Source organism: Pygocentrus nattereri, chromosome 5 (genome assembly GCF_015220715.1).
Source record: "Pygocentrus nattereri isolate fPygNat1 chromosome 5, fPygNat1.pri, whole genome shotgun sequence".
Classification (NCBI taxonomy): domain Eukaryota; kingdom Metazoa; phylum Chordata; class Actinopteri; order Characiformes; family Serrasalmidae; genus Pygocentrus; species Pygocentrus nattereri.
Window position 1 is genome coordinate 47112754 of NC_051215.1, and position 144179 is coordinate 47256932.

At 39.9% G+C, this 144179-nt stretch overlaps 5 protein-coding genes across 7 annotated transcripts in view; 2 read left to right on the plus strand and 3 right to left on the minus strand.

Moving 5' to 3' along the window:
* The first annotated feature begins 30096 nt into the window (after positions 1 to 30096).
* On the plus strand, positions 30097 to 59719 carry zdhhc5a (zinc finger DHHC-type palmitoyltransferase 5a). 3 transcript variants are annotated; one of them, XR_001856666.2, is made up of 12 exons: positions 30097 to 30611; positions 38916 to 40908; positions 42586 to 42707; positions 45713 to 45870; positions 46290 to 46462; positions 47561 to 47663; positions 48996 to 49087; positions 50329 to 50455; positions 50923 to 51040; positions 52441 to 52553; positions 54701 to 55718; positions 57773 to 57912. XR_001856666.2 is itself a non-coding variant. In XM_017684503.2 (12 exons), exons 2-12 carry the CDS (start codon positions 40754 to 40756, stop codon positions 58002 to 58004), a joined length of 2319 nt encoding a protein of 772 aa, XP_017539992.1. In that variant the 5' UTR covers positions 30099 to 30611; positions 38916 to 40753; the 3' UTR covers positions 58005 to 59719. The 3 variants fall into 3 exon arrangements, 2 of the variants coding, with proteins under 2 accessions (XP_017539992.1, XP_017539993.1); XM_017684503.2 differs by having other exon boundaries at positions 30099 to 30611; positions 54701 to 55626; positions 57773 to 59719; XM_017684504.2 differs by lacking the exon at positions 30097 to 30611 and adding an exon at positions 32176 to 32335 and having other exon boundaries at positions 54701 to 55626; positions 57773 to 59719.
* A 2214-nt stretch (positions 59720 to 61933) lies between these two features.
* Positions 61934 to 69834, minus strand: tmx2b (thioredoxin-related transmembrane protein 2b). Its single transcript, XM_017684511.2, has 8 exons — positions 69646 to 69834; positions 68266 to 68326; positions 65412 to 65525; positions 64310 to 64386; positions 63648 to 63754; positions 63418 to 63483; positions 63199 to 63328; positions 61934 to 62302 (listed from the first exon to the last, which is right to left on the minus strand). Exons 1-8 carry the CDS (start codon positions 69832 to 69834, stop codon positions 62126 to 62128), a joined length of 921 nt encoding a protein of 306 aa, XP_017540000.1. The 3' UTR covers positions 61934 to 62125.
* Positions 69835 to 71626: 1792 nt separating this feature from the next.
* med19b (mediator complex subunit 19b) lies at positions 71627 to 78733 on the plus strand. The gene is made up of 6 exons (XM_017684506.2): positions 71627 to 72172; positions 72917 to 73039; positions 73577 to 73710; positions 76227 to 76323; positions 76445 to 76539; positions 78327 to 78733. The coding sequence occupies exons 1-6, from the start codon at positions 71950 to 71952 to the stop codon at positions 78390 to 78392; spliced, it is 738 nt and encodes a 245-aa protein (XP_017539995.1). The 5' UTR covers positions 71627 to 71949; the 3' UTR covers positions 78393 to 78733.
* On the minus strand, positions 78722 to 108593 carry slc43a1b (solute carrier family 43 member 1b). Its single transcript, XM_037538792.1, has 15 exons — positions 108257 to 108593; positions 96118 to 96274; positions 92875 to 93061; positions 92317 to 92372; positions 90296 to 90372; positions 87868 to 87960; positions 87207 to 87340; positions 86798 to 86949; positions 86486 to 86632; positions 84357 to 84392; positions 83902 to 84034; positions 83677 to 83797; positions 83447 to 83520; positions 82085 to 82208; positions 78722 to 80245 (listed from the first exon to the last, which is right to left on the minus strand). The coding sequence occupies exons 2-15, from the start codon at positions 96269 to 96271 to the stop codon at positions 80039 to 80041; spliced, it is 1695 nt and encodes a 564-aa protein (XP_037394689.1). The 5' UTR covers positions 96272 to 96274; positions 108257 to 108593; the 3' UTR covers positions 78722 to 80038.
* A 24003-nt stretch (positions 108594 to 132596) lies between these two features.
* si:dkey-28b4.8 (sarcoplasmic/endoplasmic reticulum calcium ATPase 2) overlaps positions 132597 to 144179 on the minus strand; it is a 41071-nt gene continuing 29488 nt past the window's right edge. Inside the window, exons 22-23 of the mRNA XM_017710172.2 lie at positions 139193 to 139310; positions 132597 to 134968 (exon numbers count right to left, since the gene is read on the minus strand). Coding sequence (XP_017565661.1) covers positions 134654 to 134968; positions 139193 to 139310 — 433 coding nt within the window. The 3' untranslated portion in view covers positions 132597 to 134653. The remainder of the gene's footprint in view (positions 134969 to 139192; positions 139311 to 144179) is intronic.

Below are 144179 nucleotides of genomic sequence, written 5' to 3' on the forward strand. Positions count from 1 at the left end.
GAGAGAAGTCCATTTCCTGCAGCCTCTTACGCTGAAAATGAAAGTGAAGGGTTGAAGGAGAGAGCAAACAAGAAAATGGAGTATGAGAGAAGAGATTTATTTTTTTTGATGGACTCAAATAGACCTATCAAATGCAGCTGGATTATTGTCAATTTATTTAAGTTTATTTATTTTAATTTGATTATTGTTCATTTAAGCAATATCTGTACTTTGGAAGCAAATGCTATCTTTTGTTACAGAAAGTGTGGATGTTGCCATGACAAAGTTAGTCCCGGTGTTGTATGTGTTAAGGTTTGTGTGTGTGTGTGTGTGTGTGTGTGTGTGTGTGTGTGTGTGTGTGTGTGTGTGTGTGTGTGTGTGTGATTCAAATGGCAGCCAAAAGGGGTATGGTCAAACTGCAAAAAGGTGCTCTCAAGTGACCATATTTGTGAGGTCACTCACAGATGACCAAAGCTTAGTTATACCTGTTTACCCAATATGTATGTTGTTGTGTGTTGTATGTGCCCAAGTGTCTATGTGGAGCAGTGAATGTAAATGTTTGAAGAATGAGTTGTGCTGTCATTTCAGCAAAGAGAGAAATAAATTGGTATCAGTGCTTTTCAATAATGTTTAGTGTGGGAGTCTCTTTTCTTATTCTGGACCCTGTCCAGCACCCAAAGGCACTCGAGTAAAATCCACATTTCACACTTCTGTCTCTCTCTCTCTCTCTCTCTCTCTCTCTCTCTCTCCCTCTCTTACTCACACACACTGCTACTGATCTAAACCAACTGTTGACAAATGGTTTTCTCTGATACCTTCATGGAGACTGGAGAGATGCTCATACTGTCAACAAAAAACCTTTCTGTCTCTCTCTGTCTCTCTCTCTCTGACTCTCTGTGTAAGTTATACCAGATGGCATTCACTGAAAGAGCAGCTAAATGACAAGGCTAAGCTTCAGTCTCCCACCATGTGCCAAGCTGAGCTGCCTTACACACACAAAGACGTCAGAAGTCCTCATGGGTTGCTCAAGATGATTTTTTCTACATCCCTCAATCAACACTGCACAAACTTTTACAGTTTGTAGGCATTTCGACAAGCTGTGTGCATCTGTGAATAAAGTTCAAGCTGCTTAGCCAAAGAAAACAGCCACCTGTGACATCTGTCAGTTTGACACATTTCTTTTATATCAGTGTTAAGACATTTTATGTTTTATAGCCCTATGCTATCACTTCATCTACTAATGACATGAGTTGGGTGGGCTTATTTCTAGCTTTAGGTTGAAAATGCAATGACATCAACTAGCCCTAGCGCCATTGGCTACTGTATATAAGTGCGCAAACAGTGCCCCCTCACCAGCCCACTCACCATCTGTGGGCCTATTGGCTTACAGCCATGCCAGTCAACAGTGAGACACAATGGGTTGGCTGCAGAAGGAGGGGCCAGGACCCTGTCATCATCAGAACAAGCTGATGATTGATGAATATTGATTGCAATCGTGGGTGAGTCACTGCCTGAATGAATGAAGGGAGTGAGAAGGGGAGAAAGCGAGAAAAGAGGGAGGGGAGAGGGGTGATGATGATCTTTTTTTGGGCACGGAAGTTGGAATTCATCAGAATGAGCTGTTTGGAAGATGTGGAACTTCGCCCCCGTGTGAAACATACGTACATATATTGCGTTGTTGCTTCCACACAATAGGATGAGTAGAACTTCTCACATATTCATGTGTCATTGCAGTGACTGAGCTCCCGTAGTGTGTTGTTGTCAGTCTTTTCCTTTGCCAAGTGAAGAGACCTCAGGAGAACAAGGATTGCACAAATGATTTGTTTAAGTAGCGCACTGTCCACCTTAACAACCCAGTCTGACCAACAGGCTTCTCAAGCAGGACTGAGTATTTGCACTGCAGCTATTGGTTCATCTATTAGTGCTTATATCAGGGCAACATACATTCTGTTGTGAGGTATACATGTGGCTGTTTGTTGAAGACAATAGACATTCTGTGGTGAATCCATAAAAATTAGCTCTTTGTGTCACCACTAGGGAAAAGAACCCCCCAATGTTGTAAATCAGGAAACACCTGATTGAGGTAAAGATCTGCTAGGCACATGATCAGTCACTGGGGCACTTTGTAGTTTAAAGTAAACTACAAAAAAATCATCAGTAACTTCAGGCTCCTGCAGATTGCATTCCATGTGGATGATCAGGCTATAAATACCTGCGGGCTGTGCAACAGGATTTATAGATTGAGAAGAGGTGGTACAGTGCAATAAACGTCTCATTCAATGGTTGTGAAATGTAAAAAGCAGATGTTAAGGTTTGGCAAAAAGGAGTGATTGCATTTCTGTGTGCCATAGCATATAGAGTAAAGTAACTGAAGTTGCATGTGTGTCGAAGCTTATGGTCATCCAGGTCTACCAGCAGTGGCAAAACTTCCAGTCTGGAGGAAATTTTTGTGAGGATTGTGGCCAAAGGACGAAACTGACGGATAGGAACCAGCGGCGTGTTTCACGGCTTTTAAATAAAAATCACTTACTTTCAGGCAAATATTGCTTCTAAAAGTCAATGCAGGTCCTTCACAACCAATTTCTGAAAGAACACTCCACAGAGAACTGCATGCCATGAACATATGGAGCAGAGTGGCATGCAAAACACCTTGGCTCCCTTCTGCTCACAAAGTTGCCTGGTTATTGTGGGCAAAGAGATACAAAAATTGAACTGTTCATTACTGAAAACATGTTATCTGGTCAGATGAATATCATTTCTGCCTATATGTGAATGATGCTAGGCATCATGACTACTTGGAATAAGAATAAGACACCAGGGAAGGCATCCACAAAATCTGGCCGAACTGTCCAGTCCATTCCAAATCGTTTGGCAGCTGTTATTTATGCTCATGGAGACATTACATGCTATTAGGCACGTTTCAGATACAAGTGACAATTTTTTTTGTCTGATGGGCTTAATGAAAACAAAAGAAAGAAAATGAAATAAATAAAGAAAAAATAAATAAACAGTGTATAACATATATATATATATATATATATATATATATATATATATATATATATATATATATATATGGAAATTATATCTACATTGTTACTAATACCTGCAATATACATACATAATAATAACTACACTGTAATAATATTATATGTCAGTGCGGTTGATGAGTTAACACAGTATGCATACTGGATAGATATCATGCTGATAAAGACACTTATAGACAACTACAAAACATACAGCTACATCACTACTGATAACTACAATTTATATGGAACTGACTACACTTTACTAATTACTACTATATATTGTATTGATGACCACACATTTACTCATAACTGCAATATATTTGATATATGACTGCATTTTTACTGTTAATTACAGTATATATGGTTGTGATAACTACACTGCAATTATATTAATATATGCAATATATATGGTACTTGTTAATTGATTACTGCTAACTAAATAATTACTGACTACATAATTACTGCTAACTAAAATATATACACTACTGATAGCCACACTGTTACTAATAATAATAATAACTGATAACTGCACTCTGTAAAAACATATACCTTCAGGTTTTGCACTGGTATTTTCAGACAGACTTACAGACACACACGCAAATAGACAGACGAACAAACAATCAAACAAACAGCCAGCTCATTGCTTTCTGGCGCAGATTCCTTCCTGCTGTTTTTGGACGTTAGCATTATTTGGTCATATTTTAACATCTCTGTCTACCATGCAGATCAAAATCCTCTTTCTAACACATTCTCTCACTTTCGCACCCTCCTTTCCCGTTTGCGTTCTCTCTCTCTGCTTTACGTCATCGTCGCTCTCAACATCTATCTTTCTTCGCTTCTATTTGCTCCCACACTTTCTCCACCTTTCATCTCGCACTCTCTATTGATCTGTCTATCTACATCTCTCTCTCTCTCTCTCTCTCTCTCTCTCTGGGTTTTCAGTCTTTTTTGCTACATTGTAGCATACTGCACTGTAGTGTAACATCTATGATTAAGACAATAGAGAGTTTCTCTTGTCTTTCTGTCTCCCTTTCTCTTTGCCTTTTTGTCATATTGGCTTATTACATGTGTTCAAAACAAAGCTCAGGGACCCTGTCACTTTGTCAAGCCATGAGTCAACATCGATCTGTGTTTGTGCACCCCTGCTTTGGATCACTTTATCATCCCTTATCTTGCATTTCCCTATCTGATGCAGGGACACAGCTGATGGAAAAGAGAGGGAGTGAAAGAGAAAGAGAGTGAGAGAGGCCAGATTTGAGTGGGTGTATTAAAAATATCCAAAAATGTATCTGTATTGTATTTTTCCCCTGTTTTTCACGCTAATGCACACACCGGTCTCATCTCACCCTGTCTTGTCTTTTCATCCACCTCTAAATCTGACATTAACCAAAATATGTTGCACTATACTGGGTAAAGAGAAGAGCATAAAAAAGGGAGAGCATGGAAAGGAGAGCGAGAGTGCATGGAAGGAAGAAACATGAACAGCTGAAACAGTGCTGGAGAGACGATTGAAGTGGATGGAGAGAGGGAGAGGAGGAGTGAGATAAGTGAGAATCTTGAGTCACATTCTTGGACGGCTTAATTGGTGCAAACATTTGGAGAGCTTATGAAGTGGCAATACTCAAGTTGCAGACACACATACACACACACACACACACACACACACACACATACACACACACACGTATTCGTACGTGATAACACATTCTCTGTGCGTTCTACTCGTCCCGCAGAGAGGCAGACGGTTTTAAATGGGGTGCGTCATCACTCGTCACTGGACCTGTGGAGGTTTCACGTGTTTCTTCTACTCAGGCACCTTATTTTACACACACACACACACACACACACACACACACACACACACTGTCTGAAGGAGTAGTGTATTTGTGTGAAACACAAACCACAGATATAGAGCTCCTACTGAGCTGCTCACCTCAGAATGTATGATCATTCAATGCTTTATAGCATCAGACTTGGAAGAAAAGATGCTCTGACCAATAAGAGTGTTGCTGGATATTGACCCAGTTTGTGTGAATGGAGACTGTGGGGAGTAAGGCTGAATTCAAATTTGTGTGTGCGTGTGTAGATGCCTGTGTACGTCTGCTACTTCAAGCAAAATCTGAATAGTTAAAACGTAACAAGGAGCATTTAAGCAGCTTCTTAGGGGCTCTGAGCCACCAGGGGACCCCATAAGAAAGTTGTATGCATTCATTTTATCTTATCTCACTTTATACTTAACATTTAGCTGTACCCAACCTTATCCAAAACCCTAACCCTAACCCTTACCCTGGCCCTAATCCTAACTCTAACCTTAACCTCAATCCAAATCCTAACCCTCATCTTGGCCCTAATCCTAACCCTAACCTTAATCTCCACCCAAAACCTAATCCTAACCCTCACCCTTGCCCTAATCCTAACACTGACCTTAACCTCAGCCCAAAACCTAATCCTGACCCTCACCCTTGCCCTAATCCTAACCCTAACCTTAACCTCAGCCCAAAATCTAATCCTAACCCTCACCCTTGCCCTAATCCTAACGTTAAACTTAACCTCAACCCAAAATCTAATCCTAACCCTCACTCTGGCCCTAATCCTAACGTTAAACTTAACCTCAACCCAAAATCTAATCCTAACCCTCACCCTTGCCCTAATCCTAACGTTAAACTTAACCTCAACCCAAAACCTAATCCTAACCCTCACTCTGGCCCTAATCCTAACATTAACCTTAACCTCAACCCGAAACCTAATCCTAACCCTCACTCTGGCCCTAATCCTAACATTAACCTTAACCTCAACCCAAAACCTAATCCTAACCCTCACTCTGGCCCTAATCCTAACATTAACCTTAACCTCAACCCGAAACCTAATCCTAACCCTCACTCTGGCCCTAATCCTAACATTAACCTTAACCTCAACCCAAAACCTAATCCTAACCCTCACTCTGGCCCTAATCCTAACATTAACCTTAACCTCAACCCGAAACCTAATCCTAACCCTCACTCTGGCCCTAATCCTAACCCTAACCTTAATCTCTACCCAAAACCTAACTGTAACCCTCACCTTGGCCTTAGTCCTAACCCTAACCTTAGCCAAAACCTAATCCAGTTAAACTCCAGTAACAGAATGGTGTCAGTGTGTCTACAACAGCTTGTTGAGGATGTTGAGATGGTCAGTATTAAACCTGTTACATATTCACTGACTTCCCAGGTTAACACATACAGATATAAATTTGGACCCTTCAAATAAAGTGACAAACTACTGAATTCAGCAGATAATGAACAATTTTATTTATGCAGTTAAATAAAAGTGTCTTGATTATCTACTAAGTGTATTCATTGCTGTTACATTGATACATTGTTGACATGTTACTGAGAGTCTGTTAAGTGTTTATTTAATCTAGAAAGGACCACTCCAAATAAAGTGTCACCAAATTAGCAAATAAACAGTAATTGTGTTTTAAAGTGTGCAGAAGTGTGTTCTCTGAAGAGCACGATGTGCAATCTTTCACGTAAAAGGCCAGTCTGGCTGCAAGTTTTCATTCCAACACAGCAGGAGCACACCTGATCAGTTGTTAAAGACTGAGACTAACTGATTAAACAAGCTTATTTAGGACAGATACCCTTTGCAGATAGGACTGGATTTTCTGGTGTGATTTTGCTGATCCTCTAACATTACTCTGCATATCTAGTAGGCTGCGTTTTTAAGGCTCTGGAACACCAGCGAACCACAGTGAGAGCCATTATCTCCAAATGGAGAAAACTTGGAACGGTGACGGATCTTCCCAGAAGTGGTCAGCCTATTAAAGTTCCTTTAAGAACACATTAATGACTCATCCAGGAAGTCACTAATCATAATTTGAGGAAATGCAGGCCTCGCTCACCTCAGATACGGTCAATATTCGGGACACCATTAGCAAAAGTGGTATCCATGAGAGAGCTGCAAGGGCGAAAACCACTGCTAACCAAGAGAAAAGCAAAGGCTCTGACATTTCCCAAAAAAACCCTTGTTGACCTCCAAACCTTCTGGAATAAAGTTCTGTGGAAAGTGGAACTTTTTAAAAGCTGGGAGTCCTGTTATCTTGTGTAAAACAATCACAACATCAGACCAGCAGTCAAATGTGGGGGGTGTAGTGACATGGGTGATTGTTGTTTCTGGGCCTGGGTGACTTGCTATAACTAACAAAACCATGAATCCTACTCTCTACTAGAAAATCCTGAGGGAGAATCATCATTCCAGGACAATGATCTGAAGCACAAGAGCCAGTCTACCTCTGAAAAAGAAAGGAAGTTAAGCTTTGGAGTGGCCCAGTCAAAGTCCTGGCTTAAACCCCTTTGACATGCTGTGACAGAACCTTAAAGCTGTGGTTCATGCTCTCCATTGTAGCTTGACTAAAATAGTTCTCCAAAGAAAAGTGGTCTCCATTTAAAGGAAGTATTTGGTAGTTAAATATTGAGTTTTTTGAGTGTTTTGTCCTTCTTGTCTTAAATAAATTAAATCTGTTTAAAAATATGCAAAAAATAGGGGAAATCAGGAGGGGGCAAATACTTGTTCACAGCACTATAACCATACCAGCACCAGTATACATCCCATTTTTGCCCAGTGTACTCTTTCGTCCTTATGCCATTAAAGCTTTCTCTGCAACAGAAAGGACACTTGAAGGCAGGGCGAGTTCTCTGTTGAACAATGACTGCAAGGTCTGGAGATATTTTTGGAGCTGGTAAATTATTTACTTAGACTTACTATTTTTTCAAAAGAAAAAAACCCAAAAATATAAGCTATGTGTATCAACCCTCCGTGTATAGCTTTAACTTACACAAGATCTTCCTGTTAATGGGCTTTTAAATGGCAACCCTGTCACTGAACAACGTTGTTTCAGGCATGGCTGGAAAATTCTGTGGTCATGTGTTAGATTTTTGTGTTGCTGTTCCAGTGGCTTTTTTCCTGGGTGAGTGTCATTCTTATCAATGTTAGTGAACTTCAGTTTTCAACCCCTCTTCCTCTTTGTGAAGGCAGATTTGTTGCACTCACAACTTTTGGCACCATTTATTTATCAACTGATATTGTATTGAATGACAGATACCTAAGATTTTGGCAACGTTAAAACGCCTGTTAAACAAATAACAGAGTGTCACGATTGGCCCCTCCCAGTCCTGTCCATATGTTTGTGTTTTGGTTTTGGTTTTAGTCCAGGTGCGTTTGTTTTGGTTTAAGTCCCGCCCCCTGTTTGGTTACTCCGCCCCTGATTGTGTTCACCTGTCCCTCGTTGCCCTTTATTATTTAAGCCGTGTGTGCCCTTAGTGGTTGCCGGTCTTTGTTTGATGTCTCGGTCTCTGTTTTGGTTTTTGATTCTCTGTTTGCTGTGTTTATTCTGGTTTTTCATGTCTGCCCCCTGATCTATCCGTGTTGGCTCTATGACCCTGGACTGTCTTGACTATGACCCTGGATTTGCCCTTAATAAATCTTGCTTATCTTATCCGCCCCCTCGCTCCGCATTACGCAGAGGCAGTGGTATTTATATTTTCTATGTGGATAATTTCAGAAAGCAGACACCAATTTTCCCCAGGAAACAGCAACAAATCAAACATTAAATGCCATTAACATCAGTGTGTAGTTTTCTTGAGTCAGGTTCAGTCAAGCATGCAGCTTTATCCAGCTGTTCTGCACCACTTTTACAATGACATATGATTCTTCCTTTTACTTATCTGTACTGAAGAGGATCTGAATGATGTGATGTATGTTATTGATCATGATTTTTGGCAAGTCCTGCTTAGAATTTCAAGTAGAAAGTCAATGCGTAGTACCACCTGAGACCCCAGCAGATGTTGTTCATGTTATGCATCTAGCCAACTACAGAGCAGCAGTCTAAGAAACATGCCCTCCACATTTACACTATTCAAAGAATATAGCACTCAGGAGGCTGAAAAGGACTACATGTAGGGGGGGGGGGGATGTAGCGATGCTTGTGTGCTGTACATAGATAGACATGAAGCACAGAACTCATTGACGTGATTGTTTTTCCTCTGGTTTTGTATTTCATTTTATAACCCATATAGGATGTCTTGACTTGATGTAAACAGCAGTAAAAGTTTTATTTATTTATTTACAGTAATAATTTTATCTACATTGGGAGATGTAGGTAAAGAGTCTCTTGCTGTCTTCAAACACAGACTGAAGATGCATCTCTTTACACAGAGCTTAAATGAGCATTGAATTAAGTATTGTTTGCAATATATTGTGCTGCACTTATATTACATTTTATTGTATTGCACTGTGTATTGTAGTTTACTGTATTGTATTGCATTGTAAGGCACGGAGTTCTGTGTTCAGCTCTGTTCCTTTTTTCTGGGTATCTACAGTGACTTGTTTCTAGCAGTATCTGAGCTCAGGACCGTCTTATGATTTCCTAAAAATAGCACCAAGAAAAGCTAAAAAAGAGCTAGTCCTAGCAAACTGTTAGAAATACAAGTACTGTGCAGGTACTTTTTTATTCAGCAAGGTACAAACAATGTAAATGTTTCTTCAAAGGTACTAAGGACAATAATTTGGATTTGAGTGACAATTGGAACACTTTTCAGGAAAGATCCTCTGTTTATCACAGAGACAGACTCCATTTAAGTTGCTGGGATCTACATTTTTATCTTCAAAACTATGAGAAGGCATCTAGTTAAATCCATCCATTTTCCAAGCCGCTTCTCCATCAGGGTCGCGGGGGGGTGCTGGAGCCTATCCCAGCAGTCATCAGGCAGAAGGCAGGATACACCCAACCATCACAGGGCAGACAGACACTCACACACAGGGGCAATTTAGCACATCCAATTGGCCTGGCCTTGGCATGTCTTTGGACTGCCAGGGAATCGAACCCAGGCCCTCCTTGCTGTGAGGCGACAGCGCTACCCACCGCGCCACCGTGCCATCCAAGTTAAATGTGACATGAAAATAGAGCAGTAAAAATAAACAGCAACTCATCTGCTACTAATGGATACTTCGCTATCACAACGCAGCACAAACAGGAGCTAAAGGAATAAGTAGTTGAAGTTAGTTGAAGTTCGTAAGTCTACAAATTGCAGCGTAACAAAGTTGGATAGAATTTTTTGAAGGACACTGCTGAATGTAAGAGCACTAACTATCAAAGCCAGCACTGTCAATGATCTTATTTTTGAACAGAAACTGGATTTTATGATACTAAAACCTGGCTTACTTCTCTGAAACTCTCCATAGAATTATAATTTTCTCCATACCGTATGGGAAGGTAAGAAAGGAGATGTACTAGCTGTTGTTTTTTCCAGTATTTTTAATTGTAGAAACATTTTTACAATTTGAAACAGTTTGAATATCTTGCTTTTCTACTTAAAGGTCAGGAGCCAGTCTTGCTGGCAGTTGTTTATCGTCCACCCAAATACGCACCATCCTTCTTACCAGAATTGTCTGAACTATGGTCCATCTGTGTATCTAATCATGTTATGATTCTTCTGACAAATGATTTAAATTTTTATGTTGATGAAGCCTCAGGCAAAAAATGCTACCGAATTCATGCACATTTGATTTTACTCAACACATAACTAGTCTGAAATCTTCACTGTCACACTTTAGATTTAGTCATGTCACAAGGTTTATTTATTAACATAAATTAAATCCTTGATATCGCTATCTCTGACCACTACTGTATGTTTTTAGTATGTCTGCTTCTGTTGGCATAAAATACAGAGTAACAAAAATTAAGAAATGCAGTGTTTTAACACATCAGCGGCTGCTTTTAGTAACACTCTACATTACAGATCTCCTCCACATATTAACTCAACAGTGTATGATATGGTCAACAACTTTAACTGTAAACTAAGATCATTTTTCAGATGATGCTGCACCAGAAAAAACTAAAGAAAAGGCCTTCACCACAAGAATGCAATGGAAAAATGATAAATCATATAAATCATATCATAAAAATGATAAATCAGATAAATCAATTGAAAAGAGACTGTCGCAAAGCAGAATGGAAATGGAGGAAAACTAAACAAACTATTCACTATTCACTATGAAATCCAGTACGAACAGAGAGATATAAATAAACTTGATCTCTACATATTTAACTGATTGACAGTATTTTGTAAACAAAGGTGAGCATATCTCAGATAAGCATGATATTCTCTGTGGTGTACCAAAAGGCGCTATACTTGGTCCACTTTAGCTTTCTTTGTATATGCTGCCACTTGGTCAGATTATTAAGAAGAGAAGAATGGCAACAGTTTTCATACATATACAGATAATACAGAGCTGTATTTACCTGTGGCTCCAAAAAATGTTAGTTCAGTAGATAAACTTGCTACATGTCTGTCCAGCATAGCGGTAATGATTTGTTTTTATGCACCAAAGATCTGGAATGCATTACCAATAAATATCCGTTAGGGTCTTTGTGTCAGTGTTTTTAAAAAACAGTGAAAAAATGTTTAAATATTTTTTTAATTATTCAATAATTTTATATTATTTTTGTTTCCTGGTTTTAATGGACTATTACTATTACTTCTGTGTTTTTTCTTTTTATTTATACCTTTTATATTGCACTTTTTAATTAATACATGTATTTATTAATGTATGTATTAATTTCTGCTATTTATTACTTGTTTTTACTTTGTATTTTGTGAATCAATTTGAGCTGCATTTTGAATGTATGAAAGGTGCTATGTACACCATAACATTATGACCACCTCTTTGTTTCTACGCTCATTGTCCACATCAGCTCCACTTACTATATAGGTGCACTTTAGTTGTGCAATTACAGATTGTAGTCCATCTGTTTCTCTGATACTTTGTTAGCCCCTTTAAACCCTGTTCTTCAGGACCCCCTCAGGACAACCACAGAGCAGGTACTATTTTGGTGGTGGATCCTTCTTAGCATTGCAGTAACACTAACAAGGTGGTAGTGTGTTAGTGTGTGTTGTGCTGGTCTGAGTGGATCAGACACAGCAGTGTTGCTGGAGATTTTAAACACCGTGTCCACTCACTCACATCAGCGTTACTGCGGTGCTGAGAATGATCCACCACCCAAATAGTACTTGCTCTGTGAGGGTCCATGAAAGGACTGACCAATGAAGAAGAAAGAGAAGCAGATGGACTACAGTCTGTAACTGTGGAACTACAAAGTGCAGCTATAGAGTAAATGGAGCTGATAAAATAAACAATGAACATAGAAACAAGGAGGTGGTCATAATGTTATGCCTGATCTGTGTAAATAAACATTCAATAAATGATTCAATAAATCATTATTATTATTATGCAAGGCTGATGTTAGAAATCATGGTAGAAATCAAAGGAGAAGAAAGGAGAGAGACTGATAAGGCTAAGGCTGACAGACGTGGTGAGGATAGTTATATTATAGGCAAGGGGTAGAGCAAGAAGTGGTAGGAGTGCTTAGAAATCTTTTTCATTAATTGTACTTTTCACCCTTATTTCAATTCTATTACGCAGTATTCACATACATGAGTTCTGAAACTTTTCAATAAATGTGATATTTACGTAGTTTATATATTCATGTTTCATATTCTATATATTTTACTACACAGCCCAAAGCTGTTGAATAGCTACTGTGAATCCAGGAGTTGTCAGCGTACATCCCTAGTGTCCCGAGTAGAAATGACAATAATACCTTTATCTGAGTTTGAATAGATGTATTTGGTGTGTCCCATTAAGCTGGAGTGCTGGTTACTGTGGAAAGCATTTGCTTGTGGCGTTTTAATTAGTGTTGCTTTTTTCGGTCGTTTTGTTGGGCCATTCCACATTTTTATCATTTGATTTGATGATCATTTTATAGCTTTTGTTTGCTTACTCGCATGTGTTAAGAGATTAAATAAAACTGGAGTAGATTAGATTCACTTAACCACGTCGTAGGCCTGCCATGTGTTATTGCTGGTTACTCAGCATGTCATGGACTGACTTTTTGAAGATGGTAGGCAAAACAGGCGCTGCTAATGGGTACCACAAAGCATTTTATTTCTTTATTTTGTGCATCAGTGGGTGGCATTATGCTGGTTTTGCCAGGCCTGACTGTGGGTTTGCATGACTTTTTATGATCTTGGGTTAGTGAGCATGCTCTTAGGGTAGAAGATCAATCACCACTCACTGCACTTTGTGATTTATCATCATTATCTGGAGGGAATGAGTGTTTATGTGTGTAGGCATGTGTGTGCATGTGCATATGTGTGTGCTGTGCATGTGTGTGCCTATGTATGTGTGTGTGTGTGTGTATGTGTATATGTATGTGTATGTGTGGAGCAGGGGGTGGTTTTGAGGGCCGTTCTCTCTGATGAGAAAGTCAGGGAAAATGTGGGCTTGCTGGTGTTGTTCATCCTGAGCGTAGGGGCATGCTCCCTTCCTTCACGAATCTGGAACTGACTAATAATAACTCTTCGCCAGACAGCGGAGGACGGGAAAACATAAATGGGTGAAACGTCATTCCTTCTCTTTCACTTCTCCTCTGCCAATCACATCATTCTCTTTACAGAGTCATCCCCATTCATGAAACATTCATTACACTACACATTTATATGAATAAATCATCCAGCCCACCACTTCCCCTCATATTTTTATAACCTATATGCTTATAGCATTTAGAGCACTTTTTTGGTAATTATTTATGTTTTGCTAAAAATAAAGGTGACTACGTTTCACTCTGTCTACCAGTATCAGTCTGGTTTTATTGTGACACAGACACTGGAAAGATAAAAATGATGTTTGAAATGAAATAGCAGCAGTTACAAACTGTAGAAGAAAAAAAGAGACCAAATATAGGCCTAATAGAAGAAAAGTAGAGACCCAAAACTGGTCCAATAGAAAGAACAAAAAGGCTTAAAACATCACGGTATAAATGAAATAACAGAACAAGTGCAAACTATAACAGATAAAAGAAGACGCAGGCGCAAGTGGCAAGATATTAGACTTTGTTTTAAGGGCACAGTAAGTATTTGCCTGATTAACTGTCTAAGTTACATAACATTATCTCAGCTATATTATATTGCTCCTATGGTCCACTTACTAATAGCTAAGATAACATGTACCCAGGTGTTAAGCCATTATGGAGAGATGGTGAGGTTACATCTGCGTTTATGTTCAAGTATCAGTTTGTATTCTTATAGTCGGCATCACATATGTAAATTTTGGTAGATAAAAGAAGACATAATACACTAAGCACATGCAAGTATGCTCAGCTGTGTTTTTAATGTGGATTTAAAGGCCTCTTTTTACAAACCCTATGTCCAGAAAAGCTGGGACATTTTGTAAAATTCAATAAAAACAAGAGTCTGTGATTCATTCATTTTTTTTATCTAACTGACAAAAGCACGAAGAAAGGATTTCCAGTGTTATCACTAACCAACTTAATTGTATTTTGTAAATATAAACAAATTTAGAAATTGACGCTTGTAACACATTCAAAAAAAAGTTGGGACAGAGGCGTGTTTACCACTTTGTCACATCACCTTTTCTTTTAATTACACCTTTTTAAACACTTGGACAATGTGGATACTAATTGTTGCAGTTTTGCATGTGTAATTGTTTTATCATTCTTGCTTGAAACAAGACTTCAGCTACTCAACAGTCTGTGGTCATCGTTGTCTGACTCTCCTCTTCATGATGCGCCATGCGCTGTCAGTTGGAGACAGATCTGCACATGCACTCTGCCTACAAAGCTATGCTGTTGTAACCCAGAGAATAGCAGAGCAGAATGAGGCCTGGCATTGTTATGCTAAAGTAACCTTAGTCCTCCCAGGAAAACCATATACCAATATCTCAATATACGCCTCTGCGTCAATTGTACCTTCACACACATGCAAGTCACTCATGCTGTGAGCAATGATGCACCCTCATGCTATAACAGATGCTGGCTTTTCCACCTATCGCTAAAAAAGTCTGGATGGTCCCTTTTGTCTTTAGCATAGAGAAATAAAATGTGGAATCACAACAGCACACATTTCCAATGTCTTTTGGACCATATGAAATGAGCTTGGTGCTGCTCCTGCAAAGAACTGGTGTATGGCTTTCTCCTTGCTGGATTTTCAATTTGAATTTCTTGATGCAGTGGTGGACTGTAGAGTTAGAACAGTCTTCTGAGGTACTCCTGAGGTAGGTCCATGTGGCTATATTCAATACAGTAGCATGACGGCTTCTCATGCAATGCTGTTTGAGGGCTTGAAGGTCACGCACAACAGTGGCTTCCGGCCTTGCTCTACACTTTCTTCAGATTCCCAAGTACAGTAAAAGGTGAAACTCTTTTGAATGTTCTTCCTGAACTGTTTGACAATTCTCACACAAAGTGATAAGCCATGAAATATCTTTGTTCCTTATACACCCAATCATGATGCCCTCACCTGGTACCAACTCACCTGCTTGTTGTAAAATGTGTCAAAATGGTATAAATTACTTATAAATTACTCTTACTTTGCCCTTATCCCAACTTTTTTTGAGTCTATTGCAGGAATCAAACTCAAAATATGTTTATATTTGCAAAATACAATCAAGTTGGTCAGTCAAAACATTAAAAGTCATTCCTTTGTACTTTAGTCACGTAAATAAAAGTTTAAGAAAATGAACAAATCGCAGATTCCTGCTTTTATTGCTTTTACAAAATGTCTTACAAAAAACTTTATAAAATGTTTGCAGATATGGGGTTTGTACTTTTACGCCCTTGAATTGTTAAGTCTTTGTGATACTTCCTTTCATTATTGTCTTTGCCTGGAGGTTTTCGGTATCCTTACAGCAGCAGATACACTCAACCCCACAGCTACTGATCGTTGTGCCTCATCCCTCCTTCTTCTCACTCAATACTTAGCACTCACTCACATCCACCTTTCTCTCCCACTCTTATCCTTTTTCCCCCTTTTTCTGTCCCAGCTCTTCTACTGGTCTATTTTTTCCTTTCTTTGGCTGTGGGAGTGGAGGGATCACTGTTAGACAGAAATAGAATGGGACAGATGCAGTTTTGGGTCCCAGGATGCTCATTGATCTCAAATCAGCGCTCTCGAGATGGCCGCCTGGATGGTGAGTCATCCCCCTCGACTCATTTCATTCATCTGCCTTCCAGTCTGTCTGCTCTTCAACCCCCCTGCCCTATTCACAGCTTGGTTTTTTATAGTCTCAATCTAGCTTTGTGAGTATCTGTGGGTTAAGCGAGTGAGGTATGATTTAATTACAGAGCCTGAAGTTTTATAACTACCTCACTGATCACCACACTGAGCTAGCACTTGGCTTCCTGCTGCTACACATTAACAGCAGGCACATGGTAACTGGCTTTATTGGAATTGCTCACCACAGTCAAATATAGTGCAACATGAGGCCACGAAGTTAAGGCAAAGTGGTATATATTTTATTTGCATGGAAAAGCATTATCCTGGGTGAGTCATTCATTCTAGCTTCTGACAGCTAGTGCTACTAGGGCAACACCCTTTTGGGCAGTTGTGCATTCCTCCTGCAGGATCTGTAACAGCTTCTTGCCAACCTTAACGCCCTCCAGTGGTTGCATTGTATAACTGTAATTTCAGTGTCCAGCACAGCCTATACACTTTCATTTTCATAACATGCTTTTTATTCACTGAATATCTCTTATGGTACCATGCCGGACCTGTAGTCTTGTTCAACCCTCATGCAAAGTTAAATAAAGTTTAGGTTTTTAACATAACAATAACATGAATTCTAGCAAAATTGCATTTATGAAATAATGCTTCAAGCTGAAGTAAATGTAGTTGCAAAATAACTTGAGCAGGAGTAAACAAGCATCATCCAGCACGGGAACTTTGGTTAGACTTTATTATGTTTGTTAGGCCACAATGCACTATTCCTCTCTTATTTTTGACTATGCACTAGTCAAGAATAAAATGCTAGAGCTCAAAAGTGAGGTGATAGCAATGACAAAACAGCCCATATGCTGTCGAGTATGGAAGGGAATAAAATCAACACCAATACTAGTAATTAGGAGCTAAATCTGAACAACTGAAGTTTAACTGAGGAAAAAGTCGAGTTGTTTTTTTTTACAAATGAGCGTGAGCTGTAGGAGTGTTTAAATTCTGAGCAGTTGAAAATGATGTGAAATTTAATTGTAGCCAATTTAAGTGTAGCCAAGCATGCTAAATGCAGTGTTGGGGTAGTTACTGAAAAAAAGTGAATCAGAAATTACTAATTGCTTCTTTTAAATATTCGACTCATTAATTTCAGAAAAAAGTCGCAGTAAATACAATAAATATCAGTATAAGCTCCTGTCACTCTCCCTGTCTTTAACCAAGACAAAGCCAGTAATGCTTACATAAAATAACGAATTTGTGCTTGAATTTCACAGATAATGCAGATCGAGAAACCTGTGATTTAAATAAATCACTTGCAATTAATTTTGCTCTCTTAGAAACATGAATAGTGCAAGTAATTACATTATTAATTATTTATTAAGCCAGTAACTAATGCCATTACAACAATGTGTTACACTATACAGAAAAAAAGTAATGACATTAAATTTTTTTAGGCAATCACTGAGATGTAAACAAAGTCATTTCAAAGGTTTGATGTGAATTTGTTCATCAGATGGCAGTGATGACTGTGGTGGTGATCAAAACCAGAGTTTTATCTGCAATGATAACTCATCTACATGTCTGAGTTGGGATGTAAATGGCACAATAGTGGTAAATCCAAGAAAGTATGTTTTCTTTAGGTACTACTTTGATGCACAAGGTCTTGCATGCACCACTTGGCCATTAGTGGATTTAAAAAAAAAAATATGTTAAAAGCCAAAACTATTGCAAAACAATGTTTCAGATATCAGGCAGCACTTTTTTTATCCTTTTATGTAATACATTTCTGTGAGGGAGCTTATACAGACACCAAACCTTTCAGACATCTGGTTCCTATCACCACCACTGTAAACTGTTCTGAATTTCTCTAGAATGGGGTTTTCCCATCAAACCACTCTTAATGACTCTTCACATCTCAACCATTTAATTATGCAGATATTTAGAGAAATCAGTGGAATTCCCCATTAAAGTGTTACTTTGTACCATGCTACCTCTAATATTGGCTAAATGTAACTAGACAGTTTTCACTTTTATATCTACCATACCTGTTCAGTGTGGTGAAGAGAGAGGTCATTATCTGAAGAGTTGAATCAGTTTTCTTAGAGTGTGGACAAAAACACTTAAGTGCGTGCAGTAGTCATGAGGACAAGGAGTAGTCATGGAGGAAAAGTTATTACTGTAGAGGTTCTGCACCAGTTAAAGGAATGTACAGGATGTTTAGTAGAGCTGCAACCTATTAACCAGCGGTGACTGGCGTTACAAACTAAAGAGCTTCTGCGCGGCGTTGCGGCCGGACTGTGAGTATGAAACGGTCTGTTAAGTAACATTTCTGCCGGTAGTGTCTAAACATCACGTGCGAATGTTTCCTAGGTGCATCCAGCAAGCGTGATTGGATCAAACCACCTGCTGTGCGCGTGTAACTGCATCCTGCATTGATGTACGAGCTGCCGTTTTGCCTCGGAGGTATAAATGATTACAGGATTATCTCGCTGTTTGTGGTCTGCTGGACTTTTGGTCTGCTGGACTCAGTTTTTAGTCTTTGGTTTGGTGAATTTTGTTTTTTTGTTAGTTTTTGGTTTAGTATGTCTTCCACGGCCTGGCTGAAGCTGCACAGCTGGCTAAATTAGTCCTTTCCAGCTTCAATTGAAATTTGTGTAACTGGAGGGCTGAAAGCAGTGGTCTGTTTATTTGTTGGCGTGGGTACAGCTAATGGTTTAATACGGATGTGAGTATCCATAACTTGGTACAGCTTGACTACAGCCAGTGTGCTGTGGATATTATTATTATTATTATTATTATTATTATTTGTTCTCTAGTATTTTTTTGCTGCTCCTTATTATTAGTATTGTTTTAATACTTTTGGATTTACTTTTCTTGTCTCTGGTTTTGTTTTATGAGCTGAAGACCCTGGGTGTGAAGAGGCTGGTTTTTGCCTTTGGTGTTTTCATAGTTTTTTTGCTTGATTAATTGGAATTTGCACTTATTTGTAGTGATTTTAGGTTTATACCAGTTCTCTCCACCCAGTGCCCTCTGGCCTTTTTAATACTGAGTTAAGCATGACTGGTTTTAGCTTGGCTAATGACTATTAGCCATTAACTAGTATTTTAATTGTTATAATAAAGTGGTTTGTTTTTAAGATTATACCAGTTGAATTTCTGAATCCTGAGGTATAGTTAATTGAAACTCCTTGTTACGAATTTCATCTTGTATGTGTGTCGCCACATGTGCAGGACGGGCATTATAAATCAGGTGTGTTGAAACACTAAACTATACAGTTTGGTGGCCCCTCAGTCCTGAAACTGAAGAATCCTTCTCAAGTTAGCGGTACTGTTAAAGCTGAAGGCAGCCTTGAACCCATATGTTCTTATATTCTAAACAGCTACTGCCTTCTTGTGGTCAGTTGGGGAACTTTATATATTTCTCACATTATTTCAACACTGAATATGGCATTCCTTCATATCCCCTTTACGTTCCACTGAAATAGTTACAAATATGAATTTCTTTCAGCCATTATAGAAAATACACAGAGAGGGAGAGAGAAAGACTGTGTGGGCAATTTCTGTGTTGACTTCAACTGTCCGTTTTTAATATGAATGTTTAAGAAGACATGACCTTGCCTTTTTCAATACAATACAAATGCGTGCATTCCATTTCAACCAAAGCAGGTAATGTAGGCCTAGTTATATTCAATGCATTTTTTATTTGTTTATCTGACTGTAGATGAAAGGGTTTAAGCATCCATCAACATCACAGATTTAAACGATCATGAGCCAGAAAAGGTTCCAAGAAACTATTGCCAACAGGATTGTGAGCAATATGGGACCATCATCCCTAACACCAAGCCATTGGCCAAGTGTAGACAGCATCATATTACTGTCAAAGCTGACTGGAGTGTCGTCACAGTTCATTTTCAGTGAATCACTGCACCCCAAGCCTCAGCAGATATTTGAACACCAACATTTGTCCAACATAATAAGTGGTGATTTATTTGGAGGTAAAGCAAGACAAGCAGCTTCTCTATAGGCAGAAGGCCAAGGCTAAATATTTATATATGCTAAGAGGTATGTGAAGAGATAAGCTACAAAATAGCAAAATTTTACATGTATTCAATTAAATATAATTTACATAACATAATAGTAAATACTGAGCACATGCAAATCTCTCATATGCTTAAATATTTTGTAGGACAATGCTTTACAATCTCAAAAACATTCACTACCAGTTTTCAAGTTGATTTATGTCCAGTGAAGCTGTAGTATATGGTCAATTACCAGTGGTGGACAGTAACTAAGTAAATGTAATTTGTTACTGTACTTAAGTAGTTTTTTCGTGTATCTGTACTTTACTTAAGTTTTTCCATTTTGGGCGACTTTTTCCTTTCACTCCACTACATTTCAGAGTCTAATATCCGACTTTTTCCTCCACTACATTTTGAGAAATCTGTCGTTCCTTTTGTTTTCTGTGTGTATAAAAATATAACATGTCAAAATAAAAGAAGTGCAAAGCCAGAGCACCAATCAGGGCCCAGCGGTCACTTTGTTCTCAGCTTGTTTTGACCTGTTGGTCATACCGACCCAGTGCAGCACACGGTTCAACGTCAGTGCAGCAGTGTAAACATTTTGGAGCACATGCGTCACCTAAATGATGAACTAACCTAACCTGTAAATAGATCACAATATAGAAATATGTCCACATATGCAGTCGTGACTGGCCTGTTTCTTTTTTTCTGAATTCATACAAACACTTTCATTTTATTGTAAATTAGTTTGGGTTAGTTTATGTTTATGAACAGAGGCCTACAGATCAACACAGTAAAGGAGCTCATCTGTGATCCTGAGTTTAAAGCCAGTTTTTATTAAACTTGTAACTAATTTACAAAGTAATCTGAAACTGAAACTTTGCTTGTGTGTAAAAAGTGATTTCAGAGCCACTCGGTTCTCCCTGATGGAAACTGTTTACCTTCAGTGTTTTGTGCTTCTGATCATTTTAATAGACGTCAGCGTCACTAATTAATGACGTTCTATTAAAAGACTGGTTTACCAAGAGAGACGCTGGAGGACTTTCACCTGAAATGAGTTCATGAAGCCAGTCTGGTTATAAAAATGATAACAGGACATCAGAGCCAGAATTACTCTTTTAGTACTTTTACTTTATACTTAAGTACATTTGAAGGTAAATACTTTAGTACTTTTACTCAAGTTGAGGTCTAGAGTAAGAACTTCTACCTTTACTGGAGTAATATTTTACTTTGGGCATCTCTACTTTAACTCAAGTACATGATTTGTGTACTTCATCCACCTCTGTCAATTACAATAGTAGACATAATAATTTCCCTGACTTAGTACACAAAAAGACAGAAAACTCATTAACACAAATTCCATATGTAATAGAAATAGTGGGCAGGTGGTGACTAATAAGCAGGTGCCTCAGCTTCAGAACCTGCCCACTGGCTTCTGTTTTATCTTTGTTTTGAGTCAACAGGTTTTGTATTATTTTACTTCTTAATAATATATTGTGATTATAGTCCATGTTTATCAATTGTAAGCTTCATATGCAGCAGAAAAAGATAACTTTATGGATTAAAAAATCTTGGGGAATTGCTTTCATGGGAGGTAACCTACAAAACATGGGGCTATTCCAAAACAGGTCAATGTAGAATATCATACAGTGGTGTTAAATCAACACCTAAAGAGTTCAACACTACTTTGCACCATATGGTCCAACTATACAGAGAGTTAAAATCACATTCTTACAGTACTAAACTTTCAGTGTTAATTTCACACTAAAAAAGTGTCAAAAAGAGCACTTGCAGCGTACAATGTCACATACACTGGCATTGTTCATAATTAATATTTTGGGATGTTTAACACTCTTGGTGTTGTTTGTGCTCCAGCACCAACACCAGAAATCTTCCAACACTACTTCAGCTCTATTGGACAGAATAACATTTAACACAAGAATATAACAAATTGTTGTATTGTTGTACTTAACAATACCTACATTTATAGAAAGATAAGATTAAGATGACACTAAAATAAAGACAAAAGGCCTGATCTGATCAGTACAGGCTGCTTCGATACCATACTCTCCTAAGAAGCTATGTTAACTAACAGAGCCTTCTCTACCTAATAAGACATATAAGCAGTTGCTTAGTGCCCAGGGAGCCCCTAATAAAGTCTGAGTTATTACTGTACTATTATGTTGTATAATCAGAATCAGAACCCTTTATTGATCCCAGAGGGAAAATGCAGTTGTTATAGTTGCAACCATTTATGTAAAAGAATAAACACTTTAATAATTTAAAACAAAGATAAAGAGAAATTTGCAATATGTACATGAGATTTAAGTACTCATGAATACAGTAAAGTGGCGGTGACTGTGATAATAAATAGTAAACGTCTAGTATAAAGCAGTTCAAATTATTGTACCTCTTAGTTATTGCACACAATTATTATTATTATTACACATATGAACTGTTTGGTATTGAGTTTTTCACAGATGAACCACACATTGTGAATCACACACTGAGGGAGGAACTATAGAGTTTGATGGCCACAGGTAAGAATGACCTCCTGTGGCGCTCTGTGGTCATTTCGGGAGAATGAGTCTTGCACTGAATGAGCTCCTGCATCTCATCACCGTGTCATAGAGTGGGTGAGAGCCACTGTCCATAATGGCCTGCAGCTTAGACAGCGTCCTCCTGTCCAACACGGCCGTCAGCGAGTCCAGCTCCACACCCACAGCATCACCGGCCTTGCAGATCAGTTTGTTGAGTCTGTTGGCATCTGCCACCCTCAGCCTGCTTCCCCAGCATGCAACAGCATAGTGGATAGCACTCGCCACCACAGACTCATAGAAGATCCTGAGCATAGTCCGGCAGATCTTGAAGGACCTCAGGCGCCTCAGAAAATAGAGACGACTGTGGCCCTTCCTGTAGAGGGCGTCAGTGTTCTTAGCCCAGTCCAGTTTATTGTGAATATACACACCCAGATATTTGTAATCCTCCACAGTGTCCACACTGACCCCCCTGATGAACACAGGGGTCACTGGTGCCTTGTCCCTCCTCAGGTCCACCACAAGTTTCTTTGTCTTTGTCACATTGAGCTGCAGTTGGTTCTGCTTGCACCATGCGTCCTTCACTGTCGCCCCGTACTCATCCTCTTCACCCTTGCTGATACATCCAACTATTGCCGAGTTGTCAGAAAACTTCTGAAGGTGGCAAGTCTCTGTGCAGTAGCTGATGTCTGTGGTGTAGAGGGTGAAGAGGAAGGGAGAGAGGACAGTTCCTTGTGGAACTCCAGTGTTTCTGACCACTCTGTCCGACACACAGTGCTGCAGGCATATATACTGTGGTCTGCCAGTCAGGTAGTCAACAATCCAGGACACAAGGGGGGCATCTACTTGCATCACTGTTAGCTTATTACCCAGAAGAGCAGGCCAGACGGTGTTAAATGCACTGGAGAAGTCAAAAAACATGACCCTCACAGAGCTGGCTGGCTTATCCAGGTGAGCGTAGACTCAGTTGAGCAGGTAGATGATGGCGTCTTCAACTCCCAGGCAGGGCTGATAGGCAAACTGGAGAGGGTCTAGAAAAAGCTGGACTATGGCTTGGAGCTGATCCAAGACGAGCCTCTCCATGGTTTTCATGACATGGGACGTCAGTGCCACTGGCCTGTAGTTCTTGGCGTCACTGGGTTGTGGCATCTTTGGAACAGGAACAATGCAGGACATCTTCCACATCATAGGGACCCTCTGGAGACTCAGGCTCATGTTGAAGACATGTTGCAGTACTCCACAAAGCTGGGAGGCAAGCTAAGATGCTTGAGTGAGGAGGAAAGAACTGGTTAATCATGTCTCAAAAAGCCAACATATGCATCTGGAGCTAAAAAATGAAGGAAAAGGAGATGAGCAGAAAAAGCTTTTTGGTGGTAAAGTTATGCCATTTCTTTAAGCTTGTAGTTTTAATAAATATGGGGTCTGCTAATGAGAAATGTTCAATTCATTTTTCAGGTTTTTTTTTCAAGGTTCAATTTTTTTTTTACTGTCAATGTTATAGATGTAACCAACTTCTGTGTCTGTATGTTGACTAATCTAAAACCAATTTCATGCAAAGTTAGAGAGGTGGTTGCTTCGACATCATACCCTAAGCTCGGAGTTGAGAAAACCATTTCACCTTTCTAAGTAGTAATTCCCGGTTGAGGAAAGGTTTCCTTAGATTTTTCCTATAGTCAGAGGTGATACATGCTGAGGTAGAGGTTTCAGTCAAATTCAACACAAGTTTTATTTTCACAAAACCTACAAAATACAGACAAGGTTCACTAATTTTACAACAGCAGTTTAGCTTCCTCACTTAATGCAGGATTAGGTATTCAGGCTGTGATCACTCCTTGTGCACCTACCCATCAAAGCGTGATGTTTATACTCAACAGCCAGTCGCATGTAAGATGTTGAGGAACAAGAAATAACATAACTATCTGACAAATAAAGCATTTATAATTATAAAAATTCAGTTAAAAACTAAAGTGAGTAAGCAAGAGATACTGTGTTATGAGACACTTGTTTAATCAGTTTGTTTAAGTCTTCAAATGTTTCATCAGGTGACCTCTTGCTATGTTGAAGTGAAAACCTGCAGCCACGCCAGCCCTTTGCGGATAAGATTGGACATACTTATTATAAATGTATATAATATAGACAGCTTGTTCATTGTTATTCTTGACCTTTAATATTAAAGTACATTAGCTAGCATATTGTGTGGGGGGAGGTCTATGTAACTATGAAAACAGTCAGTGAGCAGACAAAAGAGACCACAGTGAATAAATGTAAGGTGGGGGAGCGATGATGAGGCAGACGTATATGCTGAGAGAAGCGAGATTTATTAGGGGCAAATCCTAATAGGGCAAAATAATCAGTCTAAACAGTCCAGGGTCAACGAGCCAACACAGAGAGATCAAGGGACAGACATGGCAAAAAGGAACACAGACTCAACGAGGCCAGAAAATCAAACACCATACAATACATATACATTTGGCTGACGCTCTTATCCAGAGCGACTTACAATGTGACTGTTGTTACACTGGTAGGCGAAGGCGGTGTTAGGAGTCTTGCCCAAGGACCCTTATTGGTATAGTGTAGTGTGCTTGCCCAGGTGGGGATTGAACCCCAGTCTACAGCATAGAAGGCAGAGATGTTACCCACTACACTAACCAACCACACAATACAATACAATACAATACAATACAATACAATACAATACAATACAATACAATACAATACAATACAATACAATACAATACAAACTAACAGGGGAAAACACAGGGCTTAAATACAGGAACAACGAGGGTTAACAAGACACAGGTGAAAACAATCAAGGGCAGAGTCTGGAAACAAGGGGGCAAGACAGGGAAGAATCAAAACAAGGAAGCACGTGGACAAGACCAGAAGTAAACTAAAGCACATGGAGGACTGGAAGGGGCCTATCATGACAATAAAATAAGATTCATCTGTTTGATTGAAGAGAATAATATATATATATGGTTCAAAGATGAATCAATTCTACACCAGAGAGTATATATATATATATAAAATTATGTTTTCATTCATATTTTATGTTTTAAAGTTCCCCTGATCAGTTAAATTATTAGGCATGAGATGTTAAGAATCTGCCAGGAAGGAGAGGTATTGTATGTCTATACTGACTCCACACACAGTGAGGGTGATTGTTTGATTGGACAAAGAATCTCCAAGGATCACAAATGGGGAACTGCAAACATTAGTTAGTGTCCTGGGGTCAAATCGTCCCAAATTAACATGCCACCTACACAACCACATGTTTTTTGGGAGGTTTGCCAGAAGATACACTCAAGTGCCTAAGCTTTGCGTGATGTACAGTGCATCCGGAAAGTATTCACAGCGCTTCACTTTTTCCACATTTTGTTTTGTTACAGCCTTATTCCAAATTGAATTAAATTAATCTTTTTCCTCTAAATTCTACACAAAATACCCCATTGTGACCATGTGAAAAACGTTTTCTCGAGAGTTTTGAAAATTTATTAAAATTAAAAAACAAAGAAATCATATTTACATAAGTATTCACAGCCTTTGCTTAATACTTTGTAGAACCACCTTTGGCAGCAACTACAGCCTCAAGTCTTTTTGAATATGATGCCACAAGCTTGGCACACCTATCTTTAGGCAGTTTTGCCCATTCTTCTTTGCAGTACCTCTGAAGCTCCATCAGGTTGGATGGGAGACGTCTGTGCACAGCCATTTTCAGATCTCTCCAGAGATGTTCAATCGGATTCAAGTCTGGGCTCTGGCTGGGCCACTCCAGGACATTCACAGAGTGGTCCTGAAGCCACTGCTTTGAGATCTTGGCTGTGTGCTTCGGATCGTTGTCCTGCTGAAAAATGAACCGTCGCCCCAGTCTGAGGTCAAGAGCGCTCTGGAGCAGGTTTTTATCCAGGATGTCTCTGTACATTGCGGCATTCATCTTTCCCTCTATCCTGACTAGTCTGCCAGTTCCTGCTGCTGAGAAACATCCCCATAGCATGATGCTGCCACCACCATGCTTGACTGTAGGGATGGTATTGGCCTCGTGATGAGCAGTGCCTGGTTTCCTCCAAACATGACGCCTGGCATTCACACCAAAGAGTTCAATCTTTGTCTCATCAGACCAGAGAATTTTGTTTCTCATGGTCTGAGAGTCCTTCAGGTGCCTTTTTGCAAATTCCAGACGGGCTGCCTTGTGCCTTTTACTAAGGAGTGGCTTTCGCCTGGCCACTCTGCCATACAGGCCTGATTGGTGGATTGCTGCAGAGATGGTTGTCCTTCTGCAAGGTTCTCCTCTCTCCACGGAGGAACGCTGGAGCTCTGACAGAGTGATCATTGGGTTCTTGGTCACCTCCCTGACCAAGGCCCTTCTCCCCCGATCGCTCAATTTAGACGGCCGGCCAGCTCTAGGAAGAGTCCTGGTGGTTCCGAACTTCTTCCATTTACGAATGATGGAGGCCACTGTGCTCATTGGGACCTTCAACGCAGCAGTAATTTTTCTGTATCCTTCCCCAGATTTGTGCCTTGAGACAATTTTGTCTCGGAGGTCTACAGACAATTCCTTTGACTTCATGCTTGGTGTTTGCGCTCTGACATGCAGTCAACTGTGGGACCTTATATAGACAGGTGTGTGCCTTTCCAAATCATGTCCAATCAACCACAGGTGGACTCCATTTAAGCTGTAGAAACATCTCAAGGATGATCAGTGGAAACAGGATGCACCTGAGCTCAATTTTGAGCTTCATGGCAAAGGCTGTGAATACTTATGTAAATATGATTTCTTTGTTTTTTAATTTTAATACATTTTCAAAACTCTCGAGAAAACTTTTTTCACATGGTCACAATGGGGTATTTTGTGTAGAATTTTGAGGAAAAAGATTAATATAATTAAATTTGGAATAAGGCTGTAACAAAACAAAATGTGGAAAAAGTGAAGCGCTGTGAATACTTTCCGGATGCACTGTAACTGGAACTTTCAGTGGGACTGTGTTCCATCGTTAGATCAGATCAAAACAGAGCTTTTTGGCAACAAACACCTGAAGTAGGTTTGGCGTAGACACAAAAATAGCCTTCCTCTCAAATGTGAAGTTTTGTGGTGGATCTTTTTAATTTGATACTGCAACTATCCTAATTGATGTTTTAATTTTAAGATGAGAGATAAGATAAGATAAGATAAGATAAGATAAGATAAGATAAGATAAGATAAGATAAGATAAGATAAGATAAGATAAGATAAGATAAGATAAGGCTTTATTGTCATTCGCATCACATGTGGTACATGAGGTGGAACGAAGTAGTGTACTCAAGGTCCCAGTTAACTCCCAAAAGTAACAATAAACAATAAATAGAAGGTAAAATAACAGCAGCATGAAACACAGAAGCTTGAGTACGAGCTAGAAGGTGTACATCTTAATACTGGTAATGTATAAAGTGGCATGTATAAAGTGACATGTGTAGGGGTGATATAGTGGAGGGGTGATATAGTGGAGGGGTGATATAGTGGGGGGGTGATATAGTGGAGGCACTGATTCAGTACAGCAGCAGAGATAAATCAGTGGACATGAAGTGCCATTGCAGTGATTGTCTAATTGGAATTTAAGAGTCTTCCGGCTTCAGGGAAGAAGCTGTTCCTCAGTCTGGTTGTTTTACTCTTAATGCTCCACAGCCTCCTACCTGAGGGGAGCGGGACAAATAGTGTGTGTGCTGGGTGAGCGGGGTCCTTCATGATGCCAGTGGCCCTTTTCCTGCATCTGGAGGTGTAAATGTCCATGGTGGTGGGAAGGCTGACTCCTACAGTCCTCTGTGCAGCCTTCACCACCCTCTGCAGATCTTTCCTTTCTGCCGCAGAGCAGCTTCCACACGGTGATGCTGGAGCACAGAACGCTCTCCACCACACATCTGTAAAACTTTATTTTAATTGAATGATTTTCTCTTTTAAATCTATTGTTTTAATCATGTTTTGATCGTGTTTTTAATTTAGATTCTACTTACATTTTTAAAACAACTGTATTTTCTGTCTCTGTATTTTTTCATTTGTAAAGCACTTTGAATGACAGCAGTGTATGCAAGGTACTATATAAATAAACTTGCCTTGCATTGCCTTGGTGTCAGAGACATGGAGTCGAGAAGTATCAGTGGATGTTAGATCAAAACACAATTGCTGCAGCCAGGAAGTTTAAACAGTGTAGTGATTGGATCTTCCAGCAGGACAGTAATCCAAGGCACATGTGAAAATCAACACAAAAAATGGTTCACTGACCACAGAATTAAGGTTTTGCCATGGCCACCCCAGCTCACTGACCTAAACCTCATAGAAAACGTGTGGGATGAGCGAAAGAGGAAGTCCTCAAGTGTGGACATCTGAATGTGAAGGAATTTGAATCAGGAATAATACTGTCCTACAAATATAATTACACATGTGCAATTGTAATGGAAATATGTCATGCGTGGTGTTTCATCAGCCAAGGAACTTCACCTTCTTGTGTTTTTTTAATTTGCTAGATTTGAACTTCTAACTAATGTTCCTACCTTCTCAAACACCGAGGGGTCAGTGTGGTGGAACAGGCTTACACTGACTCTAAAACTGTCTGGAATTGAGGCCATTTGCATTTCACAGCCCATGATGTATGTACACTATATCCATATGGTGACTGACCTTTTGTGACCAGAAAAGAGGACAGCAAAATGATTTTTTTTCTCATCCACTACTGCTCTTACATTATTATATTCACTCCACTCTGACCCAAGCCAAGGATTCTCCTCAGAATCTGGTTGATGTACAGTTTCCTAGCGGTTGTTTCTGTGTCCAGGATGTTTTCTGTATTGGCCCATGCGAGCCTTTTAATCCTGTAGAAGAGTCCCAACCACTACCATTATATGACGACCTCTGTAAACACGGGGCGATTTTCTGAACAAAAAACTCTTTGAAACGTGTTATTGATGTTAACCCTAAAACACATAACAGATACTCCCTTTTAGCAAATCTGGCTTACTGTCTTTGTCTTTCATCCTGTATTTATTTAGCAGCTGACACGTGATCATTTTAATTTGTCCAGGCATCTGTCTGTCATTACACTTATGTTTTGTATGTTTTTCATCCCATGGCTGTAGATTTGTGTTGTTTGGGATCCTGGAGGCGGTGTGACAGATGTTGGTCAGCTTTGCGGGGATATTGGAATGGGAGTGTGGGTGTGGGTGCGGGTGGGCTTATCTGTAAAACTCCTGCTGTCTTCTCTAATCCCTGGCATAAGCATGTTCACAGACACACTCACACAAACAACACACTGCACAGTTTTTACTGTGTCAGTGTGTCAGTTTTATCTCTTATTGAGCTACCCAGAGGCTTTTATTCATTACAGACTAGAGTGGTTAAAGCACAGGGTCTGATTTTCGATCCTGGCTTTCTCTTTGCTCTTGTGGTCATCTACTCAAATCACCTTTGGCTGGTGTAGGACTGATTCGTCTTTGAACCAAAGCACTCATTGTGGCTCCTAGACTTGCGAGTTCACAACCTCATCCAGTCCACTTTTCTGTATTTCTTATTGGTCCCAATGATCCGATTGATCGACATTCGCTGCAAATGGGATTAGAGGAGGCGGGGTAATCTGGGGCAGCTCGTGGAACTGAACTGAACTGAGGGCTGTGCGGTGGAAAAACGAAAAATGTATTGGCTTTAAACGAGAAAGCGTGGCCAGCTTTACGGTAATCGCAGCGGTATAAAGTAGTAGGACAGGTTGCATGTGGAAAGGAACTGTTAACAAACAAAAAAACTACAACCGTAGGGCATTTTTTTTTCTTTTGAGAAGATTGTTAGCTCGTAATACGTGGGCTGTTTCAATGTTTAGTCGCAAAGCTACACGGCTACCTAGTTAGCCAGCTACTCAAACCAACTACCCAAAAGAATGAGAACGAGAGATTAAAGCCATTTATCTAATCTATCAGAGAGGATGCTCAGCGTCATACACACCAGATCCCCCTGATGAGATACCGTGTGGTGATGTGCAGCAACTGACAGGTAGGTCACTGCTGTTTTATGCCATTTATTTAACTAAAGGACTTCGAAAATGGGCGAACGGTTAGCTCGGCTAAGCTAAGTTAGCCACTCAGCTCTCGAAGCTTGACAGTAAGCTAACCCTAGCTAACGCTTAGCCTGGTCAGCCAGCTTGATTTTGTCGTAACCCATGATGGGCAGGCACTGTTCTGTCGAGGCTGCATCTCCTCTAAACATGCAATTAAATACTGACCACTAACGTTAAAGGCTGCAGCTGCTCGTCAACTTGTGTGTGCGGTTTGTGTTGATACTGTCAGCGTTAGTGGGTGACAGACTCGGCTGTTTGAACGAATAAATTGGTTATTAGCCTTCTGGCCACTTCACTAAAATCGTGTCCCGTCCAAAAGAGAAGGAAAAGGAGATGCTTGGGTTCATTTTGCGCCGTTTTAACGAGAAACCGTAGCTACCTTGGTTAGATTTACTAGCTAGGTGGTGGCTAACCGGCTAACGTTACCTAGCAACCTAGCTGCTCATTCTTTCTACTTATTGACCCACATAGCTGTGGACTATCAGTTAGTACGTTGTCATTTCGCCAACTAAGATAAACATCGGTTGTAAGGCCATAATGTTGGGTCCTCAGGCTGCTCCACGAAGCCTAAAATATCGGGTTGCTTGCCGTTAGCTAGCTAATGCTAGGATTTTTTTGGCAGCTGGCTAGCTGGGTTGCCTTTTCCTCGCCGGCGGTGTGAAGCCCACTGCGGCTCATTTGATTGTTTGACTGAACGCACGGCGAAATTGGATGCGCCTTTTGTGGCACACTATATGTATATCTGTTTTTCGTCCAAATGGTCAAAAAATGTGGATTTGGTAGGGTTTCATATAGTGCTTGGGTTTGTCTGGCTTCCCCACCCTAAAAAAGGGCCACGTTTACTCATCGGTGTCTGGCAGAGCGGCGAGCCGGAGGGAGCGCGGTGAAGGCGGCTGCAGACAGAGCGCGGATTCGCTCCGGGCCCTGCTGATTAGAGCTGCAGCGAAACACACCCAAAAAGCCCAGACACACACACACACACACGGTGTCAGGCTGCACGCAGCACTTCCAGGCAACCCACATGCCTTATACATTCTATATGAAAGACCTAACGGGTTAAGTACTTTTGTGTTCTTTCGAATGAACCATTATTTGATTCGCACTATTTTTTTATAACAAAGATCAAGACATCTGTCAGCTGTGTGGTACATCTGACTAACGCTGGCACGGCCTTTGCATGTCCTGTTATGTAGAGGGAGCTGGAAATAGACTTCCAAGATGTCTCTGCTCGTATGCAAAAGAAAGGCGCAGCTTAGAAATGAGCAGATTCCTGTATCCTGTATCCAGACTGCTAAACGCAAAGGCGTCCTTCGTGTGAGCTGGTGAACTGAAGCAGGTCTGCCCCTGTGACCAGTGCAGCGTTTGGTGCTGCTGTGCAAATGTGGCAGCATCTGCATCTTTTCCCCTCTTAAGATTTATGCGAAGGTGCCAGCCTTCAGGATGCAGGCACACTGCTTAATAAACTGTATATGTAACCATTAGACCCACTAGTCAAAAAGATGTGGCTTTCACATGTAGAGATATTCACAAATAGACAAAGCCATGCATCATTACCTACACCACCACGCTTGTGCAAATCCAGTTTTGGTTTGTCACTACAGGAGGCAGACTGACATGACTGAAGTGCTCTAGGCATAGCAGCAAAGCGGTGTAGAGCACGGTGAGAAAACAATGAAATCTTTTATTCCACTCTCTTATTTCTGTTTGTAGGCTAAAAAGGAAACACGTTTATGGGGAAAATGAGAGCAAATCAGTATTTTGTTGTGCGCTACTACCCATTTACTCATTGTGATAATTGCTCCCTAATGCTCTTACCAAAGAGTGCTGGGGTATTTATATAAATGAAAGCTAATAGATTATTTGACCATTGCTGAAATAGCTGAAAAAAGTTGGGTATTTATTCAGTCATTGTCACTGAACTAGCATCAAATGCATTAGATGTGTTTGACTGTAGTTGTTCTGTTGTTAAATGGGTGTGTTTCTGGTTTGGTCTACAGGTTTTTACTTTGTTTTGCTTTTCTGGTCAATTTCCATAAAAATAGAAAAAAGACCTAACCTAAGTCTAGGTCTTGAAAAAATACATTATTAATGAGAAGTTCTAGCCAATTCAAGAAGCTTATTGCTTTTTCCAAAAACCTGGTGCATATTTTAAAGACTTTTTTGGTGGAAAAAAAAAGCATGAAGTCAAAGAATAGAGAGGTGTGAAGATGGAGAGAGACGTATGAAGAGGGATTAAATGTGGGTCATTACAGTGTGTTTGGAGGATGACCTTTAGCACAGATGAAGAGTTTGTGAGAAACTGAAAGATCTGTCCAATAGAGCTGGGCAGGATTACGGTATATATCATGATCATGATAAATTGTCACGATGTAATTAATGCACTATGCTGTTCACGTATCGTGTATGTCATCAGTACTTGTAGAACACTGACCAACTGCATGTTTCATTATAAAGAGCAAAATTAGTCCTGTTTAATTAGATTCAGTGCTACACAGTATGTCATACTGAATAAAAATCATTGTATGTAGTTTTTTTGGAAGTATTTTTTTTAAATGTTGCACAGCGTGTTTATTTGCTTTGTTCCAACTGATCAGATGTCAATTAAGATAAATATTCTGACGTGTATTGTGAAAATTTCTTGAAGTATCGTGACATTTTTGCCCTGTCTCTACTGCCCAGTCCTTCACTTCTTTGAAAGTGTTTTTACAGAGGACGTCTCAAACTAGTGATACAGTTCAGTGTTGTGCTGCGATACCTTTTTCCTATACTTTAGAGTTCCAGCATCACTTGTTGTGTGTGTTTGATGACCAAGTCTGTTAGTCATGTTTTTGGTTTTTTTTCTCTGTTCATTTTTGTTGTGATCAGTAATGGTGATTAAGACTTAAATTCTCTCTTTAAAACTGGGAAAAATCCCATTCGGCTTCAAAAATGCATTTTTGTGGCAGTTGATGATTAACAGTGGTTAGAAAGGTGATATAACATCTGCAGAAACCTGTCAATAGTATTTATAAAACCTGGAAGAAGTGCCCCACAGTCATACTGTTTACGTTCTGCCAGCATAACATATATATATATGACCGGTCAGTGCTGGATATGACTTCCAAATGAAGATACCCAGAAAAGGGGGGATAAAAAAATCAGTATGTAACTGTTGAGTCCTAATTATGTATTATTGCCTATAAAAAACATAGACAGACTTCTTATTTATGTAATTACCTAGTAAACACAATCAGTCTACACAGCACAGGAGATAAAGCTTATAAATCGCTAGACAATCATATTATTTAATCTGTTGTGAGGTCAACAATATTCTGTTGATTTTAAACCTTTAACTACACCATCAAATGCCTGTGATTGCCAAAGTGAGTAATAGCTATGTATCTATGAGTGTGTTTACATGCACTTAATAATCCGATAACGGAAGAAAATCAGATTTTGTCAGTAGTCTGATTGAGTTTACATGCACTTGAGTAATCAGACAATGGGAAACTCTGGGTCGACGGGAGTCAGGCGGTAATCGGATTTCTGCTTTTCAACCGGCCAATAAACTTGCAGAAAAAGACATGATGTAAACGGAAGGTAAAACTCCAGCTTCATGTTGCGGCTTTTGTTTTAAAACATCAAACCACTTTCCCTGAAAATATGAGCATACTTAATCGAGAAGATGAATGATATTTAATGTTTAAAATGATATAATATTTATGGTTTCAGCGTCACTCCAGAAGCATTTGGTTGCTGGGTGCTGTGCTAACCAGTGCTTGCTTGTTTTTGGTACAGCTGTAAAATCCAGCTCTCTTTATCAGATTTCTTAATTGAATTTCAGGGCCTTACTCCAATCTAAGAAATCGGACTATGCTATATAATCAATAACTCCAGAAATCCAGTTATGATCAGATTAAATCTATGCTAGTTCATGTTACGTCACCCTGTTAACAATCAGACATTATCTGTTTTTATAGTCTAGCTAAAGCATAAGATCTAGATGTAAATAATTAGACTGCATAAGTTAATTGTAATCGGTCAGCCGTGAACCATTCTCAGCCCTCAAAAATGATCAAAACTGCAGAATTCATCCTTGGGCTATTTCTGCCTGTGACAAAATGATCAAAGCTTATTTGGTGTAGGGAGATGGCTGAAAGTTTTTCATGTTTATTCTTGCTGTCTGAAGATTTCTCCTTTGCTGGCTTAGCTCTTTAGCCTCTCACAAATTTGGACTGCTGGAAAGATCGAACAGCTTATGCCGTTTGGGTTTGTGTTGCTGTTTTTACTACAATCATGAATATGCAGTACACCATGGATATGTTATCTATCAGGATGCTTTATTAAATTATATACAAATGGTGACTCTACAAGCGCCAGCTGTTTTCACTCTTCACCATGCTGACTGGTGGTACAGTATGTCAGAAATATAGTGGTGGCGTCAAGTGTGACATCATTCGAAGTAATGCTCGGATTGCGCTGCGTCCTCTTGTAGGCAAGAACTGAAGGCTGTTGGGATTGATGTAAATTATTTGGACAAAGCAATGATTTTGAATGCCTTCTTAGCTAAATAGTGAAGTGGCTTTTTTGATGTTCAAACGATACTATTAATTGAAACTTTATCTTCTGTTGACAACTGGTGGGGAAAGCTGAAAGGTTCCAATCTCATCCACAGTGAAGTTGTGTTACTTGAATCAACTTTTTTGGAAGCAAATCTAACTAATAAATTGGAAAATTTCTTTGTGTTTTTGCTCAGTTGGATTTATTCATATGTAACACTAAATCTCTCTCCTCAGAGGGCTCAGATGCTGATACTGTCTTTCACACTTTCGAACACCCACTCATTCATAGGGTTGGGTAACATCCGTTGTTGTTGGGGTTTTTTTTCTTTCTTTCTTTTCCTCCCTCTTATGAATCAGGAGCAAGCTATTTGATTAAATGTGGCTGTTGTGGTGTTATCTTGAGCTGTATATTAGCTTAGCTGACAAAAATACTTATTCCTGATTGTATTCTTTGGCACAGGGAAGCCAAATTATAGTACAGACACACCTGTCTTGTCACTATGCCTTAATCAGTTTTACAATTGTTTAGGAAATTGGGACTATTAAAACTGCTGGTCAGTGGTGTTGAAACTTTAAAATGATATAAGGCTGCACTATATGTTGTTAGTGCTTGTCAATTGAAATTCAAAACTTTTGAGAGTGATACAGCAGAAGGCTGTAATAACATCACAATATTATGTTGTATGCTGTGGGCAGCCTTGAACTTCAGATCTTCCACGGGAGTGTTTATTGATTTCAGAATAGAGGCATTTATGTGATGGAAGAAAGTCAGTTAATGTAGGCCAGTCTTTACCATGTCCCATCAAGGGCTCACCAGTGCGTTTTTGATTTGTATGGATCATTCTACCAAATAGGTCCAAGGTGAAAGTTCAGAACCCATTTCGAACTTTTGGACTGTAGACTACTTTTGAGCATAAATCAGCAATACTAGCCAGTTCAGAACTAGCAAACACATCTTTGAACACACAAATTCCTAGTGCCCAGTGCCAAGCGTAGGCTAGAGGGGTATAACTCTTCCCATCATTGGGCTGTGTAGCAGCGGAAGTGAGTTCTCTGGAGTGACAGAACTTGATCAAATACCAGAGTTAAGGTGATGTTTGTGATCCAGAACTAGTCCTCCAACAACAATCCTGGACCTCACTAATGCTCTTGTTGCTGAATGCTGTGAGATCTTCACAGGAATATTCCATCTAGTGTAAAGCTTTCCCACTTTCCCTGAAGAGTAGTGGCTGTTACTGCAGTAAAGAGGGAAAAAGTTTTAATTTTTAATTTTTTTTTTATTTACTTTTTATAATTATTATTTCAAAATGAATACTCTTGATTTTGGAAGAACAGTGGATTAGTGAGTGTCCACAAACTTTTGGCCATATAATGTAGGTGGTACTGTAATCTCAGCATGTAGCAGTTTAATCACAGTATGGTATTTTGTTCTTGGAGCCCTTAAGCCTAACCCTTCTCCCTTCAGATTCATTCCCTAATTGACAAGGACACTACTCTGCTGTCTCCCCTTCTTTATTACAGCGGCCTTCTTTTCACCTTTTCACAGCTTATCTTCTTTTTGTAATGCTCATGTATACTCAGTTACCCACATGCCTAGCGATGTCCGTAGATTGAAACACATTTTACAGTTTGTATGAGAAGTAATTTCCCAGCAGGATGAGGAGAAATAAAACAGGTAATATGCAAGTGAGGTGTTCATCACTGACTCTGCACATGTGACTTTACTTAGTTATATATAATACAGCAGCTTTGAAGCCTGGTTTGAAAATGTTTGTCTCTTGGTGGGCTATTTGATAGTCAAAGCTTGGCATAATGTCACCTATACTATTGAATATACTGTAGGTTAGGACTGTCTTTATTGCCCATAGAGATGGCATATCTGTATCCATGAGTTATACGGTCCTATGCAAACACATCCTGCTCAAATTGCATGTTTTGTTGCTTTTCTCTGTGAAAATAAGTTAACACATTCGCTACAAAGTGCAAACATAAATATGGGATTTTTCTGCAAATTTAAGGGAAAGATTTTAAATTCAGGCATATTTGTCCAAGGGCACCCAAACATTCAACAGCATACAACCATCAATATTGGCCAGATATCAGCAGAAATGACGTCAGAAGGGGAAGAAAGAAAGAATGAATGTGATCCTGTCTTGTAACAAATCTATCCTAAATCAGAAAACGCTCAAACTGTGATTTTGTGATTTTAGCAGTGTGTTTCTCCCCATGGGGTAGTACAGTGTTTGGGGAATTTTGAGTATGAATAGTCTGCTTTTAGATGCTCATCCTAGGTGAAGGGCTGCTGTTAAAAATGGCTTAGGATTTTTCAAAAGAAAAAAGTTGGATAGGTATTGACTGTTACTCTAGATTTCAGTGTTGATATCAGAAAAGAAAACGCAGTCTTGTGCCATCTGTAGTAAATGATTTTATTATCAATCGTATTAGTGTACAGTTAATATAGTGATTATTTTACAGTTAATCACTTATTTAAGTAAAAAAAAAACAGCTAAACAACAAAGAGCACATGTATAGCTTTTCAAATATTCCATGATGCATTATTTAGGCTTTGGAAGTTAGTAGAAGAATATAAAATATTCATTATCTTGCCAAGTAATACATTTTTTAAATTTAATTATTGGTTATTGAGCAATCAAGTTTGATCTAGTTGTTCTGCTGTCAGCCTCACCAGGTCGGTCACTGGTTTGTCTTAACATGCAGGTGTTCTATTAACAGACTTACGTTGACCTTGCAGACAGGAAGAGAGAGTGATGAGAAAATAGCCCAGACCACTGAAGTGTGCTGAAGGGGTAAAGCGAGTGCCTCTCTTCTCTCTATAAAGCAGTGCGCCAAGACACAGGAGTCCAGTCTGATCTAATCTGAACAAGCATGAAAATGCATGTCAGTCTTTGCGTCACTGCTTTTGACAAGTACTTCAAATAGTCTTCAAAGCTGAATATTGATCAATCTTTTGTGTCTCGGTTGCCATCAGTGTATTTTTGATCTTAGCATATAAAACAAATGCTTGTAGAAACAGCAAATTTCAAATAGTATCTCCAGACTTTGCATACGTGAAAGTCTGATGCTCACTTGAGGTGGATGAATTTTGTGTTAGTAAACATGAATGTATTAGTATGATGGACACACGTTTTATATACATAAGTAAATACTGTAAATGCACAAAGTCATGTGACTGACCAGGTGCTAACATTTTTGCCTGACCATAGCTATGACAAAATGCAGTGTGCATCAGTGGACTAATGATGAAATTAAGTGTGCCTCTAACTTATCAAAGAAAAGAAAACTATGGTGATGTTAGATGGTAAAGGAACGTGAGATTTGTTGCACCTAAGTTTCAGAGTTATGTTTGCCACTTCATTCTGTGTCTGTGTTCTTACAGCGTGAAATGCAACCATAAAATTAAACGAAACAGTGTTGAGAGGCTGAGGTTTCCCTGTTAACTCTATTTTTCAGGAAGCGTGGCATTGAGAGTTCCCTCATACAGATCTGATCTTTTTTTTTTTTTCTTTCTTTTTTTTTGTGACGACACATGCAGCGTTATTCAAAAATTATGTTGTGACGTTTCAGTTGTTCACATGACTTTAATTTGACAGCTGGATGGAGACCTGGCTTCTCTGGAAAATGCTTTAATGTAGCTGCCTCTTGACTTGAATAATTCATTACTCTTTCTCTTTCTTTCAGATATAGCTGTTTGTGGCCTACTATGCACTCTACCACACCCTTCAGAAAGAAGCATTGCTGCAGCGAAGGACCGACGTGTTAACCTGTTGGACTTCTTTTTCTTTTCAACGGATTATTCATACTGTCATGTCATGCACACACATTCTAATGTAACTGTAGGCATGGCCCAGGAGACTGTCTTGAGGCTGCATCCCTCCAAGTTGCTTATGTAATGCTCTGTCATCTGCCAAGAAACAGCTGGCCACAGCACACAAGGAAGTCTCCCAGGAGAAAGCTTATGTTTGTTTTATTTCAGTTTTGTCACCCTCCAGTTTCCCCCCATGCTCACCTGAGCATTTGGAATTCTCTGTAGCTCTGAGGTCTAGATATTAGAGTTGCTCCACTGACCTGAATCTATAACCAGGAGTGTTATTGCTCACACTGGGAGCTGGGTGTGTGAGCATTTTATACAGAGCTGCTTATTATTTTTCCAAAACGCAAACGCAGCATTATTCACTTTTTTTTTTTTTTTTTTTTTTTTTTAACATTTGTTGACTTGAATTTAAATCGACAGCTGGATGGACACTTTCCTCAAACGGTTATCTTGGTGCCCAAACTATTATTCAGAGACTTTGAGGATCATCTAGGCTCAGTTTTTATCTTGCAAACTGGACGTGAGGATTACCCCTAAACTGGTCCTTCACTGTCTTCAGCCTTTTGACCTGCCTCAAGAATGCTTCGAGTTGGCAAAGAGAGACTTAAGCGTGTTCTGTTTAGTAAAGTGCAACCTCACAGGTGTTGAATGAAACAACATACATTTTTGCAGCTTTCAAGGGGCGCAAAGATCAACTTCAGCTGACGACCATTTGTGTGCCAGAAAGAAATTAAACACAGGACACTCACTAAAGCTGTTTTATTATTGTTTTTTCTATTCAGTTTAATCACCTTTTTAAGTTCTGATTTTAGACTTTAGACTCTTTCTCAGACTCTACTTCAGAGCCCATGTGTCTCTCAAAAAAGGCAACGCTAGTATTTTTTTAGCCTCTGCCAAGCCAACATTTGCTAAAGACACAAAGAAAAACGTACTAAATCAAGTCGTAAACATTTTCTCCTCTACCTCTTAAGTTTTACTGTAAACCAAATTTGTTTTGCATCAAAAAAAAAGTTTTTACTCATTTTTGGTCATTAATTTTCACACACATTGAATTGTTAATTGTAAAAGAGAAAACACTGTAGTTAATTTAACACTATTTTTAACCTTTTTTTTCCACCAAAAAACATTGAGCCATATTCCTTTTTTTGGTTATTGTAAAGTTGTTTTTTTAATAGTCACAGTCATTTTATTTTGGAAGATTGTGCTATTTTAAACAACTAACATGATGTTTTTTATCTTGAAGCCCTTCAAATAAGCACTGTCTTTGTGGCTATAAAGAAAGAACTTCTTTGATCTTTTAATAATTTGCAAAGAAGCCAAGAATATTACAGAGAACCTGCTTTTACGGTTTTCATCTTTACATCCTCAATAATATCAAATAAGCCATTGATAAAAAAAAAAAAAAAAGTTTAAGTGACCCATGAAAATCTGGAGGTAATAAATGGACTTCAGCTTTCAGGCCTGTGTTTTGTAGAGTGCTTCAGGCGGACTCTGCAAACCCTGCCTTTTTTTCCTTGATCTGTTCTATTTTTTAACTTTCCTGCTGAAACTATGCAGAGACTGTGGCATTTCTTTACATTGAACCGAGGGAGAAAAGAACGACCTCACCTTCCTTAATCTCCACCTGCATCTTTCACATATTCAAGCCCTCACTTGCTTGCAAGGGCACTTTTTTGTGGCGGATGCTCCTGGTGTTCCCTGGGTGATGCCAAGCAGCAGTAAGAGTGGGGGTGTGTCTGGCCCCGCCTCCCCACCCCACCCCACCGTTCCATCCCGCCCCCTCCGACCTAGTCGCTATGTCCCGGTGTCTGCGGCAACAGCATTCTTGGTGGGAGCAACCACGCTGTTCTTCTGCTTCACGTGAGTATGCAGAACTGTTTGAAAGTCTTAGGCAGCCAAGAAAAGTTTGGAAAACTTACCTGGACCCAGTTTGCCCAAAAGCGTCTTTGTGTTAAGATCGTCTTAACTGATAGAGAGTGTGTTCACAGTGATGCTTGCTCTAGTGTTTAGGAGTCACCTATGTGCTAAGATGCTTTTGGGGAACCCAGCTCAGGGCAGCAAGTACCACATTATTTAACGTTAGAATGAATTCAGATTAACCAAAATACAGTAACCCCAGACATTGTGTGGATTTGTTAATATCCATCAGTTCACCTGGTTTAATTTATTAAAGAATTAACGAAAGCACATATTTTGTGGTGTTTGCAAATACTGCCGTTCCTCGAGGAGAGGTGTGGAAATGGTTCGCGAACCCCTTGTATGGATTTAAATGTTTGTGATTTTTATTTTTAACAAAGAAACAGTTCATGCACCAGAAAGAATCTTTGGGCAGCAATGCCCTCGCCTAGCTGTGTAAAATGATAAAATTTTAAATCGCACTGGAAAAGAGGGTCTGCCAGAAGTCCTACATGTAAATGTCTGGCTGATTGCGTCATCGCTTAAGTATCATCAAACAAGTTCCCAGTAGGAGTGGGTTTTCTTAATTAGCTTGTTGGTTTAACCGATGGAACGGTTACCTCTAGCTTGTGGCACCTCAGCTATGAACACTAAGCTGAGATTTGAAATCATAATCTGAATGTGTCTTCTTGTCCTTCACAGTGGTTTGAGGAGGAATAGTAAAATGAGGAATCAACTGAACAATTCTATCAGAAGGCTCTGTAGCAACAACAACCGCATGAGCGTCTCAGTCATTTATAATTGCATGCTCAGGTTAGCCAGTCATGAGCTGTGAGGCTCAGTGCTCACTTGCACACTGCACACATTAGCTGTGTGTAGAGTGTGTATTTGGCAGGCAGCCAGAAGCAGTGGGTACTCTTCTCCGCTTCAGTCATTCATTTGGTCTGATCCCTCTTCTCACCAAACCCTCGGATTAAAGTCTGAAAAGCACGGAAAATGGGCCAACATCTGCTGCACAGCATCCGAAAAACACACAGTCATCCTCCAGCCCCTCTTACCTTTTCTTTAACCATTCTAAACCTTTTTCCTGCTTTTTCTTTCACCGTCATTCTTTTCAAGGTTTTCCCACTCGTCCTTTCTCTGTTCTCCAAGTTGGCATCATTTTCACCTTCATATTTTTCTGTTTCTTCTAAACTTCTACTTCATCTACTCTACTTACTGCTCCTTTCGCTTCCTTTAACTCTTTGCAAATAATCCCCACCCCCACCCCCCAGTCTATCCATGCTGCGAAGTTGAATGTTTCATTGATATTTCAGATGAGCCTTTGTTTCTGCTCTAGAACTCTTTTGCTCCTTCTTTCGGTCCCTTGAGGATAAGTGTCTTTGTTTTTGCTGTGTGTGTTTGTGAGTGAGACGGAGTAGCCAGCATATAGTCCAAAATATGGGTCAGTGTTCCCATGACAACCAGCCTCCTTTACCTGAATCAAAATACTTAAGCATCAGCGCTACTAGCAGCCCTGCAAATATGCCTGCTGTTGATGTATGCATACAGACACAGATGTTTTTCAAATGTTTTTCAGACAGGGAGGCTTTGAATATGGTTTTTGACTGTTTTCTATTGTTCTTTCTCTTTTTCTTTCAGGTGTCCATGGCTTTCAGAGCAATTTTCGGTTGCTGTGCCAATATATAATGGCATCATGTTCCTTTTTGTGCTGGCCAACTTTTGCATGGCCACTTTCATGGACCCTGGCATCTTCCCTAGAGGTAGACACTCATAAAATTGTTTACATATATGAACTTAGCAGTGCACACTAACAGACACAGTTAACAGCTTGGCATTGGTACTAGAAGAAAACATTTAACAGTATTTATGCTGTGTTTACATGCTGACATTGGGAGAAAAATAAAAGATTAAAAGATTAAAATATAAAAAAAAAAATTAAGTGGATGTAAACAGCAACATGTGTAAAACCAATAAAAACAGAATACGATGATTTGCAAATCCATTTCAACCTATATTCAATTGAATACACTACAAAAGCAAGATATTTAATGTTCAAACGGATAAACTTTGTTTTTTGAGAATATTCACTCATTTTGAATTTGATGCCTGCAACACATTCCAAAGAAGTTGGGACAGGGGCAACAAAAGATTGGGAAAGTTGAGGAATGCTCAGAAAACACCCGTTTGGAACATTCCACAGGTGAACAGGTTAATTGGAAACAGGTGAGTGTCATGATTGGGTATAAAGAGAGCGTCCCTGAAAGGCTCAGTCGTTCACAAGCAAGGATGGGCGAGGTTCACCACTTTGAACAACTGCGTGAGCAGATAGTCCAACAGTTTAAGAACAACGTTTCTCAACGTGCAACTGCAAGGAATTTAGGGATTTCATCATCTACAGTCCATAATATCATCAAAAGATTCCGAGAATCTGGAGAAATCTCTGCAAGTAAGCGGCGAGGCAGAAAACCAACATTGAATGCCCATAACCTTTGATCCCTCAGGCGGCGCTGCATTAAAAACCGACATCATTCTGTAACGGATATTCCCACATGGGCTCAGGAACACTTCAGAAAACCACTGTCAGTGAACTCAGTTCGTCGCACCATCTACAAGTGCAAGTTAAAACTCTGCCATTCAAAGCGAAGCCACATATCAACACCACCCAGAAACGCTGCTGGCTTCTCTGGGCCCGAGCTCATCTCGTCTGACGCGTCCACATTTCAAATTGTTTTTGGAAATCATGGACGCCGTGTCCTCCAGGTCAAAGAGGAATAGGACTGTCTGGATTGTTATCAGCGCAAAGTTCAAAAGCCAGCATCTCTGATGGTGTGGGGGGGTGTTAGTGCCCATGGCAGGGGTAACTTGCACATGTGTGAAGGCCCCATTAATGCTGAAAGGTACCTACAGGGTTTGGAGCAACATCTGCTGCCATCCAAGCAGCGTCTTTATCAGGGACGTCCTGCTTATTTCAGCAAGACGATGCCAAGCCACATTCTGCATGTGTTACAACAGCGTGGCTTTGTAGTAAAAGAGGGCGGGTACTAGACTGGCCTGCCTGCAGTCCAGACCGTCTCCCATTGAAAATGTGTGGCGCATTATGAAGCTCAAAATACGACAGCGGAGACCCCCGGACTTCTGAGCAGCTGAAATTGTACATCAAGCAACAATGGGAAAGAATTCCACCTACAAAGCTTCAACAATTAGTGTCCTCAGTTCCCAAACACTTATTGAGTGTTGTTAAAAGGAAAGGTGATGTAACACAGTGGTAAACATGCCACTGTCCCAACTTCTTTGGAACGTGTTACAGGCATCAAATTCAAAATGAGTGAATAAAAAAACAAAGTTTATCCTTTGAACATTAACTATCTTGTCTTTGTAGTGTATTCAATTGAATATAGGTTGAAAAGGATTTGCAAATCATCATATTCTGTTTTTATTTGTTTTACACAACGTCCCAACTTCATTGGAATTGGGGTTGTATGTATACTTTGAATAAATGTAATAAATATTCAAATCTACAAGATAAGAAAGAACCATCACTTCTATTGTTGATATTGATGCTTAAGTTTTCAGCAGGACAAAACTGAGCTGACAATACAAAAGCTTACCTAATAAACATACTAAAATTATTACAGTATCGACAACTTGACAACAGAGAATGGTTGGTCATTGAAGGCAAAGTACTCTGTCAATACTTAGTTATTCTTTGTCCTTTGGCACTGTGATTTGTGAATCTCCCAGGTTCTGTGCATCAAGCGGGACATTGTTTGTTTTCTCTTCTCAAGTGACATCAAACCTGTAGTTCTTGAATGTCTCATCATTATTCAGATGATTTAAGTTTAAAATGCCACTTCATTGTAGACCTATGCATCTTTTGTTTTTGTTGCCAAAATTTTCCAAAAATACCAGTTTTGACCGTTTCCTGTGGCTGAAATTTCACTGCATCCCTAGTACTGGTGTAAATGTTGCCATGGTGATGCTTGTGTGCTGTTCTGTGCCGTACTGAAAAGTGTCTTGAACACATGGAAGTGTTTCTTAGTATATCTAAAATGAGTGTTTTCTTCAAACTTTGAACTATTGTATGTCTGCACTTCTCAGCGTTCATGTTGCACAGATAAAAATCAGGTTGATTACACTGCTTCTGCTGTGTAATTGTAGTGTGGTAGCATTTCCACTAGCAGTGACCCGATTTTCTGTGACTGTTGCTTTGAAACATATGAACCATTTGGTTTACTGTCTTCTGTCATATTTTAAACACAGCATAAACCCTATTCAGATTAGTTTTACTGGAGAGGTACTCTATTTAAGCATTACTAGATCTGTGATTTTAATCCAGTACAAATATGCAAGGAGTATAGTTTTTGCAGCCTTGACAGTAATGCTTGTTGAGTGAATGGTCTTCTGCAATTAGCAGAAGTCTGGTCTCCCTTAGTAACGGTAGTGCTATGATTGACTTCATGCTAATGCAATAAAACAAGCTAATAGATGTGTCTATGCGCTGTAGGTACAGCCTGTATATCCATGCCATGTGTGGTAATTGGGGTTAATTTCAGGGATACTGTGTCTTCTACTAATTGGCTAGTCAAATCCCGGTTAAAAGTAATCCAGTTCAGATAATGCTTTTAGATCTGGAGTATTATGATTCTGGAAGATTTGCTTGGATACACTAGTTGAAGTATATGAGTGCAGAGTAGTGCCTAAATAACATGTTATAGCATGTTTTGTGTGATGGTCAGATGTTTTCATAAGTGTCTTTGCATCTCAGCGGAGGAAGATGAGGATAAGGAGGATGATTTCCGAGCTCCGCTCTATAAGACGGTGGAGATTCGGGGCATACAGGTGCGCATGAAGTGGTGCTCCACTTGTCGGTTCTACCGACCACCTCGCTGCTCACACTGTTCTGTGTGTGACAACTGTGTGGAGGTATGGATACCCCCATGTATAAACACACTCACTCTCACAGCTCATAGTCAATATAAGCAAATGCTGTCTTTTTTTTTTTTTTTTTTTTTTTCCCCTCTCTCTTTATCTCTCTCACTCTCTCTCCTTCTCTCCCCTTCTCTCACAAGCTTTTCCTTTCTTAAGACAGGCAGTCCTTGCTGTTGCTGTCCTTTCAAAATCAATCTGTTTTATTAGGCTAATTAAGTAAAGTGTGCCTGATCTTGAAGAAACATGGTGTTAATCAGTCTTGCACATGTGTGTGTGTGTGTGTGTGTGTGTGTGTGTGTGTGTGTGTGTGTGTGTGTGTGTGTGTGTGTGTGTGCATATGTCCAGATGTGCCTACCGTGCAAAGCCTTCAAAGTAAATTTCTCTCTTGTCAATTCATCACTCTGTCTCTGCAGGATTTTGATCACCACTGTCCGTGGGTGAATAATTGCATAGGTAGGAGGAACTACCGATATTTCTTCCTGTTCCTGCTCTCTCTGACTGCTCACATTATGGGTGTCTTCGGGTTTGGCCTGCTCTTCATCCTCTACCACACCCAACAGCTTGACAGAGTGCACTCTGCCGTCACGTATCCTTCTATGCTGTGCGTGCGTGCGTGCGTGCGTGTGTGGAACCATTAGTATTTCACATTGTACACAGAGTTAGAGGTCTGCTTGGTCATGAAGCCTGAACCCGACCTGCAGCTTTGAGACCCAACCTGACCAAACCCGATTGGTACTGCTAAATTTGAAATGAAACCTGTGCTCACGGATTTACAGTACTTTGTCATTTGACCAAACACTGGTATTGCACATCTTTAATATGCTAACAGTGTTTATAAGCAGTATATTTTTGTTAGCCCTGCTGCATTCAAGTTCTTCTTGCTATTTCCAAAAATGCTTAACACACTTTGGGTGAGTCTAACAAGCAGAAAGAAAGATCTGCTGTGACCTTTGCACCAATCCAACATATCACATTCATCATCTGTGGTGTGACTATGACTAATGTACTGCTGAACTTCATCCCGTTGTATTCAGGGTGGCACTCAGCCATTCCTCAAACTCTGTGAAGAATTCATCTATAGACTATAATGTTTTGCGTGAGAGTGAGCGCAAGAAAGGAAATTTATGTGTGTGATTTTTACGTAGGCATATTTTCTCAAACACCAACAAATCTATTACAAAACAAACAGTGAGCCTGATATTGTATGTGGAAAATCATCCCAAACTCAGCCTGAACCCTGATGCTTGGGTAGCAGACCTCTAAACTATGTTACCACTTTATCAGGTACATCCACAGAACAGGTGCACTCAGGTGTAAGTTTGCAGTTACTGACTAAAGTTTCTGTTGCTGCACAATATTTCAGCCACACTTCCTAGCAGCATCGCCATAGAACCGCCACTGAGCAGATATTATACAAGTGTTGGACTATTCTCTGCATAGTGGTAACATCGTGATAGTTGCATGCTACGGGATGTTGGGCTGATCAGTGTGACTGCTGGTTTGAGAAAAGTCTGCTGATCAGAATGCAGCAGGCACAGGCTCCTGTGGTCATAACCTGACCACCGGTGACAATGCCTGACACACAGTGTGCATGGAATAAGAGTCACCGTGTGTAAAAGTGCATCAACAAGGTCTCATGTATACAGTGGTTCTGCAGTTGTTCCCTTGATCTTCTTCCTCTCAGTATGGCTGTCATGTGTGTTGCTGGACTTTTCTTCATTCCTGTAGCAGGCCTTACTGGTTTCCACATTGTACTGGTGGCAAGAGGCAGGACCACTAATGAGCAGGTGTGTGTTTGTGTGTGCACGCGTGCTTTGTTTGTGAACATGACATGCACAGTCATAATCTGTAGTCGTCTTGTTTGTTTTGCTGGTCCAACAGTAAGTATCATGTTGGTAAGATTGTAATCCTTGTAAGGCAGTTTTATAACCCTTCCAAATATGACCTCCATTCAGATTACGATCATAATCTTTATGCCCTCTTTCTCTCCTTCCCTTTCTCTAATTCTCTCCCTCCCCCTCCCTCCCCCTCTCTCTGTCTCACATACCTATTGTCTCTCTCCATCTCTAATCACCAAACAGTCCTTATACCTAGGGCTGTCACGATCATGACCTTTTAGCTGTTAATTATCACACATAATTACTATTAATGCTTTAATTGCCTTTATTGTTCATTGTTGCAGATTTTGTTGTAAAATAAATTAACTTTAGCTTCACAAGGAACAAACTTTACTCAGCACTGCCCTTTATAGGCTAAAACACCAAGTTAGAAGTTAGAAAATATATAACGCCAGTTACGTGTCTCAGTGAATGCATTTACTGCTTCCCTTTGTTTTATATTTATTTGAGTCAATCAAACTCACCCAATTCACATTTTTATTTGTTACAGCATACCTACCAACAGTGGGAAATGACCGCAGTTAGCTTAAATAATTATGATCGTCTCAAATAGTTGTGATTGATTATGAAATAATTGTGACAGGCCTGTTCATACCCTTCCATTTTTTTCTTCTTTGGATTTTATTTTTTCCTTTCAGAACTACCTTTCTCATTTTGCAAGCCCATGTTCTGTTTCAGTACTGCTTTAACAGACAAAATTGACTGTGTGGGTTTGTGTGTGTGGCTGTGTTCACATGGCCCAAATACAATTTTTATTTTTTTTAATTAACTTATTTTATTTTTTTGAGACATGTTTGGTTTTTCAGAGCACACAAAACCATCGTATCCCTTAGATTGGATAACAATACATGACAAAATACCCCCAGGGTAAAAATTGTCAAATTGGTGTGTGTGTGTGTGTGTGTGTGTGTGTGTGTGTGCGTTTGATTGATTGATTTTATTCATTTATTTATTTTCAATAAACTATCAAACTTGTGCATACCACTAGTGTCATCAGCTTCAACAGCAAATTACCAGCAGCTAACTTTCAGGGCAGACGTGTGGTCTTACTAGTGACCAATATGAACAGATTAACACGGATAAACGTTGGCCTAGCAAACCAAAGTGTAAACAGTCAAGGCACAAAGGACCAAAAAAACAAAAACAGGAATGAGCACTGTATGTGGAGGTGTGTAAATGACAGTGACAGTAAATCTCTTTGATGTGTTCTTTTCTCTGTAGGTGACTGGGAAGTTCAGAGGAGGAGTGAACCCTTTCACTAACGGTTGCTGGAGGAATGTGACGCGTGTTCTCTGCAGCTCGCAGGCACCCAGGTCTGTCCTTCAGTCTTTAAGCTGACTGCATAATATACATTTTTTCAAAGGAAGACAGAAAATTTTATAAATGCCACCTCAATTTATGTTTTTACTCTGTCTGCTTCTGCACTAAAGGGGCTTTTCTTTGAATATTCTCCCTTGATGTGTGGTTATTCCAATACTAGATTTGGTCTACGTCTGGTAAACTAAACTCTGCTTTAGGTGGAGCATTAAGGAAATGTGTTATTGGCAGGAAATATCACAGCATGGCCTGAGCATAGGCTGTTCTTGCCTATTTGTGCTGTGTTTCAGAATATTAACCCAGATTCCTTAAGTTTAGTATTACCCGTGATGTCCTCTTGGCATCTTTACAGCTATACAAGCTAAAGATTAACCCTAAACAATTTGATTTTGAGATGAAAAGCAGCCAAATGAAAAGGTTTTACTTTCTATATACTTTCTATATAATGCTTTCTCAGCTGCCTGTGTTGGCATGCTCTTGTCACACATGATTACATGCATGACTTTTTTTTATCTCATTATTTTCTTCTAGCCTTGAATTTATGCTTCAAAACAAAGATGAACGTTGGTAGACTGGTAGACTGTTTTATGTACACAGATGATGATGATGATAATGTCAGAATGAACACCCAATAGCTCCTTCATTTCTGAATCATGGACAAAAATACACTTCTGCAACTTTTTTTCTCTCACAGTAGCTTGAGAGTAAAAACTAATTTGTCATATTGATGTTTTTGTTTTGCCAGCTTTTCTGCATCGCTTTTATTGGAAAATACATTCCTATTGTGTTTTAACTCTCTAAACTAAAAAAAACTCAGCTCTTAGACTAAAGCATCACAGGAACATTCTGCTTCATCGGCTGTAATCTAGACGTCCCTTTGTGTGCTGACAGTGTATCAGCTTTTGTTCATACATAAGCCCTCCTGGTAACTTCTTGGGTATCATTATAGATGTCGTGCAGGTAAGTATTGTGCCGTATTCATGCCGTATCAACATTACTGGATTTCTACTATGACTCATGTTCGCACTTAACCTCTTCCTGTTACCAACAAACACCTGCCCAAAAGTGTGTGAGTGAAAGGGGCTTGAATATATTATCACACCTAAGCATTGTGCTACAAAAAAGACGTTAAAACAAGGTTAATATTATGCCATTTGAGTTCAATTCTACTGAAAATGTCCTGAGGAAATCAGCTTGTCAGTGCTGAAAATGCTTTCTGCCTCCCCCTTCTTCTCAGGTACCTGGGCAGGAAACGGAGGGCTCAGACAGTGTCAGTGCAGCCCCCCTTCCTCCGGCCACAGCTCTCCGAGGCGCAGCTTGCAGCCAAAGTGCTCGACAACGGTATCCAAGGAGATCTACACCGGGTAGGTTATCTTCACAACATCCTTTTGTTCTGTGTTTGCTGTCTCATTCTTTTTCATGTGCATTCACAATTGCTACCACTGTCTGTGCCTAAAAGCCCCCAGTAGCCTGTTTCCTTTCCTCTCTTTGAATAACTTAATTTAATTACTTCAGTAGTTGAGTAATCTGTCAATTCTGTTTTCATTTAAACAAATAATAAAAGCCAGTCATGTCACTTAACCAAATAAAAATATTTTTACTGATTTTTTTTTTTTTTTTTTTTAAGATCTGTTCATACTTTAATAAATAATTTTTTTGTATTTGCATGAATGATGTCCTTTTATTATTACAGCCCTAAAAGTCTTAAACCAGAATTAGATGTACTGTGACTGTATTGCTGTCTGTCTTCCTCTGCCAGTCTTATGTTTTTGTTGTGGTAATCTATGCTGACTCATGAATTGCTCTCGCTCTCTCACTTTCACTCTATCAGTCAAAGAGTAGTTTAGAGATGATGGAGAGTCAGTCTGCTGATGCTGAGCCTCCTCCTCCTCCTAAACCGGAGCTCAGATACCCTGGCCTGTCAAGAGGATCGGCTGGACACTCTGAAGGTAAACCCACATGCAGACACACAGAATAGGGCTGAGCAGGAGTAATGACTAATTGAATACTTGTGTAGAACTAATTAGATTTAGAATTAAATGGTTTAGATGCAAACAAAGTCATTCAGAAATATAAAATGCTTCATTCTAGAGAAACTAACCAAGTCAGAACTCTGACAGCTGCCTCACTGAATGTTTTCACATGAAATCATTACAAATAATTTGTCTGATGCCAGACTCATTTGTTTTACAGTAGTTTTGAGATTCTGATGATTTTAAAGTCCAGCAGTGGAGAGATGCATGCAGGATATGCTAAGGCAAAATAGTGCTAAAAGAAAAAGAACTTTTAGAATTTACCACTATTTTACAATAATCAATTTTCCGTTTAATTTCATATGCCCACACCAGCTGGCCTCTACATTGTGTTAAAATTTCCTGATGAGTAGATCAGTAGGTGTGCTTCAAAATTACTTGGAATAAAATCTTTTTGCATTATCATACATTAAATGTTCAAAGCATTTTTGCCTTCTCCTGTAAAGATCTGGAAAAATGTTAATTTCTTTGGACAGAGTTGATTTTATATATATATATACTCAGAATACACAAATACTGTAGATTCACTAGTCATTTTGAGCAGTAATTAAAATGGTTATATTTGTGTTGGTGACGTTACAACGTATGGTTACTATCACTACTGTAGATGAATCCAAGTTGGTAGCATTTCTCAAATGTATATCTCAAAGATTGAATAATAAATAACATTTTTAAATGTAGTTATGGAATAACTGAATTTTTGTGGGAGGACATGCCTGAAACAACACCACAAATTTACAAAATATCAAATTATCAAATTTACAACCTATAAGTTTCTTAATCTTTACCTTCTGTTTGATGTGACTATTTTTTGCAGTCCCCAATTTAACTGCATCTCTTTCCTGTTCCTCAGTCCTAATGCAAGTCCTAAAAAAGTGAATGTCCAGCCTTCTAGCTCGAAGCATAAGCTGCCCTGTTCAACTTGTATAGCGCCTTCCACAAACTTGTTGAGTTTGTGGAAGGCCCAGAAGTCCAGCCCAGTTCTCTCCCCTCCCTTGATCAGTCTGCCCTTGTGCTGCCACCATATGTTGAAGGCATGGTCCAAAACCACAAACCTCATTTTGCTTTAATGTGTCCAAAACCCACCTGTTTTTATAGGAAGGGTCTGTCTGTCCATTTATTTGTGTAACTATTTTATAGTTATATGAAGTTAATACCCCTCCCTAACACCCGTCTCAGTGATCTGTGTGATGGTTCAAATTCATGATTATATGGATTGCTGTGAATCTCTGCAGAATAGACTTGAGCAAGTGTTTTTGTCTCTGCTTGTTAGAGTTGTCTGTACTTCTTGCTTACATGTCACTGCTGTTTTCCAGAGAGCAGCCTGTTAAATAAAGCTCCACCGACTCCCACCATGTACAAATACAGACCTGCTTACAGCAGCCCAGGGAAGAACCACACCGCGCTAACACACGCATATGCCAACCAGGTAACCTGTGTGTCTGTGTGCGATGTATGTTTGTATGAGTACAGGCGGCGGTGTGTACTTCACAAGCGGATGTATTTGCATGATAAGTGTGTGTGTGCATGCTATGTATGGATGTGTGAATCAGTCTGGCTCTGTCATTTCTCGTACAAGGGGTAATTAATATGTAGATGTGACCTCATTCATCACTTACCGCATGCATCTAATTATGACTTCCTTTATGCTTCTCATTTTTTTAACCGTTTGTCTTTTTTAATTTTATTTTTGCTCCATTCTTCTGCATTAATTTGTTTTTTCTTTTGATTTGGTTGACCCAGTGGCTTTCAGTTGAACAGTATCAGTAAGTTGACACTGTGCTCATTCCTTGTGTTTGTACATTTTTGTGTGTATGTTTTTGTTTGTCTGTATTTCTAAGCCTTTCTCTTACTATAATTCCATTTATCTCATAGGCTTAAGATTGCATTTAAGATCAGGCTTGCCAGTGATAAATCCTACTTCTGGCTATAGCAGAAATTATTTGGTGCTGTTTTGCTATATGCCACTGATTTTCCCAAAAATCTTGCGATCATATTTAAATTATTTGTATGTTTTTTCCCCCTGAAGAAACAGTTGTGTGTACAGAGAATGGAGTGGAGTAGGAATAGTAAACAGTGAAGCTGTTTATGCACCAAATGATTTTGCTTTTGTACACAATCTGCCCTTCAAGTACAAATCATTTAAATTAAGGTCTATGAAGAGACGATCTTGTCCATTTGTTTTATTAACCTTTTAATGATGTTAACAATTGATTCACCTCAATTTCATTATGCCTTATTTTCAGCTGTGCACTTTTTCTTTCTCTCTCTCCCTCTCACACACAGAGAGAGGGAGGGAGAGAGAGGCAGACTTAGTTTTAGAAGCGCCATGCGCTGAGCTAGTGGGTGTGTTTGTGTGATTTGTGGCTGTGCAGGACTGGATTATGGTAGACAAAATTAGAAACACAACACAGCTTCAACCCTGCCTTTCTTTTGGCTCAAAGAGTGCAGAAAGCTTTGTTCCAGTGCCAGCAAAAAATATGATGTCAGTGAAAATATAAAAAGTTTTAATTTTCTTCAGTGACATCATTCATACCATACAGACCCTTAAGCTTTTTGTAGGGATTGATTCAAAATAAGAACTGTGGAAAAACTTTGCTGTGGTGGTAATGATTGCATTGGATGAGGGGAAAATAATTTGTCCATCTGGATTTATCTCAAATTAGCTTTTTGAGTGCTATAAATTTGAGGTTGCGACTTGGGATTACCAGCTGTCACTTTAAGGTTCCACCAAAAAATGAAAAATATGGAATTGTCCGTCTTTGCCTATTAACAGTCATGTGGGTCATTAATTCTGGACATTAGTTCTCTCAGCACTTTTTCCTCTGTAGTGTTCCTGTGGCTGTAGAATACACTCCAAACTGACCATTTCCCTGTTCAGTTTTCCTCTTCTAATATTCCTGTGGGACATGAGCAGAATTTAAGCCAGAAATTATAGGGCGGGTGACCTAAGGAGCAGGCCTATACAGTTTAGTACTGTAAAATCGTCAATACGTGATAATGGTTAGTGGTTAGTTAAGATCACAGAAATTGTCACAGTGGACATCCAACGCCACCTAATGTTGTTAGCATTGATTTTAGCTTTGCATGCACCCACCCACACGGAAAAAGGTGCTATGCCTGTTGGCAGACGTGTGGATATCTCACTTACTAGCTACTGAATGCTTCAAAGAAAGCTTTTGAATAACTTGAAGGTGTGATGCCACAAGCTTCATTTTTTTTAAATCTAGCAACTTTAACTTTCAAAAGAAAGGTACACAAAAGTGTGCATTAGCATTAAGCAGTATTTTAAATGAGCTCATGTCAAATTCAGCTCATGTCGCAATGGATGTGGTGATAGTAAGCAGGACTGAACTTCACTGGAATCTCCTAATATAATACATATCATATTCACCCACAGTGCTTGTGCCCTGACTTAATTTTACATTCCTGCTTCTCCTTCTCTCTCTCTCCTACTCAGCTTTGTCTTACTCCTTCTGTACCAACTTCAAGTTCTTCCATTTTTAATATTGTTGTTTTTCTCTGCCTCTCCCATGCTCTTCCACTCTTGCTCTATCTCTCTTTCTCTCTTTTTAGATGAGTCGTGGGGACAGTCTGAAGGAGTCCTCCTCCTCTCTCCTCCAGTCCAGCCAGCAGCCAGGCTATCGCTCTGAGCCCAGTCTGGATGGCCGTGAGGGGGGAGGAGGAGAGCTCGGGGGTGCCGAGCGACCCACCGGAGGCCAGGGGGGACCTCCAGGCCCCGGAATCCCTGGTTACTCCCTTGGGGGACGCTCTTACCCCTCCTTCTCAGACCCCACCGTGCTTTCTGGAGGCGCCTCACGCTCCTCCAGTGTTCGCTCTTCCCACAATGCGCCACCCTCCGAGGCCACCACCTCTACCAGCTACAAGAGCTTAGCCAATCAGACGCCTCCGCCAGCCCCTCGTAACGGCAGCTTGTCTTATGACAGCCTACTCACGCCTTCCGAAAGCCCGGATTTTGAGTCCGCAGCACCTGAGCTGTCGCCTGGACGACCGCGCACACCTGTGCTTGGATACAGCTCTCCATTTCTGTCTGCTCAAATTGCTCAGCAACGGGAGGCAGAGCTTCACCAGCCCTCTGCCTCCAGCTCCGTCCTGCTTGCTTCGCCTCACCGCGCTGCCTACCTGCGTGGCTCCACCTCCTCCCCACCCCCACCACCTGAACGAGAGCGCGAGCGGCTGCTTCACGACGCACAGCCCCATCATCATCACCACCACCACCATCACCACCACCACCACCGACCCCCGCGCTTTTCCCGCCCACCGCTCCTGTCTGACTCGGGATTGTCACAGCCCTCCTACCCATACCGCACTCGCTCCACAGACGCTCCGTTGCCCCCCTCCACCCATCCACCCCGCTCACCTCACCCCCCTCCCTTAGGGAAGTCTCTGTCCTACTCCAGCGCCGCGGCTGCTGAGATGCAGTATCGCCTGGTCCGCAAGGCCTCCGCTTCTGTCGGGGGAGGGGGCATCCAGGCGCCCAAGTGAGTAACACCCCCTCCCTCAGCCTTTCGACGCTCTGCGCAGCCTGCTGCCTCCTTCCTCCTCCTCCTACTCCTCCTCCTCCCAGACTCCTGTGAGTGTATCTCTCTCTTTCTCTTGGTCTTTCTGGTTTTCCCACCTTTTTATTTCCTCTCTAGCTTTTGTCGCATCATAAAACAATGCCTAGACTATGCTTGCTTGCAAACCACTGTACTTTCATAGTGTTACGGTTGTACCTGCATACAGTGTGTCATGTTGTGTGGTTTATTTATTCAGATTAAAAAAACAGATGACTGTGTATTCTCAATGTGATTTTGTGTGACATTGATTTTATATTTATTTAGCAGAAGAGCAGCAGCATCCTACCTGTTTTTGCGATCACCAAAGTCCTCCTGACCACCATCTGGGATTCGCTTGTTACAATCTGAAAATAATGTCATTATGCCCAATAGTACAAAGTTGTAAACGTTTATCCATAGTAGTTTCTGAGATACAGAGGTGCAGGGATACGTGATTCGATATGGCTTTTGCTCCTAACACACAATTGGCAATTGGCCAATTTATTGTTTTCATTTTGGCTGCTTTGTTAGAGTTTTATTAATAACATAAGCCAGGCAAGTGAACATGTGCTGTGTTTGAATGCTGCTGCTATGCCTGTATCAAAATTCCATAGCGCAAGTATGCGTGACTCATTGTGCTGTTTCTTACTTTCAGTGTAGGAGCTTTCAGTACTTCCAATAGCACTTTTATTCCTGTTATTTAAATAAATAACCAATTTCAGTTTGGCTTGTTACTTATATGAACTCTGGCTGTTAGAAAGCATGGGAAATGTGCTAGTATGTTTCATGTATTCATTTAGTCAACATAGCTTTTTTTTATTATTTAAAAAAAAAAAAAAAAACTAAAATGGGAGGGAAAAAGGAATCGGCCGTAAAAATCCACGATTAATATGTCCCTAATAAAGAGGTTTTAAAAAGTGGGTATGACTTTTTAACTGACTATGTCTTATATTTTACTTTGTATACTTTGTTTTTTTGTTTTTTTTGTTTTTTTTCCCTGAGGGCCAGGTGTGGGTTTGTTTTATGTACTTAAAAAGTAATCTTTGGTTGTTACATGACCATTTTTCAACCTTTCTTTATGCCTCAGAGTTAAACAGGCTTTTTTTTGTTATTTCACTTCTAAGATTGATATGTGTACATGATCTCCATTCAGGCTGTCCTCTGTTGTGCATCATTCAAAAAGCATTCTAGGGTGAAACACTCTTTATGACTGTATTGTGACTGTATGTACCTTTTAAATTGCAGTATCCTGAATAGCTGTGTGTGTGTGTGTGTGTGTGTGTGTGTGTGAGAGAGAGAGAGAGTGTGTTTCACTCATTCATTAATTTGTTATAAAGACCCTTTCATTTTTGCCTCAAAAAGAGTGCTGTGGATAATGTCATTGATAAGTGACTTGATATGTCATTATCAAAGTTTAGTTTGTCGGTGTTCCAGAAGTACCTACAATGTCTATTATGGGTAGAAAGTATATTGTGTTATACTTGTCTGTAATGTGTAAGAAGTAGAATAGGTTGGGTGACTGGGATTATTTTCTTTTTAAAAACTGTGCCAGGGTGTACTTTATGGTCTTTATGTAAATATATTTGCAGTATTAAAGCAGAATGTTAAAAAGATATAGGGAATTTTAATTCCTCCCAGATACTCAGTATACATGTCTTGGGACCAAAGTGAAAGTAACCTCAACAAATCTTAAAGAGAATAATGTCCAATAACATCCAGCATCAATATTTCTTGTATGTACCAGCATCTACTATTCATAATTCAAAATTAATGACTTGTCAAAGTTTCTATTTTTTCTGTAATGCGTACTTTAAGGCAGAAATTGAGGATATGCCCATATTTTAAAGCCTCTGTATTGCAGAAAATGAATATTGAAGTCTGAAATGTTGCACACTGTCTGTTGGGCCCAGTGACATTATTTCATAAAATTGTTAAGCAAATCTGAGGTGGTCATTGGGAATTTTTGGTTAATTGATTGACCTTCGGATTTTTTGGAATGGAACCTGAAATAGTGAAATTACCACTACAAAATTCATTCATTCCTTTTTTTTCTGTCTCTTTTCTCTCTCTATTGCTCGCTCATATTCAGGGACGAGATTCAGATGAAATCTTATAGTCGGACGAATGGACAGCCCAGATCACCTCTCCCTCAGTCTCCTTCTTCTACCCCCTCTTCTCCCTCTCATCCAGTCAGTGTCTCCACCCGCCCAGGACAGGCCTATCCCAGTGTTGGTTCTTCTCAGAGCCCCGCTCACAAGCCTGGAGGTGGGGTGAAGAAGGTGACGGGCGTTGGAGGGACCACGTATGAGATATCGGTCTGAGTGATGGCTGGCAGCTTCCACTAGCTTGGTGTCACCTGCTGGACCATGGACCTTCTTTTTCTGCCCACTCTCACAGGAGGGCCTCACTACTGGAAGTGAAATATATTGTGTGCACAAGACATTTATTGGTGCATCCACACCATGGAGCAAAAGACTCCAAACCTGTTTTTACCAATGAGAAAAGAATGATGAATGACCAGCAGGTTTATGGTCAGATAAGACGCTCAGGAGGAGGAGGAGTAGAGTTCTGTTTCACAGATATGGCACCTTGTCATACAATCCCCTCATGTTTCGAGGCTGGACTTCCTTATATCTAATGAGGAGGTGTGACACTTTCTGGGTGTGGCAAATACCTGGACTGCCTTTTTTTTCTTTTTTTTTTTTTTTTGTTTTGTTTAAATCAGTATAAGAAAAAAAAAAGATTGCAAGTGTGTAAATGATAAATTGTATGTTCTGTATAGAGAAAAATGGTTTCAGTTCTTCTCCTGGGGGGGGGTTTCTTCAAGTGGCTGGATTTCAATCAGAGACTTTATTGGCATGCAGTTGCCATTTCAGACCACTGTGATTTGGCTTATGACCATTCTGCTTCTGTGTATTGACCAATCAGGACTGGAGAAGCAAAGCAGTAGTGGGGAGCTTGGAAGCGAAACGGCACGTGTTGTTTTAATGACGAGCCTTTTCAAGATGGTGTTTTAGAGCAGTGGCCTTGGAAAACAAGGAAATTTTTTTTTTAATTTAATTTGAAAATGTTATTTTATATGAATTTATAAATAGCTATTGATAAGATCGAGGATTTGGGGCGTATTTAAATAGTGCAAATTTTCTGCAGGTTCTGTGATCCACACATCATATATGTTATGATTTGTTAATCAGAGAATCTGCTTGAAACATGCATTACTTGAATTTGCATTACATTTCTTTTCTACTACAGCTGATGAGATTTATGTCCCATTTGGATTTTTAACCAATCAAATGAGTGAGAGAAGACTTGCCTACCGTTGATTGACGGCTGCTACAGCCAATCAGAGGCTAAGCCTGTGTCTCCACATAAAGACAAGCCTTGAAATCATCCAGATGAAATCTATGTAATGCACAGTCGCTGAGATGTAGCATCTGAACACATCCGACACACAGGTTTGCCCACTTTATGGGATAAATTTCAGCATTACCTTGTAAAGTATGTCTGCCTCTGAGAAATGTTTTTGGTAATCAGTTATCATTTGAAGAGGAATTCTTGGGTGGCTTTGTCTCGCTGACCAGTTGGGATTAAAGCTAACTGGTCAGAGAGATGGGGAACTATATCAGTGCACTCTGATAAGATAATGGTTGACCCGATCGGTGTGACCTCTGTGGTTACGAATTATGAAAAGCCTTTTTTTTTTCTTATTTAATTTTTACTTTCTTTCAGAACGATTCTGTGGACGTTTTGCAGGGCTTGTGTTTCAGTGATTCCTTGATTTGTCAGTGGCATTAAATTGAACTTTAGATCAAGACTGGATTAAATGCATATTTTGTCCAATTGGGCAAAAGGTGTCTTGACAGCCGATTTAACAGTCAGTGGATGCCCTCTCTGAAAGAAAACGAGAAATGCTTGAGGGTCTGGATCAGTAGGTTAAATAAGAAGGAAAAAAAGTGTACTGTATAGCTCAGTGTGAGTGAATGTATGTGTGTGTGTGCGTGGTGGAGCATTGGTAATAAACTCTTTATAAATCACACTTGTTTGATATTTAATTGGCATTAACACCATTTTTGAACATTTTTTACAAAGTGGCAGTGGTATAGGGTCAAAAGAAAGCATCTTTTAAAAACAGGGTTGATGAACTGCAGCAACAGATGGGTTACATTCAGTAATGATAAGTGTACCGCTGTGATAATTGACGTTTCTGATAAAATGGCCACTAAGTGTGGGTACAAGGAGGAAGGGGTAGTGAGGACAAGATGCAAGGCACCCAGATTTTATCTTAATTCATTTTTTCAGATTCACTTTTATCAGAAAAGTAGAACTTTTTTTAGTAACTGAATTTTAGAATTCAAATTTAGATGAATTTCTACCTGTTGAATACATAGGTCAGTGCTTCTTATCTGCAACATTTTAAAAGTTTTTTTAAAAAGCGCGGCTTGAAACAAAAGCAATAGCTTTAGCTTTTCTTGAGAAGTCTGGTTACAGTGCTTTTATGATGTGGAAATAACTGTTTTACACAATTGTAAAGTTTACAGCTGAGTGCCCTCAGAATTTGATTTCTCTTAATAGAAACGGTAGCCATTTCTGTTTACATATTTCTGTTTTAATATTTAACCTACTTTGTCCAGCAAATAGTCATTTTATTCACACTACTTGTTAGATTCAGACCATTTCTCCAAACTTATAATTACGCTACTACACCTCAGAGGGAAAGCCTTCAACTTGCTTTTAGAAAAGCAAACCTGGTGTAGCGTGGTAGATGAGATGTCCTCGGACAGCTATTACCAGTATTAGGCTAAAATAGTTAGACTTTCAGGTTTTTCCTCATGAAACAAAAGAATCAGTTGTCTTACTTGCTTTGTCCTCAGTGTTCGCTTTGCTGTAACTATTCCTTTCAGGGTGGACTAGTTAACTTTTAGATGATTGTTATATCCTGACTGCTGTCAGTATCACACTATGTCCATAAAATACCTCTCACAGCCTGTATAATCTCCATAGAAAAGCACTGCCAATAACTAAGGATGCTCTGGAGCAGCACCACGAGTCTAAGGTGGGTTATAAAGCCACCCAGTATTGAGCTGTGTTCTCCGGAGTGATGGAGCTCTGAGGAGTCCGTACCTGACCTCATTAATGCTCTTGTAACTTGTGAAGATCTGAGAGCGTTCAACGTTCCAACATCTGGTGTAAAGCCTTCCCAGAAGAGTAGAGGCTGTTACTAAGCAAATCAAAAGGGTCAGCCTGCCTATTAATCTTTTACTTCAGACAGAATGCAGGAATCTACAAACTTTTGGATAAGGTATATTTGAGTAAGTATTCCAGGTAATCATCCTAATACCATGACACTTGAGAAATCTGTCCACAGAGAGGGTTTCTTTTTTTATTTATTTATTTTTTATTAACACTTCTTTTACATTTTATTGACTTGACAAAATATTCATCTGAAACCCTGTCATTCACAGGGGCACATGCACAGTACAGTCCTGTTCTGGGCAATGTAACTGAAAGTTAGGTCCAGTTAGGTATCATATGTAAGAACACTGACTTCCACAGATACACAGAGACCCAAAGGAAAGTAGCGAACAATGACAGCGGTTGCCGAGCAGTATCAGTGTCCACATGCTATAAAAACCTATATGTCCAAACCAAGACAGAAACCTCTTTAGTGTAAGTACTAAACTAAAGTAACAAAACATAATTAAGACAACACAGATTGCAATAGGAAAGCAATAAGGAAGGTGTGTGTGTGTGTGTGTGTGTGTGTGTGTGTGTGTCTGAGAATGTCAATAAATAGCAGAGGTGTTCTGCTCACACTGCCTTGTAATAAAACTCTTACAAGATGCTGACACCAACAGTGACATTCGGCACTGAAAACTCTCCTGATAAGTTTCCATAAAGGAACTCTACATCTGCACCTTATACTTCGTCCCTTTATTTTCTGAGACCATCACTTGCTGCTAGTACTAGAAAAGCAATATAGTACAAGACAAACATTCGTAAATGACTTCAAGATGAGCAAAAGAAGAAAAGGTAAAATAGGAATGATTAGTAAAAAATTTTAAAATGGAATAAAGATTAGGATGCCACCAGTAGGCAATGAGTTAACCACCACCCCCTCCAGTCTATAAATTACTACTCTATTGTCATTAACTATGTCAGAGGTAGGAACTACAAAATTGGTTAAATTATGAACAAACACTGTCAACAGGAATAGCATCAGTACAACGTCCGTCTCAACAGTAGCTGAATGGCTCTGAGCTTTTAAACAGCAGTAGTGGGTGTTTTTTTTTTCAGTTTAAACTAAGGTAAGCTTGGCTGATTTTGTAGTTAATTTGATTATGTTATTGAAAATCTCAAGCGTTTGTTTGTTGCCATGGAACTTTCTGCACTGCACATCAATCAGCTCCACAGCGAAGTCACAGTGCCCACCAGGGAGAACATTTTACTTGTCCTTCTTGGTCTCTTTCTCAACCTCCTGTGACTCTGGCTCCTCCTCCTCCTCAGGCACAGGAGGGAAGTGCAATTCATTCACCTTCTCACTCTTCTCTCCTTTGGTCTTATTGAGCTTCTTCGACTTCTGATACAACTCATTTAGGTTAAACTCTCTGATGATGTTCTCCTGAAAATTGGTTGCATCAAGAAGAGGAGTGTCAGTATGTTCATTTTCAGTTTTTTTATTACATTATTTTTTTTCTAAAACCTCGAACCTAGAATTATTAGGCTGCATTTAACGTGCAAGGCTGAAAAGCAGATGGCAGAAGTTAACAGTACGGCCTCCCTTCCACGGCATGTTTTCACAGTTCAAAACGTTTAAAGGGGAAACTTGCATAAATAAATTTGAAAACATTCTTTCATATTTCAATCATTAAGATGTAAACAAAGTCATTCAGAGTGGTTTGATGTGAAATGCTCCATTTTGTAGAAACTTAAGAGTCAAAATGATTCACAATGGCGATGATAGGAACCAGATGTCTGAAGCATTTAATGCCTCTAAAAGCTCCCTCACATTAAACTGACATGAAATGGTTATGAAGACACTAATGAGTTTTTACTTTTAATAAAAACTTTTTTTTTAATCCTTTTATCAGGCAGGCACAATCTACCCCAAAGAAAACATTGTTTTCACTAATATATTTTTCCACTGTTTCACCATTAAAAACAAAACCGCCAAAGACACATGTTCACCGGTGGATTTGAATAGTAAATAAATTGGATACATTTGCTTTGTGGCCCCTGGTTCCCATCACATGCTTTGCAAAAAAATCTAAGTTGGTAAGTTTCTCTATAAAAAAAAAAAAGTTTCGCATCAAACCACTCTGAATAAGTTTGTTTGCATCTCAATGACTAAATTATACAGATATTTTGAACAATGTGAAATTCCCCTTTAATTCTAAACGCTAAAGTCCTAAAACTCTGTCTACATTGATAAATTTAAAAGTAATCAAATGTAAGATTGTGATCTCTGGTTCAAGGAAAACCTCACTTCTGATAGTAATCATTGTGATTACACCTCACCTCAGTGAAGCTCCAAGACACTGCTCTCCCTTTCTTGTCCACTTGGGGGCGCCTCGTGACTTCTTTACCTCCCTGAAACAGCACCAAAGACGGCAGCTGCTTGGAGAGAGGAGATGTGCTAACCTTGTACCTAAGAAGCAAGAAGGTGAAGAGAACCTATTAAGCACCCTAAAAAGTAAACGAATCAGCAAAAAGCCTCAAGTGAGAAAAATCACTTACTTTTTAGACACTTCACCATAGCGTCCAATGTCCACTTTACCAAATTTCAGCCCAGCGCAGTTGTACCTGTGAGGAAACAGAAGTCAGTGTGAAGAGAACTTCTGCCGTAAGAGCAGTATAGGTTCTCTAACCCGTCTAGAATGACGCATACAGCAAACAATTTCAGAGACTCATTAAACTGTTACAGTAGTGCCGTGTATCTGTTACTGTCTTGAGCCACTGGTTCTTACTTCAGGGACAAATCGGCATAGACTGAAGCGAAGGACTGGCACTCTGGAGACCAGTTAGCGAAGAACTCCACAATCCAAGTCACACGACTGTCTCTCTCCAGCTCTTCCTGAAGGGCAAAAGGCATTCATCATGAAATGCCCAGATATGGTAAAGAACATAAATTAATGGTACTGATTTACAAATGATCTGCGTTCATGCAACTTTTTCTCTGACAGGGGAATTTCAGCTATTTTTGTTTGCTTAATTCAGGCATAAATAAAATGGTCATTCAGAGTGTGCTGATGTGACATTGGTTCACTGGAGAGAAACTGACTGAGATTTCATGACCGACAATGTCTGCAACACAAATATACCCACTTTTTTACTACCTAAAACAACCAGTAAACCTACATGTGTCTTCCTAGTATTTATATCTAATGTGGATACAATACAACAGCCTATATGTAGCTCTCTGCAATGAGCGTACTTTAAAGACTAGGTTTCAGGCCAAAATCTTAAATCCAAAGTATCATAAACATATACATAAACAACGTGCTTTCCAGATCAAACCACTGACTTCATTCACATATCAAAGAAATGCTGAAAACACTGTAGAATTCCCCTTTAAGGATTTTGGGTGGTCTGTATTTCTGTCTGTATTGCAAGGTAAAATGGTTCTCACGTCTATGGTCTTATCGCTGAAGTACTTGATGTACTCTGGGCCCATGTAGAGGGGAGGCTTGCAGGTCATCAGGAACACTGTAGGAGAAAAGCACAGTTGGTGCATCAAGATTAACGAATTACGTATCTGACCTATAAATAAATACTAGCCACTACAGTTAAAAAAAAACTCATCGTAATCAGATTGATTCATTATGGGATCATATTCAAAGGATTTTTATTACTTCAGAAAGCAATATGGTCCTAAAATAAACCGGAATTCAAAGATAAATGGAAGTAATCACCATGTTATTGAGATTGTGTAATCCATTAGATTATATAACTGATTAAAAACTAACGTAATCAGTTTTAGAACATTTTGAAAGTAAATTTCTCAACCCTGAACAGCACACAGGGGACTCGGAACCACCATCAAGAGGTGTGAAGAGAGCTTCTGCAGTAACACCAATTCAAGACGTCTTGTAATACAGTACTGACTGCAAGACACTTACAATAAAATCAGCTTCTGAGGTTCGTTTGTTACCCAGTATGTCTAGAAAGCTATACATGGTGTACATGAGTTTACGGCGCAGTCTGCAAGTAACTGAACCATCACACCTTTTATTTTTGGCTCTGTACTGCAGCACACTGGATTTAAAATGGCAAGATTACCATAAACAGAACATCTGTAAGTCTTCAGAGGGTTAATATAAGATGCAAACTTCTAGCAAACCTCAAGAACACAGAGGCCAGGTTACTGTTTGCTTTGAGCTCGGGGAATCAACTTATGGACAGATGGAGGGATGAAGATTAACGTGATGAAAAGATGAAGACAGAAGGAACTGCTCGTGATCCAAAGCAGATCACTTCTGCTGTGAAATATGGTGTAACGTGCATATATGCCTGCCAGTGGAGTTTTTACGGATAAATGGCTCGTTTTCATATTTAATTCACCCAATATAGACGTAAATCCCTTCATATTAAAGCAGACATTCTGCATCTTAACCACACAGTCGCTGTTTCGTTTCACATCTAGCGCGCTGGAGTTCAGAGCTAAAGCTATGAAAATGGTCAGTTTCCATGTGCCTAATGGTTTCACTGTATGTGCGTGCGTGCATACTGACCAATGCACAGGGTCAGATAAAGCAGCCCCATGCGAATATCCAGTCTGAAGAACAGAATCACATTGGCCACTTTGCAGAAGAGAATGATGTTCCCCACATGCTGTTCAACCGTTACTGAACAAGAAAGATACAAAGACATCAGAGATAAAAACAGGAATTAGGAAGGATTACTTCACGGATTGCACGATACCAGTGGTGCCACTGATTTGTAGTTTAATGTTCACAATATAGTGTGAATACTTCACATTACACAGTGGGAACGTTTACATAAACACTACAGATATACAGTGTATATAAAGAATATACAAGGTTTCAAATATAGTATATATATATATATATATATATATATATATACACATACATATATATATATATATATATATATATATATATATATATATATATATATATATATATATATATATATATATATATATATATACACACACACATATATATATATATATATATATACACACACACACACACATACACACACACACACACACACACACACACATACATACATACACATACATACATACATATATATATATAAATGGACATTGAACACGTCGCCAATTTTCCAAATAAATAAATTTCTAAAGGTGCTATTGACATGAAAATCTCACCAGATGTCAGTAACAATGCATCCAATCCACACAAGCAAAGAAATCAAACCACAGATGTCCATAAATTAAGTTGTGTAATAATGAGAAATGACACCGGGGAAAAGTATTGAACACGCTTACTGAAACTTATTTAATACTGCGTACAAAAGCCTTTGCTGGTGATGACCGCTTGTATGGAGAAACCTGTCACATGCATTGCTCAGGCGTGATTTTGACCCATTCTTCCACACAAACACAGCAAATCCTCAAGGTTCCTTCTATGAGCTCCATGATTTTCAGTTGGATTCAGGTCACATGGTTGGCCGGGCCATTCTAACAGCTTTATTTTCTTTCTCTGAAACCAACTGAGTTTCCTTAGCTGTGTGTTCGGGATCATTGTCTTGCTGAAATGTCCAGCCTCGTTTCATCTTCATCATCCTGGTAGATGGAAGCAGATTTTTATCAAGAACGTCTCGGTACATTTGTCCATTTATCCTTCCTTCAGTTATATGAAGCGTGCCAGTGCCGTATGCTGAAAAACAGCCCCACACCACGATGTTCCCACCTCCAGACTTCACTGCTGGTGTGGTGTTTTTGGGGTGATATGCAGTGCCTTTTGACCTCCAAACATGGTGTGTATTATGGCGTCCAAGGAGCTCAATTGTGGTCTCATCTGACCGACTATGTTCTCCCAGTATTTCACAGGCTTGTCTAAATGTTGTGGAGCAAACTTTAAACATGCTTTGTCTTCAGCAGCGGAGTCTTGCGTGGTGAGCGTGCAGGCAGGCCACGGCGGTTGAGTGCATTACTTACTGTTTTCTTTGAAACAATTGTACCTGCTGATTCCAGGTCTTTCTGTAGCTCTCCATAAGTGGTCCTTGGCTTTTGGACAACTCTTCTGATAATTCTTTCCCCTCCTCTATCTGAAATCTTGCGGGGAGCACCTGGTCGTGGCTGGTTTATGGTGAAATGATGTTCATTCCACTTCCGGATTACGGCCAACAGTGCTCACTGGAACCTTCAGTAGTTTAGAGATTCTTCTGTAACCAGAGCCATCAGTATGTTTCGCAACAATAAGGTTGTGAAGGTCTTCAGAGAGCTCACTGGTTTTACCCATCATGAGATGTGTCTTGTGTGGCACCTTGGCATCGAGACACCTGTTTACAGGCCATCAGTTGAACCAGCTGATTCATTTGCAGGATTGCTTTCTCATTACTGACAGATCTCAGCTGGTGTCATGGCTTTCTGTGGCTTTTTCCACCTCTCTTTCTTCATGAGCTCAATACTTTTCCCCTGTGTCATTTCTCATTATTACACATAACTTAATTTATGGACATCTGTGGTTTGATTTCTTTGCATGTGTGGACTGGACGGGTTGTTACCGACATCTGGTGAGAATGTCATGTCAATAGCACCTTTAGAAATATATTTACTTAGAAAACTGGTGACTTGTTCAATCCTTATTTCACTCGCTGCATGTAGTAAACATGTACATGTATAGTAAATGTACAGTAAATATAAAGTAAAAGACATAATGCACTACTTTTAATATAGTCACAGTCAAAAAAAACTGAAAAAGCCATTATTTCAAAAGGCCATCTGCCGTCTACACCGTCTACATTTCACAATGAAGGAACCAACAGGAATTAAAGCTTGTTTCATTATTTTATATTGATACTAATGAATGCTTTATGCTTCCTCTGTAATGTTACTCTTTTACAGATATGATTTCCTGACAGCAAAGAAATGCAAGACTGAATGTACACAGTTATCTGTGCATAGCCTATTTGCATATTTGAACTGACTGATAAATAAACTGGGCTTGACAAACAATTTAAGTGCTTTGGCAGCTTAATATGCTCATACCAATAACACTCCTTTGAAATGATTTGAATTGACAAAGAGCTGCAAAAGAGTGAACTACCCAAGGAGGTATGGGGGCAAGCAAGAAACAACAAACACGATAACCAGCCCAACAAGCCTTGAGCCCCTTAAACCACTCCCCTCAGGAGACTGAACTGCATACAGTAAACAAACCCATTGTTCAGGTCCACTCGTTCAAATGGCATAACGTCTGACCCAACGACCGCCACTCAGCCAGAGTGAATGGTGTGTGGACTGACCATTTGTTGTCTAGCGGTCATACTGATCTAATTAACTTACATTTATAAACTGCCTTGACCTACAAATATGCACATGTGGCTCATCTGAAAATGTGAGTGACCACAGCAGATGACACTTACTCGCTCTTCTATTCTTCATCATGACTATAGCGCTCAGAAACATCAGTATCTCCACTTCCCTCTGAAAACCAACAAGACACAGTGATTAAACATTAAATCAAGCATCACCAGGTGTCTAAAAGTTGCCTTTACATTCATAATGAATAATAAATAAATCACTGAAGGGACAGTCAGAGGTGGGCAGTGTACTGTAGAACCAAACTCGGCTCTTAGCACCTCCAGAATACTATATACTATAAACTGCCAAAGTTCAAAAACGAGAGTTGTAAACAGCAAAGTAGTGCGTTTGACGTCAAAAGGAAAACAGAGAAATAAAACGCAGCAAAATAATCAGGACCTAAAAATATAGGAGTAGATTTGAACTCATATAAGCTGCTATGTGCAGAGGTTTGAAAGTACTCAAAGTCTAAATGGTAATTGTGAAGTTATTTCTACATGGGCTCGATTGGAGGTAAGGGTGCTGTGGAAGTTTAAAAAGTGAAAGAAAAAAAAAAAAAAGAATAAATCAACTACTTTGTAAAACTGCATCCACCCCCTTTGGATGCGTTATCACTTAAGATGTCTCTTACACATTCACACGCTAAATTCAGCCTGGAGTGTGTTTTGCAGGATCACTACATTCACTGTTGTTTAACAGTTCGACCACTAGTTATTACTCGGCTACATGAACAGGCCTGTGCTGCACCGGCCTCCCTCATGCCTCTTATTAGCGACAACAAAGACGCATCCTCTGAGAGGAAGAGGAAAGGGGGCACGTCTTCACTGACTCCGGGGTCTTTACTAAGTGACTTGATCCAAACTCTTAACAAAGTTCTGTAACAAAGGGGGCAGTCGTGGGCTGGAGGTTAGGGAACCGGCCCTGTGACCAGAAGGTTGCAGGTTCGATCCCCTTGGCTGACAGTCCATGACTGAGGTGTCCTTGAGCAAGACACCTAACCCCCAACTGCTCCCCGTGGACAGGGCTGCCCACCACTCTGGGCAAGTGTGCTCACTGCCCCCTAGTGTGTGTTTGTGGTGTTTCACTTCACGGACTGATAAGGGTCCCTTAAACCCCCAGGCTGAAGAACTACGGACCATTACTTTAGCCCCGGTGACAGCTGAGGTGGCAGCGAGCACCTCACCGGTTATATGAACTATTAATTAACTAAAATCCAACTAACAAAATCCAGGACTGGATCTGGATTCGGATCCTCTGGAGGCACCAGCAGCCGAGCCCCTATGCTCTGCTGAGGGTCCTCAGTGCTGCTGCTGCTGCAGGATCACAGGCGGAGTGTCAGCATGTGAAGCCGCATGGCAGCTCTCTGACCTCTCTGACCACTGCGAGTCGGGCCATTTACACTTAAGTCATGTCGATCTCAGCTATGGAAACGCAATACTGACCCAGTCGAAGTCGCAGGGGTTCCCGTCCTCTCTCTGCGTCGAAAGATGTTCGCAGATTCCGGGGGTCTTGCGCACGAGCAGGAAAGCTACCGACATGAACAGGGACGCTACGTAATACGGCTTCAGGAGCCACTTATAAACCTGCGGTAAATGATAGAGGAAAGCGAATAGAGGAGTCAGCAGCGCCATGTTCGCAGAACAACGGAGACGAGAGGGACGAAAACCCGGCGGCGGCCGGCGACACAGCTGCTCCACTCGGCGTGAGAAATTTGCGTCGGCAAAAAAATTCTTTAACGGGGGTTAAAGGGACAGAGGTCAGAGAGGACGAAGGAAAAATGAGACACGCCCCCTCCGCTCACGCACGCTGATTGGTTAGCTGTGTGGAACGAGAGTGTTTATTGGCCTGCTCTGTGTCATAAAGGAGAGGATGGGCGCGTTCCCATTGGCGCACTTCCGCCCTTTATTTTCGAACACTAACTAGTGTGCAACGGCAACACCGTCCACAATCCAGGCGTTTATCACCGTCCGACTAGCGCGGATTCAGCTCAGCTCAGATGTGAACTGTCATATAAATCACCGTATAATTCAGCGCCGTGGAAGCTCATAGAATCAGGTGACCTCACAACGTAGTTTGTGTTCAAACAACGTCTTTCGAATCTCTAAAGTTAGTGGTCTGATGCTGCTTAAATGCAGGTCAGCAGGTCAGCAGGTCGTTTAGTCAGCGCTCTCGATCTGGTGTTCAGGGACCCCCAGATGGTGCACATATTTACTCTCTCAAACTTGTAGAGAGGAGAATTGCCACTCTGCAATGTCTTTCGTTTTCATCAAACGCTAGAGGGCGCTCCCAAAATGAATGGGTTGATATGGAGCATTTGAGCAAAATCAGTTTATAAATGCTGAAACACTTTTAATGTAAAAGAATGCAATACATTCCTGGACACCGAGCAGCATAAAACACTAACACCGCTGTTATATTTTTAAGAGCTTTTAAACTCGAGTTATAGGAGTTTCAAACGGCGCTTCGTGTGTGTCCATGACGTCAGAGAGCGCGAACAGCCAATCAGCTGCTCCGCTCGCCCATCAATCATCCCGCTCTAGCAGTAAAGCCCGCCTCCTGCTGCCAAAACCCGTTGGCTGTAGAACAAAGGAAACAGACAGGCGAGTTTTCTTTGCTTTTTTAGTGAAATACATCCTTCTGCTTTCTAAAGTTAGAGAAACGTTCTGGGTAAAAGATTAGAAACTATTTTAACCTCGTTTTTATCCGTTGGGCTCCATTCACTCCCATTCATTGAGGACTCACTCGCGGGCGCCCTCTGCTGTTGTTGATATAACGGGAGGAATAGGGAGTGGCCCAGCCTCTGGGTCTCTCTCTCTCTCTCTCTCTCTCTCTCTCTCTCTCTCTCTCTCTCTCTCTCTCTCTCTCTATGTCTCACAAATTAAAGGGCGAATCCACCGATATTCCAAAGTCTTCATAACGCAGATTGAGATGTAAACAAAGTCATTCAGAGTGGTTTGATGTGAAATAGTTCATCAGTGGAGAAACTTATGACTCGGGTTTCTTTACAGGTGGCGGTGGTAGGAACCAGGTAGAAATTGGTTCATCCAACTTGTCTCATTTATAAGCGAAAAAAACAGAGTATGAAGTGGTTGTTATAGTTTAATTCTTAGCCATTACCTGCCACCTGTACTTTTTTTTAAACAATTCACCGGTGCTTTTGAACATAAATATAGCAGAGAATAATTGTGAGCTAAGTGTACTCGTTCAAACATTACCATTACAGTTAAAAAGTCATTTCTACAGTATTATTTGACTGCTTTCCATTGACAGAGGAGGTTGCCTCTTTCTTTCCGAGTTGGGCGTACATGAGCCTGCGCGTAAACAGTTTGGAGCGCACTTAGCAGCGGCGTCAGATTTCTACGCACTACCTAGGCACCCTAGAGCACGAGAATGAATATTGGAACGCGTTTGATAGGCGGAAGGCGGTCTCCTCAGTTTTCCCGTGTTTTACCGTGATACGTGGAAGGCCGTTGACACAAACAGTGACTGTTTTTATGTTTTAACCACTAACAAAATTTCCGCGAATGACACAGGGACGACTGTGTTGTGTATTGGTGATTTTGTCGGTGGAGGAACAGGCCAGCATGCTTTGTGGGAGCGTTTTCCTGATGGCGGCAGTATTCCGAACATTACGGTAAAGTGCTGAGTCGCTCCTGCTACAGGAAACCACTCTTATTATCCACAGCGTCAACAAACTATTACCGCACGTCCAGAACATACTCAGCGTTTCAGAGGCTCTCCCCACCATGACAGAGATGTTCTCCTCCCTCTACGGCCAGGCTGACGCGCAGGGACCTCCGGGACCCTCCGCCATGGGCTTCTGTCCCGGTAAACCACTCGCCCCGCCGGTAGCCCAGAATCCGGTCCACATGTCGGTGGGGATTGCGCACCAGCTGGTGGACGAAGGGCCTCCACTCAGAAAGCCTGGTGCCATGAATGAACCGTTTTACTTACTGCGGGAGCTGCCCAGTGAGTGTCCTCCTGCCTCTCACAGCTTGCCGCTGCCCTCTGTTATTAGACTGTAATAATTGTGTAGTAACGACAAGTCTATAAAGATAGTAATAACAGTAGTAGCACTTGACTGTCACTACCTCTTAGTAGTACTCCTACTCTTTACACTGCACTCTTGGAAGAGGGGGTTCTTCAGTGAAGGCAATACTTTTATTTAGAACCACGAGTTCTGTCTATATTCTTTATATCTATGTCTATACACATAACCATTTCAGTTTCAGGCTGAGATGGTTCCTTTCATGGTGAAAGGTTCTTCAGATTGATGGAGAACGTACTGAATATATGGCCCTGTGTAGAACCTTTTGGAAAATTGTTCTGGAAAGCGCCAGAAACAATAGTTTTTATCCTCATAAGTGATCTTAAAAAGAGCAGAACCTTTTTTTAAGATATGCAGCTCATTCTCTGACGTACTGAAGATTTCACCATGCAGAAGAACCATTTAAGAATGAAATGTTTCTGTGTAGAACTCATGGTTCTAAACAGAACCGGTCCCTTTGTTAAAGAACCAATTAAGGACCAGCTTTTTAAGAGTGGTGTGTTGTTCTGCCTAGACAGGATCGGGATCTACATCGTTTTTATTGCGAGTCATTGAGCAGAATAATTGCGTAATCGGGAAGGTTTTATCCCAAGGACGATGGGAGTATTGTTAGTTGTCTGGACGTTTGTAAACCCCACCCCTCCCTTCATTTTTACTCTTTTAAGTGGAGAACGAGCTGACTGGAAACACCAACCTCATCACACACTACAATCTGGAGCACTCATACAACAAGTTCTGTGGCAAGAAAGTGAAGGAGAAGCTCAGCAACTTCCTCCCAGAGCTTCCTGGTAAGTGCTGTGTGCTGTGTTTATTCATGTTCATCTGACATTTGAAATTTCCTTCAGTCTGTATTAGAGATGGTACGACACCCTGTTTCTGCCCCAATACAGACCCTGATATTGAAACCCTGAGTAGCCAGTGTTGATACGGGTCCAGTGTTTTTAAAAAAACTACTCTGTTTTAAAATGAGTCTGTTTTAACGCCACATTTAAGATGGACATCTAAAAGTAGGTTATCAAACTACTCAGACACTCATATGAAGAAAGACATCGCATCATAGCTTTGTTACAGGACCTTTTGATCCAGAATTAGTTCGATGACGTTTTTTCTTATCAAACAAAATTTAGTCAGACAAGAACAGGCTAAGATTCATTTGACACCTAACTTAGGTCAGCTGGTTCTGCATTACAGCACCTGGTGATGATAAATATCTTCATACACCTTCCACGGTTGTACTGACTTAAGAAGGCTAGAAAAGTATAAGTTAGGAATGGGGACCTAGGATGGTTCTTGGGAGTCAAAGGAGTTCTGCCTCTCTCTCTTAGGAATGATTGACAATCCAGGTCTTCAGGATGGAAGTTCTTTACGTTCCCTCATTGAGAAACCTCCGGTGTGCAACAACTCCTTCAGCCCTCTGACTGGAGCCATGCTGACCGGCTTCAGACTACACACAGGCCCTGTAAGTGTCTGCCTATTCATGTAATTAAGGGTTGGTACTGTGGCATATGTTATCATGATGAAATCGGCTCAGTAACCTTTTCAGAGCATTTCATGGGCGCTGTCAGTACTTCTAGAACATTAATGTCATAAAAATAACAGATAGACCAGTTATAGAAACACCAACAACCGGTGTAGAGTAACTGTTAAACTGCACGGTAACTGACAGTAACGGTAACAGTGGCTGACTGGATATCAGCCCAGCATGTCAGTATCTGATTTTATCTATTTACTTTTACAGTTGCTTGATTTTTCCTCCTGTTTCTTCTTAAAAATACTTTTTGCAAATGTTGAATTCTTGTACTGCTATTTCTGGTGCATCACAGTGTTTTCATAATTGGCCATCAAATAAGGCATATGTGATTTGGAATGAAACAAATTATTAGACATATAGTACGCTGTATTTCCAAAAATATTCACTCACCCATCCAAATAATTGAATTCAGGTGTTCCGTGGCCACAGGTGTATAAAGCCGAGCCCCTCGGCCTGCAGACTGCTTCTACAGACATTAGTGAAAGAATGGGTCGCTCTCAGGAGCTCAGTGAATTCCAGCGTGGTACCGTGATCGGACGCCACCTGTGCAGCAAGTCCAGTCGTGAAATTTCCATCCATCCATCCATCCATTTTCTAAGCCGCTTCTCCGTCAGGGTCGCAGGGGGATGCTGGAGCCTATCCCAGCAGTCTTCGGGCGGAAGGCAGGATACACCCTGGACAGGTCGCCAGTCCCATCACAGGACAGACAGACAGACACAGTCAGTCACTCACACCCAGGGGTAATTTAGCATGTCCAATTGGCCTGACTGCATGTCTTTGGACTGTGGGAGGAAACCGGAGAACCCGGAGGAAACCCACGCAGACACGGGGAGAACATGCAAACTCCACACAGAGAGGACCCCGGTCACCCACTACTAAATATTCCACAGTCAACTGTCAGTGGGATTATATCAAATTGGAAGTGATTAGGAACGATAGGCCACATAAAATGACCGAGCAGGTCAGCGGATGCTGAGGGGCATAGTGCGCAGAGGTCACCAACTTTCTGCAGAGTCAATCACTACAGACCTCCAAACTTCACGTGGCCTTCAGATCAGCTCAAGAACAGCGTAGAGAGCTTCCTGGAATGGGTTTCCATGGCTGAGCAGCTGCATCCAAGTCTTACATCACCAAGCACAATGCAAAGCGTCGAATGCAGTGGAGTAAAGCGCCGCCACTGGACTCTAGAGCAGTGGAGACGTGTTCTCTGGAGTGACCAATCACGCTTCTCCGTCTGACAATCCGATGGACGAGTCTGGGTTTGGCGGTTGCCAGGAGACGGTACTTGTCTGACTACATTGTGCCGAGTGTAAAGTTTGGTGGAGGGGGGATCATGGTGTGGGGTGTTTTTCAGGAGTTGGGCTCGGCCCCTTAGTTCCAGTGAAAGGAACTCTTAATGCTTCAGCACCAAGAGATTTTTGTTAATTTCATGCTCCCAACTTTGTGGGAACAGTTTGGGGACGGCCCCTTCCTGTTCCAACATGACTGCACGCCAGTGCACAAAGCAAGTCCATAAAGACACGGATGAGACAGTTTGGTGTGGAAGAACTTGATTGGCCTGCACAGAGTCCTGACCACAACCTGATAGAACACCTTTGGAATGAGCGAATACTTTTGCCAAAATAGTGTACATATTGTACAATATAAAATGTTAGACATTGGAAATTGTTAAAATGGGACAAAATATACTTGGCCTGGGTGCCAGTAAACATATATGGGGCTGCCCAAGTGTAGGAAACACTACTTTATGTTAGCCTGCTTACTTGCTCTGCATTGATCCAGGTAATAACTTTTGTAAAAAAGTCAGTTGAGCTCAAAATGAACTGTACTGTTTTGATTATATTACATTATATTGGAGCCAGCATGCTTGCATTTCTCAGTTTTTTGAGTGATTTCAGACTGAACGTGTTCCACGTTTTACTGATAACGATATTGAAACATTGAATATATGTTTCGAGCGATATTCATTCTTTATAAATTACTAATTACTCTTCAATTATGATTACCCACTAAAAGTAGGTTATCATGCTCAAAGTACTCAAACACACTACCTACTACCCCACAGGAAGAAATACAGCCAACACCACATCACACAGTGAGGGCTATTTCAGGATAGATTTGTTACAGGACTGGATTAGATGATGTCTGATTTAGGCCCAGTTACAGATCCCTGGAATCAAATCAATGCCGTCTCTAATACTGAGGATGAGTTTTCGTGTTAAGCAAGTGTGTTTGTTTGTAGTTAGGAATATGCTGATGTATCGTTCATTCGCACGTGCTCATTCTTGTTTATGTACAAAGCAACCTGTATGTTTTGCTGTGTCAGCATCAGTTAGAATGTCTCAGCAGCGAATCAACACCCAGCAAAACGTCTGTCTAATCGTTTAGCTCAAAACGTGTTTCTTCTTTTTTTCTTACATTCTCCTCACCTCCAACACCTCAAGCTTCCAGAACAGTACAGACTGATGCACATTCAGCCTCCAAAGAAGAAGAGCAAACACAAGCACAGACACCATCGACCCCAAGACCCCTTACCACCAGGTATCAGTAATAACACTGTGTCTTTCTGTCTTGATCTTTTCAAGCCATCAGATTATGATGTTTGTCTGATGGTTGCCCAAATGCAGAATCTCTAAGCACATTTTTACACCTCCTCCACCAGAAACACCCTCAGACTCAGACCACAAGAAAAAGAAGAAGAAGAAGGACGATGATCCTGACAGAAAGAAAAAGAAGAAGGATAAGAAAAAAAAGAAGGTTTGTTAGACTTTTTGTTTAGCTGTGTGAGTTTTATTCCAAGGCAGTAATTCTTACCGCCCCACTCAGTAACTTGACTTTAGGTAAAAAGACTGCTTGACTGATCCCAAGAAGATAGAACATGGTAATATAGTATATCCTATGTTCACAAATGTACACTTTCTTATATTTTCAGCCAAGAGAATAGTTTAAAACCATTTATCTGAACAGTAAGTGCTCAGATTAGGACAGCATATGTAATGTTATAATAAATACAAATATACATATAAACAATATGCTGTTCTCTGTAAAGTTATTGTTGTATATTGCAAGCTGGTTAGAACGCAGGCTTGGTTTGCCTCACCTCAGTCAAGCTTTGTTCATTGCATGAATTGTTTAATTTTCACTGCTAATGTTATAAGCTGGACACCAAAAGTTATTCTACAATGATCTATTCGAACTAATTTTAACTTTGGAGCAGCTTCAAAAGAGACTCGCCCAACTTCTTAACTTTAAGTTTTATTTTGGAACACCAGAAAGTTTTTAAATGGTAAATAAAATACTCTAATAATTCTTCAAGAAGCAGTACAAAGAGAAACTGTTTTATTTTGTCGCCTTAATTGTTTTCTCTAAATATATGTTCATTCTGAAATTGATGCCTGCAGTATGTTCCAAAAAACTTGGGATCAGCAAGTAGTCCAGCTGTTTAAAAACATTCTTTCACAAGTATTTCAACCTTTACGGTGCATAATATTATTAAAAGATGCAGGGAATCCAGAAAATCTCTGCAAGGCCAAAAACCACAATTGAACGACCATCACCTTCAATCCTTCAGACGGCACTGCATTAAAAACTGACATGCATCTGAGATTAATATCACCACATAGGCTCCGGAATACTTTGGCAAACCATTTTTTGGGCTGAAGAAGTAAAGGACCATTCAGATTGTTAACAGTGTAAAGTTCTAAAGCCAGGGTCTGTCATGGTGTGGCAGTGGGGTATTAGTGGGTAACTTGCACATCTGTAAAAGCACTATTAACGGAGCAACATATGCTTCCTTTTAGTCTTTTTCAGGGATGTCCAAATTAATTTTAATATGACAGCAATGACAGCAGCAAGAAACTGCATGTCTTACAACAGCATGACTAAGTAATCAGAGTGCATGTGCTAGACTGGCTTGCTCGTCTCCTATTGAAGGCATTTGGCACATTATAAAATGTACAGTTGAAGACTTGCATAACTGAAGAATAGCAAAAAACTTTCACAACTGGATAAATTGGTGTTTTTAGTCCCCAGTCGATTATCAAGTGCTGTTAAAAAGGTGATGTAACATAGTGGCAAACATTCTCCTGTGCATATTGCAGGCTTTAAATTTGGAACGAGTGTATAATTATTAAAAAACACTAGCGCACATAGGGTAAAATATCAGATATTGTGTTTTTGTTTTCAGTTGAAGTGAAGTCAGAATTTACTAACCACTGCTTTGTGTTTTTATTAGCATTTTATATACTGTCCCAACTTTTTTGGGAATTGGATTTTTAGAATCCTTGTATATATTTGCCTTTTAACAAATGTTTTCCTGTTGAAAACCGTGAGCAATGACTAGTAATTAATGTTTAGTTATTGCTGTAATATAAATTTTTTATCCGAATAAACGCATACTGACCAGATAAATATATTTTTCTCAGGCTTAAGCCTGCTGCTCAACTTTGCGCATCTCACAATGCAAGAACTGTGCATAAACTGAAATACAGGATATTATATCTAAAGTTTATAGTAATATTTCGCTGTTTTTGATTTATCCTCAGAACCGCCATAGCCCTGACCACCCAGGCATGACAGGCTCTCAGCCCAGCAGCAGCAGTCTGAGATAGGAGAGAGAGTGTGTGTGTGTGTGTGTGTGTGTGTGTGTGTGTGTGAGAGAGAGAGAGTGAGAGAGAGAGAGAGATTCATTGTAAATAGCACTGAAACAAAAGTGGTTTTAAATTTGTGTGTGAGTGAAGGGAGAATGGTGCAGTTGTTTGTTTCTATCCATGTGTGTGAGTGTGTGTGTGTGTGTGTGTGTGTGTGCGCGCTATATGCGTCAGTATGAAACAGTGAAAGAATCGGCAGCGAACCATGTCTGTTACACCTGTTCATAATCATTCAAGTGCCTCTGTTTTTTTATTTATCTTATGATGACTCAATACTTATAAAAACTTGATAAATGTTTTGACTTGTGAGTCATATTTTCACTTTATTTTTTCCCCCACATCTTAAAACATCTTTATAAAGACAAGCACACAGCCAGCAGAGCGACAAGAACCACCAAAGGATTTATAAATCGGCATACAAAAAAAAGTTAATAACAGAAAAAATCAGCACATTGTGTTTGATTACCTGTGATGTTTCCTCCCAATGTTAAAGCACTTTTGATTGTAGTAGCAAAAAGATAGGTACATAAACAATACATACAGCACTGTGAGCAGCCTTTTCAAAGAAGAGAAAGTACCCAGAGTATGTTTACCTGGTTTATCTTACCTGTATTATGTTTATACTTTTGAACGTTAAATGTCATGTCAAAAGCATGAAGATATAAGTGACTGTATGAGGGAATCACTTAACAGATTTTAGCATCTATAAAAAAAAATTGCGAGCTGCAACTTTGTTCAAATTTGCATATCAAAGAAGTGCTCTAAAAGCTTTGCAATAAAATAAAACCCTGATAGCTGAAGTGCGCGTCCCCAGTGTACTTTACGATGGAAGTATACAGACTTTATCTTATAAAGATTAGATTAAATATGTATACTCACTACATGGCACAAGGCAGATTCCACAGCTCTGCTTTTGAATTAGAGGGGTTGCACAATACGGTCAGTACAGGTTTTGGTTTTAGAGCTCTAACGTGAAACTAATCATTTGAGTGCAAAGTAATGAGAACATTAGTAAATTCAGAGTGCAATTAGCAATTGCCTTTACCATCATAGATGAATGAGCAATGTCAAAATGTTTGCCACTTAGTGAAAAAAAAATGTTATTTTAGAAACATACAGTCATGAAATGTTCATTAAATAATGCAGAGCAAATGTTTTAAATGTACACAGTTCAATGAATTCACATATTGCACATTTAATTGCTTATGATTGTAGTTCTGACATCAAGTGGCAAGGAGGTAGCTCATAATATCAGCCAGTCCACATGAAATAAATGTTGTCCTGCTGGCGGTCATGAGGCCGGTCATGAGGAGCATGCATATCATTTTTGCAATTCATTTCACAAACAGTACAATTTGACACCTATCAGCAAGAAAGCTGACTTGTTATTTGGACCTTGTTTGGTCCCAGTCATGGGCTGGATTCTGAAGGTTCTGTAAAGATTTTGCAAAAAAGCTTTTGTTCAGCTGGAAAACATGCATTCATATTTTTTTTTTGTTTTGGTTTAGGCTTTGGTTTGAGAAAAAAAGGAATCCTGGTGTTCTTTTTCCATCTAAAGTAAAAGAAGACCACCACCACAGTCACATTTTTCATTGCTTTTCTTTTTGTTAAACCTCATCTGGATCAAGCCCATTGCAAGTTTGCTTTGCAGCGCCGTTTGCTGGTTGATTGATGGCAACCATCTCCTGTGCTAAGTGTCCACTTGCTGCCTTGTCCTGCACCTCCTTCTCTTTAACCAGCTGTCTGCGGTGGTAAATCAGATATCCAGGCAACAAGAATCCCGCCAATGAGAAGAGAAGCAGCCCGAGGTTGATCTGTTGATTAGGGAGAAAGTGACGTTTGTCACTCACTTTAAAAACTTTTTGCGTGTTGTTTGGTGTAAACAAAGTCAGTCCGAGTGACCTGATGTGAAATGCTACATTCTTATAGGAGCTGACCAAATCAGCCTCACAGAAAGCTATACAGATTTTCCTAAATCAGGCAGAGAGGTACATGCAAGGTGTCACACGGCAAAATAGTGCCCAAAGACAGCTTTACCACTATTTTACCATTATCAATATTACATAAACTGCTTTAATTAGAGGTCATTGAAGAAGTGCTCTATTGTTATCTCTATTGTTATCTCTATTGTTATCTCTCATATTTCTTCTTATTCTTCTTCCACACTATTCTGCGATTAATACAGCCCGAACCACTTAACGTACAGACTCCGTTCAAACTGCGTTTAGAAGGTCTCGGCGCTGTGACTTGTGCTCTGTATGTTTGGAGCCGATCGGATTGGTAGTTTTTAATAAAATTAAGTTTAAAAATTAAAAACCTCCCATAAGAATGAACGGCGGAATGTTCAGAACTTCAGATTCTAACTGACATCGATGACGTCACAGCAGGCCACCCAGTCTCACAGACACAGCCGATCACGCAGGGAATCTGCTTTAAAATCCTTAAACTTTCACCCAGAAACTCCATTTCAGTTTTAAATGGTAGAGAAACTCGTCCTTTCCGAAAGCTCAAAATATCTCATCACTTTATCAATTAGCTTTAGAGTTATGAGCATTTGTTTGGCACTAGGCACAGAAAACTGCCCCATTCACTCCCATGTAAATTTCTCAAAATCAGAATCTGCTTATTCAAAGATTTTCTCTGTGTTTAACTCGTCATAACTCAGACATTTTCTTCTGAATACACACAACATTACACCAAAATAATCCTCAAGGGGTCTAATCTCACACCATGTATCCGGTTAAGCGATAGAGTGAACATTTCCTGAGTTATGACTGTTTGTTCAGAGGGTGCAAATCGGACTCAAACAAGGCTTCTCCACTAAGAGCTGCATAACAGTGACAGTTCATTTGAATGACCCCCCCCCCAAATATATACATCTCTCCCTCTCACACACACACACACACACACACACACATCCCTAAGGAAGTGTTATTCACCTACACAGAAACACACACACAGACACTTGCAGCTCTTTTCAAGCACCCTTGCAGTTCCTTCAGGAAATAAACACTGGACACTACGGACACTATACAAAATGGCCATGTTAATATTGTAGACATCACAACCCATGGCTGCTTTTCATTACCACTGTAAATGAATTAAGTTGCTAAGTTTTATCACAATTTTCACATTTCACATCAAATCATTCTGAATGACTGCTTATATGTAAAAGACTGAATTATGAAGAAATTTTGAAAAATTGGTGTGTATGTGCACTCACACAGTCATGATAATGCATTATCACTAGCGTGGGAGATTTTACAAAAAAAGTTAATAATAAGATATTAGCAAAAAAACTGGCATATGTACGATGCATACACAATTATCCTGCGACCCACAGGCTGAGAAACAGTAATCTTAAAGAAGGCCTTTTAACTCGGACTCTTCCTATAGAAGTAAAATAGCACTGTCGCTCATAACCACAACAGGGCGCTGTAGCCAAAGCTACTCTGCAGAAAGAGTGGGTGGGGTTAATTTGATTAATAAGGAGGCTTAAATCGTGACCTAGCGGTAGATGAAAAAGCTTTTGGTGAAACATACTTTTGAACAGGAGCCTGAATTATGCCCAAATATTGCAAAATTGAGCGGAATTCCTCTTTAACAGGTAGTCTGTATGTGCAAGTTTGTATATGTGTATTTGTGCAACTCACCCAGTAGGGGTCTCCCTTGAGTGGACCCAACATGCAGACAAAGAGTGGCTGTTGGAGCAGGGCAAACAGAGCGCTCACTAAAGACTGCAGGCCCGTCAGAGTGCCAAAGTGGTTAGATGGAAACCTGAACACCATTAAGGAGAATATTATCTTGCAGGCCTGTAATAATTGATTATTCACACAGCTTTGGTCCATCTCATCTTAAAACCTGCCCTAAGAGTAATTGTTTCAGACTCATACATATGATTACATATTTCAAACATTTATTCATGGCATTATGCAACTTCCCAGTGGCTTTAATTATGAGAGACTGTCCAGTCAACAGGTTTTTTGTACACAAAGAAGCACATCGAAATCACTGTTTATAGAAGGAATGCCCAAATATTTTATCTTGGGAAGCCAAAGTGGAATCTTTGTGATGGACTGAGAGCCAAAAAGACCAAACAGTATACAAATGAAGAAGGTAAGGAGGATGCAAATTGAGTTTTTAGTGGAGCTGTTGCTAGTTGGTAATTTTATTCCGGTAGTTTTTTCTGTTAATATGAAAAATTTGCTTACTGTCACTTATCATTTTTTTGATAAACTTAACATAAACATATCCACTAATTACTTTCTTATTAGCTAATTAGTTTCATCATCCTTCAAAAGAGTTCAATATCACTGAGATTAATAACTGACGATCACTGATTATCAGTCTACTCAGGCTTTAGCAGAAACGTCCGTGTTTGTAAAAAAGCCATTAATTGAGGTCCTCTTTAGTGTTTGTCTGACGACAATGTATGTTACACACAGTGCACTGATTTTAATACAGCTAATAAACGAGAACTGATGTTGTTTCTTTTAAAGATGGTATAAATTTGGTGTATAGTAAGTATTCTAAAAGTATTTTCCTAAAAATGTAAAAAGCAGCTGTATTCTGAATACTGCCTTTCTAGAATGTAACTTTGACTAAATACAGATCACTTATTTCTGTATTCTGAATACATATCCCAATAATTGCATTCCAATACATCCCAACCCTGTTAGTAAGTTATGTACAGTTTAAAAATATGTCTGTTCTCTAATTGGGCAGCCCAAATCAGACCACACTTTGAGCAGCCCCGGCTTAAAATAATTGACAGATTAATACAGATCAGGCAGTTAAAGACTGAAACTGCACATAATGTGACTTCAGTCCTGGAGGACCAGTACTATTACATTAAGCAACCACTAATAATATTGTACAGCCTTAAACTTAGCAGGGGAGGGAATGGCAAAGGAAAAATCTCCATCATGTTTTGAAACGTTTTGTAAAATTTAGCAGGATTCAGTAGATTTAATGACGTTTTAATGCAAAGACACTGATATAGATGAAATACTCACACAGCAGCATAAAGTCCTCCACAGCACGAGTGGATAAAACCTCTTACCATGGTGTGAAGAATGAAGGACAACACCTATGACATGGAGAGAGTGCAATGAAGAGCAACAGCTGTGATGCTGTGTAGAAAGTTTGAATTCTTATGAAAATGTATATGTAACATTTTATTGAGTTATGTGTTTATGAATGGCTTTTAACAGACAGAATGTGTAAACGTATACGTGTTCATCACCTGTAAGGGCAAGTTGTCTATTAGAGAGATGATGCCAAACACAACCAGCAGTAGGTTGGTGAAGATAAAGGCTCTGATTGCATTGGTTAGTTTCTGGATCTTTCTGTCTCTCTTGGGGGGCCTAATGAAGACATCCGAAAGGTTAGTTTTGGCAGGCTAAGCAAAAATAAAAGTTGATTTAATTCAATATTTAACTCTATAACTATAAATTAACTCTCTCTCCACCTTTTCTCTCCATCCACTACGCTCTTCTCCTCCTCACACTCCTTCATTCCCCAGTCCATGATGTAGCCAATGAAAGGGCAGGTCATCAGACACAGCAGCTGCAGAGTGCCGAAGATGGATGAATAGAAACTGACTGGGGACACACATACACACTCACATCAGGCATGCAGATCTACAGACTCATAATTAACTATTACATTTGTCATAAAAAAAGTTCTTCATAAAAAAAATCATAGATTTGAAATCCATAAGGAAACCTTGCATCTCTGAAATAGTAACTTTACAGGAGAAGGAAAACCTTTTAACTATAATGTAAGTTAATGTAACAAAATTTCATTCCATGTTTATGTACCATTCCTACTGGCCCATTCATCATGACTTTACACAATACTGGGCACCTGCCATTATTAAATGGGGTATAAAATGCTGAGATTCCATCCTGAGAGTCTTCTTACCTTGTTCTTCTGCTTCTTTCACCAACTCTTCTGGAGCTGGCGTAGCGAGAAAAAACATAGCAGATTAAAGAACGAATACACATGCATGAAAAAACATATCAGCTTATCTGTTTTGTCTACTGTAGTCTACACCAGCAGTTTCCAATCCTGGTCGTCAGCACATTCCATTGCTATCGTACATACATGCCTTGACTCAGTAAGGGCTTCTTAAAGAGCGGATTAGTTGGATCAGGTATGCTGCAGTAGATGATGGAACAAAAGATACAGAGCATGGGTAATCCATGATCTCAGGTTGAAAAAATGCTGGCTAATTTGCTTAATTTTAGTTAGTTATGTGCATTTTAAACATGAGCAATATTATATTTATATTATATTTGCATCTCTGGTATGACATGAATATTGGAGCAATGCCTGTTTAATGACAGCATTTCTGCTCTTGCTTAGTCTATTTACCATAACCCAAGACTTTCCTTGGGATTCATTTTTTATCCTGCCTTGGGACAGGCAGAACGTCTCCAGACCCCAAGCCCCCTACCAGGCCTGCTGGGCAGGCCTAATTTATATAAACTTGTTGGTAAGAAATGTTTTGGGCAGCACCTCCTCACACTGAGTAGGGCCTGGGTTCGATTCCCCGGCCGGGTGACAGGGGTCCTCTCTGTGTGGAGTTGGGATGTTCTCCTCGTGTCTGTGTGGGTTTCCACCGGGTTCTCCGGTTTCCTCCCATGGCCCAAAGACATGCAGTCAGGCCGATTAGACATGCTAAATTGCCACTGGGTGTGTCTGTGTCTGTCTGTCTGCCCTGCGATGGACTGGCGACCAGTCCAGGGTATATCCTGCCTACTGCCCAATGATTGCTGGAATAGACTCCAGCACCCCCCTGTGACCCTGAGGGAGAAGTGGCTTAGAAGATGGATGGATGGATGGATGGATGGATGGATGGTAATTAATCAAAGTCATGACATTCTCTGCATCATTTCTGAAAGTCTGAGGCAGTTCAGTCTCAGTCACTGCTCTGATACCGCAATCAATGCTATCAGCCATTACCTCGGTCAAGCTTTCAGTACTTTAAAAGTTTGCAGTGTTTCCATGGATGTACTTTGAATCTGAAGCTCTGGATTTGGCCAAAAGATGTGTGCCTGAGAGTGCTGTGAAAGCAAGAATCCTGACAGAGGACAAAGTGTCTTTTCTAATCATGTCCAAAGCCAAACTCAAAAAAAGGCATAATTATTTTTATTGTCCTTGTCATCAGTAGATAGTAAACGTGCTACTTAAAATGATATTTTACTGAAATAGCTTTAAACTGGGTTTGTCAAAACAATTGTGTGCTTTTGCACAAGTCATCAAGGTATGAATGGCCTGTTAATATTTTTCACACCCACTGTGGTGGTACACTTTAACCTAGGATACTTGATAAACTTCAAAAATCACCCTGTACTATAAATGTGTAAAATATGTGCTAGTGAAATTTAGCTTAATGGGGTTCCACAAAGACATGCATTTTACAGTTCTTCAGGTCGTTGTTCTGTCTGTAACTGTAGAGAACTTGTTTACCAAAACTTATAGCAAACGCCTGTACTGAAGCGTTTTTTCCCACATTGTGGTACTAGTATTAGTAAGATTCCATTATCGCTTAATCATCCCAGCTAGGTTGGCAGCTAGACAGATAGATATATGGATAGATAGACAGATAGACATATAGATAGATACACAGACTCACTGTCTAATAAACCTCATTGACAGTTTAGGTGTTTAAGTTGCTAGTGTTTGACTTGACTTTGTTCTGTAAGTTATACTGCAGCTCTCTGTTTTAACTCAGTTGCGTGGTTTTTACAGGAGTATAAGTTGTGCCTTTGAATTAGGTAGGGTGATGCCTGCACTTCTGTCAGCAATCAGCTACAACCTGATGTCAGACATTGTGGGATGTAACGAGTATATATATATATATATATATATATATATATATATACGTGCCCTCCAGTGTATGATGGAAAGCCTGTGTGACCAAGGTGTTCTGCACACAAGGGTTGCCTTGAGATCCAAAGAGTAAGATTTGAGAATAAGTAATATCTGTTTCAGCATCTCCTTCATAAACCAATCTCACAAGTCTGTAATATGAGTGGAATACTTACGGTTGGGGTCGCCATGAGTTACCAAGAACTCCAGCATCTTGGTCATGGCTCCCATATAGAAGATAATGCGGAGCTGAGTCATTGCCATGGTGATCAAACTCCACAAGAAGATCGGCGAACACACAGAGCGGCGGAACGGAGGTGAGCCTGAGCAGCCATATAAACAGGAAAAATAAAGTCATTCTTATATTTGCGTATTAAATGACATTCAAATGGTCTTGGAGTAGGAGAATAACCATGTTTATACTGTTGTAGATGTCAAAGTGGAATAACTATGATTGTTAATTTTGCATGTGTGTTTGTCATGCCCACCCTGGCTCTGCATGGCTTCTCCATTGCCATGTAGTTGTTCATCGGAAAGCTCTTTTTTAGAGATTTCTTGCATTTCAGTGGTCATGTGACTGTAGCAGCGATCTCCTGTAACCTTATCTTCCGTCACTTCACCTCTCAACTTCACTTTTTTACTGTGAGAGAAAGACAGCAAGAGAGGAGAAGGACTATTCAGAGGAGGCTGGATATCAGGGTAAATGCTGTGGACCGTACACATAGATGAATGTACATTAGTATACAGCATATACCATCTGTAGCTTTCACTTGATACTGTTGTTCAGATACAGGGTGCTTTCTAAAGAACATTTTACATTGACCATTAAACTGTATTATGATTACAGATGTATGTTGTACTTATTACAGAGAAAAATGCACAGAAAACAATACTAACGTATAGCTGATTGCCTCTGGGTCAGGGAAAGGCTCCACTGGCCAGTTAACGTAGCAGTTAATGAAGACGAGGCAGGCCAAACCCGCCCACATCCAGAAAATCATATGGAAGGACACACCCGCATCGTAAATTAGCTAGGGAGGGAAACAGATAAAATGACATGCTTTTTACAGTTCTTCAGGTCGTTGTTCTGTCTGTAACTGTAGGGAACTTCAGTTTACCAAAAACTTCGAATTATTGCAAAACTTGTTCTGAAGCGTTTTTTCCCACATTGTGGTACTAGTATCAGTAAGATTCCATTAACGGTTACTCATCCCAGCTAGGTCGACAGCTAGACAGATATATGGATAGATAGACAGATAGATGTATAGATAGATACACAGACTCACTGTCTAATAAACCTCACTGACAGTGAATGAATGTATGCTTGAGTTACAACAAAGGAACACAGACAGAATGAGTCAGGGGCTTCTTGGGACTAACTAACCTTTCAAAACCAAACCTATCAATTTTTGACCCACTAGGTATAAACCTTTAAAAGTCAAAATAAAAGTAACAAAACAAAACAAATGATTAAATTCTCTAGAATCAATGCCAAAAAGAATCTGATCATTTCAGAGAGATTTCATTACGCTGGGTTTTTTAGCTGTTTTTGTCCTACCTTAACTCCCGGGAAGGTAACTGCAGATGAAGCATAGGAGCCGATCATGAGCGAAAGAATGGTGGCACGCACACTTCCAAACATGTTGGGAAGCTGAGAATAAAAAAGCAAGGATGTTATAGAGCTCTCAAGAAATGGTCTGGCACAACAAACATTTTGTGAACTGTGGTCCTGTAATTGTTTTCTATTCTATTCAACATTTACTGTTTTACCTATGTACTGTGCGTCTGTGGCCAGTCGAGGGCGCTGACAGCACCCCCGTTGCTGAAAAGGCCTGAAGCAGAGCAACACTTAACAGAACAGCTGTGGGTAAATCAGGCACGCGGTTCAAAGACAGACAGTTTAAAGCCTCACCACTACTCATGACAAAATCTCCCTCCCTCCCTCAGCCCCACGTCTCTTTTTAGGATTCTTGCAAAGTCAGAAATCTACCACACCACCTGGTCTGCACTGACTTATGTGTATGTTCACGTTTTAGAGACATAATGAACAACATATCCAGCACCTCTTTTTCCAACTCTGCAGAAATTCTCAACTGCTCATGAAGTGCCCGTTTCCCAAAAGAGGGAATGTGAGATGTAAGTTTGACATGAGGATATACACAGTGTGCTCTGTGGGACAGGGAGGCAAGCAGGGAGTTTTTTTTAGTCGAGATTCCACACGTGAATGTGCATGTGCTGAAACGCAGTGTCTGTCACACACTCTTCTCCCACACTCTCAGTTTGTTTCCATTCACCTTCAGCTTTTTCTTTTCTTTGCCCTTTGTTCTTCCATTTCTTTCTTGCTTGCTTGTTTCATTTTTCTTTATGTACTTAATTTTCTTTCTTTCTTAATTTAATTTTTTTTGTTGATTTTCTTTCTGCCATCTTTGCTGTCTTTACTTCTGTACTTAATCTTCTTTCTTTCTTTCTTTCTTTCTTTCTTTTCTTGCTACTGTCCTTTCTGTCTTTATTTATTCCATTCTTTTTTTCTTTCTTTCTTCCTTTATTTATTTGTCTCTTTCTTTCTTTCCTTCTACAATTCTTACTGTCTTTATTTGTTCGCTTTTTCCTTCCTTCTATCCTTCCTTCCTTTCTTTCTTTCTTTCTTTCTTTCTTAATCCTTTCTTTGACATAAATCCAAATAGGGACAAGTATTTGCATGGACACACACACACACACACACACACATACACACACACACACACACACACACACACACACACACACACACACACACAGATGTGCACTCAAAACATTTGAGATTCTTTCCCCTTATGCAACTCTGCTCTTTATCAAAGTTCAGCTTGGGACATGAGCACCTCCATGAACAGCACTGGTTGCCATCTCTGAAAATACTGCAAACATGAAGCGTCAGCAGGCCTCACCCCCCACGCACACACACACACACACACACACACACACACACACACACACACACACACACACACACGCTCTGTACCACATGCTACACAGACATTCTGGCACAGTCAGGGAGAGCAAGAGCGAGGAATGATAAATGATATGCAGCGGAGAAGGCAAAAGGAAATAAATGGAGGAATATTTTAATCTGTATCTCACTGGCCGCAGATCTGTTATTTTCATTTGATCTGACTGACCAAACTTTAACGTTTACGTCAAGTGTTTAGCAACTATTGCTGTTGGAGAAGACAGACAGGGAGGAGTCTGTGTGATTGGGAGTGTGTGGGAATGGCTAAAGGTAAAGGCGTGAGGGCAGCCCAGCTTTTTGATTGGCTGAAAGCATCAAGCCAACATTCAGAGCCTAGACATGGAACAACATGTGCCTTCCTAAAGTGATCTATACAAATACACAAACACACACTCCAACTCACAACTCAGCTCAACCAGCAACTTTTACAAGAAATTCTTTAAACAGAAATTCTCACAAGATAATAGAAATGAAAGCCTCACTGTACTAAACATGCACTTTGTAGATGTTTTCAAGCACTTTCCATTTATATAGTCATTTATAGAATTTTCACAGGTTATATATTATGTGTCAATAAGACCCAAGATTGTGGCATCATGGCAGATTTTCCAAGAATTGTTTTTCCATCTCATGGTCGTGTTCTGGTTCAATTCCTGGTGTTTTGCCTCCATTTTACTGTGAAAGCTTACAGCTGTTATGTGGATGGCAGTAGTAAGCCTGGAAGAGGAAGTCTGAACAGGGAAAGTTTGTACTGCAGTCTTTGTTACAGAAGTGGATTCTCTCAAGACAATATTAATGACTTTCCTGAAATATAAAACATTATTAACCCTAAAGTATATAAAACGACAGGCCGTATCAGTGGCAGATATTCAGGGTTTGGGTGTTTATTTATGTAACTACATAACATGTATTGCATACATTCTTAGTTTTAATACTTCACGCTATACGTGCATGTGTGTGTGTGTGTGTGTGTGTATATGTGTGCGTGTGTTTACCGTACCGTCAGTGAAGTAAAGGTCAGGCATATTCCTCCAAAGCCATTAAAGGACACAGCGACGAAGATGAGGGCAGATAATACTGAGAGATAAGAAAGGGAAGAAAGTTTTGTTTGATTTTTAAAAAAGTCTTTTAAGATTTTTAAGAGTCTTTTGCTTTGCAAAATATACACATTACTGTGCAGAAGTCAGAGACCACCCTTCATTTATTTAATTTCCTGTTAAATCAGCCATTCAGTTCAAGGTATACATTTTTCAGTGTCTGGTAGACCTGTTAAGATCATGCAGTTTTAGCTGATGGTTAATCGCCATGTGAATAACTGTGATTCACGACATAATTGTCCTTTTTGTTCAGTGTATGCAACTATTAAAATACAAGCCTGAAGTGGTCATATTGACTCACCTTGCTTTGCAGCTGTTGATACTTAGTGGCTCTCAAATAACAGAAACAGCGCAAGCCCAAATACAGAAACTGTACTTACAGCTGCCATCTAAATATGTTAATACCAAACATCAAATAAATAAACACTACCCTGCCCTGACCGTTAAAGTTGTTACAGCACCAGTCAGACGTGAGATTTTTGTTTCTTTTTTGTTGTTTTTTCTGTGTAAGACCCATGATGATTTTCATGGATCATTTATATCTTACCTTTAATGACTTTATGCACGGAATCAGACATTTCCTTTGATATGCTGACATGTTCTGTAGCTACAAAGCACTATTAGTACCCCATTTGACCAAAAACACAACAACGTTAACACAAGCTGACATTGTGTCCGTTTGTTTTTGGCTTTGTAAATAGGTAAAAAAAATCTTTCTTTGACAGCAATGGTTGCTAAGCAGTGATTAAAGGGCTGAGAAAATCTTGAGATGAATTCAACTGTAGTTTAGAACAACTAACTGACAAAACAATGCAACTCTATAGTAGCTAGTAGTTGTCATTTATCTTGCTTGCTGACAAGGTAGCTAGAGCGGGTGACATACTTCATTCTTGCGTGTGCATTTGTTGCTTAACTACTTTTGTGTATGTAGTACAGTTGTGACACTGATACATTAATTACTCATTATTGTGCAGGTGATACGTTCACAGAAGGGCTACTGTTTCCATCTCCACTCACTCTCTCCTCAAATGACTGCTATGTGATGCTGAGTTATTTAGAGCTGGAGTGTTCAGAGCTGGAAAGTGTCTGGTACACAAACACAGAGGTGTGTCTTGACTTCTTGCATCTGATTGGCTAGTTGTGTGAATGAAAAGCACAACACTTACATAATAGATTTAGTTTAATACACAATGTTTGGAAGAATAGACACATTGTGCTCAATATGGTTTTGTATCCTATTTTAGGTCGACATAACTGGAGGGGCACTTCTCACAGTGGAAGGATGAACAGACACACCTGTTGATTTTTTCAGATCTGATGCAAGAGTCGAGCTTAATTTTCTTCTCTCTCTCTCTCTCTCTCTCTCTCTCTTTCTCTAAAATAAAAGCTTCTTGTCTATCTGATAGGAATGGTGTTGGTGGTCTACCAGATCTTGCACAGTTGTTAGGAGTCCCATTTTCTCTGTATCTTTTAAAAATGGTTTGAGCTTTGGAAACTCCTGCTTTTTCACTTATTTTCCTTTGACTTTCCCCCTTGTTATGCAAGGGAATCATCTTATAGCTAACATCCTAAGAAATCTCTACTGAAAAAATGAATAACTCATACTTACCTTTTAATTAAACCTTTTTTAATTTACTACTACTAATAAATTACTACTACATACTAAGGCTTATTATTCAGTAACTTCAGGGACTTTAATGCAAACTGGTTGAACTATTCTTAGGTTATAGAGTGTGTAATAACACTTTGGGCCTACCGTCGGGCCCTGGCCATGAAAAAGTGTTAACAATTTCGTAAACAAAATAAATCAAGGGTGGGCTTTGATACACTATAAGTAAGACAAGCTATGTTAACTGCTGTGTCATATAGCAGAAAATGCTGCGTACATGCACAGAGACGGACACATACGTTTGCATACACTCACCTGTAGGATCGTATGATGCCATAGCAATTAGAATCATGGAGAAGGTGAAGCAGGAACTGATAGAGATTGGATGGTGGAAAGGAAGTGGTTACACGTTGACATGTTAAAAATGACTTGAATTTCAGATTCAAAATAATTTTGTATTCTGAGTTTCTGTTTATTGATAACAAATCAATAACAATCCTCAAAAATAAAGACCCCAAGAATTTAAAAGTGACTTTCTAAAAAAATCAATTTGAGCATAAGCATAGAGTACACACCCCACCCACTTTACTCTGAAAGGGTGCAAACAGATGCCTGATGTTAATCAGGGCTATGGTTTCCATGAAAGCAGGTAAATGAGAGACCCTCTGAAGAGCCCAAGTGGAGTCCTGACTATACAGTATTCACAGATTTCAAAACACTGTTTTGAATGTTAATTTTTCAGATTTTTCAATAGTTTTGAAATTGTTACACCCTTAGACGTGACTGATGATTTCATCATAACTCTAACAGCCTAGTTCAGTTTTAGTAAGAATGCTTGAAAGACTAGGATTTACACTGTAATACATCTCATACCTGCCTAGCAGTCGGAGTGGGCGTGGCCCGTACTTGTCCATTAGGATTCCCAGCGGCAGAGTGGCCCCGCTGATGATGAAAGAGCCGATTGTAAAGCCGAGGTTTAGAATCTCCTCTTGCTCCACACAGCTCAGCCACTCTGAACTGTCCTCAGAGCTTCTGTTGGCATGATGTTCTGTTCCATTTTCTATCAGACAAAGATGACTAATTATAAAACCCTCAACATCTGCTGGCAAGATAAGCATAAAGTGTAACATGTTCTTAGCAAGCAAGCAAGCAAGCAAGCAAAGTTTATTTATATAGCACTTTTTACAACAGGTGTTGTCACAAAGCAGCTTTACAGAACAATCAGTATTACAGAAAGAAAAAGAAAAGAGAAAATCCGGGTCCGAGCCCCCATGAGTGTCGCCAGTGGCAACAGTGGCAAAGAAAAATTCCTTAAGGGCAGAAGGAAGAATCCTTGAGAGGAACAAAGACTCAGAAGGGGAACCCATCCTCCGCTGGTCGACACCGGATAGCAAACATTGTTAGTATAAATTATTAGATTCTTCTTACTAGATAACAATATGTTAGAAGTAGAAGCAGCTATCTTAAAATCAGAATTTTGCCCATACAGTGTCAGAAATCACATAAATTAATCTATCTGAGATAACTTAAAAAGGGTTTTTCACAATTTCTGTATTATACAGTTATTAAGATGCAATAGGGACTAGACGTCAAAAGTATTTAACGCCTCACTGAACACTATTACGTGAAAGGTTAGGGATTCACTGAATTCACTTCCAGAGATGGTAGTTTCACAATAAGCTTTTGACCTTTAAAACACATACAAGACGTTATAAGGCGAAAGACCGGAAGAATTTCAGATTTACCACTGCTTTACTAAAATCAACATTATATAAAAAAAACTCATGTGTAAGTTCATTTGTAATTTAAAAGTAAAGTAAAATGGCTAAGTTTGTTTTATAGACATTGTGACTTCTGGTTCCTTCCACCATCAATGTAACAAAATGAGAGTCAGTAAGTTTCTCTACAGTGCACCAATTCACATTCCCTCTTTAAATGACTATTTACATCTCTAAGTTTGAATTATATAATATTTAAAAAATAGTGCAATTTCCATTTTACAACTCAAATGTTCCCTTCCTGGATTGGGGCCGTGCCGTGGCGGAAGGGCTTGTGTGGTTTAGGGATCTTCAGAGATAAGTCGTTGGGAGCAATATGCTCCCGGTAGGGTCTCCCAGGGCAAACAGGTCTGGAGTGAAGACCCAGACTAACTCAATCCAAAAAAATAAACTCCATGAAAACTGGACACACATGATCATGTACCCTGCCTGGGAGAGGGTCACTGGGACCTACCCCTGGAAGCGAGCATTTAGTGGCCGTGCAGCCCACATAACCTGGCAGAGCTCAGCCCGAAGAGGCAATGTAGGGAGACCATGTGGGCCCATCAATCGCAAGGTCCAGCATGGGGGGTGGTGCAGTGCCGTTATAGGCAGTGGTAGATGGCAGGGAGGCCCTTGGCGGCCTAGGCCCCTGCAGCAGAAACTGGCTCTTGGTACTAGGAATGTAACCTCCACAGGGGGGTAACCAGAGCTTATGCAGGAGGTTGAGAGATACCAACTAGATATAATTGGGCTCACCTCCACCCACAGTGTCAGCTCTGGAACCAAACTCCTACTCAGGGGTGTGGAGATACTCACAAGTCCCTGGCTGGTGGCCATGCAGTTGGAGTTTGTCCCAGTGGACGAGAGAGTCGCCTCAATGAGAATTAAAATCACAGAGAGGAAAACTCTGACTGTTGTGTGTGCTTATGCACCAAACAACAGGTCAAAGTATTCAGCCTTCTTGGAGCGAGTGGGTAGGGTTCTGGAAAGGGCCCCGCCTACAAACTCCATAGTCTTACTGGAAGACTTCAGTGCTCATGTTGGCAATGACTGGGAGACCTGGAGAGGCGTGATTGGGAAGAACAGCCTGCTCGATCTAAACCCGAACGGTGAATTGTTATTGGACTTCTGTGCCAGGCATGGATTGTCCATAACGAACACCAAGTTCAAACACAAGGATGTTCATAAGTGTACATGGTACCAGAGCTCCTTCTACGATCAATGGTCAACTATGTTGTCATTTCACTGACTTGGAACTCGTTGACTTGAAACCATGTGTTCTGGACACTTGGGTGAAGAGAGGTGCTGAGCTGTCAACGGATCACCATCTGGTGGTGAGTTGGATCAGAAGACAGGGAAGACTGAAAGTCAGACCCGGTAGGCCCAAGCAAATAGTGAGGGTGTGCTGGGAACAATTGTCGGAGGCCCCTGTTCGAAATGATTTTAACTCCCACCTCTGGGAGAGCTTCTCTCATGTTCTGGAGGAGGTAGGGGACATGGAGTCTGAATAGACCCTGTTCAAAACCTCCATTGTGGAAGCTGCCAGACCCCCTGGTGGTCACCAGTTGTGAGGGAGGTGATCCTGAGAAACTTTGGGCTAAATTTGGGTGGGAATGTAGATTTATTAGGGTGAGTTCAACACCTGGGCATGACGGCAAAGTTCAAAGGAGGGGCATGTACTGTCAGAGGGACAAAACGTCTGTTGTTAGCCAATGGATGTAAAGTAAGTTCACATTTTTGAAACCCTGCTCTCCAAAAAGCTCCAATTCAGCATGAAGATGCATGTCGCATATGCAGAGAACACATTATCTGGAGTAAAAATGAAAACTTCTTGCAAGGGAAAAACAGTTCAGTTAGCTAATGACAGCGTTCAGCTAGCTCATTTTGCTAATGTTATCAGTTGCACTCTGGACATTAAAAGATCATGAACTAGAGGAATATGGGGCTTTTTAGTTTTAGAAGGGGTGTATCCTTGTTAGCATCCCAGTTCAGCACTAAAAGTTGTCCACAGGCTTGTATTCTCATTACAAAATCACACCTGGACCCTTGACATTAAACATGTCTTGGCTGATCATTTTCATTTGGGGTTCTATTTCAAGTTAATGCTTTCATTTTATGTTAAGGTCACAAAGGTCAAATATTTCCATTTGCTGTGAGATGTTCACATACTGGAAATGGTGGAAAGGGGTTGGTTCTTGATGGTGAGGGTTTGCTTTTGATGGTGAGATTTACCAATGCAGATTTTACAGGAGATCACTGACTGTGCTTTGTATACAAGTATGAGCTTAAGTTCTGATTGGCTACAGTAAATCAGTAAACAGTTTGAGGCCTGCGCTAGCATTTCATGATGGTGTACCTGTGCACAGGTGTGAGTAGAAGCCCTCTCTTTTCAGCATGATGAGGAGTGAACCCCAGCCCAGCAACACAGCGGAGAAGAGCAGGTTCTCTATCACCGCCGTCACTGCCATCCACCAGCGCCTCCTAAAGGCCTCCGAGAGAGACGGTGCCATGTTCTGAAAGAGAGAGAATGGGAGAGACAACAGTAAGAGGGCCAGAGAAATATGTACTGTAGACAAGAGGACAAACGGCATAAAGTCAGAATGTTCTTTGGTTAAAGCACACCCATCTTATTTCCATTCTATTGAAATTGAGGTCAATGATATATAAGATGATACAGATAGAAACATAAGCAAAGGAAGATAACTTGTTATCACATAGAGATAGAATGGATAGGTACCTCTGTTCTACAGCTGAAATGAATAAAAAAACAGTTCAAAATGGTTCTCCCCTTGAGTTGTTAAAAAAGAAGCATGTGTGTGTGTGTGTGTGTGTGTAAAATATCAGTTAGTTAAAAGTCAAGTTAAAGCTTTTTCTTGTTTGTTTGTCTTAATTATACTCTTGAGCCCTGTTGGCACCAGAAATAGCTGCACAGGGAAACAGTCCCTTGTTTATACAATTATACGTATAATTAAAAGTTTTGTTGATATTCTAAGTGAAAATAAGTTAACATATCCTCTACAGGGAGCAAACCACAATGTGGTATTTTATTGGGAAAAATAAAACAAAATATAAAATGTGCTGTAACTTTTGCACAGTAGAGGATGTGTCAACTTATTTTCACTTAGAAAATCAATAAAGCATGTCATTTGACCAGAGGTGTTAAAACTTTTGCATATTGACCATTTTTTGCATATTAACCCTTATAGGTCTAGAGCTGTTACTGTTGTTTTGCTATACAATCAAATTACATTGAATGATTATTCATATATTGATCCTTATTTAAACACCATGTACAGATAAATGCTCTGTAATAGAATTAAAAACAATGAAAATTTTATTCACTTCAAAAAATCTGAGATACACTATATTGCCAAAAGTATTTGCTCATCTGCCTTCACACACATATGAACTTGAGTGACATCCCATTTTTAATCCATAGGGTTTATTATGATGTCGGCCCACCCTTTGTAGCTATAACAGCTTCAACTCTTCTGGGAAGGCTTTCCACAAGGGTTAGGAGTGTGTTTACGGGAATTTTTGACCGTTCTTCCAGAAGCCGTTAGTGAGGTCAGACACCAATGTTGGACGAGAACAGTCATGTTGGAACAGGAAGGGGCCGTCCCCAAACTGTTCTCACAAAGTTGGGAGCATGAAATTGTCCAAAACGTCTTGGTGCTGAAGCAATAAGAGTTCCTTTCACTGGAAATAAGGGGCTAAGCCCAACTCCTGAAAAACAACCCCACACCATAATCCCCCCTCCACCAAACTTTACACTCGGCACAATGCAGTCAGACAAGTACCCGTTCTCATCGGATTGCCAGACGAAGAAGCGTGATTGGTCACTCCAGACGTCTCCACTGCTCTAGAGTCCAATGGCGGCGCTTTACACCACTGCATTCCACACTTTGCTTTGCGTTTGGTGATGTGTGCTTAAGCTAATCTAAGGCCACGTGAAGTTTGGAGGTCTGTAACGATTGACACTGCAGAAAGTTGGCGACCTCTGTGCACTATGCACTCTGTCATTTTACGTGGCCAACCACTTCGTGGCTGAGTTGCTGTCGTTCCCAATCGCTTCCACTTTGTTATAATCCCACTGACAGTGGACTGTGGAATATTTAGTAGTGTGGAAATTTCACAACTGGACTTCTGAGAGCGACCCATTCTTTCACTAATGTCTGTAGAAGCAGTCTGCAGGCCTAGGGGCTCGGCTTTATACACCTGTGGCCATGGAAGTGACTGGAACAGCTGAATTCAATGATGTGGATGGTGAGTGAATACTTTTGGAAATATAGTGTATCAGTTTTGTGTGTTAACAAAGTAAGTACACCCTGGCTTCAGTAACTGGTAGTGCCTTCTTTGGCAGAAATAACTTTATTTAGGCACTTCTTATAACTGTCTACCAGTTTCTGGCATCTTCTGGGAGAAACTTTCAATAGAGTCTGGCTGCAGATGTGCACTCTCAGCCAGATGCACGCTCAGCCACAGTGATGTCATGTGCACATGCATTCTCTGCCACAATGGCAGAAACAACCCAACACGACACGGTAAATTCTGGCTGCTGCTGCTTCACGATATCACAATTTAATCCATTTTTCATCCATAACACAGCTAGAGAGTTACATTTAATGAGCCTCCCTGTAGAAAAAAAATCATAGAACCCATTAAAAGTGTCTGTTGGTTCCTGGTGGTTTTCAGTAGTCGCTAATGGTATTCTGTGTTTTCCTGATGAGCTGATATCACAGTGTAAAGGATTCTGATCGTTTTCTGTTTACTTTTTATCGTCCATGTGCTTCTTTGTTTGGTTTCCTCCTGGTTCTGCCCCTTGTTTCTTGTCTCCACCCTGTTTTCCACCTGTGTCTTGTGAACCCTCGTTAGCCCTCTTGTATTTAAGCCCTGTGTTTTCCTTAGTCTAATGCTGATCTTTGATGTTTGAATTGTTTGTAAGCCTGTTCTGACGTGCTGTTTGTATAGTTTGGATTTCTGTGTGCTTTCTCACGTCTGTCCCTCCTGCTCTTCGTATTGGCTACCTGAACCTGGACCGTTTTGACCATGACCCTGGATTTGCCCATAATAAAAGTCAGTTATCTCAGCGCATGCGTCCACCTCCTCGCTCCCCAACGTTACAAGCTTCAGTAGCTCTTTTGTTTTTTTATGCAAATTAACTCGACATTCATGTGTTATCGTCGTGGTAGGTTTTATTTGGAAAGTTTTCATATTTAATTAACTTACTGTCAATATGGCAACATTAGTATACAGTCATGGCCAAAAGTTTTGAGAATGATACAAATATTAATTTTTACAAAGTCTACTGCTTCAGTTTTTATAATGGCAATTTGCATATACTCCAGAATGTTATAAAGAGTGATCAGCTTAACAGCAATTAATTGCAAAGTCAATATTTGCCTAGAAAATGAACTTTATCCCCCAAAACACATTTCAACTTCATTGCAGCCCTGCCTTAAAAGGACCAGCTAACATCGTTTCATTGATTGCTCCATTAACACAGGTGTGGGTGTTGATGAGGACAGGGCTGGAGATCAATCTGTCATGATTAAGTAAGAATGACACCACTGGACACTTTAAAAGGCGGCTGGTGCTTGGCATCATTGTTTCTCTTCTGTTAACCATGGTTATCTCTAAAGAAACACGTGCAGTCATCATTGCACTGCACAAAAATGGCCTAACAGGGAAGAGTATCGCAGCTAGAAAGATCGCACCTCAGTCAACAATCTATCGCATTATCAAGAACTTCAAGGAGAGACGTTCCATTGTTGCCAAAAAGGCTCCAGGGTGCCCAAGAAAGACCAGCAAGCGCCAGGACCGTCTCTTAAAAGTGTTTCAGCTACGGGATCGGGCTACCAGCAGTGCAGAGCTTGCTCAGGAATGGCAGCAGGCAGGTGTGAGTGCATCTGCACGCACTGTGAGGCGGAGACTCTTGGAGCAAGGCCTGGTCTCAAGGAGGGCAGCAAAGAAGCCACTTCTCTCCAGAAAAAACATCAGGGACAGACTGATATTCTGCAAAAGGTACAGGGAGTGGACTGCTGAGGACTGGGGTAAAGTCATTTTCTCTGATGAATCCCTTTTCCGATTGTTTGGGACATCTGGAAAACAGCTTGTTCGGAGAAGACGAGGTGAGCGCTACCACCAGTCTTGTCTCATGCCAACTGTAAAGCATCCTGAAACCATTCATGTGTGGGGTTGCTTCTCAGCCAAGGGAATCGGCTCTCTCGCAGTCTTGCCTAAAAACACAGCCATGAATAAAGAATGGTACCAGAATGTCCTCCGAGAGCCACTTCTCCCAACCGTCCAAGAGCAGTTTGGTGATCAACAATGCCTTTTCCAGCATGATGGAGCACCTTGCCATAAAGCAAAGGTGATAACTAAATGGCTCAGGGAACAAAACATAGAGATTTTGGGTCCATGGCCTGGAAACTCCCCAGATCTTAGTCCCATTGAGAACTTGTGGTCAATCATCAAGAGACGGGTGGACAAACAAAAACCTACAAATTCTGACAAAATGCAAACATTGATTGTGCAAGAATGGACTGCTATCAGTCAGGATTTGGTCCAGAAGTTGATTGAGAGCATGCCAGGGAGAATTGCAGAGGTCCTGAATAAGAAGGGTCAACACTGCAAATATTGACTTGCTGCATTAACTCATTCTAACTGTCAATAAAAGCTTTTGTTGCTCATAATATGATTGCAATTATATTTCTGTATGTGATAAAAACATCTGACAAACACACATAAAAACCAGAGGGCAGCAGATCATGTGAAAATATAATATTTGTGTCATTCTCAAAACTTTTGGCCATGACTGTACATTCAGTGTGACTCTTGTAGCCCAGCAGTACGTGATTTGCTGTTTTTCCTCATAAAACTGACAAAACACATTGTCGTGGCAGGATGTCATCAGTAGACTGAGAGTGCATGTCTGCAGCCAGACCCTTCTCCAAATTTTTGCCCATTCCTCCATGCAAAATTCTCTCAACAGTGCAATGTTTGAGGGGTTTCTTGCATGGACAGCCCATTTCATATTGCCCCAAAGCATTTTAATGGGATTCAGGTCTGGGCTTTGGCTAGGCCATTCCATATCCCTCCGATTCTTCTTTTTGAAGCCTTTCCTTTGCTGGATTTAGTTGTATGTTTAGGATCATAATCCTACTGATAGGTCCACTATTTCAACTTCAGTGTTTACAAATGGTCTAACATTCTCCTCAAGCACTCTCTGATATGAAAGAGAACTTTTTTTTTATGATTAAAACTTGGCAGGCCCTACGGCAGCAAGGCCCAAACCATAACATTGCCACCACCAACATGCTTTACAGTTAGTACAAGAGTCTTCTGATCAAATGCTTTGACTTGTCTGTCCATAGAACACTGTTCCAGAAATCCTGGTCCCAGATATTCTTTAGCAAGCTTTAGTCTTGCCCTGATGTTCTTCTAAGACAGCAAAGGCTTCCTCCTGGAAACTCTCATGCAGATCAAATTTACAGTCTCCTTTAATGGTAGATGTATTTTAATCTCTGTATTATGATACAGCATACTCCAATGACAAGGGTTGTTCTTACTTTTTCCACATTAGAAAATTGACGACTGTTTAATACAACTATACAAAGGAAAATGCTAATTCTAAGTGTCAATTGTTAAATTATATCACCTTTATCTAGCAACACTGTTTAACTAAAGAGTTGATATCTGAATCTCAAAATATGTTGAAAAAAATGTAAACTTTTCATGGGGTGTAAATATTTTTTTCACATGACTGACAGCAGATATCATCTGTAGCAAACTCATTTGTTCTAGTGTGCTGCACTTGAACATGCAGTGACGTTCTTTTAAGTTTTACAGTTAACTGTTTGCCTGTTGTCTGTGTTCCACTGCCTTTCACTGTGTAACGTGGAGCGATGATGAGGCGGACGCATGTGTGGAGACGAGCGAGATTTATTCGGGGCAAATCCAGGGTCATGGTCAGAACAGTCCAGGTGCAGGGAGCCAACACGGAGATAAGGAGGGACAGACATGACGAAAATTAACAGGATAAACAAACAACAGGGCCGGAAAGTCAAACACCATAAAACACAAACAATACATATACTTCAAACAAAGACCAGCACTAGACCAAGGAAAACACAGGGCTTAAATACAACAGGGATAAAAAGGGTTCACAAGACACAGGTGGGAACTATCAAGGGCGGGGTCTGGAAACAAGAGGGCACGACTGGGAAGGAATCAAAACAAATAGCGCATGGACAAGACCAAAACACAAGCACATGGAAGAGTGGGAGGAGCCAATCGTTCGTTAGCTGTAAGCATTATGTTCACGTATGTACATATTTAAGTCTGAGCGGATCATGTTACTGTGATATAATGTGATTTGAGTCTCTGGTTAGCGAATAGTTTGTTGCTCACTGGTCATTTTACAGCCACAGACACACATGTGCTTTTATGTGCTCTGACCAGAACTCCAGTGCTCCACACTGACAATACAGGAGCACATGACCAAGAACTGACCAGAACTCCAGCGCTACACACTGACAATACAGGAGCACATCACCAAGAACTGACCAGAACTCCAGCGCTACACACTGACAATACAGGAGCACATGACCAAGAACTGACCAGAACTCCAGCGCTCCACACTGACAATACAGGAGCACATCACCAAGAACTGACCAGAACTCCAGCGCTCCACACTGACAATACAGGAGCACATCACCAAGAACTGACCAGAACTCCAGTGCGCCACACTGACAATACAGGAGCACATCACCAAAAACTGACCAGAACTCCAGCGCTCCACACTGACAATACAGGAGCACATCACCAAGAACTGACCAGAACTCCAGCGCTACACACTGACAATACAGGAGCACATGACCAAGAACTGACCAGAACTCCAGCGCTACACACTGACAATACAGGAGCACATCACCAAGAACTGACCAGAACTCCAGCGCTCCACACTGACAATACAGGAGCACATCACCAAGAACTGACCAGAACTCCAGCGCTCCACACTGACCATACAGGAGCACATCACCAAGAACTGACCAGAACTCCAGCGCTCCACACTGACAATGCAGGAGCACATCACCAAGAACTGACCAGAACTCCAGTGCTCCACACTGACAATACAGGAGCACATCACCAAGAACTGACCAGAACTCCAGCACTCCACACTGACAATACAGGAGCACATCACCAAGAACTGACCAGAACTCCAGCGATCCATACTGACAATACAGGAGCACATCACCAAGAACTGACCAGAACTCCAGCACTCCACACTGACAATACAGGAGCACATCACCAAGAACTGACCAGAACTCCAGCGATCCATACTGACAATACAGGAGCACATCACCAAGAACTGACAAGAACTCCAGTGCTCCACACTGACAATACAGGAGCACATCACCAAGAACTGACCAGAACTCCAGTGCTCCACACTGACAATACAGGAGCACATGACCAAGAACTGACCAGAACTCCAGCGCTACACACTGACAATACAGGAGCACATCACCAAGAACTGACCAGAACTCCAGCGATTCATACTGACAATACAGGAGCACATGACCAAGAACTGACCAGAACTCCAGCGCTACACACTGACAATACAGGAGCACATCACCAAGAACTGACCAGAACTCCAGCGCTACACACTGACAATACAGGAGCACATCACCAAGATTATTTATTTATTAATCATATTTATTTTACAGGAGGGGTGGAGCTAGCACAGGATAGCGCTGTTGCCTCACAGCAAAAAGGACCTGAGTTCGATTCCCTGGCCAGGCGACCAGGGTCCTTTCTGTGTGGAGTTTGTACATCACTCACATGATCATGTTCACATTTGTTCATGCAATAGAGGACACCCACTTTGAATTCCTTGGACCAAAAGTTTTAAAATGACCATAATTGGTGGTTGAGTTGAGTCAACCCCTAAGACTGGGATTACATATGAACAATGTCATTTACACTCTTTGGCCATGAAGGGTAAACTCCTGTGATGCAGAAAGAGATTAAAAGGACTGAAAGGCAAAATACATATTTAAAAAAGGGTGTAATTTATCCAGAAGATATTTTTGATCACCATTTTTTCCCATAGCAAACTTCAACCATCAGCCTCAGATACTGTAATTTATCCTTATGAGAGCAAATTCAAAGGGCTGTCCCATGCCGTCTGCCACACAGTGCAGAAACCCTCAGGGATTGTAAACTGCATGTACAGACAAGGACCATTTTCACTCTCACTGCTGTAACGTTTGCGCTGAGCATTTCTATAGTGCTCCTACTTGTCTAAAATATTTAACATTTTATATTTAATTTGTCATACACCTCGGGCTTTGTCACACGCACCAATGCTGAAAAATGCTGTCATGATCGATTTCTTGGTAGTAAGATGTCAAGTGGAACGACCAGGTGTTTATTTATAAATGTAATAAAAATCTATTTATGCAATAGACGGTATTGACCACCCAGCAGGCCGTTTCAAGGCTGCTATCACTTTGGAAATTAGATAGAATTTCAACAGGTCGAAGATCACTTCCCAAAGTAAGTGATGACGCTCAACACCATACAACACACACACACACACACACACACACACACACACACACACACACACACACACACACAGCTGCTTCTTTCGCATGACCTGCAAATGCATGGTCAGCACCTCTGTGACCTGAACCAAAGAAATAATGTCAGTCACTCTTTGACTGATTTTATATATATATATATATATATATATATATATATATATATATATAAAATTGTCAATCACATACACACATTATGTGTAGCTAAAAAGGAGATTTATCTCCACATTCCTTCTTTGAATGCTGTTACTAGGGGTGGGTAACATCACAATACTTTATCAACATTGTGATGATGACGACTAACTGCATGTTTCATTACAAACTGAGCAAAGCGAGGCCAGTTTAATTTAACTTAGTGCAACAATACATTGTATCTGTAGGGGTTTTTATTATACTATTATTATTATTAGTCGTAGTAGCAGTATTAGTATTATTAAGTTGGCTTGAAAAAGCCAACTTACTGTTCTTCGTAATCTTCTTATTATTATTATTATTATTATTATTATTATTCTACACTCAAAATTTAAACAGTTTCTCGTCCCACAGTTTTCGAGCTAGAGCCACGAAATTTTACAGGATCGTAGGGCCTATACCCGATTAGGTTGCTTGTGCTTTTCTAAGCGATCCGACGTACGGTTTCCGGAATATTAACGTTCAAAGTGGAATTTTTTCCCCATAGGGAATGAATGGGGAGGCTGTTGGCAGACTGCCAGACATGATGTCACAATGCATCGTTGTCTCACACAACAGGTCCAAACCACGCACGGAGCTCAATGTCTCACCAGCTCACAGCCTTATTCTCAGCAGCTCTGCTAAGGGTTAACTGCGTTTAAGGTGGAATTGCACCAAGACAGCACAGAATTTTAAGGTGGAACTTCAATTTAAGGTGGACCTAACAATAGCATAACAATAAATTTAAGGTGGAACTTCAGTTAAGGTAGCGCTATGTTAAAGGTGGAACGGCTATTAACTTGTCACTAACTTTAAGGTGAGACCACAATTAATATAGCAAAAAAATTAAGGTGGAACTGCTATTAACATAGCACTAAATATGGCACAGTGTTTAAGGTGGAACGTTAATTAACATAGAAACAAAATTAAGGTGGCACACAACTTAAGGTGGAACTTCTTTTAAGGTGACACAGACTTTAAGGTGGAACTGCAATTAACCTAGCACTAAATTTAAGGTGGAACTTCAGTTAACATGGCACAAAATTAAAGGAGGCACAGAATTTAAGGCGGAACTTTAATCAACATAGCAATGAAATTAACATGGCACAGAGCTTACAGTGGAACTTGAAATGACATTGCACTAAATTTAAAGTGGAACAGACTTTAAGGTGGAACTGCAAATAACCTAGCACTAAATTTAAGGTGGCACAGAATTTTATGATGGAACTCTTCTTAAGGTAGCACCAAATTTAAAGTGGAACTTAGTTTAAGGTAGCACTAAAATTAACATCTTAGCACCTAGCAACAAATTACCATCGATCACGAGTACTACAGCTTCTGCTTTACAACTTTTTCACAACATTTCAACAACTATCAAGAGTTTTCAACCATTTTATCATTTTAACAACTGTCAACCGGTTTCAACCAATTTAACATTTTAACTATATTAACAGGCTTTGGAACATTAATTAACATAGAAACAAAATTACGGTGGCACACAACTTAAGGTGGAACTTCTTTTAAGGTGGAATAGACTTTAAGGTGGAACTGCAATTAACCTAGCACTAAATTTAAGGTGGAACTTCAGTTAAGGTAGCGCTATGTTAAAGGTGGAACGGCTATTAACTTGTCACTAACTTTAAGGTGAGACCTCAATTAATATAGCAAAAAAATTAAGGTGGAACTGCTATTAACATAGCACTAAATATGGCACAGTGTTTAAGGTGGAACGTTAATTAACATAGAAACAAAATGAAGGTGGCACACAACTTAAGGTGGAACTTCTTTTAAGGTGACACAGACTTTAAGGTGGAACTGCAATTAACCTAGCACTAAATTTAAGGTGGAACTTCAGTTAACAAGGCACAAAATTAAAGGAGGCACAGAATTTAAGATGGAACTTTAATCAACATAGCAATGAAATTAACATGGCACAGAGCTTACAGTGGAACATGAAATGACATTGCACTAAATTTAAGGTGGCACACTGTTTAAGGTGGAACCTTTTTAAGGAGGCACAGAACTTAAGGTTGAACTGCAAATAACCTAGCACTAAATTTAAGGTGGAACTTCAGTTAGCAAGGCACAAAATTAAAGGAGGCATAGAATTTAAGGCGGAACTTTAATCAACATAGCAATGAAATTAAGATGGCACAGACCTTACAGTGGAACCCTAACCCTAACATTGCACTAAATTTAAGGTGGCACAGAATTTAAGGTGGAACCTTTTTAAGGAGGCACAGAACTTAAGGTCGAACTGCAAATAAACTAGCACTGAATTTAAGGTGGCACAGAATTTATGGTTGAACTCTCTTTAAGGTAGCACCAAATGTAAAGTGGAACTTAGTTTAAAGTAGCTCTAAAATTGACACATTAGCACATGGCAACAAATTACCATCAATCACGGATACTACAGCTTCTGCTTTACAACTTTTTCGCAACATGTCAACAACTATCAACAGTTTTCAACCATTTAAACATTTCAACAGCTATCAACAGTTTTTAACCGTTTTATCATTTTAACAACTACCAACCGGTTTCAACCAATTTAACATTTCAACAACCGTCAACCGGTTTCAACCATTTTAACATTTCAACAACCGTCAACCGGTTTCAACCATTTTAACATTTCAACAACCGTCAACCGGTTTCAACCATTTTAACATTTCAACAACCGTCAACCGGTTTCAACCATTTTAACATTTCAACAACTGTCAACCGGTTTCAACCAGTTGAACATTTCAACAACCGTCAACCGGTTTCAACCAGTTGAACATTTAAACAACTATCAACCGGTTTCAACCAATTTAACGTTTTAACTTACTTAACAGGCTTTTTCAAGCCAACTTAAAGTTCGTTCACGAACTTTCCCCTTCTAGTTACTACTACATTCTTATACAGGTTCTATTCTGTCTGTTCCAGCTTATTAAAATTTTAATAAACTACATTATGCGTTGTGATGCACATCGTGCATCATAAAAATATCTTAAAATATCATGATATGATATTTATGCCATATTGCCCACCCCTAGCTGTTAGTGAAGTTTTGAACAGATTCTAAAGTAACAGTGGACCATCGTTCAAGAAAAGGAGATCTGGTCTACTTCCCTAATGTAAATGGCAGTGAAACTATGACAGATCTACGTCTCCATTTACTGTGAAATGGAATTTAGTCACTCTGAAATAACGTACAAATGTTTCCCAATCTGACTGCAACCAAATGTGCATGTATTGCTAAAACATGCAGCCTGTGCAAATATGGCACTGCAAAGACATCATAAGCGGAAATTTTCACAAAAACAATAATAATAATAATAATAAAATACTAATTACATAATTAGTAACAACACTTTTTTTAAGAAGTGCCACATTATCATCCATGTGGCGGACGGCAAGCTAGTGATATAATACATTACTTACAATCACACAAATGTATTTGTAAATAAACAGTGTATACAATGACATGTTCAGTGTTATCTAAACAGCCATAATTCTGGTGGAAACTCTCTGATGCAATCCTTCAGTCCTTAAAGGGACATCAGCCTCACAGCAGCCCTTGCCATGTGCACATGCTGTTATTTTCCCAGTTAAGTTTCTCCTCACTGTTTGCTCACAGACCTCCTTTACATGCTCTATAAATACCCATAAGCTTACCAGTGTGCTTACATACACTCCTCTATATGTGTACCTTCTGTACACAGAGCCTCTTCAGCTTACCAGTCTTAAAGGTTATGTATAGAGAGGAGTGGGATGTCTTGTAAGGTGTCTTCAGTCTCGGTGTCTGGTAGAGAGAGAGAGAGAGAGAGAGAGAGAGAGAGAGAGGTCTTCTCCTTTTCTACTCTCAGGAATGGAGAAGGTTTCAGGTCCCCGTGGTTCCAGGTCTTCTGCACAGCTCCATGTGACAGTATGTGAAACTTATGGGTCTCTCTCTCTCCCTCCACTCGCTCAGTCTATAAATGGCTCCTGGCGTTTCTCCTCCCCGCCCATTTAAAGTTAGCGCAACTTATGGCTGGTTCCTCAGGCGCGCACGTGCTGCTGCTGGCCAGGCTGTTCGGCGGAGCTGACCGCACGTACGTCCAGAGCCACCGCAAGCCTAGTCTCCCTCTTCTAGCTTTGTAAGTGACCCTTTTTCTCAAAAAGAGAAACGACCCCCCCCCCCCGCCTCGCCCGCACCTCTGTTTCTGTTTATCTCACGTCATGCCTTTTCTTTTCAAACCTAAACAAGCTGTTCACCCGCCGAGACTTCCACACTCTCGCGATAAGTTCTTTATTCTTAGGCCCACATTTTGTGTATTTTTGTTTCAGAAGTGTGTCTCACCAAAAGCATTTTCTTCTACCACTAGGCCACAGTGTGAGCCCCCTCGTTAATCAAATCAGACCCCAAACCACTTGTTCTGCAGAGTGCCTTACACTACAGCGCCCCCTTGCGGCAACGACTGGCACAGCCGTCTTACTTCTGTAGGAAGAGACTGAGCGAGCAGGCCTTCTTTAACCCTCCTGTTACGCTTCATAACTCGGTTATATCGTGGATGTTTGTAGTTCACAGCAGTCCTAGAACTTCTATTACTCCACAGTTTCTTTTGACCCAGCTTGCCAACAAGTTAGATTCATTTCACAGTTAATCGTGACCTTATTTACCTTAAAATAATACGTTCGTTTTCAGTACAAAATAATTTTGTTGGATTGAACAGTTAATTTGGATCTTGGAGCCATATATTCTGCTGGATTATCTCTTTCTAGCGTGTCTGTACTTCACAGATGTTTTATGTGTGTTGATGACATAACAGTATGAGTGTTTATATGCTATGGGTCAAAACTGACCCTTATGCAACAAAAGAAATCAAAAGAGTTGATTTTTGCTGCCCCAGTCATACATCTGAATTATGTTTTCTGGCAAGAAATATTTAGTTCCAGTGGACAGTGTGTATGTGTGTTTGAGCGCGCTTACCTGGAAAGGTAAAAAAATAAAAATAAAAAAGAAGCACAAATCATAACTTTATCTAACTTTATCTTACAAACTGTACCTGTACCTGCGCTGTGTTTGCCCCGTCTGCCACATTCTCAACTGTCTATCTGAGCTACAGGATCAAGTTTGACCTTTAACTTGTCTTTGTACACAAATAGTGTTGAGACTTTATAAAAACACACATTTATATCCTCACTGAAGAAAGTCATCGGGTTTCATGAAAAAATTATAAGGTGTAACAGTGTTTTAGAGATAATGACACCTGAAAAAGACACAGAACGTGATAGAAGGATTAAGATTATTGCTTCTTAGCCTTGAGATGCAGGACAATTGAGGGGCAATAATATAAACCTTGTATCTCCGTTTTTGGCATTTTTCAGTTTTTGACATAATTTGAAAGTATCTGTTACTCTTTAAATTGCTTGTAAATTTTATGACGAATGGCCTAAAAGAAAGGACCCAAAATGACATGGGAAAAATTCTGGTTCCATTGACTTACATTGGAAGTAAAGTATGTTTTTTCCTTCTCCTGTAAAGTTACTATTTTGGAGATGCAAGGTTTTCTTCCGACAGCAGCGATGTGCTCTTATAACAACTTTTTTTTCAACCTCAATGATAATAAATTAAACTCTAAAGCGTGTGGTTGGCACTTAAAAGAGAATTCCACTGTTTTTCTTTGTTTTTTTTTCATTTTTACATGATTCTGTCATTTCTGTTTGATGTGAAATGGTTCCCTGTAGAGAGAAGTACTGACTCCTTTCCAATGTCTGCAACACAAATATAGCAATTTTATTGATATTAATTTTATATTAATTTTAACTATACAAAATGAAGTGACACTTATTTTTCTTCTTCATGGAATTTTTCTAATGTTTCTAAACGTTTTTTTTTTCTCCAGTAGTTTTATAGGTAGGACTATAGCACCAAACATTTTTGTTCTGTGCTCCTTTATACAACTTCTTTTTTTTTTATTTAAGAATACACTAAATTGCCCAGAAGTCTGTCCCTCCTACTGAGTGAGTACAGCTACTTAAGGATGCCCATATTGCTGACCCAGGTGTTCAGTCGTGCACACACAGTTTGTATAATCCTTATAAATTATACAAACAGATAGAATGGGACAGAATGCAAACTCCCCATTAGTACCCTTGATTTCAGTGTTCGAGCCATTGTATCCAAACTTTTGAACTAACACTGTAAATGACTCTCATCCCTCTTTTACGTTTGTCTGTCTATCAGCCAATATATTTACCTGGGTCATTTTCCCAGCCACTCTTATTTTGACAACATTCATGTGAAAACCACTACATTTACTGGATGAAGCTTGAGTGCTGACACAAAACACTCGACTGCTTTATCCCTTCTTGTTATTGCTTTTTTTCCACTCTTAATCCCACTGACTTCAAATCATATTTCAACCTTCTCTTGCTTCAAATATCACCAAAGTTGATGAACACATTAAGGGGGTTCTCACCAAACACCCATTTCACTGCCCCCCCCCCCCCAAAAGCCCTTAGAAACCCATTCGTTTTGATCCTCCTTGACTTTTCAGCCTAAACCCAGCAGTCTTGTCAGAAACTCTCAACTCAGCAAACTTAACTGTATCTCACACTTTTAGAACATCAATCCAACCCTGCTTTACTCTCTTCCAACCTCGGTCCTCTCATAAGCAATTTTATCTTATATGTTATATAATGTTATAAATGTTGCTTTTGCAGGAGAATGAAGTTGGTTCTCTAATGTGAACTAATAACTGAAGTATACGTGCAAAATTGTATGAGTAGCAACAGAAGAAGTCCAATAAAAACAACAGGGGGTTGGGTCACTATAAAGCATAGCACAACTGTCTGTCCTGAACTGCTGGCATTTACGTGACAGGTCAAGCCCAAAAAAAAGAACCAAGCACAAACCCAACCACAGACGTTAACAGGAAAAGAGAATACAAAGCCGTTTCTAGTTGAGGAAGTAGGTCAAATCTATCAAAGGGTAACTTGCACATATGTGAAAGCAAAATTAACTCTGAGCACGTTTTGGACCGACACTTGCTGCAGCCTTAGGGGAATCCATGTTTATTTCAACACAACAATGCCAAGTCACACTCTGCATGTGTCACACGGCATGGCTTGAATATTCAGAGTGTGTAGGTGCTGGGCTGCCTTTCTGCAGTCCAGATCTGTGTCCCATAGAAAACTTATTAAGCTCAAAATACAACAACAAAGGCGCTGTTTGGTTGCACACCTGAATGCTTGCATAATAACAGAATGGCAAAACGCTCTGCTTCTGTTCACTTTGTGTCTTCAGCCCCCAAATGTTTATTAAGTGTTGTTGAGTGGAAAGATGACACGAAACAAACGCAACATAAACATGCTCCTCACCCAACGTTTGAGGAATTTGGAATGACATTTTTTCAAATAAGGTAAATATATAAGGTAAATAATAAAGGTATATGGTACAAGGTATAACATAATATAGGGTAAAACATAAAATATTGTGTTTTGTCTTCAATTAGTACCGGGCAAGCAGAATTTACTAATCACTGCTTTCTGTTTTTATTAGCATTTCACGTACTGCATTTTTTTTGGAGCTTGGTTTGTAGAAGTAATTACAAACACTTTAGCAGTAAACAAAAGAAAAGGATGAACAAAATATACCACTGAGCCCTTATATGTGGGTTAATTATCCAATATAGACATGAAAAACATCAAACAACAGGGAAAGCAATTGTTTCAGTTTGGGCTGAGGAGGCAGATGGAAAAGAGGATGTTTGCCTTATTTTTATAGAACAGCGCCCTCTACTGTGCCCAGTAAAACATTCCTGAACATTTGGAGGCCCCTAAGCAACATCCTACATGACTGTCCCTCTGGCCACCCCGTATTAATTAGCGAATAAGCACCTCATTCATTATGATAGGAAAAGAGTTCATACTTTTGGGGGTCTCTAGTAGCACTGATATCATTGCTTATGTTATTTATAGCACAAAAACTACTCTGATAGCATTCCTTTGTTTAACCTTGTTGTCCTTTCTTTCATCCTGCCAGCGTCCCATAGAAACCTATTGATTGTGCCACAAAATCTGACAAAATTATTGAACCAAAACGCATAACTGCCTTTCATACTGACTGTCATTTCATTAGTCTTTCATGCTTTCATTTGAACCATTGATGCTGCTCAAAGTCGTGACCCAAAGCACATAACTGGTTCATAGAATCGGACTCATAACAGCTATTCTTTATTTAATTTCTCAATCACCCAGAAACACACTACTCTTGCTTTTCTCCAGATTCTCAATCTACAACCAAAAAATGCTAAATGTGCATTAGTGACATTCAACTGTTGACCCAAAGCATGTAACTACAGATGGGACAGATTACTATTTTATTTTTGACCAGTATTAAATTGAAAACAGTACAAAAACATGATAATTGATGTGTTATCTTATTAATTTTATTATTATTTTTTTTTTTGTAAATATATGTTTGTTCAAAACATGATGCCTGCAACATGTTCTAAAAAGTTGGCACTGGAGAATGTTCACCATCATCTTTATTTTTAACAGAACTTAATCATAGTTTGGGGACTTACAACACCAACTAATCCCATTTCAATAGTAGAATCTTTTGCCATTCATTAGTTATACAAGTCTTCAATTGTGCAATTGTATGGGGCCTCATAATACTTTGCACTTCATAATGCACCATAGTGCCTTCACAGATGTGCCATGATAGATTTAGCTTTTAAAGTTTAAGCTGGTAACAATCTGGAAAGTCCTTTTCTTCTTTGGCCCACAGAACACGACACAATCTACACGTTTGGCCCACAGAGCATGACACGCTTACACTGTGCAACAGTCCATGTCAGATGAACTTGACCCCAGAGAAGTTGGCAGCATTTCTGAACAGTGTTGATATATAGCTTCCGTTTATTCATAGTACAGTATTAACTCTCAGTTGTGATTGCATTGACAAACCGTGCTTATTGACAACCATATGTCAAAGTATTCCTGTGGTCATGTGTTGATCTCCAAGACAGAAGCATGGTGGTGTTTAATACAGTGCCGACTAAAGTGTCAAATGTCACTGACGCTCAGTTGATGTTTTTGGCCTTGTTTTTAAGCACAGAGATTTTTTTCTGGATTTCTAGTCTCTGGTCATAATCTGCTCCTGTGCCAACATGTTTGGAACATGTTTCAGGCATCAATTTCAGAATACTACTAATACTACTGCTATAAATATTAGTAGTATAATCATTTGTAGGTAGTTTGACCAGAGGAGGGTGGGTCCCCCCCTTGTGAGCCTTGGTTCCCCCCAAGGTTTCTTCCTCAGCTCTGAGGGAGGTTCTACTTGCCACCGTCACCCCTGACTTGCTCACCTGAGGGTTTTACATTCATGTTAAAACTTTGTCTTTTCTGGAATTCTGTGAAGCTGCTTTGTGACATCAGTTGTAAAAAGCACTAGCCAAATAAGTTTGATTTGATCAATTTCAGAAAAAGTTAGATGTCCAAAAAATAATAAAGTTGATAAGTGGGTCATTCTATAATCGGGGTACATGTCACAGCAACAAGTACAAAAACATTGTTCTCTCTCATTAGAACATTCAGTGATTCATGTTTGTATATATACCTTCAGTGTAACATCCAATAGTTGCAAAGCTTAAACGAATTTCTTACATTTTTTAAGGGAAAGGATGTTTTTACTACTCAGTTTGTCAATCACATTAAGGGCGAAGTGCATGTCATTACAGTCATTTGATTAAATCCTGACCTTGAAGTTAAAAAAAACTATTTTGAGGGCTCTTGATTATATTCTGCCATATATGCAATGATGTTTTAAAAATAATGTTATTTTTTTCAGACTGTAAAGTTTCAGCATTTTCATTAAAGACAGGAATATTTTTTATTATAAACTTACCATACAAGTTATTTTGGTCAAACTATGTAGATGTGCAGAAAACTTTCAAAAGATAAAAAGTACCATTTCATTTATTTTAATTTTGAAAAAAAAAAATAGGAGTAACATAGTTGACAGTAAAACATAGACAGTAAAAGTCACTCAGTTAACACAAGTAACATAGTTGACTGGACACATTAATATTTCATTATTTCAAGGCAGGAGTACAACATTCAAATGAAACTTTCAATTAATCTATAAAGACTTCAGTGATGAAACACTAAATTCATGCAAAACAATGCATTTTGAAGTTACTAAAAGCAAAACAAAAAACAAACAGTGCATTCACACAGTGCAAATTAAACATTCCCATTGATCCGTAACTGGTGAAGGGTTGGAACAATTCAATTCATATATTCACAATTCAAACATTTTTTATAATTTAATTGAAGTAAAACAGTCTAAATAGTTTACATTTACACTGAGAAACTTTACAGTTCATTGAAAGTTACTTACACATCAGACAAAGAACAAACCCCTTTTATGATGGGTTACAAAACAACACAGGGGTCCAAGTGAAGCCTTACATTAATAATACATATATCAAATTACATGGTAAAAAATAGCACAGTAAAATCAATATACAACGAATATTGCAACATTCCACTGAAACATTAAGAAACTAGACTAAATATCTTTATCAATCTTGATGTGTCGTGATGTTAAAAATATTGTTTCTTCCGCAAAATCATCTACTTGTATTTTGGACCCAATCACTACAGGTCTACTCAAGGAAATCTTACCAGAAATAACCAAGCCTATTCTGTCAATAATAAACTCCTCTCTTAGCCTTGGATACATCCCAAAAACTTTTCAACTTGCAATAATTAGACCACTGATTAAGAAAGCTAACCTCGATCCCTGCGAACTATCAAATTATAGACCTATCTCGAATCTCCCCTTTATATCTAAGATCCTGGAAAAAGCGGTAGCAAAACAATTAAGCTCCTATTTGTAAAGGAATCATATACATGAAAAAATTCAGTCTGGTTTTAGGCCACATCACAGCACAGAAACAGCACTAGTAAAAATTGTAAATGACATTTGCATGATTTTACAATTATTATTCTCTTACAAAGGAAATGTGTCTTTGCTAGTCCTCCTTGACCTTAGTGCAAGTGCAGCATTTGACACAATAGACCACACTGTCTTACTAGATAGACTAGAAAACCCTGTAGGGGTAACAAGAACAGCTCTTTCATGGTTCAGGTCCTACCTCACTGATTGCTATCAGTTTGTTAATGTAAAGGGTGAATCATCTGACCTCGCAAAAGTAAAGTATGGTGTTCTACAAGGCTCTGTTTTAGGACCTATATTATTCACAATATATATGCTACCACTGGGCACCATTATCCATAAACACGGCATAAATTTCCATTGCTATGCCAATGACACTGATATATATCAGGTGATAAAATTAAACTTAGCAAGATTGAGGACTGTGTAAAAGACATAAAAGGCTGTATGTCGAGTAACTTTCTCCTACTTAACTCAGATGAAACAGAGGCCCTCCTTCTTGATCCAAAAGCAGCTAGAAACAAACTGTCTAACTTAACACTTAACAATTTCTCAGGTGCATCAAGCTCATCTGTAAAAAATCTGGGTGACATGATAGACGCTGATCTGTCCTTTGACGCACATGCATCTCCACAATATCGCTAAATTAAGACATGCATTATCTCTACAGGAAGCAGAAAAGCTAGTTTATGCATTTATTACTTCAAGGCTAGATTACTGTAATGCCCTGCTGTCTTCATGTCCCAGCAAAAGCCTTAACAAGCTTCAGTTAGTCCAGAACGCTGCAGCCAGATTCTCACAAGAACCAGAAAGTTCGACTATATCAGCCCAGTCTTATCAACCCTGCACTGGTTACCAGTTAAATTTCACATTGATTACAAAATTCTATTATTGACTTATAAAGCTCTAAACGGACTCGGCCCTCAGTACCTGAGTGAACTTCTCTCCTACTATGAACCATCAAGCCTACATAGATCACAAGGTGCTGCTCACTACTGGTACCTAGAATTAACAAAGTTACATCAGGGGGGAGAGCCTTCTCATACAAAGCCCCCCAGCATTGGAATAATCTTCCTATTAATGTTCGGGACTCAGACATAGCCTCAGTCTTTAAGTCTAGGCTAAAAACTTACTTGTATAGTGGAGCCTTTGGTGATTAGTCCTCCCTGTCAGATCTAGACCTGCCAGAGTCTCTGCTGCTCTGTTAGCACTGTAATGTGTGATCAGTCACTCATTACTGTGTGTTTTTCTTTCCTTTCTTTCCTTTCTTGAATTGAGTTGAATAGCTGCCCATCCTGTGCGTCTGATGCTGTTGCCTCTTCTGCCTTGATCAGGTACCACTGCTTGCCATCCTTCTGGACCAGCTTGACCACCAATGAGCTTCTTGCTGTACAACGCTGTGCAGTCCTCACCCTCAGATGCTGCTGCTAATCATAAACTAATCAGATTAACCACTGCCCCACCTGTTTTCCCCACTTTGTACTATAATACTTTATACTAACAATGTTTGCTGTCCGGTGTCAACCAGAGGAGGATGGGTTCCCCTTCTGAGTCTTGGTTCCTCTCAAGGTTTCTTCCTCTTTTAGGGAGTTTTTCCTTGCCACTGTTGCCACTGGCAATGCTCATGGGGGTATCTGTAATACTGATTGTTCTGTAAAGCTGCTTTGTGACAACACCTGTTGGAAAAAGCACTGTATAAATTATATACATTTTTCTTGCCTGCTTGTTACCAGCTTTGGAAAAGGAATTATTCCCAAAATGTCCTCATGATGTGCTTGTACCACAACACATCATCACTTCCGGTGTTTGCCAAAACACTATAGAGGTGTTCTGCTGAAGGGGTGTCAGGACATTGATTAAGAAGCCTGTCAACAGCTCATTTGAGGAGGTCTCCCACTCCATCTGGAGCACCTTTCCCATGACTTGCTTCAAAAAGTGTCCACATCCCCCTTTTGAAACCTTGGTTCATCAGCTATGTACTGAAGAGGAAGGAGTTTCCCTTCTGTCTGTATTGCGTGTGTGGTCCATCACTGAAGAAATGCAACCTCGACAGAAGGATATGAGGCCTTGATCCAACATAGGGGACAAATGTGCGTAGATAGCAAGCGGCCTTTTCCTCTTTGATGCAGAAACGGTGCCAGAACAAATGAACAAATGTGATCTGCTGTCCCACCTAATTTTTTGCATTGTTTGCTTATGGTTTGATGTAAAGTGCATTGCCTGAATTTCTGCTGACAAGTTGCACGAGCAGATCTCCACAAAATCCACATGAATCAAGCGTTCTTGGTCACAGGGCTGTGCCGATGCACACAATACAGTGGTCATGTGATGCCTACTGCATAGTTGAGCATATTACCATCATTACAGCAATTTTTGCTTTGTTTTGTAGTTTTGCTGGCGAAACATGTGTGATGTGAGTTAGTGGATATGGAGTGCATATGTGTTCTATAAAACAGAAACACAACAATCATTGTTTCGTTGTCATCATTGACTGTTGTCTTCCATGTGCGCACTCCATATGAACTAAAGAGCGTCAAGCTTTTCGTCCAGAAAGTAGAGATTCTCATGAAGCTTGCAAAGACAGGTTTCTCTGCATGTAAGTGTTGGATTAACTACCCAGAAGGGACACATAAGACAGAATGATGAGTAGGAGAGGTTGGAATTACGACGTTCAGTGAGAAATTTCCTGTGGAGGTTTATCAGGGTCTGTGGTGATTGATTGTGCTTTACCTGTTGTCAAGCCGCTGTTTTCATCCCTTGTCAAGCGGGCAATGACACTTCATATAGCCTGAAGCTGGAGCGGTGTAGTGCTGAGTGAATTACTTCTTAAGGATCCTCCCACTTGTAATTTGTGACAGTATCTTCCCATGTGTTTCCTTTTTAATATTGACAAAGGTGTCCTTAATGTTGGCCGTGAGGGCACAGTGGACAAACAGTGATCTCCACACTTTGCCAGAAACATTTTGTAGCAGTTGCCTTGTTTCTGAGAGATTACAGCATCTCCTGAGCCGTTTGCATGGTTTGTGTGTTCTTTTTGCTTGCTGTGCAATTTTTTTCAGATTCCAAATTTCTCTCTGTAATTTTGAGTTTTCTCTCCTGACCTTTTCTGTTCCAGCTTTTTTTTCTGCCTGAAATATTAAACATGTACATTCCTTTACACATTAAAATATGTTTTAAACATAATCTACTGTGTTTATATGAATGGAGACCTTTACTTTTTCTCTGTTGAATACATAAACCTGTTCCTGTCTTGATATCATAAATCTCTACACTGCACTTTCTTTCTCTGCTTCTCTACTGTACTTTCCTCCAAAGGGCCCTCTTGCATCTTTTTTCTCTCTCACCCATCTCCACCACTGTTTTTGCCTTTCCTTATGTTCTTAGCTTGTGCCCAAAATTGGGGATGAATTTTGATTTTAATGTGTGCTTTCTCAGAAATGATAAAAATCCCGGTATGGCTGTTTTTGTTTGTAATTGTGGCTCTGAAGAACACAGTAAAACGTCTTAAAGCTGGACTGTGTCATTTGTCTGGTTTGACTGGAAACTAAATTACCGTCTAACAGAAACTGAAGAAAGTGAGAAAAAGGAAAAGGAAAGGAAAGAAAAAGGTCCATAGGAAGCCAATTTAGCCCTATCTGTTTTCTGTTAACTAACCTCGGTTTTGCTATAACATTACAGAGCTTGGTGATTCGAGCAGGAGGGAGATCTGAGTTTGTACAATCATAATAAATTACTCTAAGATTATACAGTAAAAAAGAATCAGGACATGGTAGATTCAGATTGGATTATAATCACAGATCTCATTGGTAATCATCCAAATTACAGCATGTCCTCATGTAATACTAAGTCGAATACGGTACCTGAACTATTACTATTAATATTATTATTATTATTATTAGTTGTAGTAGTAGTAGTAGTATTAATTGTAGCACTAGTATTTATTGCTTCTCTTTTCTACTTTATTTAATTGAGACATTCTACCAGACAGCGAATAAAACTTGCATTATTCAAAAATGCCAAACACTGAGAAGGCAGTTGATTTCTCTGAGTTGTTCTGTAAAGAAATCTGTCCTTCAATAGGTTCATTTAGTTTTATTCTTTAGTAAACACAAATTACAAATTCTGAAAAATGGACTCCTCAGCCAAATCTGAGCTACATCTTTTACTGTTTGGTTATGATAAATACTGTTTTTTCTAGGAAAAAACACCATTAAAAACATTTATCTTAAAACTAATTACAAACATGAAAATATGCATAAATTCTGCAAATAAATCCTATTTTACAACCGTTCCCATGTTTTTGTCATGTTCTGTCATGTTTAAATAAACACTACCTAAAAAGTTTGCAGTATGCCTATAAAGGTACGACTCAGAGGAACTGACATCATTTGACAAAGGCAGTAATGACATTGACTAAGGGTGTGTTATTGAAATGTGTGATTTTAAGCTTGTTTTTCCATGTTTTGTTTTTTTTTTGGTTTTTTTTGATGAGGACGAGCTAAAGGGTCAGGTTCAGTCACGCTAAAATATCTCAGAAAGGAATGAAATCGCTGTAAATCCAAAACATCTAAAAAGCTTTCTAAAACGTCTTGCTTGCTATGTTAATATGTTAGTATGCTAACTTGATAACAGGCTGAACCATGGCAGTTAAAGTGACTGACTGTCAGGCCCCGACACATCAGGCCCTGTCACGGCCCTGTGTTACAGGGCCTAACACACTTGTGGAAGGGCCTTACAAATAAATAGCATTGTTCCTTTCCGTTAACTTTATTGCATATAATTTGTATTATATGCACACCATAATAAACCATTATTTGAACAAATAGACATTGCACCATGAATTTGAAGCTTTTTTGCTTATAGACAAAAGTTTGTTCTCTATCAGTTGTGAATTAGGTCTTTATAATAAGCCTTTGGCAAATCTTTACCATATTATATCTAATATTTTATAACATTAAAAGCATAATAATAACACCTTTAGTCATTTGAGAAACTATGGATGAAGTGGTTGGTTAGTGTAGTGGGTAACACCTCTGTCTTCTATGCTGTAGACTGGGGTTCAATCCCCCCACCTGGGTAAAACACCCTACACTACACCAATAAGGGTCCTTGGGCAAGACTCCTAACACCACCTTGGCCTACCTGTGTAAAATGATCAAACCGTAAGTCGCTCTGGATAAGAGCGTCAGCCAAATGCCCTAAATGTTATTATTTTCTTTAACTGTGTAGATGAAGTCGGGGGTATATATTCACCGTTACATGTTTGTAAAAATCTCCTATGGAAAGGTAGTTTTTACAATTACATGACACATTTTTCTTACTTTCCACTACAGTCGACCACAACGTTGCTAATATGTCTTACAGGAATAATAAAAGCAGGTTAGAAACATAAGAACATGCGTTTTTTGTGTTAAATACATTTATTAGGAATCCAAATCATACAATGTATTTTATAAAAGCATTAATCCGCGCTGAGATGTCCTGCATATGACCCAGTGGTCAGATTCAGGAATAAGAACTTTTCTCCAACAGGATTTTGAAGTGGAAATGTAGGTGGACATGTTCCTGTGTCTGTCTTCATGCGAGGTGCTGCCAACCACACTCGCTGGACATGAGGTCTTGGTTCTGATTATTCTGACTGACCCTGATGGACTCATAACGGACCTCATTCACCGGTGTTATCCAGAGCTTTCTCTTACAGGTGTTCTCGAGAAAGGTCCTTAACTCGCATGTACTCTCTATTCTCACCTACCAACAAATCCCAAATGAAGGAAAATTGGAAATTTCTTCCTAAAACCGGTCGGTGACTGAGGCACAGTGTTCTTTGCTTCCACGCTGATGTACAGGCTTCACTGCTCGCTCACAAAGCTCGCTGTCTGTCGGGTCCCCAGCTGTTCGCGTTCTCCTGTGCCGATGAGGGGCTTCTCCGTCGCTCCTCGTTCCGCCTCCGCTCATTCCGATGGACTCAGCTCAGCAGGTTTCCGAGAAAGCCGTTCACTCTTCCAGTCAAAAGCGTCACTTATTTGATAAATCTGATTCCCATAAGTGTGAATAATGACATTTAGACCCACAAAGGGCTCGGCGTAGCCTTAGATGTCGTTTTGTAAGTGGGTGATCCTCAGAGCGCTGTGGGAAAAGCAGAACCACGTGCTTAAGTACAGCGAAAGTGAAAGTAACTTCGTGGGCGCCTGTTCTGTCTGCCTGCTCTGGACCCGTCACGTCTGAGTCACGATCTGAAGCGAGCCCACAGACGGGGACAGCCTTGTAGCCGCATGATTACACCGGCAAACCCAGTTTCCGTGACCTCTCAGAACAACGTGACGTGATTGTTTGTTTCTCTGATAAAATCAATGAACTCATATTCATTTCCCCCTTCAGCACGTTCCCGGACAGTTACATCATGTTGGCTTGACCACCCCCGGTGACACTGGGCCTCATTCACTGTTCTCAAGAAGAAAGTGAAGAATCTGACTTACTTTATTTGGGATTTTCTTCTTAGGTAAGAACAGAATCTACACTCAGGAGAATAATTATGCAGCTTAAGAAAAGTTCAATCTTTTCTTAGAACCTTTCTCAAGAACAAGTTTAAGCAAAAAGCTTTCGAAGATATTGGTGAATGAGGCCCGTTCATCTGCTCACCCACAGCATGTAACTGCATTTCATACTACTGGTGCTAAGATGCTCGTGCTCCACAAGGTACACAGGTGGCCAGTGCTTTGGGAACACAAAGCAAACCCACTGCAAGAACGGAGGGATATGAAATGCAGTGTATTCCTCAAAGTGACGGGCTGAAGATGGAATTGCAAAGCTAATTTCATTGGGAAGACAGAAACATTGTAGGCGTTTATTATATTACAAACCCGTTTTCAAAGTAGATAAAATGTAAATAAAAACAAGAGCAGTGATTGTAAATCGTTTCTACAGGTACTTTATTGAAAACAACACAAAGAACATACATTTAATGTTTTATCTCTGTTTATTTGGTCATCGTACATTCATTCCAATTTCAATGCCTCCAATACATTTCAAATCATTTGGGACAGGGGTGGAACAGTGTAGGAGTCGGAAGTTTGTGGAATAATCAAAAACATCTGTTTTGGAACTTTCCACATTTACACAGGTGAATAAGAGTTGCTGTCATGATTGGGTATAAAAAGGGAATTCAGAAAAGGCTCAGTCACCTCTTTGTGAAAAACTGTGTGAGCGAATAGTCCAGCAGTTTAAGAACGATGTTTCTCAGTGCACAATTGCTTAGAATTTAGGGATTCAAACCTCTACAGTCCATAACGTTACTAAAAGATTCAAGGAATCTGGAGAAATCTCAGTTCATAAAGGACAAGGCTATTGAAACCTCATGACTTTCAGTCCCCCAGCACTACATTAAAAACTGACATGCTTCTGTGATGAAAAGCAAAGCGGAAGCAATATATCAATAACATGCAGAAACGCCACCGACTTCTCTGAGCTAAAGCTCATCTGAGATAGTGGAAAGGTGCTGTGGTCTGTTGAGTCCACCTTTCAAATTGTTTTTGGAATGAACGAACATCATTTTCTCCAGGCCAAAGAGGAAAAGGAGATTCCCAACTGCACCCACTTCTGTGAAGGTACAGTAAATATTGGGGGGGTACATAATGTATGTATTTTGGAGCAACATATGCTGCTTCTGATTCCATATACAGATGATGTATCTGCTTGGCATCTCTGCCTGCCGCACCTCCTCCAGTGCATTTAGGGTCAGCTGCAGGGTCATCAACTGGTGCCACTGTTCATAGATGTTTCGCCCCCAGACCAGTACATCTTGTAATGGGGGGCAATGGGTTTGGATGTCTCCCCATCACCCCCTACAGCTGCCCTAATTGGGGTGTTGAACCCCAACTCCTATCCCTCCTCCATAGCCAGAGCCAGTAGCTTGCCTTCTCTGCCTCCTCAGCCAGTTCCTTGAAGGACTTCTTCAGGCTTGTCCCCATCATCCCGGCAGCATGGAGAAGCTGGATTGTGGATTTCCCCACAAACCCCTACAACCGACTTCCACCGGGTGGATGGTCACAATCCAGCCTCTCTCTCTGCACTCTGCTGCCAGATCAGAATAATTGAGCCGCTTGTGCTCATATGCCGCTGACATTCCCTGCTCCCATGGTACAGTAAGATTGATGATAAGGACCTTTTGGCAGCTGTGGACCACATCACTACATCTGATCTTAAAGTTGTCTGTGTGATCTTGGTTGGGAAGACAAGCTGAGTGCCCAGGTTTGCACGCATTTCCCATTTCTTTCCAGGAGTAAGCAGACATGTGTGTCTTCCCACCACTGTCTTCTGCGCTCCATCTCCTGGTCTGACAAATGGGATGTTTAGACGAGGGGAGTTGTTAGCCCTGACCCTGCATCGCTCCAGCTGCTCTGCCAACTTCCTTAGCACCTGATTGTGCCGTCATCTTAGGCGACCCTGTGTCAGAGCAATGTTGCATACAGATAGAATGTGTTGGAGGCCTGCGTTAACTTTACTGCACAGGGGGCACTTTTCCTCGCTTCCAAACCATTGGGAGAGGTTTCAGGGACATGGAAGGGTGTCATATACTACTCTCACCAGGAAGCTGAGTCACGACTGTGGAGTTCACCAGATGTCTGCCCAGGTTACTTCCTTGTTGATGGTGGCCTCCCAGGTCCATGCTTCCTGCTTGCCCTGGGACAGCTCCACTTGCGAGACCCATCCACGACTATGGTCTTCCTCTTCTCCCTTGTGGCTTTAGACCAGAGCTGCACAGGCTCTCCCAACCCAGCCCTGCCCAGCTGACTTGGGTTCTTCTCAGGACCTCCTTATGTTGCAGCCTGCTGATGGCTTGGCTCACCTCTTCCTGGGCCCTTCACTTGTGCCCTGTGCAGATGGTCACTCCAGCACCTTTCACTGCTTCATGTATTTAAAAAGAAATTAAATTAAAAGAAATTAAAATAGCACAGAAATATATATTATATATATTATTTTAATTTAATTTCTTTTTAAATGCATTTTTTCTTTGATAAAAAGAATATATATGTATATATATATATATATATATAATATATATATAATATATATATATATATATATATATATATACATACATTGCTCAAAAAAATAAAGGGAACACTTAAATAACACAATATAACTCCAAGTAAATCAAACTTCTGTGAAATCAAACTGTCTACGTAGGAAGCAACACTGATTCTGACAATCTATTTCACATGCTGTTGTGCAAATGGAATAGACAACAGGTGGAAATTATTGGCAATTAGCAAGACCACAGACTGTCCAGGAGTTGGCGGATGCTTTAGTCCAGGTCTGGGAGGAGATCCTTCAGGAGACCATCCGCCACCTCATCAGGAGCATCCCAGGCATTGTAGGGAGGTCATACAGGCACGTGGAGTCCACACACAATACTGAGCCTCATTTTGACTTGTTTTAAGGACATTACATCAAAGTTGGATCAGCCTGTCGTGTGTTTTTCCACTTTAATTTTGTGTGTGACTCCAAATCCAGGCTTCCATTGGTTAATAAATTTGATTTCCATTGATGATTTTTGTGTGATTTTATTGTCAGCACATTCAACTTTGTACAGAACAAAGTATTCAATGAGAATATTTCATTCATTCAGATCTAGGATGTGTTATTTGAGTGTTCCCTTTATTTTTTTGAGCAGTATATATATATATCACGTACTGGTTCACCCAAAAGCCATCTGGAAAAGGTGGGTTTTAAGACTAGCTTTGAACATAGCCAGGGTCGAACAAGCACGCAACTCGGAGGGGAGCTTGGGGCCAGCAACACTGAATGCCCTGTCACTAACAGTGCGCATCTTAGAGGGAGGAACTTTGAGCAAATATGAATCGGAGGAGCAAAGGGTACAAGCTGGAGAGTATAACTGAAACAGACTACCAAGGTAGGAGGGGGCAAGGCCATCCAAAGATTTAAAAACCAGCACAAGCAATTTGTATTGAACGTAATGCTGAACTGGGAGCCAATGCAGCTGTTTCAGAGTTGGACTGATACTCTAGTGTGAATGGAGTGGAGTCAAAGATCACTCATTTACATTTATGGCATTTGGCAGACGCTCTTATCCAGAGCGACTTACAGTTTGACCATTTTACACAGGTAGGCGAAGGTGGTGTTAGGAGTCTTGTCCAAGGACTCATATTGGTGTAGTGTAGGGTGCTTACCTAGGTGGGGATTGAATCCCTGTCTACAGCGTAGAAGGCAGAGGTGTTACCCACTACACTAACCAACCACACTAACCACACTAACCAACCATCACTCCCAAGTTTCTGTTCTGGGTCAAAGAACAGACAATATAACCAGAGACAGCAGTGTTGCTTATCTTTTTAACTGTAGCTGGAGAGGCAATTAACATGGCCTCTGACTTATTACTATTCAGACTCAGGAAGTTCTCAGTCATCCATGTCTTAACAGCAGCTAAACAATTAATCAACACAGAGGGTGGTAAACTGTGAGATGGTTTAGTATATATATATATATATATATATATATATATATATATATAGATCTGCACATCATCCACAAAACTATTAAACTGCAATCCATGTCACCTGATGATGTCACCAAGGGGGAGCACATACAGTATAAAGAGCAAAGGGCCAAGAATTGACCCCTGAGGGACACCACATGAGGGAGCTCGATTCAGATCTATTACCTCCAATAGAGACAAACTGCTGCCTGTCTGCTAGATACGACCAAAACCAGGCAAGTGCAGTACCAGATATGCCAATTAAATTTTGAATCCGATCTAGTAGCATTATTATTAGAATTATGATACTTTTTTTAATCCCACAAACGGGGAAATTCCACCTCCGCATTTAACCCGTCTGTGAAGTGAAACACCACATACGCACTAGTGAATACATACACACTAGGGGGCAGTGAGCACACTTGCCTGGAGGAGTGGGCAGCCCTATCCACGGCGCCAGGGGAGCAATTGGGGGTTAGGTGTCTTGCTCAAGGACACCTCAGTCATGGATTGTTGGCACTGGGGATCGAACCGGCGACCTTACGTTCACAGGGCCAGTTCCCAACCTCCAACCCACGTCTGCCCCCTAACACTGTACACCACATACCGTATCAAAAGCAATAGAACAAGCAAGTTCAACAAACCCTTAACAGCTGCTAGCAGGAGATCATTCTCCACCCTAACAAATGCAGTTTCACTGCTGTGATTCTTTCCAAAACCAGACTGGAAAACCTCAAACAGGTCACTGAATTCAATATGGTCTGTTAACTGGACTGCTACCATCCGTTCAAGTATTTTAGTGAGAAATGGGAGATTAGAGATTGGGCTGTAATTTGCTAAATTCTCAGGATCTAAACCAGTCTTCTTGATTACTGGCACAATGGCAGCCAATTTCAAACAAGCTGGGACAAAACCTGAACTGAGTGATGCATTGAGAACCTGAGCAATGAGAGGACAAATTGAAGCATGACAAGCTTTCAGTGTGTTGGCATGGAGTCCAGTTGGCACAGTTCACGCACAGTATTAAAAGTGGAAAAGCAACTGCCGTTAAATCGAAAAGACGGAGGCTGGAAATCCAATGAAGCTAAAATAGGCTGAAATTGAGAGTATATTTAATAAATTTTTTGATGGAAAAAAAAGCCATAAACCGAGAGCAAATTTCTGTTGATGGGGCCAAAGGGAAGCATTTCACAGGACATAGTAACTAACAGTAGAAAAGAGAGCTGTAGAACAACCATGTGTGCCATGGATGATTTTTGAATAATTTTAGCTTTCATCAATTCCTCCTTATAGCTAAAAATATGGTCTCTGTAAGCAAGGGGATGGTAACTGTAAGCAGTTCTGTTCCAACGGCGCTCAAGCTGACGACCAGCAGCTTTCAGTTTGCGTAGTTCTGGTGTGTACCAAGGAGCAGGATGTGAGGACAGGAGGACTAACGTTTTATAGATTTCTAAAAGTGAACTGGCGTGGATCGTGCTGCCCTCGCTGGTGACATGGTGAAAGAAGATCAAAGAAAACAGCCTTATGATCAGATACGAATAGAGCAATGCCATGCAAATTAGTGGGAGAAATGCCAGTAGAACAACCCATATCCAAGAAAGTCCACGTTCTGAGTGAGGTTGAAACACTGAAGCAAATTTAAAAATTCAGTGGCAAATGAACAATTACTAGAATCAACATGAATATTAAAATCACCAAGCAGCAGCATGTCAGAGTACATAGGACTGAGTGAGGTGAGTAACTCAGAAAGCTCAGAAATGAAAACAGAAGATACTTTAGGTGGACGATAGACAAGCAGAATCAGTAAAGGTCTAGCAGCAGAAATAAGCACAGCTAGGCATTCAAATGCTGTCACATGAGGAACTGGAACAGTTTTTACTCTCTGCTTGGACCTATGTACCACAGCAAGTTCTCCATCACGGCCGGTTAAACATGGTTGGTCCACATATTGATAGTGAGCAGGTAGAATTTGGTTCAATATTATGTTCTAAAATAACATCAGTGTCACGATTGGCCCCTCCAAGTCCTGTCCATGTGCTTTTTGTTTACTTTTTCATCCATGTGTTTTCTGAATGAGTACCTGATCGTCATGATGCGTCCGCTGTGATAGTTGCAGCCGTCACTGCCCAGCAGCCAAACCCACATTGAATTGCAGTTCTACAGTCATAGACTGTAGTCCATCTGTTTCTCTAAAACTTTGTTACCCCCTTTTACCTTTTTCTTCAATGGTCAGGACCCCCATGGACTCTCACAGAGCAGGTGCTATTTGGGTGGTGGATCATCCTCAGCACTGCAGTAACACTGATGTGGTGGTGGTGTGCTAGTGTGTGTTGCACTGGTCTAAATGGACCAGACACAGCAGTGCTGCTGGAGTTTTTAAACACCTTAGTGTCGAGAATAGTCCAGAAATGAAAAATATGCAGCCAACAGCATCCTGTGACCACTGCAGCAGATGAGCCATCGACTCTGACTTTACATCTACAAGGTAGGAGTGTCTAATAGAGAGGACAGTGAGTGGACAGAATGTTTGTCAATATAGTAAGTGGCTGATAAAAACAGACAATGAGCATAAAAACAAGGAGGTAGTCATAATATTAATATATATATATATATATATATTTATATATATATATATATATATATATATATATATATATATAAAACTGCAAATATTTTATTATATCTTTTGTGGTAAGTGGTCAGTGTGCAGCTTGTATAGCAGTGCAGATTTACTGTCCTCTGAAAAGAACTCAACACACAGACATTAATGTCTAAATAGCTGGCAAAACAAGTGAGTCCACCTCACAGTGAACATGTCCAAATTTTACCCAATTGTATCATCATCCCTCCCTGGTGTCACGTGCAATTCACTCATACTGGCCACTGGATATTCAACATAGCACCTCATGGCAAAGAACTCTGGACGTGAGAAATATAATTGTAGCTCTCTACAAAGACGGCCTAGGCTATAAGAAGCTTGCTAGCACCTTAAACTGAGCTATAGCACGGTGGCCAAGGTCATACAGCGGTTTTCCAGGACAGGTTCCACTAGGAACAGGCCTCGCCAGGGTCGCCCACAGAGATTCACGTGTTCAGCCTCATATCCAGAGGTTGGCTTAAAAAAAATAGACGCATGAGTGCTGCCAGCATTGCTGCAGAGATTGAAGAAGAGGTCAGCCTGTCAGTGCTCAGACACAATAATGACCCCAAACACACCTCCAAGATGACAACTGCCCTGCTGAAGGTAAAGGTGATCAACTGGCCAAGAATGTCTCCAGACGTAAACCCAATTATGCACCTGTGGGGCATCTTCCAGTGGAAGAAGAAGGAGCACAAGGTGTCTAACACCCACCAGCTGCGTGATGTCATCATGGAGGAGTGGAAGAAGATTCCAGTAGCAGCCTGTGCAGCTCTGGTGAATTCCATGCCCAAGATGGTTAAGGCAGTGCTAGATAATAATGATGGTCACACAGAATATTGACACTTTGAGCCCAGTGTGGACACGTTCACTGTGAGGTGTTGCCAACTATTTAGACATTAATGTCTGTGTGTTGAGTTCTTTTCAGAGGACAGTAAATCTGCACTGCTGTACAAGCTGCACACTGACCACTTTAACTTATATCCAAGTTCCATTTCTATAGTGTCGTCCCATGAAAAACATAACATATTTGCAGAAATGTGAGGGGTGTACTCACTTTTGTGAGATTGTGTGTGCGTGTGTATACATAGATATATAGGTATATATATATATATATATATATATATATATATATATATATAATATCCAGACACACACACACACACACACACACACACACACACACACACACACACACACATATATATATATATATATATATATATATATATATATATGTATATATGTGTGTGTGTGTGTGTGTGTGTGTGTGTGTGTGTGTGTGTGTGTGTGTGTGTGTATATATATATATATATATATATATGTATATGTATATGTATATGTAAGCATATAATGACTATGATAGGAGATGCTTGAATGTTTTTACTGCTTACGTTTGTGCACAAACATTTGACTGACAGCCAATTGGGTCAGACTCTGAAGATGAATTCCCAAACTGCCCGTTGGTACGTGTGGATCTGGAGAATGACCTGCTGGCTGTGCAGCGATTGAACGGACCTCGCTTAGTCAATCTCAATCAATCAATCAATCAATAAGTCAATTAGTAGAAACATTCAAATCTTTATACTTATTTTAGTTAAACTGATTTTAGTTAAAGTCAAAGGGCTTTGCAAATCTTTGTTTTTATTAACATTTTTTTCTGTTGTCTTAACTTGGAACTGTGTTTGTAAACTGGCAATTTATGATATGTTAATCAATTTAAATGCATCATTATGTCCAGTAGGTTCCTTTCGGGTAACCAAATAATGCTTTATGTAATATTTAATACATATAGACATCTGTTATAACTGTATGAACGACATATCTATATGGATAATCTAGGTCATTACATCCGTATGTATAGGTAATGACACGGAGTGGCTGTTCAGCAAATTCTAGATTTAAACTGCAAGTAGTTTAAAATAGTGCTCCACATAAGTCTGTGATAAAAACTGAAGTAAGATGTCTGGATAAAGCACAACAGAAGTGAGTGTAAAGGACAAAATGCAAACACCTTGTGGCCTGAACGAAGTGAGTCAGTTCCTATGTATTCATAAAAGCAGAAGGACTAAAACCTAACAAAAGGAGAAATGTGTTATAAAAACACAATGTAAATATTAGTCGTACCTGAATGCTGCAAGACTTAGAACTAGCTCATCCCAAATACCTGGTGGGCAAAAAAGATAATGAGTCATATACAGTCTCACACACACACATACTCACAAATATGTGTGTACATGTGTGAGTGAGAACTGTGAGTATTGCATTTCAGAATAGTAGCCAAGAGCCCCACAAATGGTCCAAAGTTAGGCAAGAGTTCCTCAGAAACAAGCCCCCGAGGTGTCTGTATGGAGAGGTGCCCTGCTCTCCAGTGTATATATAGAGTAGGCATAATGGAGGATGAATTGCAGCAGGAGAACCTGCAGGTAGGAACCATCATTCCAGAAGGCTTCCGAACTTCCCATTACTGACACTCAGAAGAGACAAGTAAGTGTCTGTATAAGTAAACTCTCGATTCTTTTATTCCTGAGTTTTGATCATTATGATGCACTGTGTTATCACTATACTAAACCACGCTTTTCTTCTTTTGTTCATTTATTTGATATATTTGCAGTGGTTTTTACAGTATACATGTTCCTGCTGCTGACCGTGGTATGGCCAGTCTCATCTATGTCGCTTTTTTGCCAAAACATGAGGAGGCAGACTGAGAACATCCTGAACTCTCTGCAGACCATTAGGAGCGCAACTGACGGGGCAAACCCAGCTGACGTAAAGCTGACCAAAGTAGCAGAGGACAGGTCCATTTTAAATGCGGAACAAATGGTAGGCATTCAAATACGCAAAAAGCAACTCGTAATATTAATAATGACTAATGAATCGAAATGGGTACTTTCAACACATGGGAATTTTTCTTAATCTTAATGTTCCATGTCCAAAGTCCTGCTATTCAGTAACTTAATGGAAAAACAAACCAAACTATTGTACTATTAAGTTATAGCAGTGAGTAATAAAAGTCTGGAGAGTCCATAAATGTTGCTAAGGTAGGGCTGTCCCTTCTATCAACAGACTTTCACTGCTATTGCTGTCATTGGACATTCCAAAGTACTTTTGAAGATTTTTAAAGATTTTAGCTCGTTAGACTTAAAATCATAATTGACATGAAGCCTCTGTGGCCAAAAATGTAATTTTCCCATTTTGTTTTCCATAATATTAAATTCTATGACTGTCTTTTCATTCTGCTCCTGTCCCTCAATTCAAGTGTGGACTTGCACAGAAACTAACCAACTACCAGGCGTGTGACCTCAACCTGTCCACAGAAATCAAAAAGAAGGTGAACTACACCAAAATAGAAACGAAAGGATTGGTGGATAATATGCAGGTAAGAACTGCAGACGAATTCTTCTTGCAAGAGAATGAACAAAGGCCTATTTAAGTTTAATCGGTGATAAAATTGTTTCCGCAGATGAACTCCAAGAATTTCAACTGCGTCCTGTCATCTCCCGTCTGTCCTACAAGTTCGAGTCTGTCTCTGTGGAATAAGATTAATTTTCTGGTGGACTCATGGTTTCAGGACGTTGCAGCGTATTCAAACGCTCTTCAGAGTGTGTGTTCTAATCCTACTGAAAAACCATCTCTACTATAATAACCATCTAATGCATTTCCAATCCCTGCAATGTCTACAACTGGACGTTTCACTACAGCCCTTCATACCTAAAAGTAATTTTATTTTGTCGCATTCATTTTTAAAATGTCTGTATTTACTATTTATTTTGACATTTTTACCTACATTTTGTTAAACATGTTCTATTAACTTGTTTAAGTAACTTGAAACCACTCAACTAACTGTTCTGCTTTCAAATGGGACTTGTAAAACGGCACACCTACAACTTTTGTATTGAGAGAATTTATGAATTTATTTATTGCAAGAACAGGGCTGACAATTTAAGGATGAACTGGAAAGGGCATTTCTTTTCACTGACATTAAAATAAAGAGTTTTAAGTGAACTGTAACTGTTTATTTCCATTCCATGAAGCATTTTTCACGTTTCTCCATCAATGAAACAGCAGTAAAGTGACATATGGTATAAATTACATCAATAAGAAAAAACTACAAAAGTCACTTCCTTCGTAAAAACAAACAAACAAAAAAAAATCAAAAATAAAATGTGAAATGTATATGAAAATTATGAGTTTCTTTCTTCGATTTATCGTGTTTTCTTACATATTTTACTATTTTTGCACACTGGTTTCCAATGAAAAATAGAACACATGAACACACAACAAATTGTAACATTGGGGATGAAAAGGATGACTGCAAAAAAGGAGAAGAGAGGGAAAGACAGTATGCTCTCCGTTTCCCTTTCTTGGTGCTTTATACGTGTTCTAGAATTTCTCGCTGCAGGCTTCCTTTTACTTTTCCATTCTGCAAATCCTTCTAGTGTAAAAAGAAGGGACAAATGACTCTACGTTACAGACAAAACAACTACCTGGGGGCACAACTGGAGAACTAAAAGCCGTCACAATGATAAGAACAACATGAATAAATACAATAACAGTAATGTGATGCAATACTACTAAAGAAAATGACTCAAAAGTTGTGCAAGTTGAAGACAGTAAACAGCTCTTTCATAAGTAATAAAAGACAAAAACGAGCAAGAGAACAAAATGCACGGCGGTGCTTTAGCTGCTGGGCGAGCGGACCAGCTCTCGAGCAGCAACATGCCTGACCAGGCTGGGCTTGGTTTTCCAAAAATTACTTTGATGATTTTTTTTTCCCAAAAATGATCTGCCACCATGAGAGACTGGCTATGACGATCACGGGAGAGTTACCGCCACCCTTTAAGTAAATGCCTATGATGATCATAACAGAGGTCACAGACTTTGTGTAATAGTGTTTTTGGGAAACTCAGCTGTGACCTTTGAAAAGATGCGTTGTCATTCCATCCACTGCAGTGAGGAATCATCCATCAGCCGAATTACGAATGCAGGAAGCAGTTACGTTTGTATGTCTGTAGGTAAGTATACCTGTGGAACAGTGATTAAGAGAAATTAATCTGTGCTGTCTGTCTGAAAATATGATAAAGGGCATGTGAAATTAGACAAACTGAAAGACAGTTGTGGAATGTTGTGACATGAATGAAAGTTTGTAGTGTGAGGCTTACAAATGGACTTTCTCCTGATCTGCAGAAACTGATGGAATACAAAGCACCAAAAAATAAATCTACCTTGAAAAAAACTGCTATTTAAGACTGCTGACAATGTTAACAGTGGAATAAAACAACCGTTACATCCAGCTGAATGAGACTACTTGGAAAACTCTGCGCCATTTACGTCATCTTTACCACTGAGAGAATATGATCAAGTATTGATACTCTCTTTCTGCTATTCCTTATACGGATGCCTCTGACCATTACTCTCTGACTTGCACCAGATATTAATGGTGCCAAATTCCGTAACATCCCTTAAAATGCAGGCAAACTATTAAAAACAATCATAAAACAAAAAGTAACATAAGACAGTACTTTTTAATGTTTACTGACAAGCTGTCCACGAATGTGCTGTATTGCCTATGAGTGTAACCATTTCGATCGTACTGTACGCACAACTGTTAACCTAGGAAAGGACATTTAAATGCCATGTTCCCAACTTCAGCAAACGTCCAAAAGCAGGCATGAGAACACTTCTGAACTTCTGACAGCTCTGAAAAGGACATGGTGCTGAAGCTGAAGAGCAAAAGCAAAAGAAACACTCAAAATTCCACAAAAATGAAGACAGAATTTGACAGTTGCCTTTCCTCTCTTTTTTTTCCCTGTCTGCTCTAATCATCCCTGATTGTCCAGGTTCATTTCTTCTTCCCTTTCGTTTTCCCTTTTTTGCTTGTTTATTTCTTTTATGTTCTTTTTGCATTCTTTGCTCTTTCCCTCAGCGCCGAAAAGGTGGTTGCGCTCCTCGCTCAAACAGCAACTCTCACCAAGCAAAAATGATGGTTATCTCTCTCTCTTTCTCTCATGCTCTCACTCACTCTCACGCACTCATTCCCTTTCTTGTTCTCTACTCCCAGAAGATGTTGGTGATATCTGAGTCCAGGCTGTAGATCCAAGCTAACAGGGGAGCAGAGATTAACACAAATGCCCAAGACACCCCCTTCAGGGCCCGACGTGTCTTCCCAAGCAAACCCCCGAATCCCCCGCCATCACCGTGGAGACGATGCAACCTGTCTTCCTCCTCCTGCTCCAAATCGCTTCCTGGCTCAATGTAGTTCCTGGCCAAGAATTTGAGCGCTTCGTCCATCAGGATGACCGGCAGGGACATCTTCAGGACAGTCACCCACTGTGGCCAGGACAACGGTCGGATCTGGAATATCACCTGCATGCACACAGATTCAAACAAATGATCAGACACCACAGTGCTTTTCACCACATTCACCACAAGCTTATTTTACCAGCATTGCGTCACTGTCCACAAACCTCCAGTAATTCTTTTACACCAATAATCATATGAAAGGAGGTCTATCATATCTAGTTGCATATAAACACCAATAGCAAACACTTTATGCCCCTTTTACACTTATTTTGCATTTTACAGTTTTATTGGCAAGAGTACTGATGTTAAACAACATGCTAAAGCTGCACTATGTAACATTTGGTTTCCATGGAAACGGCTAACAAACAGCAGTCACCTTGGCCGCACAGTGGTTTATATACTGTGTTCAGTCTCATAACTATTCTATAATTGCTCTGTAATTTTGACCCTCATTAACTCTGCAGCAAAATCTCTTTGTCTCACACTTTCATTTTCTTGCCCCCACATTTGTAATACTTTCTGAACAAAACAATAAACCCAAACTCTACTGAGATTTCTTAAGGTTTGTTGTAATAAAAGCTGCAAATAATAAGGTCACACCATTTTATGGTAATGCTGAAAATTTGGGGGGGATTTGCAGACCTCTCTGACATGAAATGTGCAACTGCATACAACATTCAGAAGAACATTCAGTAACGTCAGATGTACTTTGGACCCCCTCACCAAGTGGAGGAACCTGACACTGAGACCTAAATATCACGTTGGACCTTCTTTTTGAGTCTGTGCAAAATGTAAAGATCCAAAAAGCCCTGCAAAATCCAACCTGGTGCTTCTGACTTTTGAATTGTTATTTTAGGCAGTACAGGGTAACTAAAACCAGCTGCACGCACATCACGTTACTAACTCAGTGATGCTACTTTATTATAGCTTTAAATTGGACCGTTTCTCAGTGTTTATAGAGGTCCACACCTATTTAAGTTAAAAGTACATATTATGTTGTGTGTGTGTTGGAACCATTCAGACATGTTACAAGGAAATGATCCATGTGAAATGAAGTGGACATACAGAAACTGACTTATAGACACTAATTAAACAATTAGGCATGGGGTATCAACAAACCACATTTGTACACCACTGTGCATAAGAACATTTACCATGAAGGCAAATGCTGGGAAGCCCCTCAGTCCTCAGTGACGACCTTTAATAATGACAAAGTTTAATCAACTCCTTGCAAGAGTACAGTCCACACAATCTCCTATAATAGTGGGCTCTGATTTTTAGAAATAGTTTTTATTTCAGGCGTAAAAACAACTTCAAACTCAGCACTAATCAACACATATTTTTTTTTACACTGTAAAATCTGCTGTGTACCCAGCCAGAAGCTGGCACTGTGACGAAGCAGCTTTGAAATTTGAGGGGGCAATCCCTCCTTCGCTGCAGGCAGTTATGTTTTCACTTGTCTCTGGCTGTATAATACGTCATCGCTCTGATGCAAATGCCATGCACTTATAAAGTGGCGGCCAAACCAGACAACAGTTTGATTACAGACACACACGCACACACACCCACCACGGCAATCAAATGACGGTATAACGCGTGTTTCCGTCATTTATGCAACTAATACAATGCATGGAACATTAACGCGCAACACTGATTAGGATTTCCGCAAGGTTCACATGGAAAAGTCCAATTATTTACTCATACAGCTCATGAATCAATCACTTGGACTGGATTTACAAGAGCACTTCACCTCTGCAGCACAACTAAACATGTGCATTAAGGTTAACCCCATAATGTCTCATCTGGATTTCATTCAATAAAGACCCCTTTAACTCCTTTAAATCTGCCAACAGATTAGTTGGCCATAGTAAAAGAGGAGCTGTCTGTGTGCTCCCGTGTTTTCTATCACTATAAACGAAGAACCATGCAGCCTTTATTGTTGGATGCAGAGTTTCTGACAAAATATGCATGCACCTTCAGAATGGACTTTTGGTCTCTAAGGAAACTCGTATTACTGATATATACAGAATAAAAGGCTTGTGGAGAATGGTCCTATGCATTTGTTTGCTTCATCGAACAAAATAATTAAAAGAATGTTTTGGCTTGATTAGATCATATTCTGCGCATACAAAAATCTGAAAACAAATCACATTATGAAACCTTTCAGACTGAACAGCCCAACATGTCTCTTTTAGCCCATCAAAATATGCAGGAGAGTAGTTATAACATGTGTTAAAACATCTGGCCATAGTAAAATAGATCAGCATGTGGAACTAGACCTCTCTTTATGCTATTGTGTTTTATATCCCGATATAAAAGAATATAGAGTGAGATACAATGGGGTCAAAGTAATTTTTTTTTTTTGAACTTGGAAAAAAAATTAAAAACAAAGAAAATGTATCATAACTATACAGCTATGATAATTCCCAATTTCTTCTATTTTCAGATGTCAGACTTAAACGTTTCAGATCACCAAACTACTTGCAATATTAGACGAAGATGACCAAAAACAAAATGCTGTTTTAAATGATAATTTCAGACAAAAAGAAAACAGTAAAGACAAATTGCTGTTTGTTTACTGAAGAAAAAATGCTGTTCAGCCCCCTTAGCTACTAAATCAACCAATTCACCAAATTCAATTTACTATTGGGTTCAATTTTATTAGTCATATCCAGGCACAATGACTGCCAGACCTGTTAAATCTAAAAATCACTTAAATAGAATCTAACTGGCAAAGTGAAGCAATACAGAAGGTCTCAAAAAGCAAGATGTGATGCCACGTTTTAAAGAGATTCAAATACACATACAAAGCAAAGACACTGAAATCTCCCGGTCAAAGAGTTACAAAGCCAATGCCGAGACCCTTGGACTGCAGCAAACCACAGTGAGAGCCATTATCTCAAGTCTTTTGAGATAATGCTCTGTGGACTGACATGTCAAAGGTGGCACTTTTTGGAAGACATGGGTCCTGTTACATCTGGCGTAAAGCTGACACTGCATTTTAATATAAGAACATCATACCAAACATGGTGCTGGTAGTATGATGGTCTGGGGCTGCTTTGCTTCTGCAGGACCTGGACAATTTGTCATAATTGACAGAACCATGAATTCTGCTCTCTATCAAAAAATCCTGCTAGAGAACATCCACCTGTCAGTTTGTTACCTAAAGCTCAAGCACAGTTGGGTTATACGAAAGGAAAATGATCCAAAGCACACAAGCAAGTCCACTTTTTAACGGCTCAAACGAAACAAATTTAAGATTCTGGAGTGGCTAAGTCGAAGTCCTGAGTGATATAAAAGACTCACTGCAAGTTTTCACAAATGTTTGATTGCATTTGTTACTGCCAAGGGTGGCACAACCAGTTCTTCGGTTTTGGGGGAAATAACTTTTTCACATTGGTGTTATAGGATTTGAATCCATCTTTATCTTCAATAAATGCAATGATCATTTAAAAGCTGCATTTTGTGTTTACTCATGTTGTCTTTATCTTACAGTATCTCAGTAAAAATACAGTAAAAATGAGTGCACCCCTCACATTTCTGCAAATATTTTATTCTATCTTTTCATGGGACGACACTATAGAAATGAAACTTGGATATAACTTAGAGTAGTCAGTGTTCAACTTGTATAGCAGTGCAGATTTACTGTCCTCTGAAAAGAACTCAACACACAGTCATTAATAGCTGGCAACACAAGTGAGTCCACCTCACCGTGAACAAATTGTGCCCAATTGTGTCGTCGTCCCTCCCTGGTGTCATGTGACTCATTAGAGTTACAAGGTTCCAGGTGTGAATGGGGAGCAGGGCTGCTAAATTTGGTGCTTTGGTTGCAATCATCTCATACTGACCACTGGATATTCAACACGACACCTCATGGCAAAGAACTCTGGATGTGAGAAATAGAATTATTGCTCTCCACAAAGACGGCCTAGGCTATAAGAAGACTGCTAACGCCTTAAACGGAGCTATAGCACGGTGGCCAAGGTCACACAAGATCATGACAATTTTTACTCATTTCCTCCCCAGTTTAGTCAGAGTGGATTCGAACCCAGAGGCTACAACAGTTGCGCCACTCAGAAACCATGACCAACCACTTAACCGTCCTGTGTAATAGTTCCTCATGCTCAGACAAAGAGCACTGTCTGGCCACATGGACCACTGTTTTGAAGATATTCACATTTAATGAGAACATGCACACAATACAGTGGTCACTAAATATGCGCATATGTGTTTTTTAGTATAGAGTATTTCTTTGAAATTGTTACACTATAATAAGAACACACTTACAGGCAGTGGGTCGACATATAGGATAAGGAAATGTAGAGCCATGGAGAGACAGATAGCTCCCACCAGCCATGGGTTGGACCAGGGAGGCATCTTCAGAAGAGACTGGTTCTCCGAGAGGCTAAAACACAAACACATTATCTTTTAAGCAACACTTCAAAACATTTATAATTCCTACACACTGATGGATAAACTCCAGCCAAAACTACGGTGATGCTATTAATGTTTTCAACTGAGGACAACATGCCATCGTTCACTGGTTCAGTCTAGAGATTTTGGATTTATTTATTTAATTTAATGTTTCATAAAAAAATCCATGCTCTCTGTTCTTTCGTAGTTTTTGTCGCTTGACAGAACAAAAAATCTATTTCAACCCAATGAGAAATGACGAGATGCACACATTTAGAATAGTCTATTAATATTAATTTCTAATTATTTTTATTTTGCATGCGTGTGAAAGGTCACACTGCTAGGACAGATCGGTTGTAGTTTTTAGTCATGTTAATTTTAGGGGTAACTCGGGCAGAAAGTTCACCTACTTCATTTGTTTTAACGTTACTATTAAGCTAAATGGAGGATGAACTCTTCAGATCTTAAGCCACAAAAAGCTTCAGTGAAACCAGAGCAGGATTCAATCACAGATGCTTGCTGTAGCTGTCAGGCAGGGTGAGATTACAGGACAAAGAAACATACCCAATTTATCATGTGACACTTTCATATTAATATAATTTGAATTAACAACAAACTCTAAATGTAGGTATTCTGACAAAAACTTGTGTAGCTACAGTTTCTCATTATGGCATTTCTGCCAACATCCTTGTCAACATCCAGAAAACTCTTCACAACAGAAAGATATAGCAAAAGTCATAAATCATAAGTCACAAATACAAGATTTGTACAATAAAATGTAATATTATGCATGGGAATGTCCTACTGCTTCTCATAGTAATTATCATCCAACACCTGATTTGGCTAAATCAGTCCTTAATGATCCTTAATGAAATTAAGAATGTTGGTGGGGAAATTTTTCCATAAATGGCAACCCTTTATTTGCTATTTCAGTAATATGGAGATCCTACCCGATTGAATATGTGCTTGTTTTTGTGTTTACATTGTATAAATAACTAGCACTATGTGTGCTGGTCATGTTGAGCTGAGGTGGGGGCGTTGGTGGGGGGGTGGGGTGGTTTTTGTTTAATACACGGTATTTTGTAATTCATTTAATTATTTTACCCTTCGTTGTTATCAAGGGTTTTTTTATTTTTTATTTCATTTATTTATTTTTTTGGGTAGTTTTGTTGTTCTGTGTGTATGTGACCGTGTACATATACATATGTTTCAAAAAGGGGGACAATGGGAATTGGTGAATTGTATTTTTGTGATTGGAAGTATTGTATTTTTCCAATTCCAATTCCAAAAAAAAAAAAAAAATGCTGGTGGGGGATTTGAACATCTGTTCAATGGCGGGGGGCACTGAAGATAAATCTGCGTTCTTTTAACCAGCTCATAATATACATTTTTTAATAGGAAACTAATGTTTTTATTTTTTCATCTAATGTTATACAGTATTTTGTTCATACTGTCAACAACCTGCCAAAAAATCCAAAAATATGCACATACATATGTGTGTATATGTGTGTGTGTGTATATATATATATATATATATATATATATATATATATATATATATATATATATATATATAAAATCACATACAGACTGTGTGACAATGAATTTTGATTTGATTTGATTTGATATTTGATGCTTACAATCTAATAATTTTCACTAATTATAAGCAATATGGCTGCTGGGTGAAGTTTACCACTAAATGTAAAGTGTATATGTAAAATGTTAAATGTATACTGTAAGCATATATAAAAGATAAAAACACAACATTTTGCAACTGGAGTAAAAAGTGTGGTTTGAGTTGTTCATCTTGTGGCTGTGAGTTCAAAGCCAAACCGTAACCACAGCTGCTATTATCTCTGACAGGTAATAAAACAGGTAAGAATGGATGGTTTTATTTAAGCAGCTGATCCTTCTACAATTATGTTCAGTGCTATCTGAGGTAAATGATTAACGTGCCAGGCTGTCAAGCTTAAACCCAGAAAATGCACAGGCTCAGGTCACAGTAGTTCAAAACACATGTAAACACATGTTTTTTTTTTGATAAAAAAATCAAGTTAGCATGAACATGCCTTTCAAATCTACTGATAGAGTTCACTTAAATTTGTCTGATATTTAAATATTAAGATATTAAATATTTGTGCATATTTGTGAATGAATATCAGAAAGCTAGCCTGACTAAATTTAAGAATAAATATATTTGCTGTTTTCAGAAGCAGTCAGTAGATATTTTTAGTCCAAAAAACTTTCCATGAGTCACTACTGTTTTTTTTTATTTTGACCCACTTGAATAAAGCTAGAGTCATCCTGATTCACAGAAATTACTATACTATACATACTATACACATTCATGTATGTAAACAATGTGAGATGACGTTAATTATACAATGTTTCTCACAGCACTTGTAAAAAACGGCACTTTTGCCACTAGTCAGTTTGTGAAAGTTTGCCCTGCTAGTTCTGTCAGTCAGACGGAGAGTTTTCATGCAGTTTTGGTTTACAAATCATAGACTTTGTCCTAACAGAATGGTCTGTCCAAAAAAAACCAGGGCGAGTCACTGAAAAACAAGCTTTTTTAAATTGCACAGTGTTTGTCTGGCTTTAGATCCCATTCAACTACAGCTCAACCAGCCAAACAGACGACTCATAAAACTCCACACGTAAACTATGGATCATATTTTCCTCAGAGCTGTGCAGAAGCATTTTTATTACAAAGCCTACTTTCCTCCTACTGCAGCGCTACTTGATACAAATTCATTAATGTAGCTTAGTTAGCTAATGCACTTCATTCAAAAATAGATTTTAATGAATGATTTCATTTTTAAGGTACATTGCACTGATTTAGACTAACCACTACTTAATTCTAAGTAGGTGCCGCAGTCTAGTACTGGACTCAGTATTAACAAATGTTAAAAATATGTATTAAGTACTCTGTCAGAAAAAATGGCACTGATGCATGACTACACAACAGCAAGCCAGGCCTTCTCAACCTCTGTCTATGCCTGATCTCAAAAATGCTCTTTTGACCAAATGGGCACAAATTCCCACTGCACAATTAGAGAGGGCCTCTTTCAGAAGAGTGGAGGCTGCTGTAGCCTAAAAGGGGGTGAACTCCATATTATAGCCCATGGTTTTGGAATGGGATGTCCAACAGGCTCAAATAAGTCTGACGGTCAGGTGTGCACACACCTTTAACCATATCATTTAATATTTCATATATTTTTTCCCCCCAATATGTAAACTTCAGGAAATGAAGAATAATTGTGCAGTAAAAATGTGCAGAACTGTGTTATTTGTGGAGGATGTGTGCTTATTTTCACTCAGAAAATGAACAAAACTCGTAGTTTGAAAATGAACAAAATGTGCCTTTAGAACACGACACTATATGTGCTGATGTGCATTTCAAGAAATGGGCTTTTTCTTCACAGATGTGGTCCGTAAGCCAACAGCACAACCTACTGAAAAAATAATGCATTTACAACAAGGATTTTATCCCAGCACAACTTCCACTACTACTGCACTCGTTTTTAGTGGCTCAGTCATTTTCCTTCCTTCCATTTCATGATCTTTCATCTGCAGCTGCAGGAAAGGCTTGAGCCATGAGAAACTGAATTACATTATTCTGCCTTTTAATGTATGATCACATATGATGTGTTTAATGAAGAGCCAGCCATCAAGCTGAAGCATTAACTGCTGTAAAGAATCTGAAAGTCACTGAATTTGTTTTTCAGTGTTTCAATAACAGATGAATTTAATAATTGTAGCTAAATATTTACAACCTGCAGGACAGTTTTGAGTATACAAAAAAAATATGTGCTCTGAATTTACTCGATCGGAAAAACGGATCGCCTTACATTACAACACAATACTTGCCCAAAGGAGTAAACTGATATAGCTGAATGACGGAAATTCAAAGCATAGTTTTCTTTTGTGCAGCAACACGAGCTTTTGAAGCAGCACTATGTAATATTTTGTTAACAGTGAAAAAGGTAAGGCGGCACGGTGGTGTGGTGGGTAGCGCTGTCGCCTCACAGCAAGGAGGGCCTGGGTTCGATTCCCTGGCCAGGTGATCAGGGTCCTCTCTGTGTGGAGTTTTCATGTTCTCCCCGTGTCTGCGTGGGGTTCCTCCGGGTTCTCTGGTTTCCTCCCACAGTCCAAAGACATGCAGTCAGGCCAATAGGACATGCTAAATTGCCCCTAGGTGTGTGAGTGACTGTCTGTGTCTGTCTGTCTGCCCTGCAATGGACTGGCGACCTGTCCAGGGTGTATACCGCCTTCTGCCTGAAGACTGCTGGGATAGGCTCCAGCACCCCCCCCGCGACCCTGACGGAGAAGCGGCTTGGAAAATGGATGGATGGATGAAAAAGGTAGCAGTACTACATCAGGATAAAAAAAAGCTAAAATATGGTATCTATGCACTACCTCCTCTCACCCGGTAAAGCCTGAAATAATCATTTAAACCAGAGGTGTTGGGTCAGGTTTTACAGTTTTTCTGACCACGTTATACATATTTACCAACAAATTCCATTTCTGGAAAAATTGGGGCATATTGAAGAATGCAATCAAAACAAGAATATGTGATTTGTTCGTTCTCTTGAAGAGATTTCCAAAGAATTGTACAAGTTTGTACAAAGACAAGATTTCCAATACTTTCACTGGCCAACTTCATGGTATTTTGTAAATGTAAATAAATTCAGAATTTGATGGCCTGTAACACAAAAAAAGGTGAGGCAAGTTCACCCCTGTGTAGTATCACCTTTTAATCATTTGGGAAATGAGGGTCTTAATCATTTCAGTTTTGTAAGCGGAATTTACAATGCCATGCATTTTCAATTGGAAATAGATCTGGACAGCAGGCCAGTCA

Coding starts and splice junctions, on each gene's coding strand:
- zdhhc5a (XM_017684503.2), top strand. CDS start 40,754: ATGCCAAGCAGCAGTAAGAGTGGGGGTGTGTCTGGCCCCGCCTCCCCA. Junction 42,708..45,712: donor CCCTGGCATCTTCCCTAGAG/GTAGACACTCAT, acceptor TTTGCATCTCAG/CGGAGGAAGATGAGGATAAG. Junction 45,871..46,289: donor TGTGTGACAACTGTGTGGAG/GTATGGATACCC, acceptor CTGTCTCTGCAG/GATTTTGATCACCACTGTCC.
- tmx2b (XM_017684511.2), bottom strand. CDS start 69,834: ATGGCGCTGCTGACTCCTCTATTCGCTTTCCTCTATCATTTACCGCAG. Junction 63,329..63,417: donor TATGGTGAAGTGTCTAAAAA/GTAAGTGATTTT, acceptor CTTGCTTCTTAG/GTACAAGGTTAGCACATCTC. Junction 62,303..63,198: donor TGTCTTGGAGCTTCACTGAG/GTGAGGTGTAAT, acceptor ACCAATTTTCAG/GAGAACATCATCAGAGAGTT.
- med19b (XM_017684506.2), top strand. CDS start 71,950: ATGACAGAGATGTTCTCCTCCCTCTACGGCCAGGCTGACGCGCAGGGA. Junction 73,711..76,226: donor TCAGACTACACACAGGCCCT/GTAAGTGTCTGC, acceptor CAACACCTCAAG/CTTCCAGAACAGTACAGACT. Junction 76,324..76,444: donor CCAAGACCCCTTACCACCAG/GTATCAGTAATA, acceptor CTCCTCCACCAG/AAACACCCTCAGACTCAGAC.
- slc43a1b (XM_037538792.1), bottom strand. CDS start 96,271: ATGGCACCGTCTCTCTCGGAGGCCTTTAGGAGGCGCTGGTGGATGGCA. Junction 87,341..87,867: donor TTACCTTCCCGGGAGTTAAG/GTAGGACAAAAA, acceptor TTCCCTCCCTAG/CTAATTTACGATGCGGGTGT. Junction 80,246..82,084: donor TCAAGGGAGACCCCTACTGG/GTGAGTTGCACA, acceptor CCTAATCAACAG/ATCAACCTCGGGCTGCTTCT.